The sequence below is a fragment of the Dama dama genome, chromosome 17 (genome assembly GCF_033118175.1).
Source record: "Dama dama isolate Ldn47 chromosome 17, ASM3311817v1, whole genome shotgun sequence".
Classification (NCBI taxonomy): Eukaryota; Metazoa; Chordata; class Mammalia; order Artiodactyla; family Cervidae; genus Dama; species Dama dama.
In genome coordinates this window covers 14,419,051-14,523,815 of record NC_083697.1, presented here as the reverse complement: position 1 = coordinate 14,523,815, position 104,765 = coordinate 14,419,051, and the positions used below count along the sequence as shown (strand labels likewise).

The window sequence follows — 104,765 nt, the reverse complement described above, 5'->3', positions numbered from 1 at the left end:
ATTTAGTAAAACAAGAGTGCAACATCTCACTGATATGCACATTTCTACAACCAAGGCAAGCAATCATTCTTGAGGTGATGGAGGCCAATTTAAGATCACTGAACACCCGGCAACTCCACAGTTTGTCATCGGAACCAAAAAACGTCTCAGCAGGTTTCTTACTAAACCTCCCAATATATGTGTGTGTTACAGATATTTCAAGTCATTTACTCCAGTTTCCCAGCTCCAAAATTTGACTCACCATCACCTCAAGATTCATTCATCCTATTTACATTTCCAGTGATCCTCCCTCAGCTCATGTGTTGCCATCCCTCTTCACCTAGCTTAAATTTCATGGCAAATTAATGTAATCTCTTCTACTTTTTTTTCTTTGCCTTCTTTCATTTTGTTTCCTTTCTTGGCAAACCTCAACCTGAGTTAATTCCAACTCTCTGTCAGCTTTATACCTACACCTTTGCTGCTAAGCTTGGTGTGGAAAAATATACATTCGTGCTAGTTTTTTATTTGTGCATGCTAAGCCACTTCAGTCGTATCTGACTTTTCTGCGACCCTATGGACTGTAGTCCACCAGGCTCCTCTGGTCCATGGGATTCTCCAGGCAAGAATACTGCAGTGGGATGCCATGCCCTCCTCCAGGGGATCTTCCTGACCCAGGGAGGGTTCCTTCCTGCATTGGCAGGGGCCTTCTTTACCCACTAGTGCCACCTGGGAAGCCCCCAGTTGTTTTTTTTTTTTTTTTTTTAATGCATTTAAATTCATTACAAGAACTGAAGTGAGCCCCTCATGTGACCCAGGAACCCTGATTCATGTCTTAGTCTATTCACACTACCTCCTAACTAGAACTTCTCCTCTCTCCTCAAATATCCAGCACTCCCTCCCTCATCCTCACACTCAGTTGATGACCTTGCTTTGTATCACTCTGAAAAAAGGGAAAAAATGAATAGAAGAGATCATTCAAAAGTTCACACAGCACATCACTCACCAGTATCTGTACTGTTACTCCTGCTTCGATAGATGAACTGCTTGAACTACCATTTAAGCTATTCCTATTTCATGCACAAGATTCCACCTCATCAACCAGGTAATTCACCAGCCCTCTCTTGCATAACCAGTTTTCTTCATTTCTACCAGATCATTCCCATCAGAATACAAACACACTTTACATTCTCCCATGCTTAGAAATTAACCAACCTTCATCCCACATCCCTCTGAAACACTGTCCTACTGCTCATCCCCTGTATAGTATAATTCCTCAGATGAATCATTCAAATCCATGGTCACTGACTGTACTCCTTCCATTATGAAACTTTTTTAAAATTTTATTTTATTAACGCATTGCTGATTTACAATGCTGTGTTAGTTTCTGGTGCACAGCAAAGTGACTCAGTTACCTGTATTTTGTTTCTTTTTTTCACTTTCTTTCCTATTATAATTTATCACAGGATATTGAAGACAGCTCCCTGTGCTATACAATAGGGCCTTATTGTTTATCCATTCTATTTATAACAGTTTGTATCTTCTAACTTCAAACTCCCAATCCATCTCTCCAATACCCCCTCCCCGCCCTGTGGCCACAAGACTCTTCTCTATGTCTGTGAGTCTGTTTCTATATGAAACTATTCTTAACAAGGTCCTATTCTTAACTGACCTCCACACAGTAAATCTGATAGTCATTCCTCAACTCCCATTTTACTTGTACCATGAACAGTTGATCACTCCCTCTTTATGTGAAAAACTTTCTCAACTTTCAGGATACCACATGCCTCCTTACTTCACTTCTCAATCTCCTTGCCGGGCTCCTGATAGTTTTCCCGGTAGATAAATGTGGACATGACCAAAGGCTCAATTTTTGATCCTATTTTCTGTCTATATGTTGTCCCCTGACATTAGCATCCAATCTTGTGGCTGTAAGTGCCACTGTGACAGCTCCCATATTTGTTTCTCCAGCCCAGATCTCTCCCCAGAACTCCATACTCATATGTGAACTCCTCACTCAACAATTAACAATTCTATGTGAATGTTTAAACGGCATCTCAAACTTAACGTGTACCAAACTATGTTCCTGAGTACACCTCCTCTTAAACTTGCTACTCCTTAGTCATCATCATCTCAGCTTATAATAAAAAATCTTGGAGCCATTTTTCTTATACCACATTCCCTTTCTCTTATATCCTATATCCAATCAGTCATCAAATACTGTCTACTCTACCATAAAAATACATCCAGAATTGAATCATTTATTTCCTCCGCTAGTACCACTAAGCCAACATCACTCTCATCTGAATCAGTGCATTAGCTTAACTAGTTTTTCCTGCTCCAACCCTATTTCCACCACTGCTCTTTCTCTGTTCATTGACATGACTTTTCAACATGTAAATCCAAAGTCATATCATGTCACTTCCCTATTCAAAACTCTCCAATAGCTACCGAATTTCCTCAAACAAAAAAAACCTAAAAACTGAACAATGACTTATAATGTACCAGGTAGCTTATTACCTAACTTCACCTCCTACTTCCTTACTCCACTCCATCCAAACTGATCTCATTTCTGTTCCTTGACTTTACCAAGTATGTGAGTTATTGATGGCTGAATACCATATTACCCCCAAACTTACTCACTTAAAAAAACCTCATCTCAAAAAAAAAAAAAAAAAAAAACACACCTCATCTCACACACTTTCTGTAGGTCAGGAAATCTAGGTATGACTTAGGTGGATTCTCTGCTTTAGCATCTGTCACAGACTGCAACAAACAGCTATAGCTATAGTCATCTCAAGGCTCGGCTTGTTTAAAGATTCATTTCCAAGCTTGGTTACCTGGCTGTTGACAGGATGCTATGAGCTATTGGTCTGACAGCCTTAATTCCTTACTGGATGTGGGCCATAGGTCATTCTCTGTTCTTTGCCACATATACCTCTCCAATATAGGATCAAGAGAAAGAATGGGGCAAGACACAGGTCAGAGTCTTTTATTATCTAACCACAGAAGTAGCATCTCAACTCTTCGCCGCTCCAGGGAAGGGGACTGCATAAGGGAGGGAGTGACATGCAGGGGGCTCACTGGGAGCCTTGTAGAAGGGTGTCCACCACACAGGTTTGGTGCCACTCGGGGAGCACTGGTCGCTTAGACTGTTCTTCTTTGAGATAGCAGCACGTTTCACTCCCGCAGCTGCTTCAAGTCTTTGACCTAATGTCACCTGCTCAGTGAGACCTTCTGTGAACACGCCTTTTAAAATTACAATTCCTACCCCTCAAAGACTCCTCATCCTCATCCTTATTTTTCTCCACAGCACTTATCGACTTTAACATACCATATAATTTACTTATTGTGGTTGGTTTCTATGCTGTCAACTTAGTTAAGCTGGTAGTACATTTTCACTTCCTTCCCTGAAGATTTCCGGGATAGTATGAGCCACAGAGGTGTTCTGCCTGAGATCTGACAGGTGTAAGCGGTCATGTACTTTTACACCAGGAGGGCCAGTGCAGGGTACCAGGCATTGTTGCACATCATGCACGTTGTCACCTCTTCTGTCAGCTCATCTTGTAGGTGTGAGGCAGCAGCCAGGTCCCAACCTTCAACTCCAGGGATTCTCTTCCAATTTCAGTAACTCTTGAGTCTGTGACAAAGGACTGGCTCCTCGGGCAGATCACCTCCGTCATCAAAGGTGTGTGCAAACTCCAATCCATTCCCACGGGTTCCAGTTCATCCTTGAAGTTCCCAGCTTTCTGTGCTTCCTCCACCTAGCCATTTGTGATCTGACTTTTGGTAGTAGTCCTGCTCCTCTGACAGAACTCTAACACTACTTGATGTCTTTTTTCTGGCATTAAAATCTATAAGCTCTGTGAGTAAAAACGTGGACCTGCTTTGCTTACTGCTCTTACCCCAGCACCTAGAACAGGGCCTATGTATGGTAAGTAGTAGGAATTGATTACATATTTACTAATGAACAATTCTTAAAAATATAAGGCACAAAGAATAAACATCAAGGGTGGCAAGAAAAGGGAGAGACTAATAGATGTTCTAGAAGAAAAGCTCCTGTAAAAAATAAAAACTGAAATGTGTCTTAAAGGATGGCTAGGAAGGAAACATCATCTACAGTATGAAATAGCATGAAAAAAATAGAGAGGAGCATGCTAAATGTAACATACATTGTATGTTGTCCAGGGATGAGGAATTTGACCTGGGTAAGCCATTACAGTCTCCATAGCAGGTGACTAAGATGGAGAAAACACAATTTCATTAAATTTAACCTTTCAGGAATATACTCACTTGATTGGAAAGGGGGAATTAGAAAAGTAAGGAGACAACACAGATATGTTCTCTTAGATTAGCAGTATGACAACAGAGGAAAAGGGTAGATATAAAATTGTAAAAAAAAAAAGAAAAAAAAGGTTGTAACACTGTAACTGTATAAATCATTAGTGCTATTTGTTGACATATCTGATTCTCCTCCTAAACACATAGTATGGTTCCATTTCCCCACCCTTTTGAAGTTATGCATGGCCATGCAACTTGCTTTGGTCCCAGAAATATGAAGCAATGTGACAAGGCCCACTTCAAAATGGAAGCCTTTACTAACAAGTGTGATTCTCTGCCTTCCCTTCTCCTTTCATGTTGCCTAGAAACATTACAAAAGTGAAAGTCTCACTGGTCTGAATACCTAAATGGCCAAGAACATGACGAGAAACAAACCTTTCTGATTTTAAGCCACTGAGACTTTAGATTGTTCCTAACTGCAACACAGTCTCACCCATTCTGATTGTGGCAGCTTTAACTTAAGTTGACAGATACTTACATTTCCCTCTTTAAGAGATGAAGTTTAATTTCCCTCCCTTTTTGTGTGAGTTGAAGCTAATAACTCACTTCTAACAAGTGTGTGATTGTGCATGCCAAGTAGCTTCAGTCATGTCTGACTCTTTGCGACCCTATGGACTATAGCCCACCAGGCTCCTGGGATGGTCCAGGCAAGAATGCTGGAGTGGGTTGCCATGCCCTCCTCCAGGGGATCTTCCTGACCCAGGGATCAAACCTGAGTCTCTCCTGCATTGGCAGGTGGGTTCTTTACCACTAGCGCCACCTGGCAAGCCCTCTAACAAGTGATAGTGCTTAACTTCTCCGAGTAGGTCATAAAAAAACATTGGGACTTTTTTGTCTCTTGGATCACTCACTTTGGGGAAAACCGAACTTCGGTACCTTGAGGACGCTCAAGCAGCTCTACGGAGATTCACCTGCTGAGGGTTTGAGTCCTCCTGCCAACTATTAGCATTCACTTGCCAAGCTGGGAGTGAGCTTGGAAGAGGATTCAAGAGGATCCCACAGCCCCAGCAACATACTGACTGCAACTTCAAAGATACACTGAGGCAACCTAGGTGCTATGGATTCCTGATCTACAGAAATTGCATGAGATGATAAAAACTAATTGTCTTAATCCACCATGCTTTAGGCTAATGTGAGACTCAGCAATAGATAACAAATATGTTGAATGATATAGAAACACACTAGAAATTGAAAATGGAGGATAGAAACAGGGACTCTGTGACAATCTACAAGGGTGGGATGGGGAGGAAGATGAGAGGATGGTTTGGGAGGGAGGGGACATGTGTGTACCTATGGCTGATTCTTGTTGATTTTTTTTTCTTTTCTCTTGCTGATGTTTGACAGAAAACTGAAAAATTCTGTAAGCAATTATCTTTCAATTAAAAAATAAAGTGGCAAAAAAAGATCTAAGATAACTCCTAGGCTTTGAGCTTGGAATAATTTGAGAAAATTGTGATTATCACTGACTATAAGTTACTCAATTTCATTATAGTTTTGAGGCAAGGGACATGTTTGATAAACAAACATCTGCTGGAGTCTTATAAACATTTAGGGCTTCCCAGGTGGCGCTACCTGTAAAGAACTTGCCTGTCAATGCAGGAGACATAAGAGACGCCAGTTTGATTCCTGAGTCTGGAAGATCCCCTGGAGGAGGGCACAGAAGCCCATTCTGGTATTCTTGCCTGGAGAATCTCATGGACAGAGGAGCTGACTGAAAAAAAACAAATGTCCAGAACTGAAAAAAAATATTTCAGTAAAAATAACGGAGAAGGAATTCATTACATATTTACTGATGAACAATTTTTAAAAACATAAGGCACTAAGAGTACACATTAAGGGTGGCAAGAAAAGGGAGAGACTAAGAGATGTTCTAGAAGAAAAGCTTTTCTATCTCCTCCTGTCTAGATACTATGCTTCTATCACAATTTGTTACCAGCAGTATCACACTGCTGCTGCTGCTGCTAAGTCACACTGCTAGTGAACACCAGTTGCAAGTTTAAGTTTCCTAAGTGTCTGAATGTGAAAACAGACTCACAGGCCATTTCCTGACTGTATCTTCCCCCACTTATCTCAACATCGATATGAGAGGTGTGCAGTTATGTAAATTTTGCTTCCCTGATGATTACCAAAGTTTCTACCCTAAAACCCTAAAAATAAGGAGGTACTATAGTTGAAGAATGAGTATTCTATAACAAATGTACAGAATCCAGTCCATGTAGCCAATGCAGAATTTAAGTATTTTCCAACCATCATTTTACCAGTCTGATGGCTCCACCTCCAGTCTACCTTTAAAATCCTTAAACTAAACTTTACTTATAATCAATTTTTAATTCCTCTATTACCACATTCTCTCTCCTGAGAACTCACTCTAAGCCTCAAAGATTGAACAGCAGCTAAACTCATTAGGTATGATCTTGAATCCCCTCAAATAAATGTAGAAATACTGCCATCTTAGCCACAAATTTCACACTGAGAGATATCATCACAAATGTGCCACTTCTTAAAATGAAAATAAAACAAAAATCACGACTTTTTATCAAGCTTTATTTTAAAAATAGTTTCAGATTTACAGAAAACCGTACAAAAATGGTACAGGGAGTTCCCAGACACCCCTCATCCAATATCCCCTACTGTTAACATCTCATGACACCATGTACAACTAAGAAACCAGCATGCCCGCAGGCTCAGTCACTAAGTCCTGTCCAACTCTCTGCAATCCCATGGACTGTAGCCCACCAGGTTCCTCCGTCCATGGGATTTCCCAGGCAAGAATATTAGAGTGGGTTGATATTCCTGACCCAGGGATTAAACCTGCATCTCCTGTGTCTCCTGCATTGGCAGGCGGATTCCTGACCACTGAGCCACCTGAATGGCACATTACTGTTAACTAAAGCCCACACTTTATTCCAGTTTCACTAGCTTTCCATTAACATCCGTTTTTGGCTTGAGGATCCCATATTGCCTTTAGTCATTACGTCTCCTCTCCTCTGGTGTTTTTCAGAATTTGTTTTTCATGAGCGTAACAGCTTTGAGCACAGTTTAGAGAACCCTAAAGTATGTCCATCAATTTGATGTTTTTTCTCAGTTCAAGTTTAATAAAACTACAAAAGATCAAAAGTGATATCGTACTACTGCACACATCAGCTAACCTGCCCCATAACACAGCTCAGGCCTTCTTCAGAGGAAGAAAGGCTGGCCTCCAGCCCCTGCAGGAAAGTCCAGTGTTGTCCCACACATCTGGACTGAGTGTGTTTTCATGACAACAGTACAAAAGAGGTTTTGCTCTCATGGCCACCTACTGCAGCCTGGCCCTAAAATGGCCCAGCACTCACTTCTGCTTAGAGAAATATTCTTTGCTCTGGGCATCAGGCTTCTTGGTATCACCACCGGGCTTCCAGCCAGCTGGGCACAGGTCCCCATGTGTGTCAGTGAACTGGAAAGGCCTGAACTAGTCTCAGTCTCTCATCCACAGAGCGGCCAACAGGAAGGTCGTTTATGGTAATCTGTCAAAAGATACCTTCATCATCAGTAACAAAAAGGTTCCTGAATGAGAAGCCCTCATCAGCCTTTAAGACCCCAGAGTACTGAGCAACGGTGTGCTCGGGCTCTGATATCAGGGAATGTGCATGGCCCCAGTCTTCCTTGTTTCTTGGGTATGCTGACCCACACCAGGTGACAGAAGTGAGAACCAAGGAAGCACCAGTTACCTGGCAGCTGAGCTTCTTAAATTCTTCCGCCCTATCACTGAAAGCAATGCGCTCCACGGGGCACACAAAGGCTAAGTCAAGAGGGTAAGAGACGAACACGACGTATCTCCCTTTGTAGTCAGACGGACTGGTATCTTTGAATTGATCATCTGGCATAACGCTTGTTGCTTTGAACTGGGGGGCAGGATGCCCAATTTTCAAATTTCCTTGAAGACATATTGCTATCGGCAGTTCTCAGAAAGAAACCACACAGACCAATCAGGAGGAGGACATCCATCAATTTGCTTTGGGCTGATGCTTTTCTCATGGATAGACTGAGGTTAGGGCTTTGAGGAAGAATAACACAGAAGGAGGTGAAGTGTTCTCATCATATCTTATCAGGGTTTGAACTATTGATATGACTTATCACTGTTGCTGATATTGCTTACCTGGCTTAGATAGTATTTACCAGATTTCTCTACTGTAAAGTTATGCTTTCCCCATTTTGCCTTACCTTACCCTTTGAAAGAAAGTTGCTAAGCACAGCCCATATTCAAGATGGTATGGGGGTAGGGAAGGGAAACTAAACTCCATCTCCTGGAGATAAGTGACTTTTTAGAATAAACATAAAATTTACTCAATTTCTGAAATACATATTGAGTACCCAAAGCATCTGATAATGCAATTAAGTGCCCATTTAACATAAGTCACTCTGCTAGGCATTTCAAATAAGTGTTAGACATAGTCCTGCACCACAGGGAGTTTATAATGTAGTTAGGATACCACAAGAAAAATGCTGGTTAAGTACTAAAGCGTCACAAAAAGGGAAAAAAAATAAAATCCAGTTGGAGTAATGAAGTAATGAGAAGTTTCACAGAACAAGAAATATTTAAGCAAAGTAAAACTGAATATAATTTTGACAGATGAAAACAGATGGAAATTCACATCCATTTGCAATTTAAAACTCTCAACAGTGGACACAAAGAGAATGCACTTCAACATAATAAAAGCCATATATATCAATCCCACACCTAATATCATATAGTGAAAAACTGAAAATTTTCCTTCTAATATCAGGAATAAGACAAGGATGCCCACTCTCACCACTTTTATTAACATAGTATTGGAAGTCCTAGTCAGAGCAATTAGGCAAAGAAATAAAAAGTATTCAAATTGGAAAAAAAGGAGTAAAACTGTCACTATTTTAGAAGACATGATTTCATATACAGAAAACTCAAATATTCCACCAAAAATTGTTAGAACTAATAAATGAATTCGTAAAATTGCAGAATACAAAATCAACAAACAAAAATCTGTTACATTTCTATACATTAATAATAAAGTATCATAAAGAGAAATTAAGAAAACAATCCCATTTACAACTGCATCAAAAAGAATAAAATATCTAGGGATAAATTCAACCAAAGAGGTTAAAGACCTATACACTGAAAACTATAATACATCTTTGAAAGAAACTGAAGACACAAATAAGTGAAAAGATCGTCCATACTCATGGAGTGAAAGAATACTGTTATAATGTCCATACTATGCAAAGCAATCTACAGATTCAACAGAACAGAGACCTCAGAAATAACCCCACATATACACAATCACAGAAGCCAAGATAATACAATAGGGAAAGAATAGTTCTCTTCAATAAATGGTGTTGAGAAACTGGAAAACCATGTGCAAAAGATCAAAAGTGGGCCACTATCTTACACCATACACAAAAATGAACTCAAAATGGATTAAAGACTTGAATATAAGACCTGAAACTATAAAACTGCTAGGAGAAAACATAGGTGGTAAGCTACCTGACATCAGTTTTGGTGATGATTTTTTGAACCTGACCCCAAAAGTAAAGGCAACAAAAGCAAAAATAGGCAAGTTGGACTACATCAAACTAATAAGTTTCATCACAGCAAAGGAAACCATCAACAAAATGAAATGATAGTTTATGGAACAGGAAAAAATATTTGAAAATCATATACCCTGATAAGGAGCTAATATCCAAAATACATAAAAACTCATAGAACTCAATAGAAAAAAAATCCAATTAAAAAATGAGCAGAATATCTGCTCATTATATGCCTGGAGACACCTAAAAAGATGGTCAATATCACTAACATCAGAAAATGCAAATCAAAAATATAGTGGGGTATCACATCACACGTTAGAATGGCCATTATCAAAAAAGATAAGAAATAACAAGTGTTGGTAAGAATGTGGAGAAAAAAGAGCTGTCATGCACTATTGGTGGGAATGCAACTGGTGTAACCACTATGGAAAACTACATGGGAATTCCTCAAAAAAATTAAAAATAGAGTGTGATCCAGCAATTCCACTGCTTGGTATTTACTCAAAGTAAACAAAAACATGAACTCAAAAAGATATATGTACCGCCATGTTCATTTCAGCATTATTTTCAATAGCCAAGATATGGAAACAATCCAAGTGTCCATTGATGTAATAATATGAATGAAGAAAGATGTGGTGTATTCACACACACGGAAATATTAAGCTATAAACAAGAATGAAATCTTTCCATTTGTGACAAGATAGATGATCTTAAAGGTATCATGCTAAATGCAATACATCAGAGAAAGACAAACATTGCATGATCCCACTGATATGTGGAATAAAAAAAAAATAGATTCATACTATAAACTACCAGTTATGAAGCAAGTCCTGGGGATGTAATGTACAACACAGTGACTACAGTTAATAATACTGTACTGCATATTTGAAAGTTACTAAGAAAATAAATCTACAAAAATTTCTCACCACAAGGAAAAAAAAAAATTTTATAACTGTGTATGGGGATGAAGATTAACTAGACTAACTGTGGTGATGATTTCACAATATACACAAAAATATCAGATATTATGTTGTACAACTGAAACTAATATGTCAACTACAGGAAGGAAAAAAAACTAGATGGAAAGACATCCAAGATGGAGAAAAGAGCATAAACAAAATATAAGAACTCTTTCTCATTCATTCAGTGTTTTTGCACTGTAACCCAATGGAAACATTCATTTTAAGATCTTCAGTAAATTTTCATAGCTTAGCATAAATGGGTGGTGCTTAGTCTCCCCATGATTCATTATGCTGATGTTCTAACCTTTGGTACCCCATTATATGACTATACTTGGACATAAGATCTTTAAAAAGCTAATTAAAATTAAAAGAAGTCATTAGGACAGACCCTAATCCAGTATGACTAGAGTCCTTCTAAGAAGCTATAAAGATATAGGCACAGAACAAAGACAGAACTATAGATCAATGGAACAAAATAGAAAGCCCAGAGATAAATCCACGCACCTATGGACATCTTTTATCTTTGACAAAAGAGGCAAAAATATACAATGGAGAAAAGACAACCTCTTTAACAAGTGGTGCTGGGAAAACTGGTCAACCACTTGTAAAAGAATGAAACTAGAACACTTTCTAACACCATACACAAAAATAAACTCAAAATGGATTAAAGATTTAAATGTAGGAGCAAAAACTATAAAACTCCTAGAGGAAAACATAAGCAGTACACTTTGACATAAATCACAGCAAGATCCTCTATGACCCACCTCCCACAGTAATGGAAATAAAAGCAAAAATAAGCAAATTGGACTTAATTAAACTTAAAAGCTTTTGCATGACAAAGGAAACTATAAGCAAGGTAAAAAGACAGCCTTCAGAATGGGAACAAATAATAGCAATCAAAGCAACTGACAAAGAACTTACCTCAAAAATATACAAGCAGCTCGTCAATACCAGAAAAATAAACAACCTAATCAAAAAATGGGCCAAAGAACTAAACAGACATTTCTCCAAAGAAGACATACAGATGGCTAACAAACACATGAAAAGATGCTCAACATCACTCATTATCAAAGCAATGCAAACCAAAACCACAATAAGGTACCATCTCACACCGGTCAGAATGGCTTCTATCAAAGTCTACAAACAATATATGCTGGAGAGGGTGTGGAGAAAAGGGAACCCTCTTACACTGTTGGTGGGAATGCAAACTAGTACAGACACTATGGAGAACAGTGTGGAGAGTCCTTAAAAAACTGGAAATAGAACTGCCATACGATCCAGCAATCCCACTGCTGGGCATACACATCAAGGAAACCAGGATTCAAAGAGACACGTGTACCCTAATGTTTATCGCAGCACTGTTTATAATAGCCATGACATGGAAGCAACCTAGAGGTCCATCAGCAGACGAATGGATAAGAAGGTTGTGGGACATATACACAATGGAATATTATTCAGCTGTTAAAAAGAATGCATTTGAGTCAGTTCTAATGAGGTGAATGAAATGGGACCCTATTATACTGGGTGAAGTAAGTTAGAAAGAAAAACACCCATACGGTACATTAATGCATATACATGGAATTTAGAAAGATGGTAATGATGACCCTATATGCAAGACAGCAAAAAAGACATAAAGAACAGAGTTTTGGACTCTGTAGGAGAAGGCAAGGGTGAGATGATTCGAGACAATAGCATTAAGACATGTATATTATCATACATGAAACAGATGACCAGTCCAAATTCCATGCATGAAACAGGGCACTCAAGCCGGTGCACTGGGACAACCCAGAGGGATGGGACGGGGAGAGAGGTCAGAGGAGGGCTCAGGGTGGGGGGGCCCTGGACACATGTACACCCATGGCTGATTCATGTCAGTGTATGGCAAAAACCACCACAATATTGTAAAATAATTAGCCTCCAATTAAAAATAAATAGTTAAAAAAAAGATATAAGCACAGAGAAGAGGATGTGAAGAAACAGGGTCATCTAAAGCCAGGGAGCGATCTCTGAAGAACAAACCTATGGACACCTTGATCTGACTTCTTGTCTCCAGAACTGTGAGAAAGCAAATTTCTGGTGTTTAAGCCACCCAATATGTAGTAAATTGTCATATCAGCCTTAGCAAAATAACACAGATGCTCAGTTATAGATTCTAAAAATCACACCCATTTTGGCAAAATTCCCCTCTGTGATTTCTAATTTAAGCATTGTCATTCAACAGTTCTTTCCATTCAATAGTGACATGAAGAGTAAAGGTAAGAAAAGTGATATAAGGTCAGCCTTAGGAACAGCTCTAGCTCTTTCAAATTAAAATTTATTATGCCCTTATAAACTTGTCCAGTCCCAACCCTAACCATAACAAGAAATTTTACTCTAATTTCAGCAATTTCAAGAAGCTTCAGGGATCTCTTTTGTAGCACTTTAGTCACCAGGTATTGTTGTTATTTAGTCACTCAGTCCTATTTAGCTCTTTGCGACTCCATGGGCTACCGACCACCAGGTTCCTGGCCATGGGATTTCCCAGGCAAGAATACTGGACCAGGTTGCCACTTCCTTCTCCAACGGATCTTCTCAATCATGGGACTGAACCTGCATCTCTTACACTGGCAGGACGATTCTTTACCACTGAGCCACCTGGAAAGTTCAGACCTCTTGATACCAGTATGCCTGACAACTGCTGCAACATAGTGCTCCAACTTGTCCACTACTAAGTAAAAGCTTCACCTAGCTCCACCTTTTTGTTTCACACGAGGTGAAAACTAAAATGGAAAACAGAAAATAAATTTCAGTGACATTTAACAAGCACAAGTGCTCACTCAGTCCTGCTGACTCTTTGGGATCCCAACGACTGCAGCCAGCCAGACTCTCCTGGGTCCATGAAATTTTCCAGGCAAGAACACTAGAGTGGGTTGCCACTTCCTACTCCATGCACATGCCTAGGACTAAAAGTATTCCTAAATACCTTTAATTTCCTTTTACAAAAAATAGACTTATGCTTTACTTTCACCCTTAAAGAAACGTAAGTCACGGATGTTAGGACCCAGGTGAGCTCTTTCAAAAGTCAACAGCAGCTCTGGAGACGCTATCTGTAGACCACAAACTGTGGGCGAGCAGGCAACAGACGAAATGTCCACACACGCACGAAAAAGCATCTCCCTCACGCTCCTGTTGTCTTCTGCTAATCTGTGTACAAATTCGTGCGGCAAGGCTTTCAAAAATGAGTACAAATACTCCTAAGAGCTCAGACTCCCGAAAAACAAAACAAAATAACTTATTGTAGACCACTTACACCTGCGCTCAGAAACAGTAATTTCAGTGGAATACAGGAAACTATGGACTTCCCTCGTAGCTCAGTCGGGAAAGACTCTGCCTGTAGTACAGAAGACTCGGGTTTGATCCCTGGGTTGGGAAGATCCCCTGGAGAAGGAAATGGCTAACCCACTCCAGTATCCTTGCCTAGAAAATCGCATGGACACAGGAGCCTGGTGGGCTACAGTCATGGGGTCGCAAAGAGTCGGGCACGACTGAGCGACTAACACTTACTTAGGGGAGATACGAAGTTTTTTAAGCAGAGAAAAAAAATAAAAAGGTAGTTCCACAGAAATCAACCTACCAAAAGGTTAAGAAGAAGAGAACTATAGAACCGGGCGTTTTGGTAACAGCGACTTCTAAGGTAACTGTCCTAAAGTATACAAGAAACAACACAACCCTTCCACCTTTTTCACACAGCGTACGCGCGAGATCGGAAGGATTTCTTTCACGGGAGAACTCTGTAATGCGCATGCGTCAAACTCAGACGCCGCGCTAGCAGGGAAGATCTAGAAGACGCGCGAGAAGAGAGGCGCACTGAGGAAGGGGGGAGGGGCCTGTATGCGCATGCGTCAAAGTCAGACGCCGCGCTAGCAAGGCAGATCTAGAAGACGCGCGAGAAAGGCGGGGCACTGAGGAAGGGGGAGGGGCCTGTATGCGCATGCGTCAAAGTCAGACGCCGCGCTAGCAGGGCAGATCTAGAAGACGCGCGAGGAGGGCGGAACACTGAGGAAGGGGCGGGGCCATCAGGGAGGCGGTGGCCAACGGAGCGGGCGGAGCCGCGAGGGCGGGGCGGAGGGAGCAAGCGCGCAGGCCTCGCCCCTCGCGGGACCTCCCCGGAATGGCGTCGTTAGCGCTATAAGAGAGCTTGTGCAGACGACTCCGGCCTTTTACATCCGGTAAGCGTCCGGTTTAGGGACGGGCTGTCGGTTGTGGTTGTTTTGTGAGGTAAAGTAACAAGGAACACGGCTTTTCGGTCTAGTTTAAGATGCAGGCGATGCAGCGGTCTTGTAGTAGTAGGCCGACGTTAGCTTTGAAAACGTCTAGGTTCAGAAGCTTGAGTGAAATTTCATGTTCGTTCGTTAGCGGGGCGGCCACGTGCAGCCCCGGGAGTTGAGTCGGAAGCCAGTCCCGCGTGCGTCGTGGGCCCTCCGGCAGAGGTTAAATACCGCCGATGACTCGGGTGAAAAAGGTCGTGCGTTGTACTGTCGGTGCCATGTGGCCATCTTGAATCTGTTAACTCTGCCACTCTTGAAGAGCAACACGGCATCCTGACGGTTTGATCCAAGTGGTGAGTAGTATCTGTAGTTGCCTTTGCTGGTCCTTTCTGGGATTATGAACCTCCATGTATCTTTGGGACCTGTCGGCTGTGGCAGTCTCCCTTCCTAGCCATGGAAGAGCATATTCTTGTTTATTGGCAAAGCTGTCACCATTTAATTGGTATCAGATTCTGACTTGCACAAGTAACATTCTTCACTTTAAAAACCTGCAGTGTGCTGGGTTATTGGGCAAACATTAAACTACTGTTCAAATGTTTCTAGGAAGCTGAGCTAATGGTTCCAGTGGATGATGGAAAGCATAACGAGGTACGTTCCTGTTTTATGTATCTCAAATCCTTAGAGCTAAGGATTTGGAAGGCCAGAACTGGCACATTGTGCAGGCGTTTTGTAACTTACTAGCCAACTGAAGAGACTGTAACTGCTTTAGTCGCTAAAATCTTAACACTGTACACAAATCAGTCTTGTTAAGCTGGTTTTCTCTCTTGCAGATATACCAAGAAATCCAAAGTGATGTGGGTGAAGTCTGATTGAGCATCCTGCAGGACACTGCTAAATGTGATTTTAAATCTCGTGTATGGTATTTAAATAGAGAATAAGTGCATGCTGCTTTTATTTGTATAATAAAATGCTCGATTTGTACATACAGTGTTCCAGGAGTGAATGATTTATGACTACAATGGGAATGGTTTAGTCATTAAGTCATGTCCAACTCTTTTGAGACCCCATGGACTGTAGCCTGGCAGGCTCCTGTGTCCTTGGGATTCTCCAGGGGATCTTCCCATCCAGGGATCAAACCGAGGTCTAACAGATGCGACCTGTTCTATTGTTACCAGCTCCGGTGGTGGCAATATGAGTTAGTTCTGTATATGGTATTTAGGGACCACATAGCATGTGCAGTTGACACTTGGGTCTTCAAGTCATTTAATGAGAAAAAGTTATAATAAAGGTTATATTTTATGAAGGGAGCACTCTACCTCAAGGTTGATAAAACTGAAGATAACCTGTTAACTGACCTTTTAGGTTAACCAGTCTCTGGTCTAGTTGCAAGGAGGAAGCCAATTATGACTTTTTATTTTATTGGAAATTTTATTTGGCTTGGCTTTTATTATAATCATACTCAATGGCTTGCCTGGAAGTCCTTGCCCACCTGTGAACAGAAGAGATTAACACACTTCTGAAGGCTAGATATTCCTTGCGAGACTGGAGACCTTTTCACTTCTCACTGTATCTCCCTCTCTATTCTGCCTTTTGACTTTAGTTCCTAATTGGTTCCTTCTCTCTGATCTATTAAAGAACCTGGCATCCAGACCCCAAGAAGATGGTTATTTTGAGGTTCTAGCCTGCCATCTCGGTCTGCTGGCTCCCCGATTAAGTCTCTTCCTTGCCCCAACACCTCATTTTGGATGCACGAGGCTGAACTCGGTAACAGTTAGAATTCCACTATGAATGTTTACACTAGCACTGCAGTTTAATTACAAGGATGGCCCATGAGAAACTGGTGAGAATTTTCTTCACCTGCACTGTTTGTTTTTCCCAGGCTCTCATGCATGTGTGCACTGTGGTTCTGTCATCTCTAAATGTAAATGCTTGTACAGTTCCTTTATCAAATGTGTTTTGAAAAATATAATGGCTTGGCATTGCAGTTCTGCAAAGTAGTAAATTATAAAGCACTTTCAGATTAGCACCAGTTTTTTACATACCTCAGTTTACAAAAGGACACAGTATGATGCAGAAGAGAAAGGAAATAAAAAGGTCCCTTCGTGATCAGCCATTTAAAAGGATTACTTAGCATTCTTAATTCTATAGTTTTGCACTCACCTCTTCACCTGTCTTTATGCATCTATCCCTTGTATACACAATTCCTTAAACTACATATTGGGACAGATTTTTGTACTGCTACCAAGAATGCCCTGTAAGGCTGCATAGAGAAAGGCAGCACCAAGTCCAATTCGCGATCCCATGAACGGTAGCCTGCCAGGTTCCTCTGTCCATGGGATTCTCAGGCAAGAATACTGGAGTGGGTTGCCATTTCCTTCTCCAGCAAGGCTGCATAGTAAGCAGCTATCCCTTACTCCTTTGAGAAATGGAAAACTAGGTGGAAGAGATTCCCTTGTCTTTCTTGTGACTCTCCTGGTGCTTGGACTGAAAACCCTCCAAGTGTCTCATTGGCCTCTGCTTGTTAACCCATTTAGAAACTAGGGACACTATAAAATCTTATCTGCCTTTTATAAATTGTCAATGAGGTGCATAGTTACCTAGTACATAACTGGATTAAATATTGCAGTTATTTTAGAGCTTTCCCACGCTACAGACAGGAAAGCATTGTTAATTGTGTATTTTTATTAGGGAGAGAATGAGATGGGTGAGCATCAGTGCCACAACAGACATGAATTTGAGTTAGAGGACAGGAGCATGGCATGCTACAGTCCCTGGAGTTGGAAAGAAGAGGACACAGCAACTCAGCAAAATCTTTACTAGATGGGACTGTGTCAGGATGACAGGCTTCTCTGGTGGCTCAGAGGATAAAGCTTGCAATGTGGGAAACCTGGGTCAGGAAGATCCCTTGGAGAAGGCAGCAGCAGTACTCTTCCCTGGAAAATGCCATGGACAGAGAAGTCTGGTAGGCTACAGTCAACTGGGGTCAGAGTCTGAGCACGGCTGAGCAACTTGACTTCTTAACAGGACAGTCTTAGGAAATCTGCAGGTTTCAGTTAGTTACCAGAGAGTTGCAATAGGTGGCACTCTTACACCACAGTCTAGAAAAGAGCATGCTGCTAAGGAAAATAAAATTTGTTTTACCAAGCAGCAAATCTGAAGTCATTAAAAGTAACCATATAAATGTTGGCACGTACACGGTGGATGAATCAGGTTATGTATTAAACTATTTGAAGATAATTCTTAATGTCATCAGGAATGCCAAATTGTGCTAGCAACATACAAGGTAGCTAGAATGTTTTTCTCTAGTTGCCCGAGTGCCTTGGTATAAAGGCTTCATTCAGAAATGTACTGTGACATGATATTCCTAGTCCAGTCTGTTTGTAATAGGATTGCTTTACCTTTTTGGATTCTATACTTTTTTCACTTGTGAAAGGCCGGAAAGGCTCATCTGTGGAGATTGCTTATCAACCTTCAGGGGAAAAAATCAGCTTAAAAATTACATGAACAGAAAACACTGCCACTTTTATTTTAACTGTAGTAAAGGGTATTTTTTTATATCAAAGGTAGGCCCTTAATATGAATATATACCATACTAATTCAGTTACAAAGGAGTTCTCAATCCAAATACATGTATAAACAGCCCTATTGCACAATCAATATACAGTAATCTCTGGAGAATGCTGAGAAATTGAGACAAGACAGAATAACGAATGTAGTCTCCCATAAAACTAATTTGGGTAGACAACAGTGCTAAATAAGAATAGTCATCACTACACTGAGGTATCTGTAACCAGAATGTTCACATCATGAATTCTCAAGCAGCAAAGAGGTACATCACTTTTATCAACACAATGCAAAAACATAGATCTCCGCTCCCATTAGTTGGCATCTCTGGTTAAATGCCAATGTTGGAAATTTTCCTACATGTTCTTTAAATACTATCTTCTTGACATTTCCATGAAGGATTACAGTTTGGTGACCCTTTTTATCCAAGGTACAAAGGCTGAGACTTTGGTATAAACACCAGGGGAATCCTTGGCTCCACAGCCATATCCCCAGGAGGTCACCCCATACACAACCCAGCTCCCTCCCGGTCGTTGACACACAAGTGGTCCTCCGCTGTCTCCTTGGCAACTGTCCACACGTTTGTGTTCATGGAGGTTTCCAGCACAGAGCATCCTTCGTGTAAACCGACCCTTATAACGATGTTCACAAAACCTCTTGGCAAGTAAGGGGATGGCTGCTTGTTGTAGAGTTCTTGAGTAGGCTGGTCCTATGCAGGCCAAACAACTGGATTAGATTCCAGCTAAAGATCTTAGAGAAAGAGCTATATTTAACAGTTAAATGAACATTTAACAGTCTTGAAGATAAAAAAGCCCTATTGTGGCATTAGTGTAGTTTAAATGAGTATAACTATAAACTATAGTAGTAAACTATAAACTATAGATAACTATAAATGGTTTTTTTCTTCAATGTTTGCAGTTGAAGTGAAATGAAGTCACTCGGTCGTGTCTGACTCTTTGCAAACCCATGGACTGCAGCCCACCATGCTCCTCCATACATGGAATTTTCCAGGTAAGAGTACTAGAGTGAGCAGTTAACCATACTCTAATCCTTCACTGATCTGTTTCTCAGTTCTGAAGTTTTTGAAGAATAGTTGAGTGACATTTACGGATTTGCCTGCTAGAAGAGGGTAACCTACAGAAAGCACGTTTGTGTAGGCTTTAGAATTTAACTTCTCTGTATTAAAATGCTGAGAGTGCATTCATGCTACTTCTGTATTAGCATATCCATTGCTCTAAAACTCATCTACGTCAGCTGGCAAGTACTATCCTCAATATTTCATGAAGATGATTCAGAAACAACTTTATATACAGACAGCCTTAAGTTTAACCTTTTGATGTTAAGGTACTGTATTTACTGTAAGCTACTCTTTGTTTAGGGGCTAAAATGCATAATTGGTAGGTTCTCTATGATAGCCTTTACTTGCATCTAAATTCCACCATTATTGTCCAGTATACTCAACTGCAGTGATTTTCATAATAAAATCATTTGGTGAAATTTACTTCCTGTGTTACCTCTGTTCAGATGTAGTGTCTTAAGGAAGATGATTGAACTCTCCCTGAAGAAGTAATTTTAACACCTACACTTTAATCTTTGATTTGCATCATAGCTCAGCATAGTGTTTCCTTGAGAAAGCATTTACTCTGACCGGATTTTATTACATCATCCAGGAAATGTTTCCATTTTTTATGGTTTCTCTCAGGATTGGTCCCAGTATTCTGTATCTGCTACAGGTGTTTCTACATTTTGCTGCTATGAAATAATGTTGAATCTAAAGAAAGTGAAAGTATTAGTTGCTAGGTCTTATCTGACTCTTCGCAACCCCATGGACTCCTAGTCTAAAGCCAAGATTTAACAGTTAAAATGAACACTGAAATATAATAAATTTACTAGGTAAAACCTTATTGAAATCATCACCTGTAGAAATATGTATTAGATGCTGTTTTCAAGAGTACAGTTAACAGTGTTAATTATTTTTAATGCAGAGCAGTCAGCCCAATCATTTCTCCTTATTCAACAGTCATTTGTGAATCGAGTACCTGATCCAAGTGAGACTTAAGAGTTCTGTTTCAAAGACTATCCTGAGCAAGCACTGTTGTTGTTTAGGACATCATGTCCAATTTTTTGTGACCCCGTGGACAGTAGCCCACTAGGCTCCTCTGTCCATGAGATTCTCCAGGCAAGAACACTGGAGTGGGTTGTCATTTCCTTCTCCAGGGGATATTCCTGACCCAGGAATCAAACCCACATCTCCTGCATTGGCAGGGGGATTCTTTACCCCTGAGCTCCTGAGAAAACACTAGCTGATGTTAACTCTAGCAAGACAATACAGAAAGCTGTTTGCCTAAGAAGAGCATAAGCTGAACACTATCTGTGGGAAGAATAGAAAGGGGAGAGTGGTGAAGGAGAAACCCAAGTGGGGTGGATGCTTCCTCTTCAACCTCAGCAGCTTTGTTTTGTTTTTTGGCTGTCCTTTATAGAATCTCCTTAAGATTTAGTTTGATAAAGGGCTCCATTACAAAAAAAAAAAAGAAAGAAAACCTAATACCAAAGCCCTTTGCTGGGTTGTGTGTGTGTTAAGTCACCCAGTAGTGTCAGACTCTTTGTGACTCCATGGACTGTGGCCCACCAGGCTCCTTTGTCCATGGGATTCTCTAGGCAAGAATACTGGAGTGGGTCGCCATTTCCTCCTCTATTTGCTGGGGTAGCTACGTCCAAGTCATCTGGGAAAACTTTCAAACAGAGACAGCCAGGCCCAAGTCCTAAGGTAGCGTCTGCGTCCTAATGGAAACCATAGTACCCTCAGGATAGGAATCCAAACTGCATGCAAGCATCTCACACTTGGCGGAATTTCCAAACAACTAAGCCTGAACCCCCTTTTAAGATTTTGCTACCCACTGTACTGAATGGGGTACTGATGCTGTACCCCATGTACTGATGCTGAAACAAGCTCCAATACTTTGGCCACTGATGCAAAGAGCCGACTCACTGGAAATGACCCTGGTGCTGGGAAAGATTGCAGGCAGGAGGAGAAGGGGGCGACAGAGGACAAGACAGTTGGACGGTATCACCAACTCAATGGACAGGAGTTTAAGCAAACTCCAGGAGATGGTGAAGAACAGGGAAGCCTGGTGTGCCTCAGTCCGTGGGGTCGGAAAGAGGGACATGACTTAGCAACTGAACAACCCACTGCATACCCAAATGGATAATCCAGACGCAAGAAGGTGGCCATATCTTCACTGTTTCCTTGGGTTTTCTATGTTACCTGTATCTCCCCATCCTGTTATGTAGCAGCTGGGGGCTCCCTTCTGTGGCCTCTCTTTCCAGCGTGGCAAGCAGGCCGGCAGAACGTGGCTGCTGAGTCTGGCACACTGCTCCTCCGGTCCCTGTAACCTAACCAGGGCGATGTCATAGTCGTTGCTGTGTGGGCAGTAGTGCCGGTGGGTTACGATCTGCTTGACTCCGATCTCTTCTTCAAACTCCTCTGGCACCATCGTATGATAATCCCCAACCCGAACCACGTAGTTCCTAGTATTGTTACCGTACCTGAGAGGCAGAAAGAGCTAATGGGAGGCTTGTTTCAAACACTGTAAACTGGTCACTGCCTGCCAGGAAGCTTAACAGAGATGCTTGTAACCCTTTCTTCCAAATCATTCACTCCTTTTGTGAGTTTCACCTTCTCTCCATTGCTCTGACCCCGCTGCGCTCTGTCTGGTACTCATGTTTTCCCTTCGTTCATTTCACTGTTTAACCCATGTTACTGTCTAACTTTTCTGAGAAGGATCAAATGTGGAGGATGAATGGAAAGTAATCACTAACCAGTCACTTTCCCACCACGAAAAAGGATCAAAACAGGAGCGAATGCAATAGGGCAAAATGACAATCCTGCCTTTGCCGTCATCATTTTCCTGTCATTTCCGAGATGGTGACTTTCCCATGACGTTCCATGAGGGCAGAAACCATGTTTGGTCTAACTCTGTACTTCCCAGGTCACTTAGTTAGCACAATCCACTTTTCTCCCCTTTCCTGTGAACTGAACGTAAGCCAGAACTGTTATCTTCAGGCAACATACATTCGTTATATGCTCTCATCTCTTAAATCTTTGTTCAGACAGTGAGACCTACTTTGACGCTCATTTGAAATTATAGCCCACCTTTGTTTGTCACTCCATTCCCCCAGCACTCCCACTATCCTTATCTGCTCTACTTTTTCCTTTTCTAAAAACTCTACTTTCTAACAAACTATCTAGTTTACTTATCATATTTATTATTCTGTCTCGCCCTGCTTAAACAAAAGGTACTCAAGGGCAGGGATCTTTTATCTGTGTTCACTGATGAATCTTACACATCTAGTATAGCAACGCCAGTTAAGTAGAAATGCAGCTTAGATCGGTTGATTTAATGAATGAATGCAGATTTTTAATGAATGTCTTTTTCCATAGGAACTACTCACATAAAAAATAAGCATAATATTTACTTGATTGATAGGTCTTGGCCTGTTTTTCAGCCAACATACCTTGATTCTGATACATCTACCTACAGCAGTTTCTCAAGCTCAGCACTACTGACATTAGGGACCAGATTATTCTTTAATGGAAAGGGGAGTCCTGTGCATTGTAGGATGTTTAGAAGCATCTCTGGCCTCTCTGTCCACTAGATGTCAGTTGCACACACACTCACATACACACACCCGAGTGTGACAACCAAAAATGTCTCCAGACACTGCCAAATATTCCCTATGGTGCAAACTGTCCCCCACTGAGAACCACCAACCTACAAGATCCAGTCCACGTCCTGATCACTTCCTCTTTCTCACTGAAGATACAACACGTCGTTCACTTCCACCTGTGCGTGCGCGCTGAGTCACTGCAGTCCACTCTCTGCGACCCTGTCGGCTGTGGCCCACCAGGCCCTCCTGTCCCTGGGATTCTCCAGACGAGAATACTGGGGTGGGTTGCCACGCCCTCCTCCAGGGATCTTCCCGACCCAGGGATCGGACCCGTGTCTCTTGAATCTCCTGCATTGGCAGGTGGGTTCTTTACCACTAGCCCCACCTGGGAAGCCCCCACTTCTCCTGTGGCTACTTAAAACGTTCTCAACAGGACTTCCCTGGTGGCTCAGTGGTAAAGAATTCACCTACCAATCCAGGAGACAGGGGTTCAACCCCTAGTCCAGGAAGATGGAAGATCCCACATGCTGCAGGGCAGCTAAGCCCATGCACCTGGAGCCCCAGAGCCACAGTCATGAAGCCCACTCTAGAGCCTGTGCTCTGCAACAAGAGAAGCCAGCACGGTGAGAAGCCCGCACACCTCTACTAGAGAGCAGGCCTGCTCACTGCAGCGAGAGAAAAGCCACACAGCAGCAGAGCCCAAGGTGGGCCTCCGACAACACTTCAAAATGTAAAGTGGTTTTCGTAACCATGTCAACTCAGAAACCTGAACAATGCAACAAAGATGATCACCTACTAGTGATCGATGAAACTAACAATTTCCTGCGATTCCTTGAAATTCTCCATTTTGAACATTAAATCATCACATATCTTTAAAGTACAGAAGGCTTTTCATATATTGTGCTTAGACTTCTTGTGGGTTCTACTTCAAACTTTGAATTTAGGATTATTTCACATCCTGAAACTGTAAAAATTAACAGTCATGAAGAATCAGATATTTAAATAACTTATTTCTACTTTCTGTGTATTGATACTGTTGTATTATAAAATTCAATGTCTCATTAATATCCAGGTTTTTAAAGAAAAATCCCAAGTGATTAACTGTCACTGCATCCTTGAAAGTGCTGCTGAAAGGTTGACTGTATCCCTGGAGCGGAATTTAAGAAATTAATCTCAAGCTTCACTGTTCAGCTCAGGAGGCAGTGGCCACATGTGCTATCAGAGCACTTGAAATGTGGATGGTCCAAAATGAGATGTGAAGTGGATGAAACTGGAGCCTATTATACAGAATGAAGTAAGTCAGAGAGAGAAACACCAGTACAGTATACTAATGCATATATATGGAATTTAGAAACATGGTAACGATGACCCTATACACAAGGCAGCAAAAGAGACACAGATGTAAAGAACAGACTTTTGGACTCTGTGGGAGAAGGTGAGGGTGGGATGATTTGAGAGAATAGCATTGAAACATGTATATTACCGTGTGTGAAATAGGTGACCAGTGCAAGTTCAATGCATGAAGCAAGGTGCTCAAAGCCCGTGCTCTGGGACCACCCACAGGGATGGAGTGGGGAGGGAGGTGGGAGGGGGGTTTAGGATGGGGGACACGTGTGCACCGTGGCTGATTCATGTCAGTATATGGCAAAAACCATCACAATATTGTAATTAGCGTCCAATTAAATAATTTTTTAAAAAAGAAATATAGTGGTGAATATTTACTATAAAAAAAGTACAAAATGTGCACAGGATTTCAAACATTTAGTATGAAAAAGAATATGAAATATATTGTTTCTATAGATAATAGGAATATAAAATATCTCAATTTTTTATATATTTTGGATATACTAAGTTATATGAAATATATCATTAAAATTAACTTCACCCACTTAGTTTTTTAATCTTTTAAAGTGGCTACTGGAAAATTTAAAGTTACATGTATGATTTATATTTGTGGCTCACATTATATTCCTACTAGATAACACTGGTCTAGAGAAATAGTCTGGCATAAAGTAGGCATCCTATTTTGTTTTTTTAATGCAGTCTCTTATGTTGCTTATAACCCTTAAGCTCCAGTTATGAGACATTCCCTATGTATGTCAACTTTTTATATTAAAGATAATTACATTACTGTTCAACCTAAAAACTTATTTTACTGCAACAATATTTTCTGTTCTTCAAAAGAGGGCTTTGACACTTAGCTAAAATAACCCTTGCATCTAAAACCTACATAAATATATCCTACATTATCTAAAAATTTAGCCAGTGAACAAAGAAACAGGACATTATTACATGGAAATTTATTTTGTAAATATCCCAGTCTTAGTCTTGGACAGTCTTGCCTTCATGTGTCACTTCTTGCCTGAATTACTGCAACAGTCTGCTAAATGGCATCACTACTTCAAGTTTTAACTTTCAAGCCATCCTTCACACTGCAGCCAGAGCGAAACAGAAATAGCCAGATAGAAATATCTGGTAATATAACTGCTCTTCTGGATACCCTTCAAGGGGTCCCAACTGTGTCTACATGATAAAGTTCAAACTTCTTCAGTGATACACAAATCCATCCAAGAACAGCCCTTGTCCACCACTCTAATACAGCTTCTGTGCCACAGTCGTTTTAGTGGCTTGAAGAGGTGTCTGACAAACCTGTCTTTATTCAAACTATTTGCAATATCATTCCCCCCTCCTTCACCCTAAGATGGCAAAAACTGATTTTAACTTTTAAGTCTCAAGATCTAGGACACTCTTCCTGCCCTCCCAGAAAGCTGCCCAAGCCTTCCCCTGAACACTCCCAACAGCACTGTCAGAGCATTCACAACAGCTTCTAGGACTTGTTGGGCTTCCCGGTGGCTCAGCGGTAAAGAATCCGTCTGCAGTGCAGGAGACTCAGGTTCCATCCCCGGGTTGGGAAGATCCCCTGGAGGAGGGCATGGCTTATTCTTGCCTAGAGAATCCATGGACAGAGGAGCCTGGTGGGCTACAGTCCATGGGGTTACAAAGAATCGGACACAACTGAGTGACTGAGCATGCACACACACTAGGACTTGTTAAAGTGTCAGGTCTACCCTGTTAAAGGCTCCCTAAGTGTTAAGACCATGTGATGCTCACATCTGTGAGCAAAGTCAGCACAGAGAAAGCTCTTAATAACTGTATGCTAAATGACTTCTTTTGGAAGACACACACATACACTCTCATCCCTAAATTAATGAAGTGAAAGAGACATCTCACCAATTGCTATGTTGTAACAACAGCATCACAGAAGTTTTTATTTCTTTGGAAAAATAAACAAAGGTCCCCACAAAGATCTACTGTTCTCATTAATGCTGGTTGTTCATGAGAACCACCTGTACCACTTTTTAAGACTACAAATGTCCAGGCCACACAAACTCTGAGAACGTAAAATCAACAGAGATGATGCAGGACCACAAATTCACAGTAGGACTCGAGAACCGCCAAAACACAGACTGAAAGGCACCGGCTCAACTCCGTCCCTTCAGGCCTGGAATGTCACTGAAATGAAGTGAGTCTCCTAAAAGATGACTGCAATAACACGAACATGTGCACATTCCACACACACACTGTTCTCAGGCCAGGTAGATTTCAGCATGTATTTTCGTGTACTGCAGTGGTTGTTTAGTCGCTAAGTCGTGTCCAACTCTTGCGATCCCATGGACTATAGCCTGCCTCCACCCATGGAATTCTCCAGACAAGAATACTGGAGTGAGTTGCCATTTCCTTCTCCAGGGGATCTTCCTGACCCAGGGATCGAACTTATGTCTCCTGCATTGGCAGGTGGCCTCTTTTAATGCTGAGCCACCAGGGAAGCCCATTTTTGAGTATATCCCAAAATTAATATGCTCACCAACCAGGAGTTGACATTAAACTGAGAATAAAAACAAAATATTTACCTGACAAGAAGGAAGAAATGCACCACTCTTGTTAAAATGAAGTTCTTTATTAGTATGTATACTTTTAAAATCCTGATTTAAGAAATGGACCAGCTAAACCCAAGAAGTGATTCCCACACTCCTTTCACTCCAGTTATTCTTAGAATAGATTTATGCTTGGAATTTGAAGGTCATCTGACATAAGACTGGATTAGTTTGCTAGCCAAATATTTGTCCCCAGTGTCACCTCTCCTAGTGGTATGACTATATACCTCACAGATAACACTCCGCTGAGGTTACCAGTATAGTCTTGGGCTTAGAAAGCATTTTCTATGGTTCTAGACTTCTCAAGAAAACTTATCGGGAATTTGCTTTTTCAATGTATTTTAAGGTATTTCTAGTTGAACTTTTGTTATTTTGATAGATTATTTTCAAAATTGCTTCTAAAACAAACATTTCAGATTTTGGCTGACACACCATTCAGTTGTTTGCTTTGCTGAAATGCCTTCCACTCCCCCTCAAATAAAAACTGGATGAAATTCCTGGACAAGTTTGAGCAAAAGAGTATCTAAGACAGGGCAGATCCTCTATTTCAGTTTTTCTGAGACTCTAGAGTTAAACAACAATTTAAAATTCCTAGAATTAAAAAGAGAAGAGTTAATTTGGATGGCAGGGTCATTTCCTTTATGTGTGTTCTCTCTATAGATTTATCTATTCAAAAAGACAATATTTTACATCAGCCTGTACACATCTGCTACTACTAGAATCTGTCCTTGTCTGCTGTCTGAAAGTCAAAAAGTGGCTGACTAAGTTGCTTGGGTAAATGATTCCAATTGCTCACAGAAGTGACCTTCTCTGTAGAATCTTTCACTGCCCCTTTTACACATGTGGTGTGTGTTCAGGAAATGATTTTAGCATGATTGATGCTATTGTGTACATCGCCAAAGACCTTGTTCTTAAAAGAATTCTACCATGTTCCAGGTCATGCTGGAACACAGGTTTAAGTACAGGACACATTTTGTTTTTAAAAAGTAAGTGCCATTACTTCTGTGCCTCATCTTTATAATTTCTAATAATTGAGATATTTCTTATTTTCAGAGCACTAGTCTCTTGACAATTTCCAGCTGCTATGGTGTCTCTAGGCAAATAGTCAAAAAGATAAAATCAGGTCAAGCTATAATTCTTGATAAAATCAACTTTGCTGCAGAACTACAGAAATAAAAGAATCCTTTTATTGAAGTACGTTCTTTTCTCCAAAATGGTGTTTGTTATCAGAACAAGCAATTAAAAGAAATTAGTTTAACATTCAGGAATTTTTCTCTCAATTATATTCCCATACTACCACAGACAGAGGATCATTTTATTGTACTTGAATAATTATTTAAAATAGGAAACAGCAAAAGTAAGCAATTTGTATTTTGTAAAATTCACAGGGTAACTGCAAAACAAAAACTTCATTTATCCAGGTTTCTGCTTCAAACTGCTAACGGGTATTGCATTCCTATTAACACTAGGAAAAATGTGAAAAATGGGAAAGAAGGCCTTTAAACAGTGATTCACTAACTACCTCAGTTACCCCTGTTAGCATAAAAGAATGTTTTGGACACCTCATAACATGTGAAAGCTATGAACATAGAGCTGGTTTACTAAAATTCTGTCAGCCTGCCAATAAAGTACCTTTATCATATAGAGACGCTATAGGAAATGAGTATAACAGGATGGTGGATGTGAGTAATTGTGTTCTGATCTCATCATCCCCAGGCCATCATTCCTAGATTATTCTGATATGAGGATTACATAAAAGAGTGAATATTTTACAGAGCCAAAAAAATAAACATTTAAGAAACTGTCATCCTATAGCATAAAATAACACAGATGGTGAGAGCAATCTATGCTGTATTGTTCAGAACCGCTGTTCAAGAGCACTGGCCCATATCACTGCAAGAATTAGGCACCAAAAAAGGCCCCATGAATAAGAAACTATAGTTAGGGCTTCCCTTGAGGCTCAGCTGGTAAAGAATCCACCCGCAATGCGAGAGACCTGGGTTCAATCCCTGGGTTGGGAAGATCCCCTGGAGAAGGGAAAGGCTACCAATGCCAGTATTATGACCTAGAGAATTCCATGGACTATACATATAGTCCATGGGGTCACAAGGAGCTGGGCACGACTGAGCGATTTTAAAGCAAAGAAAATTTGGCTTTTGGGCTTCCCTCATAGATCAGTCAGTAAAGAAAATGCCTGCGGTGCAAGAGGCCAGTGATTGATCTCAGGGTCCGGAAGATCCCCTGGAGAAGGAAATGGCAGCCCACTCCAGTATCCTTGCCTGGAAAATCCCATGGACAGAGAAGCCTGGTGGGCTGAGTCCATGGGGTCGCAAAGAGTCGGGCACAACTGAGTGACTGACACTTCACTGACAGTTAAAGCAGCAGAAATACAAACGGAAAGGAAACGGGTGGGAGAGCTAATTTCAAAATACGAGATCTAGGCCCCTTCCCAGTGGGCCTTAAGTTAGACTCCCCAGAATTTAAAAGGGAGTGAAAGCCGCTCAGTCGTGTCCGACTCTTTGCGACCCCCTTGGAATGCTCCAGGCCAGAATACTGGAGTGGGTAGCCTCTCCCTCCTCCAGGGGATCTTCCCGACCCAGGGATCGACCCAGGTCCCCCGCACTGCAGGCAGATTCTTTACCAGCTGAGCCACAGGGAAGCCCTTAAAAGGAAGAGACCCTCTCAGAAGCTAACCACATCGCGTCTACACCACAGTGGGCTGTGTGTGCTCAGTTGCTCAGTCGTATCTGACTCTTTGTGACCCCATGAGCTGTAGCCTGACAGCTCCTCTGTCCATGGAATTTTCCAGGCAAGAATACAAGAGTGGGGGACCTTCCTGCTGGCCCAGTGGCCAAGACTCCACACTCCCAATGCAGGAGGCCTGGGTTCGACCCCTGGCCGAGGAACTGGATCCCACGTATCACAACTAAGACCCAGTGCAGCCAAATAAATAAATATTTATGTATATTAAAAAAAAAAGGAATACTGGAGTGGGTCTCCATTTCCCCCTCTAGGGGATCTTCCCAACCCAAGGATTGAACCCATGTCTCTTGCATCTCCTGCACTGGCAGGCGGATTCTTTACCACTGCACCAGCTGGGCAGCCCCTTCTACACTACAGTGTCTACAATTCCAGAGGAAAATTCTCTATTTTGCACATTTCCGAGTTTTTGATTATTAAAAGAAGGTTGTTTTAATCTAAAGTCCCTGAACCTAGAAGACAAAATTTGGAGTTTGTTCTAATCACTGGTCACTGTCCTCTTAATCACTGGCTTTCAAAAAACTTACCGTAATAAAGATGTGAGTTGTAGCCTTCTTGGGCACTTGAAAACAACAGACCAAGTCAGATGGATGTGTAACACCTTTGCAAAATAGATTTCTCCCTGTTAACATTAAAGAGTCCTGCATTCTATCCAAAGCAAGTCAGAATGCTGCATATCATCAACTGCCCCTCTGTTTTTTAATCAACTGTCTTTATTTTATACTGTGCAGATAATGGGAAGAAATTCAGAATGACATATGGAACGAATTATCCATTGATCTAGGTTTAAAATACCACCATCTTCTAAAGAGTCCAACATTCTTAAATATATCCACTATCTGGCAACTGATCCCCACTTTCATCATGTAACCATCATTTAGGGGGTCTGTTTGTGCCAAGTAATATATTAGACACTTAGTTAATAAACACAAATGAGATGATTACTGACTTGAAGCAATAATCTAGAAGGAGCAAGCCAAGAGAGGAATAATGACCTTTAAACAAACAAACCCAAACATGTACCTTTAAAAAAAAAAAAAAAAAACCTCTGAGGGAACTCAAAAGTCAGATCAAAGTTTTCAACCTCAAGTGGAATTTTTGGACAATTTCCCTACTTTAATACTCTAAGCCTTGAACCCCAAGGTCTATAACTTTTAGCAGAGAGAGATCAACTTGAAAGATAAGGAGTCTTGAGCAAGAGGAGGAAAACCTAAACTGAACATACTGAATTATTTCACTTAAATTCTTAGCCCAAGAATCCAGTTTCTCTGCAGTTTCCTACCTTTTTCTCCAATAGTCAGTGGGATGAAACTATCCTGAATTCTCTACTCTTGTTAATAATAATATTTGCTTCCTGTTTTTGAACCCTCCCATAATAACAACCAACATTTGTTCTTAACAGACATAAAAATCCTTTACATATTCTGCAGATCATTTGTTCCTCACTGTGGAACATTATTGCCTTCATTTTACAGATGAGAAAACTGAGACTGCTGGAGGTTAAACTAATCTCCACAAAGTGCAACAATGACCAGTTGGAGGAGCTGGAACTGTAACTTTGGTCTTTTCTTTTTTACTGGTGGTATTAAGGTTGCCATTTATTTTTTTTAATATATTTATTTTTTTATTGAAGGATAATTGCTTTACAGAATTCTGTTGTTTTCTGTCAGACCTCAACATGAATCAGCCACTGGTACACATACATCCCCTCCCTTTTGACCCTCCCTCCCGTCTCCCTCCCCACCCCACTAGGCTGATGCAGAGCCCTGTTTGAGTTTCCTTAGCCATACACCAAATTCTGGTTGGCTCTCTATTTTACATATGGTAATGTAAGTTTCCATGTTACTCTTTCCATTCATCTCACCCCCTCCTCCCCTCTCCCCACGTCCCTAAGTCTATTCTCTATGTCTGTTTCTCTATTGCTGTCCTGTAAGTAAATTCTTCAGTACCATTTTTCTAGATTCCATATATAGGCATTAGTATATGATATTTCTCTTTCTCTTTCTGACTTACTTCACTCTGTATAATAGGTTCTAGATTCATCCACTTCATTAGTACTGACTCAAAGGCGTTCCTTTTTATGGCTGAGTAATATTCCACTGTGTACCACAACTTCTTTATCCATTCATCTCTTGATGAACATCTAGGTTGCTTCCATGTTCAAGCCACTGTAAATAGTGCTGCAGTGAACAATGGGATACATGTATCTTTTTCAATTTTGGTTTCCTCAAGGTATTTGCCTAGGAGTGGGATTACTGGGTCATATGGTAGTTTTATTCCTAGTTTTTTAAGGAATCTCAATACTGTCTTCCATAGTAGCTATATCAATTTACATTCCCACCAACAATGCAAGAGCGTTCCCTTTCTCCACACCCTCTCCAGCATTTATTCTTTGCAGACTTTTTGATGATGGCCATTCTGACTGGAGTGAGGTGATATCTCATTGTAGTTTGGATTTGCATTTCTCTAATAATGAGCGATGTTGAGTATCTTTTCATGTGTTTGTTACCCATCTGTCTTCTTTGAAGAAATGTCTGTTTAGGTCTTTTTCCCACTTTTGGATTAGGTTGCTTGTTTTTCTGGCATTGAGCTGTATGAGCTGCTTGTGTATTTTGGAAATTAATCCTTTGTCAGTTGTTTCATTTGCTATTATTTTCTCCCATTCTGAGGGCTGTCTTTTCACCTTGCTTATAGTTTCCTTTGCTGTGCAAAAGCCTTTAAGTTTAATCAGGTCCCACTTGTTTACTTTGTTTTTACTTCCATTACTCTAGGAAGTGGGTCATAGAGGATCTTGCTTTGATGTATGCCATCGAGTGTTCTACCTATGTTTTCCTCTAAGAGTTTTATAGTTTCTGGTCTTACATTTCGGTCTCAGAGATCTCTGACTATCTCTGACTCTCCTCAGTTCTCTTCCTTCTTTTTACTTTATTCGGCTCTTCAGAAGCTATTTCCACCATTTTATCTTCCAGCTCACTGATTCGTTCTTCTGCTTCAGATATTCTGCTACTGATTCCTTCCAGAGTATTTTTAATTTCAGTAATTGTGTTGTTTGTCTCTGTATGTTTATTCTTTAATTCTTCTAGGTCTTTTCTTGCATTTTCTCCATTCTCCTTTCAAGGTTTTTGGTCACCTTGACCATCATTATTCTGAATTCTTTTTCAGGTAGTTTGCCCGTTTCCTCTTCATTTATTTGGACTTCTGTGTTTCTAATTTGTTCCTTCATTTGTGTAGTGTTTCTCTGCCTTTTCTTTTCTTTCTTTTTTTTTAAGTATTGTGTTTAAGCTCTCCTTTTCCCCGGCTTCAAGGCTGAATTCTTTCTTCCCTTTGGTTTCTGCCCTCCTAAAGTTGGTCCAGTTGTTTGTGTAAGCTTCACACAGGGTGATATTTGTGCTGAGTTTTTGTTTGTTTCTTTGTTTTTCCTCTGATGGGCAAGGCTGAGTGAGGTGGTAATCCTGTCTGTTGACCGCTGGATTTGTATTTTTATTTTGTTTGTTGTTTAGCTGACATGTCCTGCACAGGGTGCTACTGGTGGCTGGATGATGCCAGGTCTTATATTCCAATGGTTCCTTTGTGTGAGTTCTCACTATTTGATACTCCCCAGGGTTAGTTCTCTGGTAGTCTAGGGTCTTGGAGTCAGTGCTCCCACTCCAAGGCTCAGGGCTTGATCTATTCCTCAAGACTGGGAGCGCTGCTGCTCAAAGGACGTCAGACCCACTACGTACTGCCCTACTCACGCTTTCCAGGGGGCAGGTCCGACCCAATTCTGGATAAAAGTCCCTGGATGCCAGACAGAGTGACAACATCGAACCCTATTCTTATTCCTCCCTGTCTTATTCCTTCTGTATAAAATCTGTCAACAGGCACACCAGAGGACTTTACAACTTCAGTGGCATTCTAGGCCAGTGTTGTTTTTCCAGCCTGTGGGGCCCAGTCACAGACATGCGCCGGGCCATTCTAACCTTGGTCTTAATGGCCAGATCTCATTCTCTGGTTACCCAGTACCAAGTTCTACTGATTTCTCTCGGGGTCTCTACCTTTCCTCCCTCCTCTCCTTTGCAACCTTCTACCGTTGTTACAGTAGCCTTACAACAAGTCTCCCTTCAGTTCCTACCACAGTGGGTTTAATCACTTGGTAACAGGGTCAATTTGAGTCACTCTAGAAAAAAGGATAGAAGCATGTATGCAAATATTTTTCATATAATTTGAAGCTTGTTCACAGACTCCTAGATTAACAACTTTGCTTTCCCCCTCAGATCTATCCCATATATCTCCAATGACATATCTCCTAAAACTCCTCTTGATCATATTTCAAGGCTCAAAAACCTTTAGTGGTTTTGCACTACCGAGTAAATGAAACAGAGATTCACTCCCCTGACATCCCAGACCAATCCTGCTTCTTTACTGTAACTCCACTATACACATTCTGGATCCATGATCCTAGTCACTGCCATCCTTCAAACATGCTTTATGTTTTCTCACCACTGTGTTCTCAACATTAGACGTTCTCTGCCTCCAGCCTCTACCAATACATGAATTCAGCCTCTCTGCTTGAACAGACTCCATAACAGAACTCACTCTTCCTCCCACATACATCCCACTCCAGCTTGGAACTGTCCAAACAACAGACCTCTTTCCTATGCTAAAATGAAAACTACCTCCCATTAGCATCTGTGGTATTTGAAGCAACACATAATAAATTTGATCTGATTCCTGACACTCCCCCCTTCCTGCTTGCCTTCTGTGGGGCACCATGTCGCTTTCTCGTAGAATGTCTCAGAACTGAGCACAGCTCTCTCTCTTTCTGCCCCGACAACAGCTTGGCCACAGCAGGGCAGAAGAGCGAGGCTCTTCACTGCTTGGTGCTGGCGCTGTTCCGGCAGGGCTGCCCAAGGCTGATTAACTTCGCGGGCAGCCGCACTACCTCACTGACTCTATTATAAGGTTTCGTGCGTGCTCAGTCACTCTTAGTCATGTCCGACTCTCTGCGACCCCATGGACTATATAGCCCACCAGGCTTCTCCGTCCATGGGATTATCCCAATACTGCAGTGGGTTGCCATTTTCTCCTCCAGGGGATCTTCCCAACGCAGGGATGGAGCCTGCGTCTCTTACGTCTCCTGCCTTGGCAGGTAGATTCTTTACCGCTGAGGCTGCAGGATGCTAAAACCCATAAGGTCTTTTTCACTTGTGCTGCATTTAAGTCATGGTTCCCGAACTAAAGGCAGCATTTTATTCTTTATGCCACATTACTTGTTAGAACCAGCTTATCAAGATTCTTTGCCACGATAGATCGTATCTTCCAACCTGTTATGTGTCTCTACCAATCTCCCGGCATCAAAAAATATAATTAACTTCCCGTCGGTGTCCTTTTTCAGCTTAGCTATTAATATGTTGAATAGGGCAAGGATAAGTATCCTGCTAACTCCATTATATTCTTTCTCATCATCTTTCTTCAAATGTCCAGACCATATGCTATTCTATCCAGGAGCAAGAGGGTCTTAACTTTTAATGTTCATAAGAATCATCAAAGAAGCTTGATAAGAATGCAAACTCCTGGGTCTTAGCTCCGAAGATTCAGAAGATCTAGGATACTGACTCAGGAATCTGGGTTTTTAATAAGCTGAATGTATCTAAATAATATTATGGAGAAAAGACCTCATTTTAAAAATGACACTCTATACTTTTTTTCATCCTATATGTCTCCCTCCTCTGGGTTCCTATAGCTGCAAGAAAACTTCTTGCTAACAAGGGTGCTATCTGTCTTATTCTCCAAGATATTTCTAGTGCATGGCACATTTCTAGGAATATTACAGGCTCAATAATTTTTTGTTAAGTTAATAAATGGATCTTTATTGTCTGTACCACTCATGTAACACATGAATATATTAAACCTACTAGTATATAGGTGAACTCTCAAACTCAACTATTACCCATGAATGACAGAAAATATGTAAAACACAGACTTGTGTCTTTCGCAGCACTTTGAGCATGGAACATTAGTCCATAAGTATTTATCAAGATAGGTAAGAGGAAATGAATAGAGATTCTAGAAACAAGGATATATGAGAACTTCACAACTGACATATCAGTGGATAAAGAATGGAATGTTTAATTTTAAAAAGTACTGGAAAAATGAGCTATCCATAAGGAAAAATATAACATTAGGTCCCTTCCTTATACCATATACCATACACACACACAAAAAAAAAAACTGTAACCGGATTAAAAATCTAAACAGGAAAAGCAAAACTGTAAAATTTTTTGTAAAACTAGGATAGTATCTTCTTATGGGGCTAAAGAAGAGTTTTTAAAAAAAGATATACAAAGCTTTTATAGAAACTGACAAACTTAAAAATATTAAAACTGAAATATCTTCATAAGAAAAAGACGTTAAGCTAATGAAAGCACACGCCCCAGACTGGTAAAAAGTATTTGTAACACATAATAACAAAGCCTCTGTACAAAGAATATATCCAAAAAAATTTAAAATCAATTATAAAAGACAATTGAATAGAAAAATAAGCAAAGGATACAAACAAGTAATTTACGAAAGAAGACAACATGAAATCAGGAGAATAGAATTAAGAGAGAAACCCAAAAACTCTTTAAGACTGGCAAAAACTGAAAATGTTGACGGTATCAAATTGAGACAGGGATGTGAGGAAACAGGAACTTACAAACTGCTGTGATATAAACTGATACCATTACTCAGAACATAAACTAGTAGTGCCCAGTAAATATGCGTGGCACCCGCACTCCTGGACCCAGAACGATGCTCCCACGTGTATGTGCCAATCAGACACATGCATCTACTGCAGCACTCTTTTTAGTAATGACAGAATGGAAGCCACCTAACTGTCCACCAGCCGGAGAATAAATACACTGTGGTTGGTTGCATCTTACAATAGGACTTAACACACTCATATGGCAGTTAAAATGAACAAAATCTACATGGATGGATTGTAAATACACAATGAAGCCACGTAATCTCACAAATGAAAAAATACAAAACAAATTTTTGGTTGTAAGAATGTTTTAACACTATAGTAGTGTTCTGTTTAAAACGTTTTTTGAGTATTTTTAAATACACAAAATTAGAATAGTGAAACCCCCTGTATTCATCACCTTGCTGCAGTCATCATTAACATCTGCCAAGCAACGGTACACACTTTTAAACACTAAACTCATGCTGAGGATGTGGCCACTCCCAGGGCCACTACGGAGCGCAGGGCGTGGAGACGGGACCAGCAGGTCCCTGCAGGCTCTGCGTGGGCAGCGTGACTCTAGCACGCTGAGCTCCCCTGCAGGGCTTCCCCTCCGAACTGGAAAGACTTCCGACTGGGCTGATAAAATGCCTGGTTTAGTCGCTAAGGCACGTCCAACTCTTTGTGACCCCATGGACTGCAGCCCGCCAGGCTCCTCTGCCCATAGGATTTCCCAGGCGAGAATGCTGCAGTGGTTTGCCCTTTCCTTCTTCAGGAGACCTTCCCAACACAGGGATTTAAGGCGGATTCTTTACCAACTGAGCCACCGGGGAAGCCCAAAATGTCTGAGACAACAGGAAATAACCAGGATGCAAACTGACAGGTACACATAGAGAAGTCTTTCTCGGGAAGACACAAAACACCAAGCAGACTCAAAGGTTCTAAAATTCAAATCAAAACACTGAACGTGGACTCCCTATTCCTCAGCATTCAGGAGCAAATAATTTGAGGTCTCTTCCAGCTCTGTGGGCACATGATTTCATCCTCAGACGTGTTCTTGGAGAAGCAATAACATAGCTGCCTCCCCTCCAAAGACCCATCTTCTCTTCTCCCTAAACCTAGAGTTTGCTTTAATACCAGGGTAGCAAGTGACTTTCTGAGAGCTCTCTTTGCTCCTAATGTCACCCCCTTGCTTCCACGGCGCCACTGGAGGAGACAAGGAATGCCTCTAGCCTATCTCTGACACTCCAAGTGTCCAGTATGCTGTAGAGCAGGAAGGGCTTGGAAGAACTGGTAAGCAAGGGCCAAACTGCATTATCTGGAAAGGTACACACATACCTCTTGAAGCAGTGTGCTGCTGTAAGGACCCAGCAGCTACTCAGAAGCGTGGCCCCACAAAGGAGCCTACCGTCTCCGTGGGATGACCTCAGCCGGAGGGATACTTGCCAAGGCCAACTACCCCTAAGAAGAAAGTAAGCCACTCATCAGAAAAGCAAGGCACATCATCCAGTAAAACAATGACTTAGGCATGCAGGTAGGAGGAAAGGAGTATAAAAGAGACTTGAGAATGTGAACTCCTCTCCTACTTTGAGAATGATATTCCTACAACTTTGAGCAGAACACCCTGAAGATTTGCCTATAGCATCTGTGTGCATCGCCCCTAACTCTGACGTCCTTGCAAACAATTTGTGTCTTCTTTATATTTTGTGATTTGAAGCATATTTTCTCCCTCACCTAAATACCCTAAAGAAGTTGTGTTTTTTCTTTTTTTTCTGTTGGTCATGCCACATGGCTTGTGGGATCTCAGCTGCCCAATGAGGGATTGAACCCGAGTCATGGCAGAGAAAGCGCAGTCCCAACCATCGGCACGCATGCTAAGTTGCTCCAATCACGTCCGACTCTTTGTGACCCCATGGACTGTAGCCCGCCAGGTCCAGGGAATTCCCCTGAAGACATATTTACTAAGCAAAGCACTGGTTTTCCATTTGTAAATTCAATAAACAAAAAAATTATATTAAGAATCAGTCAAGTCCAAAACAAATATATTCTAAATTAAGTAAACGTGTAGTTATACAATTTTTCAGACTTCCTGGTAAATCAGTTTGTTTCTGCAACAACAAATATATATATATATATATATAATATATCAGGGGATAGTGATTTGAAGAACATGGTCTATATAAATAAATATAGGTCAAAGGGCAGTGAAATTATCGGTGTAATCTGTATTTAGTTTAGAAAATAAAATAAGAGAAATCCACTATATAATAGTAGAAAATGCCCCAATTTGTAACCCCCTCTCTGTATAAATAATTCTGTAATATGGAAAATCACTTCTGAAGAAACTTTTACCTTAAAGAATTCTTCCCACCAACGATCCGCTTCTGCCGAGGGGACAATAATCTCAAACCACAAACAGATGAGAGGGACTCTGAAGCAGAATGAGGTTTTTAATTAAACTACCACATTGCTGATACTGGAGTAGAGATACAAGTGACACATTTCCCTGCAGCTGCTTCCTCTATTTTAAAGTGCCTTTTCTCTTCAAATTATAGGCTATTTTTCTTATAATAAAAATTAAACGTTGTTTTCTCAGTTAACGAAGGCAACAATAATTCACAAGTAGACTTTACGAGGTTTCCCACAGTCAGCTCTGATGAGGTTTCATGGACTGTTGAGTGGTCTGGCCCTATCTAGTGCATCATCCTTATGGTACCCACACCTACTCCTCTGCTGACAATGGGGACTGTTCAGGAGTTTGGAAATACTAAACAAGAGGACTACAAAAAATGATGATGATCTGAATTATTTAATTTTCACAGACAACACTCTTCCAAGCTACATATACAAATATAACTCAGAGAAGCAGAGCACATTCCCAGGAAGAAATTCTGACACAGATTTACATTTATTCAAATAGCATATTAATATATGCAAAGGATTTACTAAGCCAGTTTAAGTGGCAAAATGGATTTAAGGCTATACAGTCAAACATCTCAAAATAACAGATTTCTGTCAAGAGTATTAAAAAAAAAGCAGAGTTAAATTGAAAATATATGAAAAGGTGATGTATAAAAGAAGAGTAAATAAGGTATGACTAGTTTTAAAAATAATTTTAGAATGTGTGTGTGCGTGCTAAGTTGTTTCAGTCATGTCCAACTCCTTGTGACCCTGTGAACTGAAGCCTGCCAGGCTCCTCTGTCCATGGGATTTCCCAGGCGAGATTACTGGAGTAGGTTGCCATTTCCTCCTCCAAGGGATCTTCCCAACCCAGGGATGGGTAAGTATACATGTATAAAATACAGTATATACTATTTTTCTATCAGAGTAGGAAGAAAGCATAGGAATTGTGCCAAGACCACGAACGTCTAGCCAGCATTAATAGTCTCCATAATAACCAGGTAAAAGGGAGCCAAACAGGAATCTCAGTACTAGGTGTTTCTTCATGGAGAAAGAGGTTCAGCAATGTGTACCAAGATCACTAATTTGTCAAATGATCTCAGAGACATGCTGTCAAACCTTAATCCTCATCTCTTATGATATGAGTCCTCTACATGACCCTGTAAGTTAGAAGATACCAGAAAAACACAAGTTTCCAATAATGTTCCAAGTCAGGTCAATGCATATAATGCCAACACAAAGAATGATGTAATATTAAACAAGCAAAACCAAAAGTTTACATCATTCTGGGGCAAAGTACCAGATTGCAAGAAAGTAAAATTTACTGAAAGCCATAAAATTCACTATTATAAAAAGGTTATAAAGTAAAATGAAACTCATTTATGAAAGGATCCCATCAGATGACCAAAAACTGATAGCTTGAGTTTTAATCACCTTATAGAAGTTAACAGGTCTTTAAAAAAAAAAAAAAAAAGAAGTTAACAGGTCTTGAACCTCAATACAAAATCAACAAGTTAATAAGTCAGATTCAGTAATCCAGTTGGTCTAAGATAAAATCTTTTTATTTCAGATATGGTAGCATTGGGACCATGGAAAGGTATCAAAATGAGCATTGCTACACCTTTGGAAGGCATTAAAGCAATGTATTAATAATGAAGAAATAAATATGGCATTTCATATTTTAAAATAGGTTTATTTTACATAGAAATATACTAAAATATTTCAGTTACTGAATTCTTATGTATCTCTACTGCTTAAGAAATTTTCCATAATCGAAAGACTTAGCTATGTTTACTTTGTAACTGTATTTAAATTACTGAAGGGAATTTAATTAAGTTACAGTCTATAGTTAGGAAAAACTGGCTTACCAAATCATGTTTATTTCATGTAATATATGTGTGTGTGTATATATATATAAATAAATATATATATATAAAACAAAGCATAAAAGGTTGCAAATATTCTTCACACTCAAAAATGACTCTCAGATAATGAAGAATCATATTAACAATATCCAATTTATTGGATTGTCTTTAATGGTTATTAAAAGATGTTAGAAAAAGAGGATACTCAAGTATAGATATACCTGATTTTAAGAAAATCTTAAGTATCAAAACCATGAATTTTTAATCTACATAAACAACTGTTCTTTTCATAAAACATAACCACAGTTTCCTCCACAAGAGCTAGTTTTTCCCCTTCTTCACTTAAAGCAGTATTTGCTTCATAATAATTAAACTCAGTTTGTATGAACTCTTCTATTTATATAAGTATGAACTATCCATCACTGTATTACACTGAAAGATTACTTCTCATTTTCCTTACATTTTTAAATTTCAGAGAGTAGAATCTACAAAAGATAATTTTCTTTTTGCAATTCATTTCAAAAACTATCCCTGTTAAGATATTAATAAGAGTGGAAGAAGTGCCCTTCTCTGATTCACCTTTAAATTTTCATTTCTTTCCTGCTTTTATGAAGCAAGTATCATTTCTAAACCTTCAAGGATACCAGCAAGTACTTTATTACATTCAAAGAAGGAATGGTTATAAATGGCTAAGAATGTCAAAGGGGGACAATCTCAGAGATTACAAAATCCTCTAAACCACTCCTTCCCCTGAACTCTGCCCTCTCTGGGAGTCCCACACAGGAAAGTTGGAGAAGAACCACTGCCTCTAAATACTAGCAGAAGGAAGAAGAGTTGAATATATTCTTATGGAAGGGAGTTCATTACCCAAGTGCTGCTCAGAATAATGACATGGGGATGAGTATTCTTTGACCTTCAGAGACACGTCCCAGAAGGTGACATACCTTTACTACTGTTTCCTGATGCTTTTTTCCCAAAATAATCACAAATAACTCCTGCGTCTTCATTGTGGCGGCAGTTGTGATCTCCAATGTCTTGTTTGACACAGTCAGCCAGGGACCTTTCGTTTCCTGTGCACTTCACGTTATCCATATGGATGGGTCCCTCCCCTTCCCCAAAATACGCCATGCTCCTTGCTCTGGCTGGGCCCCTGCAAACAGAGCATTCTTGAGGATGTGGAGAGTCAGTCAATCGTACATTTGAATAAATCACAACATACACTCTCATCCAAGTATATTTCTTAACTTTCATATATTAACATTGGCATCAATATGTGCTAAAAAATTATTTTATGACTATCAAAAAAAAAGCTTGAGAGGTAATAACTATGCATTCTTTGTTATCATATTCCACGGCTTCTTGATTACATCTTAATTTCTAATAAGAAAGTCGCATGTCAAAATTTTAAGTAGGAAAAAAAAATCTTCTTAAAAATATCTACTGTCTTCCAGAGTATAATACTCTCTTAAAATTGGTTTCCAAGAAAATTATGAGAATTAAATAAATAATTACCTAGGGAGCTAAGAATTTTTAAAGCCCACTTTAGAAGTAAAAACGCACAATTTTTAACTGAGAAAGAGAAAACCAGGAACCATAGTTAAGAAGGCAGAATTACTTTAGGCATATCACTTTTCTTTGGTTTCTCTCTTTTTCTAATAATATATTATTTCTTATTAAATATCCAAATACAAAATTTTCAGTGAAGTATTTCAAACTAACACCATATTCAAAATTCAGTTACTGTTAAATTAATGACATGATTATGAACGGCCAAATTTTAATGTTTGAATTATAGGAAAATTATCCTTGTAACTTCAAGTTAGGGAAAGATTTGTTAAAAAAAAAAAAAGCATAGATGGTATACCTTAAATTAAAAGACTGATAAGCTCAACAAAAATTTTAAAATGCCACTTAATTAAAAACCACCAAAGGAAAGTGAAAAGATAAATTTTAAAGTTGATGAGTATGGAGAAGGAAATGGCAACCTACTCCAGTATTCTTGCCTAGAAAATTCCATAGACAGGAGTCCATGTGGTCACAAATAGGATACGACTGAACTACTGACCATAGGGGTAAGAATGGGAATCATCACTAACTATTAATTAGTAAGAGGAATCTTATTGGGGAGATAAAAATGTTACAGAACTTGACTGTGGTGATGGTTGCACAACTAGGTAAGTTTAATGAAGGTCATTGAAGTGATCCTCAATTCCACTCCTGTTTAAGCATCTGGGTTCCCTGCCATAACATCTATTGCCACCCATATCTAGAATGAAGTGTTGTCTTGGAGCCTGTTGTACATTTAAAAATAAACTTTTTAAAAAAGGTCATTGAAGTGTACAATTTAAATATGGAACCTAAATTATACCTCAATAAAGTTGTTTCTTTTTCAAAAAAAAACAAAAAAAAAATAATAAAGTTGATGAGTATGTATACTATATGTGTGTGTGTGTGTGTGTGTGTGTGTGTGTTGATGAATGCATTCTCTAATAGAGGGAAATAGCATATAATATACAAATAACTCAAATTTCATTTATAAAATAAAAAACCAGCAACCAGTAGAAAAGCAGGAGGGTTTTAAATCAAAAGAAACTGTCTTATTAAAAATGACAATATAGACTAGATTGCTAATATTAAAATACTTTCTACTTAGTTAGGATAAGGTTATTATACTTTCCTTATAGTTATGCAAGGAACTCAGGCAAAGTAGTTTATTGATATGGATTATCTGAGGAATTTGCTTGAATAATCCCCTTTCAGCTATGAGACCTGGCCTCACAGGCTTGTAGCTGGCAGTACACTCATTTCAAAAATGTACCCTAAAATTTCTTCTGTATTAGTGACAGCTACTCTGACATAAATTGCAAATAAAAATAAGATTTAACCCATCAGAAATACTTATAGTCATGAAAGATCAAATAGGCAACTTTAAAGTTACTCTTTAATTCTTTCTACATATAAAACTTTCAATAGTTGTATAAGTAAAAAACGCTCATTATATCAAGTTTGCAAAAAAAAGCATTAAAAAACCCCAACCACACACTGCTAGCATCTGGAACACATTTATGGGGAAAATATTAACTACGATTTTTAATTGTTAAAAAAAAACTCATTGTACAGACTAGTGGATCTCAAACTAAGTGGACAATTCTTATGAAGAAGGTGGTTCTGCATCAAATTTCAGTGGAGGGGAAAAAAAAGTATTTCTTTCTTTACTGCTGCACATTTATTTTAAAATTTTTATAGATTTTACAAGTATATACATCCTTATATATTAATCTTTGTGGGCAGCTTAGATTTCTTCCCAGAAGTGAAATTTTTTATTCAACAGATATAAACATTTCTTAAGTTTCTGGATACATACATTGTTTCATATAGGACAAGTCTCTGGAAAGCAAATTATGCATTTGAAATATGTACAATAAAATATGACTATTTAAAGGAAAGGTATTTTTCTGATTTACTTTGTACATCACAGTTCTGATCTGTCTGGAATTTATCTCTGTTAATATTAGTGAGGGATCTAGCTTTCTTTCTGTCCCTAAGTAACTGTCCTAATAACTCTTCCTGCTGACTTAAAGGGCATTTTTATTCACTTATTTATCATGCTTGTTAAGTACACAGGCCACCTCTCGGTCTTTATAGCTCAATAATTCTGCACATTAAAATTACCTTTGGGCTCCTTTAAAATACAGCACAATCTGAACCCCACTGGATGTCAATTAAAGCAGAATTAAGATGTGAAGCACAGTGGGAGTGGGGCCAGGCCTGGGTAATATTTTTTATGTCCCAAAGTGATTTCCATGCACAACCAAGGCTGTTAACCATCACCGACCTCTTTGCCTATTCCTATGCCAGTATCACATAGACTTGATTTCAGATGAACTTGGAAGTTAAGCCCTTCTCCCCAACCGTCAAACACACCAAGAAAACCTTGGTGTTTTTCTTCGAAGTTTTTCTTCTTTTTCATCAAAAAAGTTTTTCTTTCTTTCTTTCTTTTTCATCGAAAAAGACTTCGATGAGGAGAGCATTTAATGGACAGATTAATTTCTATTTTGTCTTCCCATTTGTGGAGTATCACGAAGTCTTACAGCTTCTGTAAAGATTTACTAATAGCTTTTGTTCACATAGACCTCAATTTTTGTGAAGTTTATTCCTTGAATTTTTTTGAGTTTTGTAGCGAACCTGGGTCTCCCGCATTGTAGGCAGACACTTTACCGTCTGAGCCACCAAGGAAGTCATAACTTTTATAAAGGACATTTAAAAAAACTTTCTACTTAGCATATAGGAACATTATTGCTTTTTAAAAAATATTTATATTTCATATTGTTACATTAACAAACACTAGTCCTAGTGTCTTTTCAGATGATCCTCCTGGGTATTCTAGGTGGACATTACATTATTCATATAACAATTCTGGCTTTTTAAAAATTCCAGTACCTCAGTTCTTCTTAATGATTAGTGGAAACTCCAGATAATACTGAGTCATTGCAGTAAAAACGGGCAAACTTACCTGTTCCTATTTCATGCTTGTTTGTGATAACACAGTTAAGGTAGTTTTATGCTATTCTCAACATCCTAGGAAATATGAGGCAGGAATATTGATTTTTATCATGTAACTTTTCGACAGTACTATGATAATCATATATGTTTTCATTTATAGACAATACACCAAAATACAATAAATTGAACGCTTCAGCTGAACTACTCTCATATTCTTATAGAAAACTTGTTTGAGTGGTAGTCTTCTTTTAATATACTGCTGATAAATTCATTAATATTTTGTTTAGAATTTTTAATATAGATTCATGAGTTTTCTTTTGTGTATGAATCCTTGTCTAGACTTAAAATCAAGTTATACTAACTTCATAAAGTGAATGGAAAGATTTTCATCTGTTTTTTTGCTATACAACAACGTTTATATTAATAACTCAGGAGCAATCTGTGTCTTAAAGACTGGTCAAAACTCTTCAGCAAAGAGTCAAGAGTCAGTTCTCCTGTCATTAGTAATTTATTTTAATTTATTTGGGTTTTCTATCTTTTGTATCAACTGTAAAAATTTTTTGTTTTGGTTTGATTTTTTAGGTTTTTTTTCTTTTTTTATGGCTATGCTGCATGCTTGTGGTATCTTAGTTCTCCAACCAGGGCTTGAACCTGGGCCCCCGCAGTGAAAAACCAAGGCCAAACCACTGGACTGCCAGGGAATCCTCTTGATAATTATATTTTTTGCTGAAATGTACAGTTTCCTAGACAATTGTTCATTTCGTCCAGATGTGCAAATTCATTAGCTAAAAGCAATTTTATAGTATTCTACAATTTTTAACCGTCTGTATCTGTGCTTATATTTCTTTTCTCTAACGTTTACTTATATTCTTTTTCTTAATCAGAATTGAGAGAAATTGTTATCTCATTAATCTTTTTTTAAAAATGGAAATAATTGCTGATAAATGCCTGTGTAATGAAGAGCAATTTGAAATTCAAATAGCCATAATTTGAAGAAAATTGAAAATTAATAACATCCTGAAACTAATATCCAAGGTGATTCCCATCAGTTTTGGGTGTGAGGATGAGCAAAGGTAGAGAGCAAATAACAATAAGCTAAATGTCTTGATATTTTTCAAGAAGGGGAAATTACAGATAATTTGTGAAATTGGTAAGAAAATATCTGAATATCTTTGCTAAAAATTTAAAGAGAATTTCTAGTAAAACAAGAATGCTGAAATTTCAGACAACTAGAGGTAGCAAAGAAAGAATATTAGATTGCTTGTGAATCAGAAACTGGAAGGTCATATAAAGAACCAAAAATAAAGCATGATAAATAGCATAAAAGTAGATGACAGGTGGAAGTAAACATGTTGAAAATAAAACTAGACTCATTAAATAAACCAAAAGGATGATTTCTGAGCAATTTACCAATCAATGCACAAACTAAAGAGAATGTACCATTTTAGATATATCAACAAGTAGAACTAGAGAACATTCTAACTAATAAAAGTACATAATTAAAGACATTCTCAAAGATACAGTAAAATCTAATACATTTTTCTTTGACTTAAAAAAAAAAACCAAAGACTGTCACACCTATAGGGACTTCTGAGTTACAAGCATGAAGTAATTCATAGCTGATAATTTCAGTGAGACAATAGGCTCTAATACGCAAGTCTTTAAACTGAGGCCTGGGTTTGATCCCTGGGTTGGGAAGATTCCCTGGGGAAAGGAAAGGCTACCCACTCCAGTATTCTGGCCTGGAGAATCCCATGGACAATCCATGGGGTCGCAAAGAGTCGGACACGACCGAGCGACTTTCACTTCACTTCACTTAAACTCAGTATCAAGTCCTCCTGGGAGTAGATGATGATTTTCCAAGAGATATGGGAACTGATATGGAGATCATCAAAATCCATGTGTATTCTCTCCTAAAACTGGTCTTGCTAAGTCAGGATCAACTTCTCTTTCAAAATTTCCCCTTCCCCACTACACAAAGGAAAGGCATGCATGCCTTTCACTCAGCCAAATCCAGCCACAGTGCACTGCTCCGAGACGTAAAAGCCTCTGAAGTGGCCAAAAGAACAGTTCAAAACAATGATAGCAATGATGCCTCCTGTATCCAAGGACCAAGAACCCAACCCACAGGTCTAGGAAATGGGAGCTTTTGTCAACTTTTCTTTCCATGTTGAAAAATCATTTATCAAATTTGTTGTTCTTAATTAATTGTGTACCAGAAATCATAAAATCCTGAGAGCAACTTGTTAGAAGAATTTTTCTCTATCTCACTCTGCATGTGTACACACACACACACACACACACACACACACACACACACATTTTTTAAAACACAGTAACATTAGGATTCTGTGGGGAAAGAAAATTTAAACTAAAATTTCAAGGACAAAAGGAACTATGCAAAATTTGTGAAGGTCAAAGAAGAACTTATTCATGTATTTTTTAAATGAATGACAGTATCAAAACACTATATTTGTGTTTTACTGCATATAATTAAAAGAATGATGTAACCTCAACTTTTAAATGTCATATACAAATATGCCAGAAATTAAACTCCTTGCAGCTATTTAAATGTAAGATTAAAAATTAGATACAGTTACTTTTAGGTCTCTATTAAGGCAATAGGGATGGGCTTCCCAGGTAGTGTTAGTGGTAAAGAAGCTGCCTGCCAGTGCTAGGAAACGTTAAGAGATGCGGGCTCAATCCCTGGGTGGAGAAGATCCCCTGGAGGAGGGCATGGCAACCCACTCCAATACTCCTGTCTGGAGAGAGGAATGGTACTCCTGTCATGGACAGAGGAACATGGTGGGCTGCAGTCCACAGGGTTGCAAAGAGCTGGGCACGACTGAAATGACTGAGCACACAGGCAAAGCGATAAGGTTACACCCTGTGAAGATTCTTTTAGGGGCTATAACTCTAATAAGTGCAAGAGCAATGTCACACTGAAGCATGCACTAATGGAATCACACAAAGTTCAAAAAGAATGGAATCTCCATCATGACTATTTAGTCCTAATGAGGTTAGCTGATAGCAACACATTCTCTCTCAACCCTCTAAAAGCAATGTGCTCATATGCTAGACTTTGTCAGACTTATGTAATATACGATTAAAGAGTGCCTTTTACTTTCTGTTCACTCTAAGTGCATCTATATTAGTTGCCATTCATGTTCCTGATTTTTATTACTTCATTTCTGTTTCTTACATTATGAAAAAGCTAACGTTCTTTTGATTCTCAGTATTTCCAAGTACTAATCCTCAGGGGCAATATAGCTGGTGGGGAAACAGTTCTCTGGTATTCTTATTAAGAAACCTCAAGTCTTCTGACATCTTCAAAGCTTTCTGGATTGATTTCTACAAATAAATGCTTTATTAAAGATTTTTAATAATTCAAAGTAGATAGGGGGGAAAAATCCCCTATTCTCATCACATACTTATTTATAATTATAAGCTCTTATATGAGCTTATATAAGAAACAGTTATAAAGTACGGGGCTTCCCTGGTGGTTTAGTGGTAAAGAGTCTGCCTGACAACGCAGGAGACATGGGTTCGGTCCCTGACCCAGGAAGATTCCACATGCCAAGGAGCAAATAAGCCCCCAAGCCACAACTATCGAGCCTGCGCTCTGGAGCTCGGGAGCCACAACGACTGAGGCCACACGCTGCAACCACTGAAATCCAGGCTCCAGAGCCTGAGCTCTGCTGCAGGAGAAGCCCCCACCGTGAGAGCCCACGCGCCACTCCTGGAGGGCAGCCCAGCTCGCCGCAGCCAGAGTCTGCACCACGGAAATAAACAAACAGATACTTTTAAAAATAAAAACCACCATGAAGTAGGATCTTCTTTTAATGCTTTTCTCGATACTTGCTACAGAAATATTATTGAAGATTTCTACAAGCTTTGTTCACTTAATCTAGATTGGTCTCACCTAAATTCACCATTTGAGTTGAATGCAAAATGGACTAAATGATAAGCAAAAAGCAAGGAAAGATGTAGAAGGAAAACAAAGTGAAAATGCATTGATGGACATTTGTACAAATTTTTTGCTCCTTAAATGTGACTTAGACACACAACTGAAGGATCAAATTTGACCTTTTCTTTCACATTTTCCTTCACATTTCCAAAGGTAACACTAGGTTTCCTGGATTACCTCTACCAAAAAAATAAAAGTAAGCCAAAAAATTAGTCTCAAGCAGTAATAAACTTTAATGGCTGATTTTAGATAAGAAATTCACTGAGAATATAATCTAAGAACAATTATATATATATATATATTTAATGGAAAAACGAATGTTAGAAATGTAGTGAGCAAAGGAAACTTAAATTGTTGACTAAATTCATCTAATGTAGATTCTTCCTCCCTTATTCTATTACCCTATATTTTGAAAGTCAAAAATGTCACATACCACAAATTTTGAATACTGAACAATCTATATTACAAATAATGAACCCACTGACCACAGAGCAATTGGAATGGCAACTTGGTCCAAAACTGAGCAGTAAATTGAAGTAGGATCTAAGTAGTCGAAAATAAACTTTGGCTTAAAACTTCAGAGAAAAAATTTGAATTTTTATCAAAATGGAAACAGCTTTAAAAATAAAAGTATATTCTGCATGGGAATAACCAGTTAAATTTATCAATATTTAAGATACACACAGATGTGTAATTAAGGATATATTTTAAAATTCACACCACTATTAGTAATCCAAAATAAGCCAGGCAAATTGTTTATTGGCTTAAATTTCATAGACCTCTAAACTGTAACATATTCCATATATATTTGCAACTCTAAAATCAGTCAGACTTTTCACTGTCATTTGTGGACATGCATAAAGTCTCAAACAATTTTGAGTTTCCCAGTTGAGGTCTCTCAAGGAGATAAGCTATCTTTCTAGTTCACCTCAAACTGGAAATAAGTGTCCGTTTCCCACCTTATTTAGTGCCACATTTTTCATGCTATATAACTCATGCCTGAATGAAGACTAACACACTTATTTCCTTCATAAGGCACATCACAGCCGTCTTCATTCAGGAATACTAGCCAGCACGGCAGCACAATGCTTCAGTTCAGTTCAGTTCAGTCGCTCAGTCGTGTCCGACTCCTTGCGACCCCATGAACTGCAGCACGCCAGGCCTCCCTGTCCATCACAATGCTAAGGGGCATTTTAAACAGAGAAATCGTTAACAAAAAGGTGCAGAAATGCAGGGGAGGGGAAAGCATTAGGAGACTACAAAAAGGGCAACTGCTTGCAAGCATGAGAGTTAAAACAAGAAGGCAGAACATCGCTTGGTTTGACCTCAGCTCTAGAAGCAATGGCTCAGTATTTCCTAACTTAATGTTCACAATGACTTTACAGAATGTAACTACTGCAAATAACAAGAACCAACTGTAATTTCAGTAACAGCAGAATCCCTTACAAGGCTACTGTGTTGCGACATAAATCACAGAGAAAAGGTTAATATGTTTGGCTGACAGAAGCATTGTTACGAATGCTGTTGTTTTTGTTTAGTCGCTAAGCTCTGTCCGACCCTTTTGCGACCCCATGGACTGTAGCCGGCCAGGCTCCTCTGTCCATGGGATTTCCCAGGTACGAATACTGGAGTGGGCTGCCATTTCCTTCTCCAGTGTTATGAATAATCAAGAGTTATTGGACTATTTGTTATTAGATAAAAGCTACATTTCTTAAGTAACATAATGTATATGTCTTGTAAGAGTATAGAAAAATTTAAACAGACTCTACTTCATATTTCTTTACCATTCTGAATCAAGCCAGCAGGTTGCCAGTATTTTCAACTGAATCATAAATACTAATTTTATACAAGAACAAGAGTAAAAAATCATACATTTTGTCAAGCAACCATCCCAAATAATAAGGTTTTCTTACTTGTAGCCAAGCTGTCGACAGATCACAGTTGCATCCTTATCAGTCCACCCATCATCACAAACTGTTCCCCACTGGCCATTGATAAAAACCTCCACTCGTCCTTCTTTCTTATTTTCTCCATCCATCAGTCTGATGGGGAAACCTAAGTCGCAAGTTAAAAGTAATACTCATTATTACTTTTATAAGAGCCAAAACAAGCTAACTGATGTTAAAGCATCAGAGACTTTATAAAATAGTATTTGCTTTTGAAATGAGCTAAATATTAGATGGACAGTGAGAGAGAGAGGACATACCAATTTAAACTGTATCCACTTTTGCAATATCTTTTGAAACCTTGAGGTCAGAGTGCTTATCTTGCTCAACTTTATATTCCCAGCACTTGAAACAGTGCCTGGCATTATAGAGTACACATAACATCTGTTTATTGAATAAATGAATATATAGCACTGTAAAACTGTGTATTATTTTATTACGTCTAACTTCTAGTTAGTAAAAGACATTAACTTGGAATTGTTTTTGTTCTACATCTACTCACTTATCCACGAACATACCTAGAAATTATATTCCAAAGCTAGGATTTTTAAGAAGAATTTTTAGATATACTTCAGGATGCATGAGTAACTTGAATGATGGAAGAGAAGAAAAAAAAAACAATGCAAGCAACTAATAAGGACAATTTCCATCTCAGGCTTCCTATTTACTATTGATTCCCAAGGAAGGGCTTAAGTCATAAAAATCATTAAAGATGTAAAAGTTGAGAAACTGATCTCTAGCAAACTGGGGGCTTATCTGAATTATGCAAAAGAAATGACTTGTAGAGTTTTTCATACATCTCTACTGACACCAATAAATATGGTTTTGTTTAATTAAAAGCCCTCATTATGGCTTGCATACTGCCTGCTGTTGAATTGTGAAGCCGTTAGAATGGGCTCTAATCCAATTTGTACACAGAGATACACAGAAGGAAGATGTTGTGAAGAGACAGGAGAAAACAGCCACCTACAAGCTGAAGAGAGAGGCCTGGAACAGATCTTTCCCTCCCAGTCCTCAGAAGTACCCAACCATTGTGCACACCTTGATTTTGGACTTCCAGATTCTAGAAGTGTGAGACAATAAATACCTGTTGTTTAAGCCACCCAGTGTGTGATTTGTTACAGTAGTCCAAGCAAACTAATACACTTTCTTTACATTATCTAGTTACTAGAAGGATCTCCAGCTTGCGTCTTTAAGATTGATAAGGATTCAAAGAATACCATCCAACATGGTGAAATTATCAGAACCTAGGGAGGTGACGCAAGCAGCTAACAAACCAAGTATCATTCAATATGTGTTCAACCCCATGTATGTAATCGCTAGATGACATTATTTAACTGAAAGAAAACACAGTTGGCAAGATAGATACATCCTACTTTGATTGCTCGAATTCTTTGTTGCCCCAGAGTTGCTGGCTCTCTAATCTCTGATCATACTCACTTCATGGAACAGGCATCAGAGTGGAACACACCAAAGTCAAAATAACAACCTTCTCTATGCGTTGTTTACATTAGCTAAAAAATTTTTGTAACAGGCATGTTACAAAACACATTATATTTAAAACTTTACATTTCTTATTATTGTATCTGAAATTTAGGGATTCTTTGTGAGAGGAGCAAGGGGAAAAGTGATTCTCAAAGAAAAAATTTAAAGGATGAAATTCTTCAAGTTTTCGATTTTTACACTTTTTAGATCTTTGGTGCAAAGTTAAGAAATAATACACAAATGGAATTAGATCTCCACATTCCATCCTAGTTGTTTTATGGGCAGTTTTTCACATTCCATAAAAATAATAATGATAAAGTATTTTTAAAGCCTAAGTTACATACTTTGTAAAAATAATACATACAATATTTCTGAACCTAACTTTAGCCATTCATTTTATTAAATCATTGGATTTTTGATGCTTGAAGGGAAACTGAATGACAGAAGCCATTCTATTAATACCACCTCACTAAGTTCTTTTTGTTATAGCAATAATAACATACATGATTTATTTCTAAAATCTTAAAATGCTTGGGAAAACTAAACAGGGTATATATTACCTCTCATTATATATCTCAAACTCTGATTACAACAGTTTTCTTTATTTCAATTTTCCTATAAAACTGATTTAATACATTATTTTTAAGAAAATAATGTTTTTCCTAAAAGAAAGATAAAATCTAGCATAAAAGTTGAACTTTAAAATCTAGCATAAAAGTTGAACTTTATACTGTAAACCTCAGAGACAATGAAGTGTGAAAGATATCTCTGTTAAGATTTAATACTCTGACTTTAGAATTAATGCAGTATTGGTGGAGAGTAGTCTTAGGGCAATCAGGGCAAGTAAGTCTGAGATAGGATGTGGAAAAATTGGTAATTAATAAATTTATTTAACTTTCTAAAAAAGAATGCAGTATTAAAATAAGAAATCTACATATTTACCATCTCACAAATTTCCCCCAACTAACATAGGCATTAACTACATTTGTACTAAATCACCTTTACTGACCTAGAATATTGTTTTTGAGCATTCCATCTACCACACACCTAAAATTAAGTGTCTACTGAACTACTACTAATTTTGAGAAAAGTTTCATTCACAATTAAAATTAAGGTCAATGAGTTGCCTTCAAACAGTTGAATACTCTAATAGTCTAACAGCTCTTATCATAGAGCCAAAGAAGTGAAAAAACTCGATTGTTTTTAAAATGCACCATTCCATGATCTCTTTCCTAAACTTCTGTTTTAATTATGCAGTCCTTTTTGATAAGTGGGAAAGTAATGATCTCTTTGGATGAATAAAGGGTAATCTGATTCTGTTGTGAAAGAATAATTTGGCTCAGATATAATGTTCTTTGGACAAATGAATAGTTAATATATTACCAAAATTAGGACCAAAGAATTCATAATAATGATCTCATATTTTATTAATAATTATCACCCTAAACTTTTTAAATTTTTTAAAAATACATCAAAATAATCCTAGAAAATTAAAGATTTTAAGGAAATTGAAAGGATTAGTTGTCCTAACTGTATGTGTATATTTAACCACACAGATCTTCAGAGAACTGAGATTGTAGTATTTGGTATGCTTCCCAGATGCCACTAGTAGTAAAGAACCCACCTGCCAACGCAGGAGAGAAAAGAGACAGGGTGGGGGGTTGGGGGGTGATCCATCCCTGGGTCGGGAAGATCCCCTGGAGGAGGGCATGGCAACCCACTTCAATATTCTTGCCTGGAGAGTCCTATGGACAGAGAAGCCTGGCAGGCAATAGTCCAAAGGGTTACAAAAAGTCAGACACGACTGAAGTGGCTTAGAATACATGCATAGTATTTATAATACTTCATCACATGGAGTTCTGATGGAATATGCCTAAATAGATCACTCCATGATCCAAATACCTGCTATGTGGGGCTAAGAGGTTCCATTTCTAGCAAACAGGCTCTATCTCTCCCAACCACATCACATAATCCTAGGAGGATCATAAATCCTTTATAGGAAGAAAGTAGCAAGGGAGGAGACCAAACAGAAACAATTTAAAATATGACCTATGAGGGACAGGGTGAAATGCTGCATTTCTACCTGGTATCATCAGTGCTCGATTTAGTGGGTACATCGCTATGATCTCACAGGGCAGAGTACAATGAGGAATCAACATACACTTTGACAAATTAAAGTATGTGTGCTTAACTGCGTGCTCAGTCGTGTCCCATTCTTTGTGACCCCGTGGACTATAGTCTTCCAGGCCCCTCTATCTGTGGAATTTTCCAGGCAAGAATACTGGAGTGGGTTGCCATTTCCTTCTCCCTTTCCTTCCCGACCCAGGGATCAAGCCCACGTCTCCTTCATTGGCAGACAGATTCTTTACCACTGTGCCACCAGGGAATAGTTAATCCTGTGGGATTCAACACATCCCGGTATTTCACAATACGAAGATTCCAGCTTCAGGGTCTCAAAACAGGAGGATATAAAAGGGGCTGACTCAAGCCCGAGGTGAGACTTAAGGACCACCAGTGGTTATTTCAACATTTATGTACCAAAGAATACATGTATAGATACAAACAGGGCTATGGTAGAGTCCTGGCAAGTCTTCTGAATATCTCTCTCTATACTTTTCATTCATATTTATTCTGGCCTCCTCATCAGATGTTAAGTCTGTCAAGGATATATAGTAGTTTCTCTCTGCTCACAAAAGGACCTTTATCTAAGAATATTTAAGGTCTTCCCTGTAGCTCAAATGCTAAAGAATCTGCCTGCTATGCAGGAGACCCAGGCTGGACCCCTGGGTCGGGAAGATCCCCTGGAAAAGGAAATGGCCACCCACTCCAGTATTCTTGCCTGGGAAATCCCAGGGACAGAGGAGCCTGGCAGGCTACAGTCCATGGGGTCAAACAAGCTGGACACGACTGAGTGATTAACACCACACACAAATATTTTAGACTGTTAGATGAGCTAAGTACCTTTTATCTGACTATAAATCTGAAGAAATTTGGAATGAGGGGTAATAGTGATGCTAATGGGTTTTTAGTAACAGGATATCTTAGAAAGATAGGTGGGCTGTTTACTCCAATGGACCACCTTGGAGTCCAGTGAGAAACTGAAAGATCTAGGTTAGGACACAGCAATGGTTGGCTGGCAAGCAATGAGTGACAAGACCTCAGGACTAAAGGCAAATGAATCATGAAGGGTGGGAAAGAGACCTATGGTTTTGTTCTGATTTATTTTCAATCCTTTCTCAAACAGTTCACTAGAATTCAAGGAAAATGAGAGGCAGAATAGGTGACTAACCAGTTGGGGAATGGACACTGCAGTTTCTTTCTTCCATCGTTCAGATACATGAGAAACGCAGGCTCATAGGTAGAGAAAAACTGGAGTAAAATTTTGTAACATTGGTGGAAAGACTCAAAAGACTATTTTTCTCTGAAATCAAAATTAGAGCATCTGGGGAAACAGACTTTTTGAAAAGCCAGAGATGAGAAATGTTTCACATTCTGGACCAGTGGCTAGATGTGCAGTGGCTACTGGATTTTGAATACTCAAGAGCTGTGGCAGGACCTCACCCAGGGAGAATCTGAATCCGTTCCCGCCGGTATAGCAGGAGATGCCAACATCTTCCCGATGACTGCAGTCATGACTTCCCCAGGGTCTCCGCGAACACTGAAGGAAATTGGCTTCCTTTCCTGAGCAACTGACACCATTCAACCATATGGGTCCCATGCTCTCTTCAAAATGGTTTGCAGAGGCTTGTTTGCCATATCTGTGGCAATAAAATAAACATCAGGCTCACAACTGCTGTCTCTTGTTTTAAGGAACCACAAACCATAAAACAAGCAACCTCATTAAGTGATGACTTCAGAGGGTATTTGTTCTTTCTCCTATCCTGAGAATTCAGTTCTAACAGTGGTGTTCACTACATCACATATTTTGATGATCTTAACAATGTTTGATTGATTGAATGGGTAACGAGTGGATGATTAATCCTATTCCCCCAACCACTCTTGTGTTTTGTCTACAATTTAGCCCACCATCCAGAGAGAATGCAGACAGATAAATGTCAAATTCCTGACCGTGGAAATAAAACAGTGCACCAGATGGTGAGAACACTCATATCAGCCTCTGAAAGCCTTCTGAGTGCGTTTGATTTCAGTAGCTCTCTAAGCCCCTTTCCTATCCTGTCTTCCAAAATAAACCGTGTGAGGATTTTCCTGGAGGTTCAGTGGTTAGGATTCCACACTTTCACTGCCAAGGGTTGCTGGTTCAATTCCTGGTAGTGGAACTAAGATACTGAAAGCTGCAAGGCGCAGTCAAAGAAAACAAATAAACAAAAAATAAAAACAAAATAAATGTATGTATTGGTTCAGTGATTTCTCAAGCATCATTCCAATCCATGATGAAACCTGGATTTTAACCCATCGAAATCAGAGTAATAACAGTGTTTCTAGCTTTTTATAAGGTTACATAAATCTGATTTTTTAAACTTTCATGAATTATATTTGTGTTTCAATTGACTTTATTTGTAACACTGCCCTACTGAAAAAGTCTAAGTGTATTATAATATATATACACACTGTAGAAATAGGAAAGATTCACTAAATTAAAAATTAGCAAATAAGTCAATCTCTACCTTCAGTCATCTTCTTCCCAATTTGGTTCTTTTGTTCTATAAAATCCAAACAAGCCTCCAGAAATCCCTGGACTAAAAGATATCTGAAGAGTCTTTCAATTGGTCTATATAAATAATTAAACTCTAACTCATAAATTTTATGTTGGTCACTTCCATTTCATTTTATTATTTTTGTACTAAGAATATGAAGAGATCTTTTGGTCTGAAAGAGGAATTTTCCTAATTTTTTCCCATGCACTTATTTATTAATTTTATTTAACATGATGAACATTGCAATAAATTAAAACAACGCAACTTTCAGTGTCATTCTAAGACTTCTATTTTGCTGACTAATCAATTCTTAGCTAGAAAAGTAATTATCCTGAATTCCATACTCCTATCACTTTCAACTTACAGCAGGTTTCCACAAAATGCAGCAATCTGATTACATCCGCTCATGTCAATTATGTAAGAGACAGCAAGAGGCCATTTTACTTTGGGATTTCGTTTGTATGAAGAAACCCAGAGTTCACCCTCTTTTTCATTCCAAAAGAGCATTCTCTTTCAGAAATTCCTCTGTAAACTAAAATGTAAATGTAGCAGGTGCCTATTCTACCTTCTAACGCAATCACTTAGAATTTTAACAAATATTGAGAACACTTTCAGAACCATTAAGTTCTGATACTCTGTATATGCAAGAAAAACTGAATGTATCTGTGAAACAAAAATAAAAAATGGAGAAAAAACTCAGCATTTATTCAACTGTTTTCACTAGTAAGGAAAAATATGAGAACAGTAAACAATAATATTTTTGAATTTTTCTAGACTTGTGAAAATGGGATACAGTTCTCAGACTAACAGAGATTTACTCAGATGAAATGGCATTTTAAAGTAATTCTTATTAATTAAATATCAATATTTATTTGGCTAGCATGTCATAGCCCTTGACCTCATAATTATAATTAACTGCACTGCCCATGAAAATTCAAAATATTTGTCAATCACATACATCTATACCTTTGTGATGTCATTATTTACAACAGGAAAATTTAAACTAAATATTAAGTAAATTATAGTATGAACATCATCAGTTATGCTATTAAAAATTATGACTACAGTAATATAAAGTAAAAAAGTGAATAGTAAAATTATATATCTACTACTAGAGCTGTTACAAAGTTATACACAAGTTTTAATAATGAAAAAATTAGGGGTAGTTTTTTATTTTCTCTTTTTTCCATATCTCTAAAATTTTATAGTACTTTTACACCTTTAAAAATATATGTTTAAACATAGCTTGAATGAAAGCATATTTTTAAGTTTTAATAAATATTTGCAATTAATTCTATCTCAAGAAATAATATAATTTTGCTTATTTCTTTTAAACGAGACAATTACTTCAAGTATGACATAGAAATATGGAAAATAAGAAAGAATGGACATTCACTGGTTTCATTCAGATACTAGCTCAAAGGCATCATTTGCAATTATTTCAAGCAACTTAGGTTTCTACTCTGGAATGCATTATGTGTGTGACATGAAATATATTGCTCAAAGTGTGATACTCAGTTTTTAAGAGAATGAGGTCAAGGGTGAGTTCAAAAGGTCATCTCATGACAAGAAAGCTGTTTTTCTCAAACAAAAGTGATAATTATCATCACATTATGAGAAAGGAAATAATGTAATACCAAAGAATTTGACATTGGACTTCTCTGCAATTTTAAACACAGTGATGTTATTACTAACAGCATCCAATAGTAGCAATGCATCAGGATAAAACTGAACATTCACAGCACAGTCTCACTTAAACAGACAAAATGGGACTTAAAAGTCATCCATGGCTCCAACCAGTTATTCAAGAAGGGGGGTGGTGGCAGGAAAGGCAAATGAGAAAAACAGCAAGATATGGTTATTTATCTTCAAAGAGAATATTATTGTTTTTTAATTGCTGAATTTCCATATATAGATAGGGAGATAAGAGGGGTAGGAAGGTAGGTAGAATAGACGGGTAGATAATGATTGAGAATATATATTGTTAGTATTATAGACATTACAAGTAAGGGTAACAAAATAAGACTTTTAAAAATATAGCTTGGCATTTAGCTATCTCGTATCAACAGATCTTACTTAAATCCCAGCTGTCGGCAAACCACATAGGTATTAAGATCAGTCCAGCCGTCACTACAGACAGTCCCCCACTGGCCCCTGTGATACACCTCCAGGCGACCCTCGTGGCTGCCTTTACCACCGGCAAGTCTGATGACGCCATCTGCGACAAGAAGGAGACACGGAGACTGAGCAAATAACGACCAGAAAAAGGCCGAGCAACGTGTTAATTTCATGACACATATCATCCGACCCAGATCTCTCTCTAGGCCTTTTTTTAAACTCCTACTAGAATTGTCCTTGTCCTTGGTAGCTCGGACAGTAAAGAGTCTGCCTGCAATGCTGGAGACCTGGGTTCAATCCCTGGGCCAGGAAGATCCCCTGGAGAAGGAAACGGCACCCCATTCCAGGATTCTTGCCTAGAGAATCCCATGGACAGAGGAGTCTGGGGGACTACAGTCCATAGGGTTGCAAAGAGTCGTTCACAGCTGAAGCGCCTCAGCACACAAGCATAGAACTGTGCTTAGTGATCTGAGGTCATTAATGGGGCTGCTCCTGAACAAAGTCATAACACATATCTGTCCTAACAAAATACTTTCCCTTTTACTTGTACTCCTGTGTCTACGTAGAAAAATATACTCTGATATAATTCCAAAGTAATTATTTAGATTTCTCCAGATTAAATAATACTTGGGAAATTTCTTACGGCTTTAATCTCCTTGCTGCTGCTGTTAAGTCACTTCAGTCGTGTCCGACTCTGTGCGACCCCATAGACGGCAGCCCACCAGGCTCCCCCGTCCGTGGGTTTCTCCAGGCAAGAACACTGGAGTGGGTTGCCATTTCCTTCTCCAATGCATGAAAGTGAAAAGTGAAAGTGAAGTCGCTCAGTCGTGTCTGACTCTTAGCGACCTTATGGACTGCAGCCCACCAGGCTCCTCCATCCATGGGATTTTCCAGGCAAGAGTACTGGAGTGGGGTGTCATTGCCTTCTCCTTAATCTCCTTAAGTATGAGCACTATTTGTCATTTCAATTTAAAAAGTATAAAAACACAGTAACTTGGAAATAGCTGAAAAATTTAACTGTGAATGAAAAAGTATTGAAATATGAAGACACAAAAAGCTATCCTGGTTAAAGAGTGATCTATCATGTCAAAGTATTTATTATTATTCCTTAGGCTTTCATAAAGGATTCCCTGGTGGCTCAGATGGTAAAGAATCCACCTGCAATGCAGGAGACCCAGGTTCAATTCCTGGGTCGGGAAGATCCCCTGGAGAAGGGAATTAAAACTGGGGTGCAAGTTTTGCCTTTGTTCTTTTATCGATAAATCAAATCTAAATTTGAATCTTCTGAAATTAGATGAATACTTAATTCCCAGAAAATGCTGTAAAAAGCTTCCAAGCAGATACACAATATAATAAATTCATTCCCCAAAAAATATAAGAGGCCATTTCCATCCAAAATAATCCAAACACTGTCCCTCCTCCCAAATGAAATATATAAATAATCTTGGCGGGAAGTCATACTTTTCATGAATCTCTGGGATCATTCAAATTAAGGTCTCCTAGCAATAGAATCATTATTAATGTAAAATTTCACTGTTTGCAAAGCCTTGTTACACCTGTTACCTCATCTGACCAGCAACACTACAAGGCTATCCTCATTTGAAAGAGGAGGAAATGGAGGCTCAAGAAGATGAAGTGCTCTGGCTTACAATCTGGTATAAATTTTCTATTTATTTTGTGTATAAATGTGTTATTCTAATAAAACAAGTGTGTACAGAACTATGTAAATAGAAAAGTAGACCTTCAGCATTTCACAGTCTCTCGGAAGTATTTCATTTGACTTTTTTAAAGAAATATTAAAACCCTAATTTTTGTCTTCAAGCTCTTTTTGCTATAGAAACAACAGATTTGTGATGACCCAACTTCTCTTGCCCGTCCATTTCTCTCTTCTTCCCCCCCAAACATTTAAGTACATACACATACACTCATTTGCACTCAGACATGTCCTTCTTGCAACACAAGACATAGCTTGACAAGCATGCCGTTATTTGGAACAGTCTGGATAGTCAGCACAGCAAAGGTCAACCTGGTTCTTTAATAGTGTGCTTTAATCAACAATCCCATCAAAATAGTTTTACCAGCTATAAACACATTCTGAGAGTCAAGACAGGCTAGTAAGTGAATGGACTAAATATATAATTATAATACCTAACATCCTAAATTTATCATTGTATACTGATTCTGACTGCTGGGTACTATATGTTGCAACAAGATCATATGTTCTTAATTACTTTATAGGATTGTGTAGCTTTCAACTGAAAAATTCAGAAATATCTATAAATAAACAGACAGCATTTTAATATACAGTATATATTCTTTTTATGTCTTATTTGGGGGATTTATTTGTAAGCTCATTTAGTAATATTAGCTAAATTGAGGAGGGAAGTTAAGCCCAAATAGGGGCGAAGGCAAGAGTGGCTAGGTTGACAGGGTGAAGTTCCTACCTGTTAGAGGGGTACAGGACACTCCAGCATCTTCTTTATGGTCACAGTTATGCTCTCCCCAGGAACTCTTCGGACACTGCTCAATAGAAAGCTCATTCCCGGTGCAGCGTACTTCATCCAACATTACTGGGCCAGACCCTTCCCCAAAACGCGCCTGACTCCATGCTTTGGCAATGCCGCTGGACAAACATAAGTACATAAGTCAGATCGAAGCTTAGTCTGACCTGTTTCTTCTTTTGCCTCTGGCAAAGGTAAACTTATGATTAATTTATAATTTTCCTTATCAATTCACTCCATTGTAGCTATCTTGGTCCATAAAGTACCAAACTAAGAAGGAAAGAGCTACAAGCTAGAGTCTGGGGCCCTGATGACTGTGGAAACACCGTACCAACCTTGAGTTGACTATCTCTGGTGTCTGGAGAAAGAAATAAACTCTTGTCTTGTTCGTTGTTGTTCAGTAACCCAGTCGTGTCTGACCCTTTGTGACCCCATGGACTGCAGCAGGCCAGGCCTCCTTGTCCCTCACCATCTCCCGAAGTTTGCTCAAGTTCATGTCCATTGCATCAGTGATGCCGGCCAGCCATCTCATCTTCTGATGCCCTCCTCTCCTTTTGTCCTCAATCTTTACCAGCATCAGGGATTTTTCCAATGAGTCAGCTGTTCACATCAGGTGACCAAAATACTGGAGTTTCAGCTTCAGCATCAGTCCTTCCAACAAGTATTCAGGGTTGATTTCCCTTAAGATTGACTGGTTTGATCTCCTTGCAGTCCAAGGGACTTTCAGGAGTCTTCTCCAGCACCACAGTTTGAAGGCATCAATTCTTCTGCGCTCTGCCTTCTTTACGGTCCAGTTCTCACAACCGGACATGATCACTGGGAAGACCATGTCCTTGACTATTCAGACCTTTGTCAGCAGAGTAATGTCTCTGCTTTTCAACACACTGTCTAGGTTTGTCACAGCTTTCCTGCCAAGAAGCAAACACCTACTGATTTCATGGCTGCTGTCACCGTCCACAGTGATTTTGGAGCCCAAGAAGAGGAAACCTGTCACTACTTCCACCTTTTTCCCTCTCTATTTGCCATGAAGGAATGGGGCTGGATGCCATGATCTTAGCTTTTTTAACATTTAGTTTTAAGCCAGCTCTTTCACTCTCCTCCTTTGCCCCATCTAGAGGCTCTCTAGTTCCTCTTTCTGCCATTAGAGTGGTATCATCTGCATATCTGAGGCTGTTGATGTTTCTCCTGCCTATTTTGATTCCAGCTTGTAACTCATCCAGCCTGGCATTTCTCATGTCTTGCTTAAGCTCAGTCAATTCAGTGGCTCAGTCATGTCCGACTGTTTGTGACCCCATGAATCACAGCACGCCAGGCCTCCCTGTCCATCACAAACTCCCGGAGTTTACTCAAACTCATGCCCATCGAGTCGGTGATGTCATCCAGCCATCTCATCCTCTGTCGTCCCCTTCTCCTCCTGCCCCCAATCCCTCCCAGCATCAGGGTCTTTTCCAATGAGTCAACTCTTCGCATGAGGTGGCCAAAGCATTGGAGTTTCAGCTTCAGCGTCAGTCCTTCCAATGAACACCCAGGACTGATCTCCTTTTGGATGGACTGGTTGGATCTCCTTGCAGTCGAAGGGACTCTCAAGAGTCTTCTCCAACACCACAGTTCAAAAGTGTCAATTCTTCAGTGCTCAGCTTTCTTTATAGTCCAACTCTCACATCCATACATGACCACTGGAAAAACCATAGCCTTGACCAGACAGGCCCTTGTTGGCAAAGTAACGTCTCTGCTTTTTAGTATGCTGCTTAGGTTGGTCATAACTCTCCTTCCAAGGAGTAAGCGTCTTTTAATTTCATGGCTGCAGTCACCATCCACAGTGATTTTGGAGCCCAAGCAAATAAAGTCTGACACTGTTTCTACTGTCTCCCCAACTATTTCCCATGAAGTATGTCTTGTTTAAGCCACGGTTATTTTCAGTTCTCTGTTACTCATGGCCAAACATCTCTTCACCCAAATTTATTTGACTAAATTTACTTCTCTCACATATTCTCTAGAACCCCAGATTTCAATGAAGAAGATCATGATTGCCTGTCAAAATGATAAATGACTTCAGAAATTGCATCTTCAGCCCTTTTCAGCCATTTAATTCTTAGACTAGAGTATTTATATTTTTAGTTTGCTTTTCAACAATACTGCATCTATTCCCATTATTTAAGTTGTCTTTTTCTCCTTACAGTATAACTATCTTGAGAATTTAAAACCAAAACAGGAATGCAATTTTAATATATGTAATTCAAATTTTACTATCCAGAAATAAGGTTTTATCAGAACAAAGCCACACTCATTCCCAAATTACTATCTGTGGCTGCTTCTGCACTACACCAAAGCTCAGTGGAGTAATTGGAAAGTCTAAAGCACTCACTATCTGTCCCTTTACGGAAAATGTTTGTTGGCCCTTGCTCTAGAGGAAGGAGATTAATGAAAGCAAATATGGAAGCTGATTTAGAGAGCACTGAAAGTTGGAGGACAGAAGCAGGGGAGACAGGATGACTAATGCAGGTCACGGGGGAGCCAGACAGGAGAGCTTTGGAGAAAGGCAGATAACCGTCTCCTTGGATCTCTGCCCTGTGACAATTGCTAGAAAAGAAAAAGATCTGTTAAAGAAAACTTCAGTGAATATAATTCCTTGAGGCAAGATTAGGTGCTAAAATAAAACCAGGGACCAACATGAGAGAAAATAAAATTTGATCCCAAACTCAGAAACAAAAAATAAACTCCAGATGGTTTAAAAATCTAAATAGAAAGAAGGAAAGAAAGGGAGGAAGGAGGGAAAGAGGAAGACAAGATGACTAAAAAGTTAATACAATGCAATGAAATAATAAGAACATAGTTCTTACAACTTTGGTAATAAGGGAATTTTCTGAGCAAGATAAAAAGCCAAGAAATCAGAAAACAAAGACTAAAAAAAGTTAAACTTATAAATTTGAACTATGTAATAAATAAACCAATCACATAAATTTGAACTATTGTATAGCAAAATACACCACAATCAGATCAAAAGGCAAAGAAGGTTAAAGATATATTTATAATATATAGCAGCAATCAAAGATAAAAAATTCCTAGAAGTAAATAATCATAATTTATTATTATCATAATGAAAGACAAAATGACCAACATCAAAAATAGGGTGATGGAGAGAAACAAGCTATTTACAGAAGAAGAAATATCCATGGCCACTGAGCATATGGCAAGATGCTCAACTTACAATGATCAAATTAAAACAGTAAGAGTGCATTTTTACATATCTTAAAATCCTTTGCACTAAAAATCTAGGCTAAAAGATTAAAAACTAAAGGCTTTCTATTCCCAAGAAAAAAATAACAAACCTAAAATACTCATTACTTGGGAGTGACTTGAGACAGGCTGGACAGAGTAACTGAAATACATTGCATTTCAAATATGTCAAAGATATTGTAGAGGTTCTAGGAAAAGCAAAAGGCCTGATTAATAGCCTCTAAACTGTGTTCCTTCCTTAAGGGAGGATACTAAATGGGAGATCAGAAGCCCCGGATAGGGACTCTGGGGAAAATCATCTATGTTATAATGCAGCCTGAAAACATCATTTGGGCGTTTGATTTTCTTCCTTATGTGTCTCCATATTTTCCATTGCTTACAACCATTATTTTAATGATCATAAAAATGTTTAATTAAAATAAACTAATCAGAAAAATTAATGCAATATATTCAAGAACCAAAACAAAACAAAAAAACACTAACTAGGAAACCATGATGTAAAACAAACTAGGTTTCCTAGCTAATTTTGAATTTATTAAAAATTAAGATGATATTTATAAATACACACAGTCTTTCAGCCTATTTCCTGGTGCCCTGGACTGTACTGGCTTTCAGGGGAATACCAAAGAAATGGATGACTCTGCCCTTCAAGAAACTGTCTGATACCAGGGAGAGCAACATAAAACTCATGGTTTGTTAAAGGCTAATAAGTACGATGTAAATTTGATAAAGTTGTGTGTTCTCTTCGCTTCCATTATGAAAAGTATGTCCACACCAGCCCTGGCAGTTCGTTTGCAGTAACGGTCCCAGTTTTACTGCTTTCTTACCATCTGACCACAGAATAAATCTGTGGAATAGGGGTTCTCTGATATAATACATTGATTTATTAGGTTATTTTATGCAAAGTTGTTTGACCTACATAGCAGCAATCCCCAATAAACACTGAATTGATCCTATGTCTGATCCGTATCCAAACATTTCTAAACCTAGCTAATCTGATTGTATTCATATAAAATTTGTCTGTTTTTCACAGAAAAAGAGCAAATAAAAAGTACCACCTGACTAACTCAATCCTTGGATTTAGCTACTACTTTAAATAGACAGAGAATTGAGTTACACAATTCTGTTGTGTAAAAAGAATTGGTTATAAAAGATTGGTTCTTTGACCACAAATATCATTTTGTGACACATAACATTTGGATGAAAAACTCATTTCTACAGGTCAATAGTCCATATTTCTTTCTGGAAAACAATCCCCTGTATCTCCAATAATGGCATTTTGAAGAGCACTGAATGATTACTGTATGCCAGACACTGGTCTAACAGCTTCAAATGTATTAATTCTTTCAATCCTCCCTCCAGCCCCATGATGCTATTATCCACTGTTTACAGATGAGGAAACTGAGGTGCAGAAGTTAAACAATTTGCCCAGCATTAGATGGTAAACTTTGCCTGGCTTTAGAGCAGACTCTGAAACACTTTGCTTTCTCTCAGTCTCTTGGGGCATCTTCAGTGAGGTGTCTGTGGCACATTAATATATGGTCTGTCTAAAACATGCTCCTCATCAATTTCCTCCCACAATAAACTTTTCTCTCTTGACTTCCCTATTTCTTTCAGCCTGTATTCATATTTATTCTTATTAATACCTGCCTATTTTGCAAACAGTGTAACATGAAAGGAAAAATCCTACTTTGGGAGCCATAAATCTCAAGATTCCAGTCTTCACTCACAGTATAATTTGGGCACTTTGAGTAATCTCAGAGAGCCTAACTTTCTCATCAATAAGGCCTCCTTTCTGCTCAATAATTCGACATACCAATAATGTTTATAAAGTATTTTAAAAATTAGTAAACAATAAAAGAACAAATAAATATTTTAAAAGAGTATGAGAAGAATTTTTATTTTGACCACTGAATAATATGATTCTGTAAGATAATTTTATAGCCAAAAAAACCTAAGAAGAAAAAAGGGTTCAAAAATTTTAAATTCTTATGTAAATTATGGCATATCTGCAGAATAAAATATGATGTCACAGTTCCATGAGCAGCTACGCTTTTAAGAGTTCTGAAAGACATAGGAAATGCTTCAATGTTAGGTGCACGAAAGGAACTCCAATTAAAATGCCTCTACCTGAAACTTCACTGTGTATGTATGCATTCTCAAGTTCAATTTTCTAACACTTGGCTGCTTCCTTTCCTGATCCGCATGTTTCTCTGAGTTCTGGGCTAATCAAATTTAAATATCTTAAGGACAGTTATTCCTTTTGTGTTTTAGGAAGCTTGCCAGCTACCAAAATCCACAGCCACCATTAAAAGATGAGGGTCAACAAAGACAGCATCTCACAAAGAAATTGTAACCAGCACTCCAGGGAGGCATGATATAGTTTCCCTTTGGGAATTCAACAAAGCAAGTACCACTGAGATGAAACATGTAACATTAAAAATTATTTCATCTGAAAGTACTGTGCCTTTAAGTGAGCAAAACAAATTCTAGGGGAAAAGCAGTTGCAGAATACTGCTGTACTACAAGCTTATGAGAGTAGAAAATCAAAGGAAAGAAAAATAAAGCAAAAGAACAGCATCAGCTCAGATCCTAGGGTACTTATAAAAAAAAATCTCCACCAAGCTAGATCGTTGGTTATTACACAGGCTTGTAGAAGATCTTTGCTGTCTTGAATATTTGAAGATATTTTTCCTTTTCATCACTTCTCCAAACACAAATCTCCTCATACAAAAGATAGCAATGAGCAAATGCTTAAAAAAGATGTAAACACTTTACTCACCCCACACATATGTTCAACATTAATACCGTCTTCCTTGTGATTCTATCTCTATACTCTTTCCATGTAGTAGACTATTGTTTGTCAACACAGTCTTTGCTTAAGAACTGTTTATGTTGGTGGAAGAAAAAATCTTGGCTCTCAAGACGGAACTCTACATTACAACATGAATTTTTAGAATCAGTTTTAAAACTATGAAAGTTAAAGTGTTAGTTGCTCAGTGGTATTCAACTCTTTGCGACCCCACGGACTACAGTCTGCCAGGTTCCACTGTCCATAGAATTCTCCAGGCAAGAATACTGGAGTGGGTTGCCATTTTCTCCTCCAGGGGATCTTCCCAACCCAGGGATCGAACCCACGTCTCTTCAGTATCCTGCATTAGGAAGTGGGTTCCTTACCAGTAGCGCCACCTGGGAAGCAAATACTTGAGTGATGTTTGTCTAACCAAACTTTTGGATCTAGCCTCCCATTTCAGAAGTTACAAGAACCAGAGGAGTAAGCTAAGTGACACCAGGAGGAAGAAATGAGACAAACTCAGAAGGTAGTATATTCTACAAAACAACTGGTATTGTCTTTGGTCTCTGCAACAAGTCAGTGTTAGGAAAAACAAGAGACTGTTCTGGATTAAAAGACTTTGGGGATATGACATCCAGATGCACCACAAGGCCCTGGGCTGAATTCTGCTACAGAGAAACCATCTGTCAAGGACATGCTGGGAACACCTATGGAAATTTGAATATGACAGGATATTAAACAATGTAAGAATGATTACCACTTACATTAGTGGTGATGATAATTTGGCTATGTAGGACAATGTTCTTACTTTTAAAAGATGCACACTGAAGTATTTAGAGGTAAAATGTTGAAACATCTTTATTTTGTTTTATAATACTTTAGTATTATTAACCTACAGTTTTGAAAAAGTTGGGGGGGGGGAGGGGTCAGTTGCAAAAACAATCGCAAAAAAATCACGGTTCAAGGTTCAAAAATCACACTCCAGTATCAAAGACCATACTTAACTGGACAAAGTGAAACAAGAACTGAGAAGTTCTAATTTTGAGAAGTCTCCACATGAACCCACCCCTACCTGCCACAACATGCTAAGTAATTTTTTTTTTCAAATTTAAAGTAAAATATCAACTTTCAGAAGATCTGCCAGTATAATTTGAGAGAAACTTTTAAGCCTGCTATACCAATATTCAAAATCACTAAAGACAGGGATCAGAGGATACAAAATTATAACATACTATTCCAAAGTAACCATAACTAAAGCAACATATAATACTGGCTTTCTGTCTTTTTCCACAAGTTTCATTGCCATATCTAGGAATTATTTCCTTTGAACATTAATAAACATTCTTTGTTCTAAGCACATACCTAACAAATAAGGCAGCAAAGGTCAAAAGTTTAGACAATATTTGGGGGAAAGAAGCTGAACTTCAGCTAAAGCCTCACAACCAGTTTCATCATATGACTTCGGTAAGTTACTGCAGTTGACCGTGCTAGCCACTACCTGGGAGTCCTGTAAAGGCTCCTGATAAAAAGTGGTAAAAGCCTTAAGATTCTTAAGGATACAAAAATCAGTCGAATTCAGATTACAAACAGGTTAGATCTATAGGTACACAGACATTCTCTTCAAGGAGACTACAGCCAAATACAATGATCAAAAAGGTGGCTTTCTCTATTTGTTCAAAGAAATGTGCAATTTAAACACACCTACCTTTGGGTATGGAAGTAATAAACTTAGAAATGTAAGCAAAACAAAACAAGAACCACCAACCTCAGACCCAGCTGCCTGCAGACCACTTCTGCATCTGCATCATCCCACTGGTCGTCACAGACTGTCCCCCACTGACCGGCATGGTAGACCTCCACTCGGCCCTCACGCACACTGCTCCCCCCAACAAGGCGCAGGATGGGGAACGCAGGGCCTGCAATATGAAATTAACAACAAATTAAACCTACACATTTACACTGAGCTGTAGAAGATCAGGCATATTCTATTTCTTTGCCATTCTCAATCATAAAGTTATATTTAATAAGCCACTTCAGCGATATGGACATACCCATGCATCTCTAATATATTTTATGATAATCTCAACTGATTAAAACCCTCCAAGTTGCATTACACTCATACAAATAGCTGTCAAGAGGAAGCAGTCTAAATTCACTTTTCCCCGAGGACCTCAGAAACCAGAAAAGACACACTCAAAACCAGTTATTGGAAATCCATTTGATTTTTATGGTATTGTGGGGGGTAGCACTGATTTTTTATTTACAGTAACCTGAGCATTACCAACATGTAATTATTAACAATGGCACTTATATCTATGACATACTTGCTTTCAGCACAGAAATATTTTTACATTTGTAAAGATCAAGTCAAAGTTAACATTATCACAATATAAGATGCTGGTGGACATCACAGCCAGTACCTTCAAAAAACAATATTGAAGATTCATCTGCGTATGAATCAGTTCATCATTTGTGTATGAATCAATTCATTCTCTGTGAAGAATACCAGAGGCTTCCCCATGCAAATTCCTTATTACAGTCTACAATGCCTATAGTCTAGCTTCATCAGTTTTTTCATTTTTCTCTCTTTTTCTTAGTCTAGAATTGAGGACACAGGGAACGCCTTTCCCTTTCACTCAAGTACTTCAGATACCCAGCTATGGAGAAGGCATGTAATAAATATCTGTTGACTGATTGGATTGGCAAGTGATGACTAAAAGCCTAGAAAGAATATCCCAAACAACGAAAAAACAACTATCGACATCCATTCCTTCAATTCTGTTTCTTAAACTGCTATTAGGCAGAGAGGCATCACACAAATGCTGCCCTTAAGTATATTGCCTCGGGATATGGACAACATGAGCACAGATGAGAGACCATTGAGAAGGCCCTGCAGGGGCTCAGGTGCAAAAGGTGCTTGCCCACCACTAGAGGAAATTAGGGAATCCCTTCTAAAGGAGCTGCAGCTAAGAGGGCCAAGATGATGGATGGGATTTCATATGTTAGACATGGGGGATGTGCAGTTCAGACAAAATGAACCGAATGAACAAAAGCACAGAAGCACAAAGCTGTATGTGTTTGGGAAACAGAACGGCCTCTAATTTTTCTGGAATAAAGAATGTGAGATGGTCAAAGGTTCAGAACAGGCTGGGTCCCTATTAGGGAATTTAGTTTTATCTCTTGCCAAAGACTCATCATTTATCCACAAGAAATACGCTTCTAATTCCTCCACAGTATAAGCAGCTATCAATAAATGGTATTTGGACATTCGTATTTATATCACACCAGAGAAGGGATTTAGATTAGTGAACATGTACATCTACTCATATTCTGATATTTGTAACACAGTTTTCTTACATAAGTCAACTAGCACTTGTAATTTGGAAAACAATAAAGGTAGGTTTAATAAACATAACTGTTCTCAACATTATATAGCAGCTTCTTATGATTTACGATTGCTGAATTATGTATAAGAAACCTAAATTTACATGTTATTATGTTTTTCTTTTAAGAAGCTTGGAAAATATAGAAACAAACCAGTGGAAACAGCATAAATTTCTTAAATTATTATATCCTTCTCTGCCTCTCTTCTCCCCACCTCCATGGTAAGCATGGGAAAAACAGAAAAACAAAAAAATTTAAGAGGAAATTTAAAATTGTCTACAACCTAGAAACATTATGGCATAATTACCTTACATTTTTTAAAATGTTGTGCTTTATTTTTAAATGTAGTTTTTACACTGGTTGTATAAGTATTTGTGAAAATATAGAGAAGCTCAAAGACAAAATTTAGTCACCATCTCACATCTTCCCAACAAATACACTCACAAAAAAAATCATTTGAAAGAAATTTCAGTGAAGTAGTTGACTCGTATTTAATTTGTGGATAAATAAAACTCCCAGACATTTTCATTTATATTGATATTTCCTATGCCCAATACTCAGATAAGATCTTATACTTTCTAAGTGTTGGAAAAATACTACATGCCAAGATGCTAAATGTAAATTCCACACTAAAAGAAAGTATTAATATTAAAGGTCTACTCTGTGCCTTAAGATAGACTCAGTGTTTGCTGATTTGAGCTATTTGTTTTCATATTCTCATTTAATTTACCATAAAAGCATGTTTTTGCACTCTCACTTCTAATTTATTCTCAACCTTCAATATTTTATATATGCTTACACCAAGCTTAAATTTATCTTTGCAGCCAGAGTATAAACAAGTGGGTAGATTATAGAGAATGGACAGCTTTCTAAAAAGAAAGAGTAGACAGAGATCCTGAAAAAAAGGATTGTTTTCAAAATTTTACTTACTTCACTACGTGAAAAAAGCTAACATATTTATCAGTTAGTTTGAGCACAGAATACAAGCAATATCTACAAAAAGCAGTGCACTGTTGAGCCTGATTCACAGCATCCCTGATGTAGCAATGTGTAAACATGTATGTGCCAAAGATAGGATTACCAAGAGGTGGAGAGGCAAAGGAAGAAGAGGAAAAACCTACAAGGCATAAGATTCAGAACGCACCTTGCACCCACAGAGGACTGTAGCTCTGCAAGCACACACTTATGATATCCTGCACCATTTCCACTAGTTCTTCCAGTCAGTTCACAGGAATGACCCTAGCTTGGATCTTCCTATGTTTTGTGGAGGAAGCGTGTCAATTCCTTCCGTGATACTTGTACTCAATCAGAAACCATTGCCCTGGCTGTCTGCTGGCATTCTAAGACTTGGGACATCTGATCACATTGCTATCTCCAAGAAAATCCAAAAAGGTGTGATAGCCACAGGCTGTGGTCACACGTTAAAACAACCATGGACCCCAGAAAACCCACCCGCCATTGTGAAACTAAAAGCCTAGAAAGAATATCCCAAACAAGGAAAAATAACTGGCAAAGGGAGCTTCTCCTGCTGCTTCCGTTCACATGAGCATACACACACCTGTATACCGAAACCATATACTAATCACCAATGCTGCAGATGGTGACTGCAGCCATGAAATTAAAGGATGCTTCCTCCTTGGAAGGAAAGTTATGACCAACCTAAGCAGCATATTAAAAAGCAGAGACATTACTTTGTCAACAAAGGTCCGTCTAGTCAAGGCTATGGTTTTTCCAGTGGTCATGCACGGATGTGAGAGTTGGACTATAAAGAAAGCTGAGCGCCGAAGAATTGATGCTTTTGAACTGTGGTGCTGGAGAAGACTCTTGAGAGTCCCTTGAACTGCAAGGAGATCCAACCAGTCCTACCTAAAGAAAATCAGTCCTGAGTGTTCATTGGAAGGACTGATGTTGAAGCTGAAGGTCCAATACTTTGGCTACCTGATGCGAAGAGCTGACTCATTTGAAAAGACCCTGATGTTGGGAAAGATTGAGGGAAGAGGAGAAGGTGACAAGAGAGGATGAGATGGCTGGATGGCATCACCGAGTCAATGGAGATGCGTTTGGGTAAACTCCGGGAGTTGGTGATGGACAGGGAGGCCTGGAATGCTGCGGTCCATGGGGTCGCGAACAGTCAGACACGACTGAGCAACTGAACTGAACTGAATGCCTAGGACATCATGCATAGAAGGAGCCCTTGTCCAAGGTAGCGATTTGTTTTATGGAATGTGCTATCTTCAAAGGAGAACACTAATACTATGAGTCTATTCTATTCTATAAAGTGAAAACATTTTTTGTAGTTGCTGTATTTTATATTTGGTTTCAAGATGATTTTTAACTTGATTCTATCACAATTTTTCATTACCCAAGTAAGTGTCTCAAATACAGTATATAATAATCCTGTAAACAAATTAGATTAAAACAGAAAATATGTGAAATGAGGTCAGGGCTTCCCAGGTGGTCCAGTGGCTAAGAGTTTGCCTTGAAATGCAGGGGATACCAGTTCAATCCCTGGTCTGGGAAGATCCCACATGCTAGGGGGCAGTTAGGCCCAAGCTTCACAACTACTAAAGCCTGCATGCTCTACAGCCCGTGATCCACAGCAAGAAAAGCCACCTCAAGGAGAAGCCCGCTTACTGCAACTAGAGAGTAGCCCCCGCTTACTGCAACTAGAGAGAGCCCATGCACAGTAGTAAAGACTCAGCACAACCAAAAAATTTTTTAATTTAAAAAAAAAAAACTGAGTTCAAACATAAATCCAACTGTTAGATGAATTCCTTTAAAGACTAATTAGATTGTTGATAGACTATGATGATTCAGACTCAGGTCTGTATTTAAACGCTTAGGAAAACATTTAACTAAGACACGTTTTTCATCTGGAATGTTGAAAACAGAATAAAAGTAAAGCAAGAAAATAAAATTTTTTTTCTTTTTACCATGGGAAAAGCTACACAGGACAGCAGCTGCCATCTTCTCAGAATATGCCCCGCCCTGCCAGATGTCTTTTTCACAAAGCAGTATATTTTCTTCATCTCCTCAGCAACGGACATTACTCCAATAAATGGGAATAAGGCCCAGTTCAGAAAACAGGGCTTGTTTTGCGATTCCTTTTCCTCTGGAAGTACAATGCTCAAGGTTAGGTTTATCGAATGTAGGCTAATTTTTATCAAAGCACTAGGATTTTAAAAAATGGAAGAAATCAATAAAGGTGGATGTGGAAGAAAAAGACAAACATAATGGATTATGTAAATGTCAAGGAAATCAAAACATTAGATCAGAACAGGGTGATTACCTATGGCAATCTTTCTAATTAACCTTGAATAACTAATGCTAGGCATGTGCCTTTATCTACAGCTGATTTTAGAAGAAAATGGGCAAATCCTACAGACGTAAAACAGAGGAGTCTGGATGGTTATGTGAAAGAAATGTGTCTGTCCTGTGATCTAGTGGGACTTGGATTCCAGTCTGCACTCAGCTGCAAATTACTCTAACATGTCTCTAAGTCCTTCCTTCTGATACACAAAAGAAGTCTGGATGCTTGAAGATTCTTTCCTACTCCAATATTTTAGGCTGTCATCTTCAAAACAATTATTATTACCACATCTAAGCAAGGTAATACCAAGAGAGACAATCCATTCCCATTTTTTAAAAATTTTATACATATATATATAATAGCATTTGCTAGCAAGACTTTGAAATCAATTAAGATAACTCATCTAGTCTACATACTTTTAACCTCTGATATGTACAAAACTGAAATTAAATTTTTAAAAGATTAAATGCTTATCTGAATAACATGATGATCTCTAGAACTGTCTCCATGCGACAGCTTCCATTAACCCAACGATAAATATTTGGGGTGTATCTAAAATATGAATCTGTCTTGACAGCAATAAAGCCAGGTTGCTCTGCCCTTATTTGAAATTCTCTTTTATTAATGGATGACTAAGAGATGACAGAAGGAATCAGATCAGCTTATCTGAAGTTTATGTTTGCAGAAAGCTAGTTTACATTCTTTGATCAATAGAGAGAATCTCTGTAATTCACATCTCCACTACAGAGCTTGTTTTTGTTTTTAAATTTTTTAGAAAATTTTAATGGCATATAGTTGGTTTACAATGTTGTGTCTGCATACAGAAAAGTGAACCAGCTATGCACATACACACCCATTCTGTCTGCTGTACAGAAAAGTGAATCAATTATGCACACACACACACACACCCTCATTCTGTCTGCCGTACAGAAAAGTGAATCAGCTATGCACACACACACCCATTCTGTCTGCCGTACAGAAAAGTGAATCAGCTATGCACACACACACCCATTCTGTCTGCCGTACAGAAAAGTGAATCAATTATGCACACACACACCCATTCTGTCTGCTGTGCAGAAAAGTGAATCAATTATGCACACACACACCCATTCTGTCTGCTGTGCAGAAAAGTGAATCAGCTGTGCATGGACATATATCCATTCTTTTTTAGATTATTTTCCCATATAGGTCTTCACAGAGCATGGAGTAGAGTTCCCTGTGCTATAAAACAGGTACTTATTAATTATCTATTTTTTTTCTCTTTTTTTTTTATTAGTTGGAGGCTAATTACTTCACATAATTATCTATTTTATATATAATAGTCTGTATATATCAATATCAATCTCCCAATTTATCCCTCCCTACTGTTCCCCCTTAGTAATCATAGGATTGTTTTCTACATCTGTAACTCTACTTCTATTTTGTAAATAAGTTCATTTGTATCATTTTTGTTTTCTGATGTCAGTCTCACAGAAAATTTTACTCTTCCCTGATTTTCAGGGATAATAAAAGCACAGGTAGAAAGGTACATGAAGAAAGACACCGACAGGAGCCTACAAATTTGTTACACCTGCAGGATGTCAAAGAAGAAGCACCAAGCCGACATTCTTTGTGACTTGCCCACCAGCCAAGGACTGTTTCCAACAAAAGAGATGAAATCAGTAATTAACACGATAACACCATAACTCTTTGTAGGTGCTCCCCTTCCTCTTGCTTTTATCCTGATTTATTCCAACCCTCATTGTAAAAAATTAGTGAGGTTGTTGCTTAACCTAACTAATTGTTTAGTTAACTAATAACTTAACTAATCATTGTTTAGTTGCTGAGGCATGACTCTTTGCAACCCCATGGACTGTAGCCCACCAGGCTCCTCTGTCCATGGGATTTCCCAGCAAGAAAACCAGAGTGGGTTGCTACTTCATTCTCAGGGGCTCTTCCTGACCTAGAGACAGAACTTGCATCTCTTGCACTGGCAGGCGGATTCTTTACTGATAAGCCACCAGGAAGCCTAATTAAGTATTGTTCAGTCACTCAGTCATGTCCAACTCTCTGAGACCCCAAGGACTGCAGCACACCAGACTTCCGTCTCCTTCACCATCTCCAGGAGCTTGTTCAAACTCATGTCCACTGAGTCTGTGATGCCATCCAACCATCTCATCATCCCCTTCTCCTCCTGCCTTCCATCTTTCCAGCATCAGGGTCTTTTCCAATCAGTCAGCCCGTCACATCAGGTGGCCAAAGTACTGGAGCTTCAGCTTCAGCATCAGTCCTTCCAATAAATATTCACGGTTGATTTCCTTTAGGATTGCCTGGTTTGATCTCCTTGAGTCTAAGGGACTCTCAAGAGGATTCTCCAACACCACAGTGGGAAAGCATTGATTAAGTATTACATTAACCCTATTTGCTGCTGGGAGGGATTGGGGGCAGGAGAAGAAGGGGACGACAGAGGATGAGATGGCTGGATGGCATCACCGACTCGATGGACATGAGTTTGAGTAAACTCCAGGAGTTGGTGATAAACAGGGAGGCCTGGCGTGCTGCGATTCATGGGGTCACACAGAGTCGGACATGACTGAGCGACTGAACTGAACTGAATAGAATCAAAAGTTTGGACAAAACTTAAGCCCTCAAGGTTCGCCTGTACTAAATACTAACTTCCCACCTTCCGAGTGAGAAGACAGGAAACAGGCAAATCAAAATTTTTACTTATTTGACTGCAGTTGACTAACCTTTCCAAATGTGTCATCACATTAGATATTACCACTCATTGATTAGTAATCTAAAATATTTGCAAATGGAAAGCTTTTCTTTCAGGTCTTTAAACCTTTATTTTTTTTCATAACAAGATATTTTCCAAGCTTTTTAAAGATCCTTTGTGATAAAGGTCAAGAAAAATATAGGGCATGGATACTTGGAAAAAATAAATGATACACAAAAACAGAAAGATAGCAACAAAAAGAAAACCAGTTATTTGGAACCAAAATGGAAACTTCTGCTTCTGGGAAACCCCTTGAAACAAAGTACAAAGGTCCTGGGCATGGTACACCAGTCCATTTTTTTTTTTTTTTTTACACCAGTCCATTTTAAGGAGAGTGCCTGGGATCAGGCTGAAGGCAGAAGGAGAAGAGGGTGACAGAGGATGAGATGGCTGGATGGCATCGCCTGCTCAATGGACATGAGTTTGGGTAAACTCCGGGAGTTGGTGATGGACAGGAAGGCCTGGCGTGCTGCAGTCCATGGGGTCGCAAAGAGTCAGACATGACTGAGCGACTGAACTGAAATGAACTGAGGGTGACAGCAAGGGCCAGCAGCTTCTCACGATGATGGGTGCCGCTGGGCTGTGGGAAGCTGCCATCTCTTACAGGATCTCCTCGGTGCAGAAACCTGTGTCCCAGGATATCACACCTTACCCAGCATGGGATGAAACTGCAAATGAACTTCACCTCCTACACACACACACACAACAGCGGAATTTGTGGGTGGCTCAAGGTAGAAAGTTAAAAGCAAATGACAGCAACCACAGGCTGTACAGGCTACTGGGAAAATAAAACTTTTTGGACCCAGTTCTTTGTTTCCTGGCGCTGAAGAATCTGATTGTTAAATCAAAGACCAAAAGATGCTTTTATTTTTGGACCACTTAGCTTCTGCCCATTTCCTAGTCAATTCAGTTCAGTTCAGTTGCTCAGTCATGTCTGACTCTTTGCGACCCCATGGACTGCGGCACGCCAGGCCTCCCTGTCCATCGCCAACTCCCGGAGTTTACTCAAACTCATGTCCATTGAGTCAGTGACGCCATCCAACCATCTCATCCTCTGTTGTCCCCTTCTCCTCCTGCCTTCAATTTTGCCAAGCATCAGGGTCTCTTCCAATGAGTCAGTTCTTCAAATCAGGTGGGCAAAGTATTGGACTTTCAGCTTCAGCATCAGTCCTTCCAATGAACATTCAGGACTGATTTTCTTTAGGTAGGATTGGTTGGATCTCCTTACAGTCCAAGGGACTCTCAATAATCTTCTCCAACACCACAGTTCGAAAGCATCAGTTCTTCAGCGCTCAGCTTTCTTTATAGTCCTACTTTCACATCCATACATGACTACTGGGAAAACCACAGCTTTGATGAGATGGACCTTTGTTAGCAAAGCAATATCTCTGCTTTTTAACATGCTGTCTAGATCGGTCACAAGTTTTCTTCCAAGGAGGAAGCATCTTTTAATTTCATGGCTGCAGTCACCATCTGCAGTGATTTTAGAGACCAAAAAAATAAAGTCATCCACTGTTTCCCATATGTTTGCCATGAAGTGATGGGACCACATGATCTTAGTTTTCTGAATATTGAGTTTTAAAACAACTTTTTCACTCTCCTCTTTCACTTTCATCAAGAGGCTCTTTAGTTCTTCGCTTTCTGCCATAAGTGTGGTGTCATCTGCCTATCTGAGGTTATTGATATTTCTCCTGGCAATCTTGATTCCAGCTTGTGCTTCATCCAGCCCAGCATTTCTCATGATGTACTCTGCACATAAGTTAATAAGCAGGGTGACAATATACACCCTTGATGTACTCCTTTCTGTATCTGGAACCAGTCAGTTGTTCCATGTACAGTTCTAACTGTTGCTTCCTAATCTACATACAGATTTCTCAAGAGGCAGGTCAGGTGCTCTGGTATTCCCATCTCCTTCGAAATTTTCCACAGTTTATTGTGATCCACAAAGTCAATGGCTTTGGCATAATCAATAAAGCAGAACCAGATGTTTTTCTGGAACTCTCTTGCTTTTTCGATGATCCAACAGATGTTGGCAATTTGATCTCTGGTTCTGCTGCCTTTGCTAAATCCAGCTTGAACATCTGCAAGTTCACTGTTGAAGCCTGCCTTGGAGAATTTTGAGCATTACTTTACTAGTATGTGGAATGAGTGCAATTGTTCAGTAGTTTGAGCATTCTTTGGGGATTGCCTTTCTTTGGGATTGGAATAAAAACTGACCTTTTCCAGTCCTGTGGCCACTGCTGAGATTTCCAAATTTGCTGGCATATTGAGTGCAGCACTTTCACAGCATCATCTTTTAGGATTTGAAATAGCTCAACTGGAACTCCATCACCTCCACTAACTTCATTCATAGTGATGCTTCTTAAGGCCCACTTGACTTTGCATTCCAGGCTGTCTGGCCCCAGGCTGGTGATCACACCATTGTGGTTATCTGGGTCATGAAGATCTTTCTTGTACAGGTCTTCAGTGTATTCTTGCCATATCTTCTTAATATCTTCTACTTCTGTTAGATCCATACCACTTCTGTCCTTTATTGTGCCCATCTTTGCATGAAATGTTCCCCTGGTATCCCTAATTTTCTTGACGAGATCTCTAGACTTCCCCATTATATTGTTCTCCTTATTTCTTTGCATTGTTCACTGAAAAAGTCTTTCTTATCCCTCCTTGCTACTCTTTGGAACTCTGCATTCAAGTGGGTATATGTTTCCTTTTCTCCTTTGCCTTTTGCTTCTCTTCTATTCACAGCTATTTGTAAGGCCTCCTCAGACAACCATTTTGCCTTTTTGCATTTCCTTTTCTTGGAGATGGTCTTGATCCCTGCCTCCTGTACAATGTCACGAACCTCCATCCATAGTTCTTCAGGCACTCTGTCTACAGATCTAATCCCTTGAATCTATTTCTCACTTCCAGTGTATAATTGTATGGGATTTGATTTAGGTCATACCTGAATGGTCTAGTGGTTTTCCTACTTTCTTCAATTTAAGTCTGAATTTGGCAATAAGGAGTTCATGGTCTGAGCCATAGTCAGCTCCGGCTCTTGTTTTTGCTGACTGTATAGAGCTTTTCCTTCTTTGGCTGCAAAGAATATAATCAATCTGATTTCAGTGTTGACCACCTGGTGATGTCCATGTGTAGAGTCTTCTCTTGTGTTGTTGGAAGAGGGTGTTTGCTATGACCAGCGTGTTCTCTTGGCAAAACTCTATTAGCCTTTGCCCTGCTTCATTCTGTACTCCAATGGCAAATTTGCCTGCTACTTCAGGTAATTTTCTACTCCCTACTTTTGCATTCCAGTCCCCTCTAACGAAAAGGACATCTTTTTTTGGGTGTTAGTTCTAGAAGGTCTTGCAGGTCTTCATAGAACCGTTCAACTTCAGCTTCTTCAGCATTACTGGTCAGGGCATAGGCTTGGATTACTGTGATACTGAATGGTTTGCCTCAGAAACAGAGATCATTCTGTCATTTTTGAGACTGCATCCAAGTACTGCATTTTGGACTCTTTTGTTGACTATGAGGGCTACTCCATTTCTTCTAAGGGATTCCTGCCCATAGTAGTAGATATAATGGTCATCTGAGTTAAATTCACCCATTCCAGTCCATTTTAGTTCAGTGATTCCTAAAATATCGACATTCACTCTTGCCATCTCCTGTTTGACCACTTCCAATTTGCCCTGATTCATGGACCTAACATTCCTGGTTCCTATGCAACACTGCTCCTTACAGCATCAGACTTCACTTCCATCACCAGTCACATCCACAACTGGGTGTTGTTTTTGCTTTGGCTCCATCTCTTCATTCTCTCTGGAGTTATTTCTCCACTGATCTCCAGTAGCATATTGGGCCCCTGGGGAGTTCATCTTTCAATGTCATATCTTTCTGCCTTTTCATACTGTTCATGGGGTTCTCAAGGCAAGAATACTGAAGTGGTTTGCCATTCACTTCTCCAGTGGACCATATTTTGTCAGAATTCTCCACCATGACCCATCTGTCTTGGGTGGCCCTACACAGCATTGCTCATAGTTCCATTGAGTTAGACAAGGCTGTGGTTCATGTGATGAGATTGGTTAGTTTTCTGTGATTGTGGTTTTCAGTCTGTCTGCCCTCTGATGGATAAGGATAAGAGGCTTATGGAAGCTTCCTGATGGGAGAGACTGACTGAGGAGGATATTGGGTCCTGTTCTCATGGGCGGGGCCATGCTCAGTAAATCTTTAACCCAATTTTCTGTTGGTGGGTGGGGCTGTGTTCCCTCCCTGTTGTTTGACCTGAGGGCAAACTATGGTAATGATGATAATGGTGACCTCCTTCAAAACGTCCCATGCATGTACTGCTACAATCAATGCCCCCAACCCTGCAGCAGGCCACCACCGACCCACGCCTCCGCTGAAGACTCCCGGACACTCACAGGAAAGTCTAGTCGGTCTGTTGTGGGGTCACTGCTCCTTTCTCCTGGGTCCTGGGGCACAAGGTTCTGTTTGTGCCCTCCAAGAGTCTGTTTCCCCAGTCCTGTGTAAGTTCTGGCAGCTCCATGGTGGGGTTAACAGCGACCTCCTCCAAGAGGGCTTATGCCCCACCCAGGTCAGCTGCACCCAGAGCCCCTGCCCCGCGGCAGGCCACTGCTGACCCGGACCTCCACAGGGACACTCAGACACAGTCTGTCTCAGTCTCCGTTGGGTCCTGGGTCCTGGCGCACACAAGGTTTGTTTGAGCCCTCTGAGCGTTTCTGGCAGGTATTTCCTAGCAGCAGGGGTAGTAACAAGTGAAGTGCAGTTGTACCTAAAGGAACTCACTCCTTCCATTGGGAGCCCTTCCTTTAAAAGTCTTCTGAGAGAAGTGAGAGAGGAATGTGAGAGAAGGAGGAGGAGGAGGTAGCCTCTCCAAGGTAACGGTGGGGGGCCAGCACCCCCTTCAGGCATCAGCAGACAGATTCGGTCAAGGACGAACAAACTCAGCCCAGCTGCAGCTGGTGACAAACGACTGAAGCAGCAGCGTCGTCCCAGTGGCTGCTACAAACGACGCCCCAGACGCCCTTCTCATATACTTCTACAGCCTTCAAAGGCGCTTTCGCCACCACGAAGCCAGACTGACCCTAAATGGAAAAGAATCCCCAAATCCTTGAATAGAACATAACCATTTGAACATACTGAACAAGTCCTCGGGTAGCATGCTGAGAGAACCAGGCTTTCACTGTTCACAGCAAGTCCTTCTTTCTTTGAATCAGGATTTAGCAGGCTCTTTTTTTTTTTTTTTTTTTTTAAATTAACATCCTGATGTCAATGCTAAGGATACTTCCTTTTTTAATCCAGGCAAACAGAAGTCCAAAGGGAAAAAGTGGAAGACTGTGACTAATGGCTGATATTACATCCCACATATTTGATTACATCACATATGAAGTTCTTATCACTTATATATCACCTTCCATCTCCACAAGAGGTCATAGATTAAAAAAAAAAAAAAACAGAAACAAACAGAATGCTGTTAACAAGTTACCTGTTATCAGCTGTTGTATCTTCCTTCTACCTGCTCTTCCACTAAAGAATAAAATGTTTTTCCCCTTTTAGCCTCTACCAGTAGTTGTGAGAAGTCTAAAGATAATGTCTAAAATTTCAGAAAGGTGTTAAGTGTCAGAAATATTGTCTAAAGGTAGTCTTAGGGAAACTGCCCCTAGGGAGAGTGGTGTGATATAACTGAATGGCCCTGGAACTTCACTTCTCTTTACACATCATTCCCCACTCAGCTGCTCCACAGTCCATAATTTGAGTCATTCTTCTCAGTCTTAAAAGAGTCAAAATTTAAATTAGAGCATCCCTGGGAAGATAGTCTTACCCCTTAACTGTGGATCAAAGTGGTTACTAGGCTCGCTGTGGTGATTATTTCATAACATATGCAAATTCCAATCACTATGCAGTACATCTGAAACCAACATAATAGTGTAAATCAAATATATTTCAGGTTTTTTTTAAGTGTGTATCAAAGGACTACATTTCTCTTCTCACTGGCACTTGTTTTTAGAGTCAGTCCTGAGGCTGCAGTTGAGACATATGCAGAGGTAGAATCAAACTCAGACAACTTAAAAATTTCATAAAAGTCTGTGAAAAGTCACTTAAGATGACCTTTATCTCATAAGTAAATAGGTTAAGAAATTAAATTTTACTAAAAATTTCTGACACATTTTACATATTTCAAAGTAATCTATGGCTTTATAATTATTTTTCAAAAATAACAGATTCTAAATCATCCATTCATTTCATTTGCACCAGCCTAGTCACCTATCACTATTATTTTCCACACAATCATCCTTAAAAGAAATGTGACTATTTAAGAAACACATATCTTATCTCTCATGATAAATACAAAGTGTCATTTAATTCAAACAAGAGGCAAGAACAAATGGAGGCAAAGTTGCACTGCCAAATCCTGACTACTCAGGAGAGAACATGGGTGTGCATCATTCATATGACAGATAATCTAAAACTCATTCATATATATTCTAACCTTCTTTAATTCAGACCAAGCAAGAGGAAGCCCTGTCTAGCTCAGTGAAAATGTTAGAGGGAAACACCAACTGAAGCCGCTCGCCCTGGCCAGGTACCACGGTAACCATCCGCACAATTTATTTTATGACAGGGGGTCCTGGTAAAGAACATGAAACCAACAAGCCACCACCAACCAGAAGAATTTGGGAAAGCTCCAGAGGAGACACCAATCCCTAGGTCCTACCAACTTCCCAGAATCCTCCTCTCTGGAATCCATCTTGACTGGGCACTGCCTATACCAACAGGAAGGACCTGAGTCAGAATGACTGGCCAGAGACAACCCGGAAACTAATCACCACAGACCCCGAGACTGAGCCATGCGGCAGAGCAGTTCTCCTGGGTTCCCTGACCCTAGTGCTCTCCACCCGGGCGCCCCTTCCCAATAAAATCTCTTGCTTTGTCAGCACATGTGCCTCCTCAGACAATTCATTTCTCAGTGTCAGACAAGGGCCTTAGAAGAGGTCCCCCTTCCCGCAACAAAAAGTGTGAACTATAGAATATCTTTAAAGAAATATGTCCAAAGAGTTTAACTGAACTTTAATGATTTTTTATAATCACAAAATGTCTTCGATAGAGACCCACATAATACTAATATCATGCACAGTAAAAATGTCTTTTGATTTTTTTCCAAATCAAAGAATTCATTTGTTCAGCTCAAACACATGTTATTTGAAATCTGAAAGTTTAATATGAAAAGTGAAAGTCGCACAGTCATGTCCGACTCTTTGTGGCCCAATGACTATACCGTCCATGGAATTCTCCAGGTCAGAATACTGGAGTGGGTAGCTGTCTCCTTCTCCAGGGGCATCATCCCAACCCAGGGATCGAACCCAGGTCTCCCACATCGCAGGCGGATTCTTTACCAGCTGAGCCACCAGGGAAACCATTTAATCTATTATCTGTTTATTCATTCACCACCACCACAAATACCACGACCATCAAATTATTCATGTCAAAGGGTTGGACAAATGTTCTAGTAATGAAAACAAACTGGAACTCTATTTATGCATGTTAAATAATCACAATAAAATGCAAAATATTGCCCAAATCACTAAAAAGCTTTCAAAGAAGAAATGATGCAGGAATATTATCTAAATGATTAAGGCATCCACAAATGAGGAGGAGAAAACTCTGCATAATGTGTAATTGTTACCATAACATCATTGTAACAAAAATGATAGCACTGGAAATAATTTCCAGGTCAACTATAAGTTCTACCATCATTTCTCACATGCGCCAAACATGCTGTGAAAACCTGGATTTGTTTATCTGTATTTGCTATATGGCAAGAAATGTGGAGTGCTCATCCAATTTTCCTTTAACAAATGGATACAAATATTTGCGATTCTGGAAAGGCAGTTTGCATGTCAACGACTAACAAATTCTCTGGCAGAATCCATTCTCAACTCCAACATCCCCAAAGCACACACCTGCCTGGCAGTGCCCCTCCACATAGTTTATCCTTTCCTCACGCCATAAAAATTTCCAAAATATCTGAGTAATCATCTACCTTGAACTCAGTATTTCTTACTGGTATGTAATTCCATGGAGTTTATACTTCTAATAATCTTTTGAAAGAACTTTAAAAAAAAATCAGCATGATAATATGCCTAAGATAATAAAAGCAAGAACACATAATTCACAGTACATACATTTAAGACAGGCAGTGGTTTTTCTTTGGTTTTGGTTTTACTTCGTTCTTGCTTCACTTAGCTCTCTTAGAATGCTTAAGACGGTCAAACTGTCACTGGTTTCCCTTAATTTATGGATGAGGAAGCTATGGAGCCAATCAGCTGGGCAGTTGCAGAGCCATGACAAACTGCCTCCCAGCTTCCGTCCCTTGCTACCCGTGCCTTGCCTCCGAGCCTGAGCAAAGACTTGGGATGCAATAAGCACCCTTCAATAGTTCAGGTACCACTTTATGCAGTCTGCCATGTGAGCATTGACCAGCATGGTGAAATATTACAACAAATCCACCAAACATTACATGGGAATAAACTAGCCAGGCAGATCAATAAGACAGGCTCAAGAGTTTCTCTATACTACACAACATGAGACAGGTGGCTTTCTGGTGATCTATATTTGAGGCTAATCCTCCAGCGGAGGCCAGTCCCATGGGCTATACAAATTTCTAGGACTATACATTTGCACAAATTTATAGGTGTGCAATTACAAGAGGAAATACCCTTAGCTCAATGAAAAAAAAAAAAAAAAACAGAGAGAGAGAGGATAAAACAATAAAGCAATCCACAAAGGCCCAAGCCTGCTAAACTCGTTTCTATTACTATCTTCCTAACAATAAAGTTCTCCAGACGAATCCTAGACCAGATTCTTTGGTAAATAGTGCTCCTCTGTCCCAGCCTCTTATCACCAAAAGTCAATCTGTCTTCCTTGGTTCATACTTTCCTACCTCCGCCCAGCACTTTGCGATGTTCCTTATAGTCTCAGCTCATGTCTCTCACCAACACCTCAGTGAATCCAGAGTTGCATGGTCTTAAAGTCTCTCATGTGCCAATTTGATGGAAAATATTCTATTCTAAATATTCCTATTTTTAAAAAGTGTTAACAACAATAATCTAAAATTTGAAGTCTCAGAGGTTTTAGATCTCAACTATAGTAGTCATTACTAATTTACAGACTAAGCCAGTAATAGAAAAAAGTCTGGAACTATAAAGCTATGCATGATGGCATGTCATGGAGAGGAGGCCCCCTCTTTCATGAAAAGAATTATTGCAAAAAACAAAGAAAATTGTCAGTTGTACCAGCCTGTTGGTATTAACAACTACCTAAAGGCAAAATGTGCCAATACACAACAATGGTCAGAATTCTACTACCTTAATTCCCTGCCAAAAATGTTGAACTTGGGGTAGGATGGGGTAGGAGGTGGGAGGGAGGTTCAAGAAGGGGACATACATGTACCTGTGACTGATTCCTGTTGATGTGTGGCAGAAACCAACACAATATTATAAAGCAATTATCCTCCAATTAAAAATGAATACACTTTTTAAAAATGTTGAAATCACTGTCATTTTAGTTTACTACTATTTTTTATCATGTAAACATATCTCCAGTTTTATAAAGGAAAAGGAACACAAAAGATTTTTGTTACAGAAATTTGCTTTATGGATAACTTAGCTAGAAACAAATAGGGATTCCTAAAACAAAGAGACATTCCAGAGGGGTTCTCTTCTGCCATGTTATCAGTCTCACTCAATACAAGGTAATCTAGAGAAAGAGAGCTAACTAGATTAAAATTCTCTTCACAAGTTTCATTGGTTCTCATGGCTATTGCAGTGGGCTGAATCCTTTTCCCCCCAAAAGATGTTGAAGCACTGACATCCAGTGCCCGTGAATGTGTGAATTTATTTGGAAATAGGGTCTTTGCAGAGGATCAAGATAAATGAGGTCATCAGGGTGGGCTCCAGTCCAGTATGACTATGATCTTGTAAAAAGGAGAGATTTGGACAGACACACATAGGGAGAACGCCATCCGGAGGTTGCAGTTACATTTCCACAAGCCAAGGAACTATCGGAAGCCAGGAGACAGCCCTGGACCAGATCCTTCCCTGGTGTCTGGAGAGGAAGTACGGCTCTGCTGACACTGATCTTGGACTTCCAGTCCCCAGAACTGTGAAATAACAAGTTTCTTTGTTTAAGCTACTCGGTCTGTGGTACTCATTACAGCAGCTTTAGCAAACTAATAGACCCATTCTGGTATTATTCCTCCATGGACAGCTGGCAAAACCTCCCTTCTCACCGTCCACACTTCAAGAAGACCTAAAAGAAATATCAGAAAAGGAGCCAAACAGGTCAGTTATCTTTGTTCTTTAAATCCAGCTCATTCCAAAATTAGCCAAATGAAAAGGTATGCCTATTTAGTTAACTCCTTAAAATATACAATAGAGCTCACTCATGTGACAGAAGTGTAAAGTGAAGTGAAGTCGCTCAGTCGTGTCCGTCTCTTTATGACCCCATGGACTGTAGCCTACAAGGCTCCTCCATCCATGGAATTTTCCAGGCAAGAGTACTAGAGTGGGTTGCCATTTCCTTCTCCAGGGGATCTTCCCAACCCAGGGATCGAACCCAGGTCTCCAGCATGGCAGGCAGATGCTTTACCGTCTAAGCCACCAGGGAAGTCACGTGACAGAAAAAAACACCCAAAAACAAAGATCCATTCCAGTAGTATTCTGAACAGAATTAAAAATAAATATTTCTGAAATCTTGTATAAATCACAGTTTGATAAATGAGTAATAGAAACTTAATGTTATCACCCAAATCCTTTCTCATCATTAATGAACTTCACAGAGGCACAAAATAATTAATTTTAGTCAGCTCTATTGTTCTGGTGGAATCAGAAATTCATGCTGGTGACGTCAAGCTATTATTTAGATCTTTGACAAAAAGTATACTCAAAGCTGAAAGTGATGTAGAAATTTCAGTTTACGAACTACTAAAAAAACAGAACAAAGGTTCATTACATATTGGACAATTTAGCACATATATTTGACAATGAATTAAATATAATCGCATGCCTTCTACCAAAGGCAAAATTGGAAAAATATACTAAGTGATCATTTTTTGTCTTAATTATAAAATACACACAAAAAAATCACATTGCCTAAAAACAACTGAATAGAGCAATAGTTAGTTGAATTTTTCAAGTACAGTTGGGGAGTCTACATTAATTTTTATGTTTTGTTTTGTTTTTTCCTACAGCTTATTTGATAGAATTCAGGTATTCTATTTGGTCAATGATTACACTTACCCATAACTGAAATCAGTTTAGCATTGCAAAATAATAGATTTTATTCAAATCATGCCATGTCAAAATGAAATCATCTTTTAACATAGGAAGCAACCCCTTAAATATCCAACTGAACTATACTCTCCCCATTAGTCCACATCTATAATTCATATTAATTGTTCATCTATTATTTATGTAGATACCTTTTGTACTAAGAAAAATAAGAACTTGTCAGGTTCAAAATGAAAGCATATCTACTGAATAAGCAATTCTACCCATTTACATCGGGCTTACATAAATTTATAAGCCCATCTGGGAGATGGTGAAGGACAGGGTAGCCTGGAGTGCTGCAGCCCATGAGGTCGCAAAGAGTCGGACACGACTGAGTTACTGAACACCACCACCACCCGTTATTCATGCGTTTAAAACATTATATAACATTATGCAAAAGAAGAAGACAATATATGCGTTTAAATAACTTTAGCAGAAAATTTTACAAATTGTGTCTGAACTATCCACTGTTCAGTTCAGTAGCTCAGTCCAGTCCACACATAAACACATAGTGTGGGTATTAACCTTTTATTGTACAACTGTAAGTGATGAAATTAAACTACACTTAATAGTAAGTTTATCTGTCTCCCAGAGTACATATCACAGGAAAGGTAATAAAAAATGCCTAGTATTATCTTGACATTTCAACCAGAGAGTGGGCATCCTTAACCAGAGGACTTAGGTGATTTCTTATTCATCTTTCTAAGTTCTGTTCCTGGGCTTCTCTGGCAGCTCAGCAGTGAAAATTTTGCCTGCCAATGCAGGAGCCATGGGTTCGATCCCTGGGTCGGGATGATCCCCTGGAGAAGGAAATGGCAATCTACTTCAGTATTTTGCCTGGAAAATTCCATGGACAGAGGAGCCTGGCAGGCTACAGTCCCTGGGGCTGCAAAAGTCAGACACAACTTGTCAAAAAAACAACACCTACACCTTACAACAACAACAACAAAAAAAAAAGAAGCAATTAATCTTAGGAAACATCTTGCTAAGAAACGCACAAAATAAACAGAAAAGGCACAGATGCTCCCAGACACAGCGCAAAGACTGGCGGCCGCCGGACGCGGACATGCTGAGTGCAGTTCCTGGAGAAGGCGCTTGGGGGCAGCACTCTCGCTGCTGAGCGGGGTGCGCCGCCTCCACAATGTTCAGGAGCTCAAGTCGTGTTCCGCTCGGCGACTCCATGGACTGCGGCAGGCCAGGCGCCTCCGTCCTCCACTATCTCCCTGAGTTTATAACGGCCGCTAGCAAAACAAACGCCGAGAGCACTTTTCAATTTTCACCATTGTTCATAAAAGTGAAAACTGTCTTTGGATTTCTTTTGGTTAGCGAAAACAAGTACTGATGTAGGTCTTTCTTAAAAGCGAAGCGGCATAAGCCAAACTTTCAAAAAGTGAGGGACACCTGTGTGAGGACTGTAAGGTCAGGCCATCCCAGATGGAGTCCCCTTGCTCTCAGGACATCCATCGGTCCCTGCGTTACCTTCACCCTACTCACGTGGCTGACCTTCCCTCTCAATCACAGAGCCTCATCATAAACTCTTGCACACCCGCCCCAACTCCAGCTAGGGACTGTGAATTCTTAGAACAGAGCACCGCCCTGCGACAGCTCATCAAAGGGGTGTCGAGAGCTGTGCTCCCCTGCTGGTCTCCCTGGTAACCAGGGCCAACCTGACCACTCATTCCCTCTGTAACTGGTAACCTCCCTCTCCACCTCCCAGCCCCAACTCTCACCCCATTCCTCCTGCCTCGCACCCCCAACACACACACACAGCAAAGACTTCTGCTGCGTCCTGCCCACCGCCTGCCACACCTGGTGAGAAGCTGCTTCAGGGGCTGGCTGCAGACATGTAAGGTCCCCCGCATCCATTAAACCATGGTCGTAGGAAGCTGGGCAGGTACCAGGGCTTGCAAGTTTGTGGTGTGCAGCCCGACAGGACAAACCTCAATCACACTTTTTGACAGACTCTGTTGGCTCTCTTGAATAACTACCTGCTTCTCGCTGCCAGGAGAGGCCCCATGTGTTCAGAGGTCAATCCTGACTAATACCGGCGAAGCACGGTAACTGCATTTTCCTTCCCAGAGAGTGCCAGGAAGGTCTGACCGGTGAAATACAGGAGGAAATCTGTGCAGGAGTTCTGGGAAGGTCTCCTTGCTCTCTCAACGGAACATACATGAAGAGAATGCCCTATCTTGCGTCTTCAAGTTATTCTAACTCAATATGAAATCTGGAATAACCATTAGTCTAAGGATAAAAGCCACACTTTGAAAATAATGGAATCAAGAGAGTAGCAGAAAGACAGAGATGTACTATGTTGAAGCCCGACTTCTTGTAATACGAACAACAAACCTCCTTATTCCTTCAGTCATTTTGAATTGGGTTTGCTATTCTTTGCCACCAAAGCTACATGAACTGATCCAAGCCACACTCATATCCAAGTTCATCACCTGTTTTCTCTCCCAAATTTTCCACAGCCATCTTTATTTGCAGTTAGCAATAACGTATATACATTTTGTGTCAATCTTTTCCCTTCAACCTTATCATGAGCATTTTTCTATCTTCTATAGACAGTCTTTGCAATTATCACTTAAGAGCAGCACCACACACCGACTCTGCGACCCCATGGACTGTAGCCCGCCAGGCTCCTCTATCCATGGGATTCTCCAGGCAAGAATACTGGAGCGGGTTGCCATGTCTCCTCAGGGGATCTTCCCCACCCAGGGATTGAACCCAGGTCTCTTACGTCTCCTGCATTGGCAGCTGGGTTCTTCACCATTGGTGCCACCTGGGAAGCCCTTAGGACCTGCACAATATACATCCAATAAAGGGACCTCTGAGTAATCCATTATTGCTGCACATTTAGGCTTGCCTTCACAGCTATAAAACCAGTTACTTTTACAAAGGTTACCTTCACACACACGCACTGCATAAATATAAATATATTCATATTTATACATGAATAAATATATATATGAATAAATATATATTCAGTAAGAGAGTGTGTGTATGTCTATCTGTATACAGTGTGTGTCCAGGATAATCAATAAAAGGCAATAGTAGCTGAATGTCTAATTTTCTTCATAAAATCTTTTTTCACATTAGTAAAGAGTCTGATAATGCCTCCAAATCAAAGTATTTTATATCTGCCTTAGCCTGTAAAGAAAATTGAGCTCAATATCTAAAATCCAGCCAGGAAATGTATCAAATCTGTTATTGCTAATAAATGATTTTAGCACCTGCTACACAGCATCAAGATGCAGCATTAAAAAAATTTAAAAAGAGACAGCTTTCAGCCAACTTTTTAATTAACCTTCACTTCAAACACCAGATGGACTTCAGAGAGCACAGCCTGTAAACAACAGCATTTATCCCACAAGTCCACTATCTCTATTTGAATCAGATTTGGGTGAACAGATTAGCAGGACACAACAAAAAGTCAGATCTATGAATCATTCTTTCTGGTAAAATCTCAGTTATTAGAGCACTATTGTTTCTTATTTTACACATCAGTCACTTAAGGCTGAGTTCCACTCAGTTGCTTGTAACAAAGAGGAGTTCCCAGCACAGTGCAAGCAAGTCGCCCCACCTGCAGGGCCAACCTGAGACTAGAAAGGGGATTTCTCCTTCTAGTCAGGAAGTCGTAAATTACTGGGGCTTCCCAGGTAGCACAGTGGTGAAGACTCTGACTGCCAATGCAGGAGACACAAGAGATGGGGGTTCAATCTAGACGATTCCTCGGAGGAGGAAATGGCAACCCACTCCAAGTATTCGTGCCTGAAAAATTCCATGGACAGAGGAGCCTGGTGGGCTACAGTCCACGGGGTCACCGAGAGACAGACACAACTGAACAACTGAGCACGTTACTGGAGATCATCCTGTTAATTCTTCCTGTAGAAATGTAAAAACTAATTTGGCTCACTTTCAGTTAATAAATCATATTCTGGTGAACTAAGTTGGTATTATCCCACACTGGTCAAATAACAAGTGTGGTACCATTTTCTAAAACCACACAAAAAGCTCCCATAGGCCTGCCACATGTGCATGTATGCTAAGTTGCTTCTACTTGCGATCCTACCGTCTGTAGTCTGCCAGGCTCCGCTGTCGATGGAATTTTCCAGGCAAGAATACTGGAGTGGGTTGCCATGCCCTCCTCCAAGGGATCTTCCTGACCCAGGGATCGGACCCAGGGATCGAACCTGCATCTCTTATGTCTCCTGCATTGGCAGGAGGGTTCTTCACCACTAGTGCCACCTAAATCTAGCAGGATTAAGTCACAGAATGGCAGATTCAGCTGACGTGACCACCCACCGCTATACAGCTTAGGTGGGTTCTGATGCCCTCCCCTGGTTTTCCCTGACTATGGCAATGAGTTTTCAGTTTCCAAATGACCTTGACTGCTCAGTAGAAATGCACATTCCCCAGCCAGATTCCTGAGACTACTTAAACAGGGTCTCAAGGCTAGAGTCTAGGTATCTGCATTTTAATAAGCCCCGCCCCCATCTCGCCCTTGCCACAATTCTAATGCTTATTATAAGAACTAGCTCCCAGGGCAGATTCAGGGTATTCCAATCCCCCAAAGATTCTTTGATCACTAATTTGCAAGTTTCACACAACCAGGGCCCAGGCATCATCTTCCTTGTTCTCAGACTTTTGAGCCACTGGAGTGTCCACGCCCTGAGCCGGCTCACCTGAGATCCCCCTGCCACCCCTGCAACGAGGTTTCAATCAACTTTCCACCTTGGAGGCACCAACTTCCTCATTGCTCTCCACGCAACCAGGTACATGAAAATCTGGCCTCCAGAGTATTTTTCAACGGAGGGATTCCCTTACAATTAATCTTCTTTCCTTTTGTTGAAGCTGTTTTTTGTTTAAAAAACAAAGAGAACAAAAACCCTGGATATTTTCAAGTCATAAGACACTGGAAATCATGTGCATTAAACCAAACTTAGTTTCATTTCTCTCTCCTTTTAAACTAGTCTTTAAGCTACAAAAATAGAATCATTAGACTTTTCTACAGGCTTCCCAGGAGGCTCATTGGTAAACAATCACCGGCATGGCAGGGGACACATGAAATTCGAGTTCCTTCCCTGGGTGGGGAAGATCCCCTGGAGGAGGAAGTGGCAACCCACTCCAGTCAGTGTTCTTGCCTGGAGAATCCCACGGACAGAGGAGCCTGGCGGGCTCCAGTCCATGGGGGTCAAAAAGAGTTGGACACAGTTGAGCAACTGAGCACACAGACTTTCTACATGTTCATCTAATTAAAGAGGAAAATGAGCTGTGGAGTGGAATGTGCACTATCTTATAATGTTCCTATGAGAATTAAATGAGAAAACTAATATATAAAATGCTTAGCTCAGCCTCCAACACAGAATGAATCCTCAATCAGTCCTACCTGTTACCATCAGGCTGGGCTGTTCTGGTATGTGCTCAGTACTAGGAAAGTCCTTTGAATAAATCTATCCCCAAACTGCCTTCCTCCAGATAAGGAAACCAAAGCTCTGTGGGTGACGAGTCCTACTCAGCACTGTATAGCTACTGGCTGAGCCAAAGTGGACACCAGTGTTTTCCAGAGCACAATTCCATATTCTTCTCACCACACCATGATAGCTTTGTTTACACTCCTAACTGAAATGCAGAACCAAGAAAGCCATCATTTCAGAACATGTCAGTCATTTTAAGGCATGACTATGCCCAGTCAGAAAGTGAGGAGTAAATGACAGACTGGGCCTGTGAGAGTAATGAAATTAATATATAGCCAGCAGATTGTTTTCCTGTTTCTTTTTTTGGGGGGGTGGGGTGGGGAGTGTATTTATCTCCCATCTTGGGGGGTTTCTTTTGTTTCTCTTGTGTTCAGTCACTTTATTTCAGGAAGGACACACCATTATGCAGTGCTTAGAGTTTTGTCTAATGAGAATTAGCTATGAACATAAAGGTATCCCAAAGAGTCTGTACTGATGTGAGGTTTAAATTTCTTTTCAACACAAGAGGGTGGGGAAAATGAACCGCTATGCTGTTCTCCTCTTTCCGGATGTAAAATTTAAAAAATTAGGTGTTAGAGAACAATAGATCATTACAGTGTTTTAACTTTGAATTCCACTTATTTACATATATATGTATACACAATAGGAAATAGGAAATATAATAACACAAAAATGAAAAAAGTGTCAGTGTTTGCTAACCATGAGCTTTTACTAGAGACAATTTCATAGTAAAGAGTGAAACAGCACTAGGGCTCTCTGCTTGACATCACCTCAAATTTTTTATAGCCACATTGGCATTCTGTCTGTGTAACAAGTATAGCGATGACTTCATTCTCTAGGATGAAGGATAATGGATCTTAACCTTCCTATCACTTCCCTTTCACTCAAAGCGCTAATGCAACTGAAGGCACAGATAAATAAAAATTTCTGAAGGCAAAGAACGGCCCTGTGAAAATTTAACCTCCAAATCACCAAAAGGTACAAAGTACAACATATCTCAGAATCACAATTAACGAAGCCCCTGCCACAGAGCTTGGATGGAGAGCTGCCAAAAAAAAAAAAAATATTTAAAGGAAAATCCAAACTTTGAAGAACTTTAGGTTTTTTCCCCACAGCTATTAAAGAAAAAAAAAAAAGCCCTAATAGTAAACAAAACGCCACCAACTCAAAACAAAGCACTGTTCAAAGGCAGATGATTCACTTACATTAAATCTATTAATGTGATCTTTTACATTAATTAACGTGAAACATCTTACCAACTTAATCTCTTTACCAACTAATTCCGGTTTTCCACAAATAACATATACAGTTGAATACTGGCATTCTTGAAAACAGCACTTGACTATATCAAGTTGCTTTTTCCCTAGAATAGTTACTATTCCTATCTTTTCCCTTTGTTTCTTCTCCACTCACTGATATTTACCGCCGTGTGCCCCAGAACATGAACATCATTTGACAAGTCACGTTTTGGCCCAGAAAGTTTGCAAAAACTTTTTCAAATACATGTCAACTGCCGGCAGAAATTGAGGGGGGCGGGTGGTAATTGATTTTCATATTAGATTTCATATTTCCCTTTCCAAAACAGGTAATTAGAAATTATCTTTTCTTTTGCTTTGCCACTTCTCCGTAAATACGGTACCATTCTCAAGGCACAACTGATGCAGAAAACACACATCCACGCCGCGTGCGCGCACCCCCTTCCCCGCCCCCACACGTATCACTGTGGCCGGAGCCAAGCCCGCAGCCCGCAGCCCGGAGACAGCCCCGCAGCCCGGAGACAACCCCGCAGCCCGGAGACAAGCCCTCACCCAGGAGCCCGAGAGTGCAGCACCTTCCAGGGAGACTGTCACCCCAGGTAACCGCACACTAAGCGCGCCTCGCCAGTTCCAAGTCACGGTGCCAAGGGACGCGGACGCTAAGTCGGTGGCCGTCCACCTTCACACCGAGCGAGGCAAACCCACAGCCCCACCGCCTCTCACTTTCTCCTCCAGGAGCACCTAACGCGCTCGCCCACCCAGGCGGGCTCCCCGCCGGCCCCCGGTCGCCGCCGCCCTGCGGCCACTCACCCCGTCTGCAGTCGCAGTAGCCCCAGTCCACCTTGCCGCGGGCGTTCCCGTAGAAGCACCAGGGTCTGCCCGCGCCGTCCGGACTCCGGCAAAAGTTGTGGCGCTGCCCTCGCAGTTGCGCCCAGCCCTCGGGGGGCGACCGCGCGAGGAACGGCGGCACGTCTGCCCAGCGCAGACAAGGGGCGCCGGAGTCCGTCACGTTGGCCCCGGCCGCGCCGGCGGGGCAGTCCCCCGGCGGCGGCCGGGGCGTGCGGAGGCCGTGCGCGCGCGAGGCGCGGAGCGCCGGCGGGGCGTGCAGGGCGCGCGGGAGCGGGGGCGGCGGCCGTGTCTTCTGTGGCCGCGGCTGGGAGGTAAGGGAATAAGGGTCCTGCGGACCCCGAGAGGGCGCATGGTGATGGCGGGGGTGGAGGGAATAACCGAGGACCGAATCAAAGCTGACCACGCCGGGGAGCGCCCCGAGAATCAGAGCCACCGCGAAGTAGGGGGGCGTCATGGTGCCGGAGCCGCGGCGTCTGGTCCATGCTCCCCGGCTCCGCCGCTTCTGAAGGGGAGGCGGGGGCGGCGCTGCGCTTCCCCGGAACCCCCGCGCCAGCCCCCTCCCGCCCTCCCGCGCGCGGGCCGCCTCCCGCCGCGGGGCCCGCGGCCGCGCCCTGCTCGCCGCGCCCGGGAGCGGTCCCGGGCGGGGAAGGCGTGCGCTCCGCGGAGCCCTGGCTCGTGGAGTGGACCCGCCGAGAGAAGGCGCGGACCCGGGCACTCTGCCCCCTGGCGGCGGGCACAGGCGCGCGGTCTCGCCCCGGAGCCGGGCTCCACGCTGTCCTTGCCCGGCCCGGCCAGACCAGCTCGCTGGCACCCCGGCGGCCTCGGGGTGCTGGAGCCAAGTCCGAGGGTGCCAACGCGGGGGACGGTCTTGGCTGCTCCTTGCCAGCAGGCGACACCACCACAGCCCCTCCGTCTGGCGGCCGCCAAACCTGCCGCCAGCCCCTGCAGCCCACCTCTCCTCCACCCCCTTGCCGCGCCTCATTTCCTATGTTTTGCAATATTTATAAGTGTGAATGGGTTTAGTCCCTTGATAAATCCCGGGGTAAAAGTTATCTAAGCCCACTTGGAATGCCGAAGCCGTTGTCCTGAGCTGTGAGCTTCTCAAGGACAAGACCACGTTTCGTTTCCCTTTGTATCCCAGTGCTTAAAACTTAAAACCGTGGGCAACACTTATTAGGCTCCGATAAACATTTGCTGAAATTAAATTCCTGAACCGACCCAGGGAAAGCAGGTCGAGCCTTTCTACTTCCTGCCACCCACTCTCCACCGGAGCCCTGAACAACACCAGTTGTTTGGTTATTATTGGGATTCAGTGAAGCCCTCTTAATACCAAATTTCCTTTCTAACCAGAGAAGACTTCATCCGTCCGGGTCTCCATCCTATCCAAAAAGCCCATCCCTCTAACACCTGCCTCGTTTTGGCCGAGCATGGGACTTGAGTTAAGCCTGCTCATTTGCCTTTCCACGGTGGACTCTGTCCACCGGCAACTCTATAGCTGTTGGCTCGACCTCAGCAAAGCCTTTTCAACAGCTCCCCCGACTTGCACCGCCCCACCTCTCCGGGCAGGGAAAAAAAAAAAAAAAGTTGCTTTAGAATCTTTTTAAAAATCCCTGAAGCTGGATGTTTTAGGGATTTCCCCTTTCAGTTGTTCCTGACTATGCCACTGAAGTTAAACACGGGAGGCCAATAAAGAAGGTAATGTTTTGCATCCTGGCATAATCGTGTTGAAGGGTAGGGGAGACCGGCTGTCCCACAGTATCCTGTTGTTTAGTGGCTCAGTCGTGTCTGACTCTTTTATGACCCGGTGACTCTTTTGTAACCCACCAGGCTCCTCTGTCCATGGGTTTTCTCAGGCTAGAACCCTGGAGTGGGTTGCCGTTCTCCTCCGGGGGATCTTCCTGACCCAGGGATCCAAGCGGAGTCTCCTGCATCACAGGAAGTTTTCTTTAGTGCGAGCCACCGGGAATCCCATAGTACACTGTACTCCGAAGAAAACTTGAACATGACTTAAATGTTTATTGTTAAAAGCTAGTTTCAGTTCGAAACTGAATGAATTTCCTACACCCAACTCGAATAATCTTAGTTTAACCATTCTGAATCATCTTACTGTTTTCTTAATTTTTCATTCCTGTTAATGAAATATCTGATTTTTACTTAGAGAAGTGGACAAATGAACAATATTAGGCATCCAGGAATGTGTTTATCAAATCTTCATTCAAGATGTTTTTGCTCAAGATGCTTTTGCCCACTGTTTCATTTTTTTTAAACTTACACTTTTCTGATTCCAAAAGCATGGTTAAAACTGCACTTGGCGAAGAAGAGTAAAGTTAAATACATATTTGGGGGAAGTTGATTTACTTGTTTTAGTAGGGGTCAGCAGAATTCATCAATTGCAGATTCTTTTTTTTTCTTTTTTTCTTTAACCATTGATTTGTACACTTTATTTTTTTTAATTACTTCTTTATTTTTATTTATTTGTCTGTGCTGGGTCTTAGTTGTAGCACATGGGCTCTAGTTCCCTGACCAGGGATTGAGCCCAGGCCCCTATATTGGGAGCAGGGAGTCTGAGCCACTGTGGACCATCAGGGAAGAATCACAGATTCTGACAAATCATAGATTCTTTGCCTATAATAGGTGACAGTTCTCAAAGGAATCACCCTTTTTCTTCAAAACTGAGTCTCCACCTTCTGCCACTCACATGATGGTCCCAGAAAGGCTCACCTGGGGATTCTGAGTGGCCCGCTTAGGCCTGCTGCCCTCCTTTCTCTTCAAGGCTCCCACACCCAGGCTTTCACACTTCCTGGAGTCTGGAGGCAGACCCAGTCCCAGCGCACCTGTGCACCTTGGAGAGCGGAAAATAACAAGACAGAAGTGAGTAGAAGAGAAGATGGTTGGAACTGAGCTCAAAAGAGGAGGGACCCTGGTGTGGCCTCTTCTCCAGCTCGTTTCACACCTGAGAGGAGCTGAAGGTTTTCCAAGGTCTACTTAACAGGTTATGACGCTGACACATACGACGTGGAGTTACACACAGAAAATTCCACATCTGGATGTAATCACTTCCATTTTAAAGCGTACCCTTTCCGAGATGATAAAACAGCATGTCGGTAATTGGACTGTGAAGTCAAGGGCCTCGATTTGGGTTTTGTCCTGTATTTTACGGGAAAGTATGACTTAAACAGACGTGCTCTTTACATATTACTCCCCTCCTCTGCTAATCTCTTCCTTCCCTCTCTTCTTTCATTCCTCCTGGCTGCTACCAACATGCAGATGTTTAGGATTTCCAATTCCCCATCCAGTGGAGTGGATTCCCCATTCCCTGACACGTGTTTCTCGCCCCTGCCTCTGACACAGTACAGTACCTGTGTTGGGGGCTGGGGAGAAGTCTCCCCCAACCCCAGAGAGGCCCCACCCGGCCACCGCTCTCCCATCAGACTGCTCACCCAGTCACACACAGCAAAACTGAAGGAAAGGGGGCAGCAACTCCATCGTGTTACAGCTGCAAGAAGCCCACTATGGATTCTTTCTCTGCCTTCCAATCCTTTCAGCAGCAATAAAGGAGCAAGAAGAAGGAACAGAAGGAAACAGATGACGCTCGGCAGGCATTTCCCAGCACAAGCCTTCGAAAGCCCCATGAGGTCCCCAGTCTCTCTTGTCACCTCTGTAACCTCCAGTCCCATCAAGCAACCTGGGTGACAAAGGCTCAAGAACTCAACTGTCCCCAGCCTCCCAGCCAAAAGCCTAACAAGGGAAGTGAAGAGGGCCGTCTCCCTTCCACCTCACAGCAGGGAGGGGGGTGCAGCCTTGGGGTAGAGCTGGGCCTGAATACTGAATACACGTGCATACCTGCACTTTACTCCGGCAGCTGTGTTATACGGGGACATTTGGTTTTCCAGTCGTTTAGGGGGTCATTATGCTTTACCCACATAATGCACTGAATACACAGAGTTCTAAAACCAATGCACCAAATAACTTTTGGATAAGTTTCCACGTACAATTTGGATAACCGCCTGTATTTGGAAAAGCTAAAAGCAGTATTTGCTTGAACAATTCCAAGTGCAAAAATATTGTTAAAAAAGAAACACTGGGCACTGTTCTTTCACATAAAAGCAAAAATCTATTAAATCATATCAATAACATAAGTCCCTGTCTAGGGACTGTGGAAGATTTAAAATTATAAGACATTATCAGGCCGTTGGTCAAGGAGGGTGGATACAATAAAATAACATATAGTATTTAGTTAAAAGTTCTAGAAAATAAAAGAAAGATCCAGAAAACAAGTAACGAACTGCTAAATGAATGGCACAGTGGTTTGGGCAAAGGGCCTCCATTGGCAGAAGTCTCTGGCAGTAGAGGTCAGGTTTATATCTCTTCCTCATACTGATCACCCTCTGCTTTGCCAGCCCTCTGCCATGAAGACGTCTGAGGACCCACAACTGCAACAGCCGTTCTGTATATAACCATATATAACCATGTGTAAGGGCTGCTGACCTTACTTATGGTGGCCGAGAGCCAAAGAAAAGTTCTGCTTGGCTCATTGTATTCATAATGCTTTTAAGAGGCATTTGATCTCTATTTTCCTTATTGTTTTAAAAAGAATTTTATAAAGCAGAATACTTTTTTGTTTCCATTTATTTTAAAAAGTTCATCTAACCTTGGTGTAATCTCTACATGGAAATTAATTCTGTAGATTCACTTTCAGGCTTACTCAAATTATACATAGGGTATATGAGGAATATAAATGTAAATATATAGATTTTCATTGTTGTTTTGTTGCTACGTCATGTCCGACTCTTTTGTGACCCCATGGACTGTAGCCCACCAGGCTCCTCTGTCCATGGGATTTCCCAGGCAAGAACACTGGAGTGGGTTGCCATTTCTCTCTGCAGGAGATCTTCCCGAACCAGGGGTCAAATCAGCATCTCCTGCCCCTTGCTGCCTCACAGCATCTCCCCTCTAAGACAGACAAGCATGCATCCACCCTCACTCCACTCCCCTGAGCACTAGTCCTGTCCCGTGGGTTTTCTCTCTCCTCCCCCGCAACAGGTTTGGTCCCTGAAAGCCAAAGTGTTACAAACAAACCCTAATGAACTTTCTGGTCAACCCAATACTAGATATTTTGAGTTAAAACTCTTCCTGAGCAGTCTGCCTAAGGATAATGCATAGTTTTCACATCTCTCAGTTGCAAGTGAGCTGTGGTCACTGGTAAAAGGAGTAAACAGATAGAAGGAAAAACCTGGCTAGAACTGTTTGCCCGTGATCTGGGAAGCACAGAATCTCCCCGTTGAAAAGGACTTAGAGGCCCAACTCTCTGTTAAATGCAGGAAACCTTTCCAGAATTTCCTAACAAGTGGACTTCCAGGTATCTTTTAAAAACTGTAGGTGGGGGAAATTTCTATTTGGAAGCCAGCTCACTCCGTCTCTAGAAAATCCAAATTGTTAGGAAAATCTTCCCATCTACTAAGCCACAAGTTGCCTCCAGGTGGAAACCTACTTTATCCAGCTATGATGCTGGTTATACTCTCCTACTGATTTAGAGTCCAGCAGACCTGGGTTCAAATCCCTATTAAATTATTTATTAGTTTCCTGGCCTCTGGGGGGAGAGTGGTATTAAAGACTCCTTTCTCCCCAACTTCTTTCACGTTCAAGAAAGAGATTTCCTGATTTAGAGTGTGCAGATCCAAGAACAGCAACTGATTCTCATTACTGGACTCTCTTTAATAGTATTATCATGGGAGGTATAGGTCTGTGTAAGCATAAATGGTCAATGTCCTATTTTCCCTCCTTCTGCTTATTGTTTTTCCTACTTCATCACTGGAATCTTAGGGACCATGAAGTTGAGATTTGGACCTGGGCTGAGGTTGGAAGAGAGGGAGAGAAGCTGTTTAGCCGTTTGGTTGGTTGCCTCCCTGAAGGCTCATTGGTAAAGAATCTGCCTGCAATGCAGGGTACCTGGGTTCCATCTCTGGGTCTGGAGGATCTCCTGGAGAAGAGAATGTCAACCCACTCCAGTATTCCTGCCTGGAGAATTCCATGGACAGAGGAGCCTGGCGGGCTATAGTCTGTGAAGTCACAAAGAGCTGGATACGACTAAGTGACTAACACTTCCACCACTACTAGGAAACTATTTTGGGGTTTGGGATCAAAGCCTCAGCTAATTGTAAAAGTCTGCATTTGCCCAGCTTGTATCCAATGCATAAACGTCCTCTGGGGAACTCATTGCCTGAGAATGGGAGAGGGTGGGGGTGGAGATAGGATTTAGGGGTCCTGGCTGCCCACTCATCCATCAATCACTGCTAACCTCTTTGAAAATAGAGTTTCCCTGTCTGTAATATGAAGATAACTCTATTTTACGAAGCTGTAAGAGTTAGAAACAGTATATTAAGGACAGTGAGCACATGACTATCATTTAAGTATGTGAAGACAATTATCAGGACAAATATGGCAGTAAATGGCAACTCACAGAATTAAAAACAGTACCTCAGATATTATTTACCCATTGCAGATTTCAATGGAAAAAAGTCACTCTTCTTCCACGTACCACACTGTGATTACATTAAGTTTTCCACAGCTGCATAATATGTGGTTGTTATACAATAAACACAGTCACTGTTGTATTTGAGTTTACTCTTTAACTTTTGTCCATCTGACAAAATTCCCCATAGCCTGTTCAAACTATGAAATCTTCCCTAATCAAATTCTGCTCTTGAAATATAGGTTAGCCTGGCATGCTGTACACACAGAATTTCTACAGCCACACATTGTTCCAGACTTGTTTTCATTGTAAAACCCCCAATGGAAAGAATCATGTGTTCTATAATGATTGGTCCTTAAATGAAGCCAATAGGTGATGGAGTATTATTCAGCACTGAAAAGAATTACTCAGCATGAAAAGATGTGGAAGGATCTTAAAAGCATATCTCTAAATGAAAGAAGCCAATCTGAATAAACTATATACTATATGAGTTCAACTATTTGACATTCTGGAAAAGACAAACCTGTTGAGACAGTAAAAAGATCAGTGGCTGCTGGAGGTTGAAGTGTTGGGGCAGAAATGAATAGGCAGAGCTTAGGGAATTTTTAGGACAGTAAAAATACTTCATATGATACTATCATAATGCATACATGTCATTATACATCTGTCCAAGTACATGGAATGTATACCACCGAGAGTAAACCATAATATAAACTATGGACTTTGGGCGATTATCATGTATCAGTGTAGGTTCATCAGTTGTAGCAAATACGTCACTTTGGTGGAGGATGTTGATAATGGAGGAAGCTATGCATGAATGGTGAAGAGGATATGTGGAAGTCTGTGTACCTTCCCCCTCAGTTTTGCTGTAAACCTAAAACTGCTCTAAAAATTTTAAGTCAAGTTTTTAAAAACGTCAGCCAATGAACAGTGAACAAATGAGATCCTCAAATAAAATGCAAATGAGCTTTTAATGCTTTTTTATAATATGACAGTGTAGTGTCTACAAGAGAAATCACAAACTAGCCACCACCAAGATGGACATGCCATCCAGATATATTTGTTTAGTGAAGCATTACTTTAATAATTGAACTGTATATATTATTTAAAATCAGTAGCTCATCCATGAAATTATGGGTTACCAGCCTTCCTTGTGTGAGTGCATGTTAGAAAGCTTTTGGCTGCAAGTAAAAGACGCTTCGACTCAAACTGGCCTAAAGTCAGGTATTTTCGAGGATTATATGATCTCATCCGGTAGGCAGTACCAAGCAATCCAGGTTGATTGCTCCAGTGCCTGACCTCGCCTTTGAGGTAGCAGGCTCTGTATCTCTCTGTTTGGCTATCTGAGTGTTGGCTTTATCTTCAGACCTCCAACAAAGAACAAGACATTACATCTAGATAGAGTTCTTGTCCGGAAGAAGAACATGTTCTTTCTGTGCCCCTGTTTCAGGAGCAAAATAATCTTTCCCAAAGGCATCCAGGGATATTTCCCCACACACCCTGTAGGCCATTCCTGGGTTCCGTGCCTGTCCCTGTGGTTTCCCTGGTGGCTCAGTGGTAAATAATCCACCTGCCAAAGAGATGCAGGAGACACGAGTTTGATCCCTGGGTCAGGAATATGCCCTGGAGAAGGAATTGGCAACCCGCTCCAGTATTCTTGCCTGGAGAATCCCATGGACAGAGGAGGCGGGAAGGCTGCAGTCCACGGGTTCACAAAGAGTCGGACACAACTGAGCGTGCATGCACACCTGTTCCTGCAAC

General features: G+C 40.2%; 1 protein-coding gene, 1 long non-coding RNA gene, 1 other non-coding gene and 1 pseudogene across 13 annotated transcripts; 2 read left to right on the top strand and 2 right to left on the bottom strand.

Moving 5' to 3' along the window:
* Positions 1 to 6,976: 6,976 nt before the first annotated feature.
* Positions 6,977 to 14,606, bottom strand: LOC133071576 (peroxiredoxin-1-like; annotated as a pseudogene).
* A 340-nt stretch (positions 14,607 to 14,946) lies between these two features.
* LOC133071620 (uncharacterized) lies at positions 14,947 to 84,486 on the top strand. 11 transcript variants are annotated; one of them, XR_009696481.1, is made up of 6 exons: positions 14,947 to 15,423; positions 15,674 to 15,718; positions 15,901 to 15,967; positions 16,706 to 16,910; positions 19,553 to 19,645; positions 84,246 to 84,486. It is a non-coding gene; the product is annotated as an uncharacterized LOC133071620 (long non-coding RNA). The 11 variants fall into 11 exon arrangements; XR_009696480.1 differs by lacking the exon at positions 84,246 to 84,486 and adding an exon at positions 52,300 to 52,439; XR_009696479.1 differs by lacking the exon at positions 84,246 to 84,486 and adding an exon at positions 23,736 to 26,067.
* On the top strand, positions 15,474 to 15,604 carry LOC133071946 (small nucleolar RNA SNORA24). Its single transcript, XR_009696569.1, has one exon. It is a non-coding gene; the product is annotated as a small nucleolar RNA SNORA24 (small nucleolar RNA).
* Positions 17,247 to 97,017, bottom strand: PRSS12 (serine protease 12). Its single transcript, XM_061164138.1, has 11 exons — positions 96,494 to 97,017; positions 69,937 to 70,087; positions 62,084 to 62,262; positions 59,598 to 59,739; positions 56,428 to 56,624; positions 51,349 to 51,490; positions 41,910 to 42,115; positions 39,053 to 39,131; positions 38,039 to 38,161; positions 21,900 to 22,180; positions 17,247 to 19,343 (listed from the first exon to the last, which is right to left on the bottom strand). The coding sequence occupies exons 1-11, from the start codon at positions 96,984 to 96,986 to the stop codon at positions 19,036 to 19,038; spliced, it is 2,301 nt and encodes a 766-aa protein (XP_061020121.1). The 5' UTR covers positions 96,987 to 97,017; the 3' UTR covers positions 17,247 to 19,035.
* Positions 97,018 to 104,765: the final 7,748 nt, after the last annotated feature.

Coding starts and splice junctions, on each gene's coding strand:
- PRSS12 (XM_061164138.1), bottom strand. CDS start 96,986: ATGACGCCCCCCTACTTCGCGGTGGCTCTGATTCTCGGGGCGCTCCCC. Junction 70,088..96,493: donor CTACTGCGACTGCAGACGGG/GTGAGTGGCCGC, acceptor TTCATATTGCAG/GCCCTGCGTTCCCCATCCTG. Junction 19,344..21,899: donor AACAGGATGGGGAGATACAG/GTAACATAGAAA, acceptor TGGCCTGCATAG/GACCAGCCTACTCAAGAACT.